The sequence below is a fragment of the Juglans microcarpa x Juglans regia genome, chromosome 5D (assembly GCF_004785595.1).
Source record: "Juglans microcarpa x Juglans regia isolate MS1-56 chromosome 5D, Jm3101_v1.0, whole genome shotgun sequence".
Taxonomy (NCBI): Eukaryota; Viridiplantae; Streptophyta; class Magnoliopsida; order Fagales; family Juglandaceae; genus Juglans; species Juglans microcarpa x Juglans regia.
Genome location: NC_054602.1, coordinates 35,385,254 through 35,528,865, shown reverse-complemented (window position 1 = coordinate 35,528,865; position 143,612 = coordinate 35,385,254). Strand labels below are relative to the sequence as shown.

The following is a 143,612-nucleotide window of genomic DNA, read 5'->3' as shown; positions in this document are numbered from 1 at the left end:
CAACTGAACCTGTAGATTAGAGACTTTGTAGACATTTGTAACTAAGAAGTTCCTACTCCACTACTATATTTTCTTAGTTTAAGGTTATATCTTTTGAAGGATAATGAATTAGCATATATATTTAATGCTATAAAAAGTATTTTTGGATTTTAGTTTATTATGGAGCAATTTATAATTGAACAATTTTTTTGCTGTGATTATTGCTACTACTATATGCATGCTAGGTACATTGCATATTATCTTTCATGAACGGGAGTATATAATCTTATATTGTATGTCCTGATACTATAGTCTTCTTTCAATCCGAAGCAGAGGTTGGAGGTGTCACATGTGCTTTGTATATTTTTGCTGCACTCGTTGCATCAAATTCGTTCGGTAAGCTGCATCACAACCCTACATAAAAATGTAAGACTTGAGTCGTATCACCTACGATAGAATGGAGTGATAATTGAGGACGTCATGAATTTAAGGAGTGAAGATAGTGATACCCTGTGCCGAATGAGTATAGGTAGTAAATAGGATCTCACATTATTTGAGAGGGATACATTCTTGCAGTTTATTGTAATTATTTAAAGAGATGTGCCTTTGAACCTCTCTTAAGGGATTAAAATTTGAGTTTTCATATATATATATATATATATATATTTCTATTCAAATCTAAAAGACTATCCCTTGAGACTATGAAAGATAAAAGTCCATAAAGATAGAATCGAAGAGAAAATTACAGCTAGGCTACGATTCGGTGGTCTGTTGTATCACCAATCCTCTACAACGACATGTCATGATAACCCTTACTTCTAAAAATCCGATACCCCTCTTCAGTGAGCTTTTGGTACGAAGGGTTTTGACCCAACAAAGAAAAGAACCCATCTTTGAAGCATGAGACTCTTATCTGCATACCAAAGTTGATGGGAGGATTGAGTCTAAGCAAAAGTGTGCGACATGAATAATAGAGCCATCTTAATTAGTAGAAGTACTTGGAGGTTTGGTTTTAAGAAATTAATTCGTTTAGGCGTCTCAGAACCCAGCGCGTATATTACCAATTTACCATGCATTAATTCTTCAAACCCATCATACAACCCATTATATAAAAACACACACACACACACAAAAATATATATATATATATATATATATTATTAGAAATGATACTTGCAGTCGTGAGTGCGCAAGCGTCGTGCAGTCACATTCTTTCAACTATGGTCTACAACAATATAGCAAGTGCACTCTGGTTCTCTTTGGTTTGTTATTGAAGCCCTACAAAACCATAAATCTAAAAGTTAGTCATGAGTCTATTATCTTGGCCCTGTTTTGCTTAATATGTGTTGTTTTACTAACATTTTTTCTTTCAATATTTTGTTAAATGATGAACGATTTAATTGATGATGATCACTTATTCACTACACTATTAAAAAGTGGTGAGGGTGATATTAACAACCCTATTATGGATTCTGCTTTCGTTGATGGTGCTTTAGTTGTATGCTTTGTTTTGTGCAATTTTTGATAATTTTTTTTTTTTTGTTTTTATTGTGATGATATGTTTTGGATATTGTTGTATTGTTGATTGCTATGGAATGGCAATCATCTTGTTGCTACTTGCTAGTGGTGGAGCCGTTGAAGGACTTGTTAGTGGTTGTTGGATGTGGTTGCTACTGCTAGAAATTTGTGTTGCTAGAAATTTTTCATTCCATACTCTTGCTAAAAATTTGTGTTGTAATGATGTTAGAAAAATTTGTATTGTAATGAATTTGTATCAAAATCAATTTTTTAGAACTTGTATCAAGTTGATTTTGATACATGAAATTTATATTAAATTAATATTACAAACTGTTTTTGAGCACAAAAATTATATTAATACATGTTAATATGTGTTGTTTATGAGTACATGAGATTCATTTTTTGTTTATATAAATTTGATGTATTTTATTATATATGAAATTGTTAAATTTAGATGCATGAAATTGTATTACTACATGTACTGGAAGCTATAAAATTGTATTTAGGCAAAAAGTTAATAATAAAATAATAATATTTTATTATTATTTTATCTCAAATATACATAAATTAATATAAAAATTTTACTTAAATAATAAAATAAAAATATTAAAAAAATAATTTTATATAAATATATGCATAAACCAATGTCAATGCCAGAATATATATTATGGAATGAACCCTTGTTAAAGCATTACCTAATTTGCCAGCTCTTAGATCTAGTAGTGGTACTGTATGCAGTAGGCATGCAGAATCAATTCTGTATACAACCAACTGGAACCAATTAAAACAAAGAAAATAATATTCCCTTCAATTATTAGCCTTCAATTAAACTTCTTGTCGTAAGCCAAAAGCTAGGACTGTATCAAATCTTTGGAAATTGGGACAAGGTTGGAATTTAATGAGAGTAAATTCTAAGGAAGTTGATCTGTCGGATCAAGACTCTCAATCCCAGGCCATTAAGCTAGCCGGATCGATGTCATGATATGACTCCCACAAATTAATGAAGCTAGCGCCAGTTTGCATGCATGCGCAGATAATGCCAGGCCCAGTTTTAATTGGCTAGTACTACAGCTAGCTAGCTAGCCAGTTTGAATGAGCCAAATTACCTAAATTTTCTTTTCCATTGTATTAAGTACTAGTACTTATATAATTAAGTATATGGTACAATATCTGGACTTTACAGCTCTATATATATATATATATATCCACATTAGCAAGTGCGCATGCAGTAGTACTGGCCTGGCCTGGCCTTGTGTTCTAAATTCGGGAATTAGTACTACACGTTTAAATTGTAGAATATTCCTAATTCGCCTTTTCTTTTCCCTACCAAAAGGAAGTAAATGATATCTTTAATTTATTCATTTCGTGTACCCGATGATCATCCAAAGATCTATTTCAATCGAACCAAAAATGAAACGTGTTAAATTGCAATTTAGCATCATATATAAACGGAGAGCAGAAACTGGTCGAAACTAGCTCATGCCACAGAAAAAGATTCTGATCAAGTAAATCTTACTCAACTTTATATATAATGGTACCAAAAGAAAGATTGCGACTTCAAATTAAGTGATATCAATAGTACATGATCATGATACTCCATTCCCATGATTAGAAAATCAAGAGAAAAGCTGACAAGTACTGATCAGACGTTCCGTAAAAGCATCATGATCATCTATATATTAATCCTGGTACATGATCATATAAATATATCATCAAGGTTGTACATTTCATGGTCATATATATATACTAATTAAGTGGTTTGTTCCTAAGAATAAAGTAAATCTCGGTAAACATGATGATGGTTTTAATTGGCCGTAATTAGTACTTTAATTATGTCATGTCATTAATCATGAATGTGTTTAATTTTATATATATATATATATATATATGTAGCATGGTAAATATGGATGATGTAAACCAGACATAATATTACGTAGCTAACTAGCAGCTTGCAGTAATAGTACTAGAACTCATGATGGCGCGCATGGTTAAATGTTGGCAGCATGCATATATATGCAGTTAAAAGCAGGCACACACAGCAATTTGGACCCTGAGATTTAACATAGAAATTAATCTACGCATCGGTCCAAACCAATCAATTAATTGATGAAGAAGTGATCGAGCTGGGTAGCGTCGACGAAGCTCATCAAGAATGCCAGCCGCTAGCTAGGAGGGAAGCTTCCAATGTCTCAGTCGGCAAACAATAAATAGCACTAGCTAGCTAGCTAGCTCATGAGAATCGAGGGCTTTTACCTGACAAACATTTTTTGGACTATTTGGTTGGGACAAAGCGACAAATTAAAGGGACTTCCCCAGCCAGACCCCGGCCAATTCCTAAATGTCCCCACCACGTTACGCACATGTACATGCAGCCACTTCCCTGCAAGTCTCCCAAATCTCAAAGATAGAGATCATATATATTAGGGCATGCAATAAAACAGTGTAAATTCCTAAAAAAATAAAAAAATAAAAAAAATCATTTCACCTTTAAGCTAATTTTTTCTCTGAATTTAAAAACTTTAAGAGAGATATTTAATATAAATACAAATCATTTAGATAATATTAAATATTGAATAAATATCGTCAATCTATTTAATTTGTGTAGTACTAATCTCTCTATCTCCCTTTTACACAAGCCTCAACTTAAATTTAGATTTCTCGATCGATCCGTATTATTTGTTAGCTAGATACGTCACATGATCATGTATATATGCGTCCTGATCAAGTCTGATCAATTAATTAAACAAGTCGTATATATACTAATTAAAAAGACCGAAATGATGATCGATTTAGATCCACAATAAGTAAGCCTTCTTTCACATGCAACGCATGCACTGTCCTGCATCACATGAAAGTGATTTATTATAAATTTATAAGCAAGGTGCTCGCGGAAGCCGGAAGCTTTGATTACTTATTCAAACGAGCACTACAACAAGTACTACTCTATCGTATATATACATGCATACGGGCATGAAGAATGTATGAAAACGTACGCCTTCATCTTACAAGTACCGTTGATAGCAGCTTTCTTAATTTTTCCCTCTTGATCAGAGTCTGAATCAATTGGACTAAAGCTAGCTAGCTTAACAGCATTCACAATACATTTTTTATCCTATTCTTTGTGCATATTTGGAATTGCTGTGAAAAAAGTAACTTATAACTTTGTAAGGGTTTATAACTTATACTTTAAGTAATAAATTTTACTATTAAAAAGTTATTTATTGTTTGATAATCATATGTTTAAAGCACTTTCAAATTAACATGTTACATTTATTTGAAAACAAATTAAAAAAGTTTTTTATGAGGTAGAAATGATGATCCTTTGAATTTTTTTTTTTTTTTTTTTTTTTGAAGATTATGAACATATTCTTAAAAATTTGAAAGTTGTAATTATCTTAAAGTTGTATGGGTATTTTCGTCTATTGATAGTTTTTTTAAAATTTGAATAGAATTCTGGATTATCTAGAAAAGCACGTTTGAGGAAATGATGATTTTTCTCAAACGTAGTTTTTAGCTTATTTAAGATTAAAAAATCTTTTAATATGTAACGCACAGACAACCTAATTTTTCTATTAAAGAGCTTTTAAGGTTATTTAAACATTTTTAAGACTCCTAATGCAATCCTAAACAGACCCTTTAAAATATATCACCAAAATCCATATTTTCTATTTTATATACTAACTTTTATAATATACTATACATCAGCTTATCTATTTTTTCTTTATATCATTTAAATATTATACTTTTTTTTATATTTTTTATTCAATTCAAATATTTCATTTAACTACCCAATGAATTTACAATATCTCTTCATATATAATGTCATACAACTATGTCCTATACACATAAAATAAAGATTTATAAGCCAAATAAAAAATAAAAATTAATTCAAAATATTAAAAAAAAAAAAAAAGAGATTATAGTATGAGAATATTAAAAAGTATATATACTTATTTCTTTTATCTAGCACATTTTCAATGTCTTTACATCTTTAAATATTTTTAATATTCCCTATTAATGTGATTGTAATGTGTCTATCCACACTCTAAATGATAAAAATAACCTAAATCAAAAAAATAAAAATCAGAAAATGAAAACAAAATGAGTTTATTAAGAGTTTTTTCAGACACTTAACTTCTTAGACATTGATATAAGATGCCACTATAGCTAGGAAATAGTAAAAAAAAAAAAAAAAATAGCAGAAAAAAAAAAAGCTGGAAATAAAGAAAGAGAGAAGGAGAGAGAAACAATAAATAAATAAAAATTACATAGATGAATGGTTCACTCTACATGTAGCGGGTTACTGTAATGAGTTGTATTTTAGATTTCCATTTACATAATCAAATGGAATTCCTTTTTTAAGCAATTCTTCAAATAATTTATATTTTTTGTATAATACATAAGCTTTCGAGAATGTTCTTCTTGGGGGACTTCCTAATTACAGAGACTGATGATTCTTTAAATCATGGTTTTGTATACTTACGAGATAACATTAATCAAAAACTCTAAATGCATGCATAAAGGGTAGGGTCTCTTGCAAGCCAATCAGGATGTATTAATGATACGTTGCGTTTAGTGAATTGAGAGATTTTAGAAGGATGCAAATACACTACCAAAAACCACAAACCAAACAAAAACCAAGATCATTCAACCACCAACTAAAAAAAATCAAGAGACCAAACCAGTGAACCATGGTAAACAAAAACCAACCACATATATATCAGTTGAGGTTGAAGTTGTGAGAGAGAGAGATCATGACGGCAACCAATTGGGGCAATGGCAAGCAAACAAACACCATAACAGAGAGATTGAGAGAGGACTCACTGAGTTGGGGGGGGGGGGGGGGGGGGGGGGGGGGGGGGGGAGTAGGTTGAATGGATAGAGAGAGAAAAGACTCAAAGAGATACGCGAGGCGGATAGGGTTTTATATCAAACCCTATATATAATAAAACGATATCGTTTTATTAAAATAATTTATTTTTTTAAATATATAGGTGAGCCAAACGATGTATTTCTCAAGCCTGCATCTCATCTTAGGTGTAGGTGGAGGCCTGCATCCCGCATCTGAACGGTTGGGCCCCCCGGCCACCTCTAGCAGGGGCTGGACAAGTGGCAGGGCCCCGCCACCCATTCCTAGTATTTAGAAAACTACGGTCTCTCTTTTACCCCCATTTCTAACAAATTAATATAGGATTTATTGAAGAATCGAGTATTTATTAATCAAATTATTTACTCCTTTGCGACCAGATTGTAAGGATCGAGCTGCCTGCACGGGGGCGGCTTGGGTTGTCATTTTGGTCTGTAAGGACCGAATAAAACATTGGCAACGGGTGGCTAAACATTTCTTTTGGCATTCATTATGGAGAATATTTAAGATTGGGGACACCTACATGGTACTATATATATATATATATATATATATATATATATATATATATTAATCTAGAACATATCACCCGGCGACAAATTAAGGATCATTTTTATTAAATATACATGGTATCCATATCGAAGCTGCGGGTTTTTCTTTTCAAGTAGTACGATAGTTTACACGTATATATGACCATTAATTCAATCTCAAATATATCATCAAATAAAACATTTTACTCACCTTAGCTTGGCCATAATCTCAATAACAAACAAAAATGAAAACAACTTCTACAAATTAAACCTCTCACAAGTACAATAATTTCTTCCTTTGATCATATTTTCAATTGAATCCACCCCTAATAAAACATCCATCTTCAGGCTATGATGCCGCGCGCGTACGTACTGCATGTATATATAACATATAACCTATATTTAATTGAATGAAGCATATTGATTATATATAATTCTATTAATATATAAAGTACCATATATATATATATATATATATATATATACACACAAGATGTTATCCAATAACGTAAATATATAATCCAAATGATAAATTAATGACAAGTACTATAACATATAACACTTGACGCTATATGTTACTTGTTATATGTTATATATAGATACAACTAAATACACATACACAGCTGGTTTTTATTTTTAGGCCGGTTTAGAATGGTTTTTTTATCAGCCAGTTTAGTTGTTTTCTTATTTAATTCACTCTATGGTTTTCACGTGGTTTTTCATTTGATTTCACGGATTGTACGTTCAATTAATGTTTTCTTCAAGTCACCGAGCTACAACTCTAATTAGCACTAATATTTATGCGTAATTCAATCTTCTTGATCCATTTTTTGCTCCTCCGTTTTTCCCTCTACCTATTGGATATATATTTTCTAGGGGCGCTATAAGGGCGGATAGCCACCCATTCCGCACCTCGTGATTCCCATGGGGTGACTAAGGTTGCGTTTGGATGTTAAACTGAGTATAATTGAGTTAAGATGATAAAATATTGTTAGAATATTATTTTTTAATATTTTGAAATTTTGAAATTTAAAAAAATTAAATTGTTTAGTATATTTTATGTTGAAATTTGAAAAAGTTATAATGATGAGTTGAGATGAGTTTAGTAACCAAATGCACCCCACACCTAATCCCTGCCCATATTTATGACTGTCCGCATCCACTTGCCTAACGAGCAGATTGAAACATTGCATATACAAAATTATATATACAAAATTACATATACATAAGAAAAATTGCACAAAAACAACTAGTCTCATATATGTGCATAGATCTTCATAAACCCTGTAGACCCATTGTCGCGGTTGTGGCTCATAAAGCTCACAGACCCATAGTCATAGTCGTGAGTCTTTAAATTACATATCAATGACGATGACCGTGGCTTCGGCTGTAGAGACCTATGGCCAAGTCGTGGTCATATATTTGTAGACTGTGACTTGGCAATGACCCATGACAACAACTTGATCTTGGGTAGAGAAGAAGAGGCGGACTGAGAGGAGGACAAGAAGAAGAGAAGATCAGGAAGAGAAGAAATGAGTGAGAAGAATGAACTAGGAGTGCTACTTGCACCCTACGGGATGGAGGGAAAGGGCTATTAGCCCGTAACATGTTTTTGGGCCTAAAATGGCCCAGAAACACATTAAAGGGTCCAAAACTTGCCTATAACTTGTTTTTGGGCCATTTTGGGCCAAAACATTAACTAAAAAAATACAAATAACAAAAAAAATTAATAATTTACAAAAATAAAAATAATATACTACTATGTTGCAACCAACTACTAACTAATAAATTAATAATCATAACTAAGCTATTACAACAATATAAATTAAGAGAAAATAATTAGAAAATTACAAATTCATCTAAAAAATATTAAAGTTGTCACATAATTTAAATAAAAGATGATAAAATAAACTATTACACTATTAAGGGGCATTGAAGCAACCTTACAAATCAGTGAATACAACTATACAAGAATAACATTCCAAACTTGTAATTGAGCTGTTTAACATTTGGGGTGGCCATGGGTGGAAAAGTCAGTGATGAGCTATGCTGCCTACCGTGAGACTGTGTGATTATAAAACTTGAAACATTACAATTTAATAGGAAAATAAATTAGAATTAAAAATGCAAACACATATTAGAAATGAGAAAATTACAAACAAAAATCTAACTAACCAAGATGAGATGGGGATCAAGATGAGAATAGATCATTGGGTCCTTGGGCTTGGGATTAGGATTGAGCATATGACAGTAAAATTATAAAAGCTAAAACAATACAAGAAAAATAATTAGATACTAAAAATTATATAAATACAAAAAATAATTAAGTGAGAAAAACAATTGTACAAACCTATGGGCATATGGGAAATGGCAATAGTGGGTCCAATACCATGAACTCATACTGTAGCGGAGGGAGACGTCGTCTGATGTATTACTACAAAATTTGAAATTAATACCATATAAAATTATGAATAAATCAAAATAAGAAAATGAAATCAACAATTACCAGATCCAAGTTGATCACCACTCTCATCCTCATCGACCTCCTCATAGCCAAGAACATCTGGAACATGAATTTTCATCTCCTAAATCCAATTCTGCGAGCAAATCAATGTCTTTACAGTCGTAGTAGGCAATGAACTCCAGAATGAATCCAGTATGCGCCCTCCGGTACTAAAGACTGACTTTGTGGGAACGGTGCTAATAGAGATGACTAAAATACTGCGGGATATCTCTCCAAGGACGAGATACTTCATGGTAGGTGTAGGTGTAGGTGTAGGTGTAAGTCCCAAACCATATATTATGTCATTAATCTTATAATGGGGGTCAAGAGCAACAACCACATATAACAAAATATTTAGCCTACTCAAATATCATAAATACTTGTCATTTGTCATATTTGACACTCATCATCAATGTTATCTCTCACATCCTAATGTGGTCACACCTACCCATTTCATCCAATTCTTCTCTTACCTTACATATTTACTGACATAAATCATTGAATGTAGAATACAAAGAACCAGATAGCCTCAATGTGATCTCATAGAAGAGTCTCAAAAAATCTACAAAAGTAGCAACAACCTCTCAATCATCATCAATAGGCTTCCCTAGTTCCCCTTACTCATCAAAATATTTGACATATTAAACGTCTTCATCACCCAATAATACAAAGGCCGCCTTATATTCTTGAGCCGTCTGCAACATCAAGAAGGTTGAGTTCCATCTTATAGGAATATCAGTACAAAGGTCATTCTTTGTAATGCCTGCATTCCTCATAGCAGCCTTGAATTTCTCCAATTTAGTAGGAGAAAATTTCACAAATCTCACAGCCATTCTGACCCATACAACCGAGTTAACAAGATCTTTCAAATTATCAGTGACAATTAAATTCATAATATGAGCAGCACATTTGACATGCAAACAGTCACCACCTAAAATTGTCTTATTTGCCTCTCTAAGATATGTCTTAAGATGTCCCAAGGTGACATCATTAGACGATGCATTATCAACTATAACTGTTAAAACTAGTGTTTTGAATTTCGTACCATACCGGCCAATATGGCCGAAATTTTCCTTACCGGCCGCCGGGCTGGTACAAGTATTCTATATGTTTCGTACAAACCTAAATACCGGCCGTACCGGCCAGAACCGATCATTTCGGTCTCAATTTCGGCCTGTACCGGCTTATATTTCGGCCTGTACCGGCTTATATTTCGGCCTTCATTTTTTTTTTTTCATTTTTTCAAACTACAAGCTTATTTTTTGACCCCCAATTCAGACTAGATTATTTATAATTTATATATATATTTATTTATATATAATTTATTCATATATAGACTATTATTTTAGTATTTAATTTATATATATATTTATATATATAATTTATTCATATATAGACTATCCCGAAACGGTACCGGTACCGAAATATTTCGTTCTAGTGCCTTGACCAGTACAGCTTCCGATACGGTATTCAAAATATTGGTTAAAACTCGTGCCAACCCCTACTCTTTTATTACGGCCTCCAAGGTCTTCCCAACCATCTCACTCTTGCGATAAAAAATTTTACAAAATTTTATAATTTTTTTGTATAGTGTCCAATCACAATCAATAAAATGCACAATTAAAGACATGTAAATATAATATTGAACAGATATCCAAATATCAGTAGTGAGGCAAGCTACTTGACTAGCCAATTGGCCCCTCAACAAATCTTTCTCTTTCTTGTACTGTTTTTTAATTTTTTTGTCACTGTATGGCGAGAATGAAGATTAAAACTAGATTCTAAGTAAGTAGAATATTCTTGAAACCCTCTCCCCTCCACAAACTAAAAATGTAGTTCATTCATGATTACCATACGAGCTAACTTTTGTTATACTCATCGGGATCATACTTAGCATACCCTTCAACGTTGAACACTCATTGCTCTCATCTGTCATTTTTTTTAGTCCAATCTCTAGTATAGATTGACTCTTCTCTTGTAAAGATTTTAATATTGGACTCTTCTTGTATTGTTCTTCTAAGTGGATCTTCAATTGAAATGTACCATGTTTCCTATAGTGAAATCTACAAACTTTACCAAAATGGTTACACTTAGCTGAACTTTACCAAAATGGTTACACTTAGCTTGAGGATTATTGGGGTCACCATCCTTTAGTTTGATAAAGTGAGACCAACCTATAGAAACTGATTTCTTGCCTTGTTTGTGCAAGGGGGTAGGGTAAAGGTCTGTAAGCATAAGGGTAGGGTCCGTAGGGTTAGTGACAAATGTAGGGTTAGGCGTTGGGGTAGAGATAGGAAAGCTATCACTAAAATCTGACAAAGTAGACATTCTCCAAAATTAATAAAAATCTAAAATTAAGCAAACATCACAACAACAATTAAAACCATACAACAATCACCTATGCAAACAGTTTAATTAGATAAGCTAAAACATTGTTTATAAAAATGAAAATTATACAGCATGCAGATGTGTTATTATTAAGTCATATTCGGGACAAAATAGTAGTTACTAATATCTTAAAACAAACATGTTATGTAATTAGTAATCCTCATTCTTATATTAAATGTTTTAGAGTTTGACAGAAAAGATTTTGTTAAAATCAACAGAGTAGTACCTAAAACAATTGATCATTTGTTTCAATTTCAACTTCCATCAATCTGAATTCTTAAATACTTGAATGTAATCAAATTTTATAGAATTTTCAACTCAATTATCTAAAATGCTAATTCAAGTTAAATAAAAAATATAATAATAATAATAATAATAATAAAGATTCTTCTGCATGATGTGTTTCACTGTTTTATCATGCAAATAAATTGACAAAATCAATTGAGGGTTAATTTAAGTCAATCCGAAACTCTAAAATCACGACTCTAACAAAAATTTAACAACAACATCAAAACACATGCATAAATCGATTCTTCACATCACACAATTCACAATCATATCCTCCAACTCCTATGTTTAATTTCATCATTCATAACTTAACAACAATAAAATTAAAAAATCAAGTGAAAGTCAGGGAGGGTTCAAAAATCGATTTAAAAACTTACTTTCGATGACGGAGATACTGAGAGACGGTGATAGGCCGCCTAATGGTGTACAATGGAGTCACGGACAGCAACAAGCCCAAACATCCCCTTAATTTTTTTAATAGTATATGGGTGGGCGGGTGAAATTTTAGCATCCCCTACCCGATTATTTTTTTTAGTAAGGAAACTACATGCCCGTCCCCTAGCGGATTGGGTGGACAGGCTGGGTTGCAGGGGCCCGTCGCCCAATAATAATATTTACAAGATTTTATTTTTTATATTTATATTTTTTTATTATTTAAAATTAGTGATCTTTGATTACCATAAATTAACACATATATACTTAATTAAGATAATAGCATATGTTTATGCAATGTGCTATAAATGTTGTAAAATATACATAATTTCGAAAGAAAGATTTGACCGCACGCCGTCTGTCTTATAACATACGTCAGTCCAACCATCCTTCAAATTCGCTCAGTCGGTTGGGAAGAGTAGGTGGTGCGCTAACCGAAATGCTTCCACCGTCTTTTTCGTATTTTAGATAATAACATTTCCTGCCATTATTCTTAGTAAATACTGTTCTTGGATGCTAATAAGTAATGTCGAGGTTCCTGACTATGTGCTTGTATTATTGAAATTGAATTAATGTAAATGAAATCTGTCTTTTGTATATAAAAAAAAAAAATGAAAGGAGATGTTAGGTCGGTCCAAATGTATAAATAATATATATGTATGTGTTAGATGCATGCATGATTGCATCTTCCTCGATCCATATATATACTATTATATATATATATATATATATAATTAGATAAAGAAATCAATAATGAATAAAACAGTTGAGGGGAGGGGAATTATTTATTGCCATACCTTGCAACATTCCACATCTGACATCTATCACTCTAGAGGAATCCGTCGACTTCCACGTACGTACATACATACATGATGTAGTTTCGTATATTATAAAACAAACATTTATTATCAAGAAATTTTTTTAAAAAAAAATTAAGAAATTAAAAATGGTTTATTGGTAGTTTTTTTTCTTCATTTTTATAAAGGGGTTGAAATTTTGAACTTAGATTTTTCATTTAAATAATCAGGTCATATGACATCAGTCCATCAAAGTTTTGACGTTTATTGGTAATTTCTAATTCTAGATAAACATGTTTTAGAATTTGTTTAAAAAAAATAACAACAACAGATACTAATTTATAGATATTTGATGCATTAATTATAATAAATGTTGATATAAATCTAACCACATCATCATCATTAATTGATATATCGGAATATAAATAATTTTGACACATAAATGGATATGGTTAAAGATTGACAAAATTAGAAATTCCACTAATTTATTTTGAATTTAGGTATTTTTACAGATGAGATAAGATAAGATGAGACGATATAATATGAATTGAGATAAAAGTTGAAAGTTAAATAAAATAGTATTAGAATATATTTTTTTAATATTATTTTTGTTTTTAAATTTAAAAAAATTGAATTATTTATTTTTTATAAAAATTTTAAAAAATATATAATAATTAAATGAAATGATATAAAAATTGTATAAAAGTGAACGAGACGTATTCCGTTTGTTTCTACTTTGTAGTATTGTTTTTATCCAAAATCTTGATGGGGGTAGGTAGACTCCAGAGGAAGGTCGAAAAAGGGAAGAGAGTGTCCATATGGAGACGCGAGGAAATTTCCGTTGGTACGGAAGAGCAGTCCCAGTGGCAACAATTGGATAAATTCGACATTATGGTGAAAATCAAGGGGCATCTTTGACAACTTACAGCCCCTCCACAATATTAATACGCTTCTTATATTTTTCTTTTCTAAAAATCAATTTTACCCGACAATTCACAACTTTGATTGGAAGGTAGCATAGATAGCTAAGCAACCGGCCCAACTCCAAATCTCCAAGAGTGACAATCCAAGCAAAACTCAAATATCTCTCTCTATATTATATATAAAGACAGAGACAGAGACAGAGAGAGCAAGCGAGGCAAAGGAGGGATTCGACGAGAGGCAACCTTCTTTTGTTTTCTTTCCTTGCCTTCTTTTTGTTTGCTTGGTTATTATATATATAGATCTGATTCCATTTTTCCAGAGATACTCGGATTCCCATCCTCCTCCACTCCAAATACCATACATGTACATCTTCTACCTTCTAATTTTTATTTTATTTTTATAATTATGTTCTACCTTCTCATACGCACAGTATATAATTCGAAATCTCGAATATTAGGATTGTTCGCGCAATTGTGTTTAGTTTGTATTCTTTCCAGCTGCATCAATCCTTTAAAATTCTCTTTATGTTTGTTAATTTATTTACGCTATCTCTTTATTGACTATGGGTTGATAATCTTTTGTTCGTTTGATGGAAACTTGCAGAGTAAAATTCAGAAGACATTGTTGCCGATGGGAAACCTCCTTTTTTCCATCTGAAAAAAAAAACCGAAAAGCCAGGCCTTTTTCGCTTTGAATGTTGAAGCTTTTTTCGATATTGGTATTGGGGCTCGGAGTAATTAATATTTTAATTTAGTGGATAATTGGGTCTGGTGAATGTGCTGCGGAGGAGCGTCGGTTATATTTGACGTTGGGAGAAGAAGCCGAAGGCATGCAGAGATTGCTATCGGCGGTGGCAATGGTGGATCAGGCGGCGGCAGCGGGAGGAGAGTCGTTGTTGGGGACCATCAAAATCGCGGTATTGCCTATAGCGAAGGTCTTCACAATGTGCTTCCTGGGATTTCTTATGGCTTCCAAGTATGTCAACATTTTGCCCGCTAATGGAAGGAAACTTCTAAATGGGGTATGTATGCCATTGATCACTTGTCCTTCCCATTACGAGCAACTCTGCAATTTACCACTTTCCCTTCTTCGTAAATAATTGAAATTTTGTGTTGGTTCTGACAGTTGGTCTTTTCGCTTTTACTTCCGTGCTTGATATTTTCTCAACTCGGTCAAGCTATTACCGTAGAGAAAATGCTTGAGTGGTAATAATTATATATCTCTGTTCCTTGTATTTCTATCTGTCTTCAGCTTATCAAGCATAACATTTGTTGTTAATCAACTACAATTGTATCCTTTTGTAGGTGGTTTATTCCTATGAATGTTGTTCTGGGTAGCATATCAGGCTCATTAATAGGTTTTGTTGTCGCATCGCTTGTCCGCCCACCGTACCCTTTCTTCAAGTTTTCAGTCATACAAATCGGAATTGGTAAGCCACTTCATCTGGAAATAAATTCAACTAGAAGACATATCAAAAAATAAATATATTCAACTAGAAGAATCACGTTTTGTGTCGCTCTGCTGTTATTCAAATTTCATTTCGTACTTTTGAACTTGATATTCAAATTTAGCTCTCAGAAGATGGGATTAATGGTGTATTGATGGATTGTTATATCTATATAAACCGCTCTGGCTACTTTGTCTCTGTGCTTTACGAATATTGGCTTATCTTGAATTTGTATGTATTCACATTGAATATAGGGAATATTGGGAATGTACCACTTGTCTTGATTGCGGCTCTATGCAGAGATAAATCCAACCCTTTTGGTGACTCAGAAAAATGTAGCACAGATGGGACTGCCTATATTTCATTTGGACAGTGGGTAAGTTTCTATTATTTCTACTTGGCCATTGGACTCTTTGATATTGTTATTCTAATTGCAAATATTTTTTTATTAATGAGCTACAATTTTAAATATACAAGTTCATTTCTTATCTTCAGTTTTCAGTGAGTATCGCCATCATCTTATGAATAATGTATGCAGGTTGGTGCCATCATCTTGTACACATATGTGTTTAACATGTTAGCACCTCCTTCCGAAGGTACCTTTGACATCGACGATGGAAGTCTTCCCATGAAGAGCCCTCCGAAAGATGGCTCACCTGAGCAAGTTCCACTGCTTACACAGGAGGAGGCTGCATCAACAAATTCAAATGCTTTGCCGAAAGGAAAGGTGAGACAAATTTAAATGTTGAGAACTGTGTAGCCACTTGCTAATCAAACAGAAATTCTTTTGCATAAGATGAAATTATGGCTCTTGAAAAGAGTCTCCCTAGTATCTAAAGTGGCTTCTTTCATGTATCTATGGCAGCAGATAACCTTGGCTTATAACTCATTTTCCTGTTGATGTGAAACTATATAACATCATATACATGTTGATGATTTGCCCAATATGAAGACAATGACTTTTTGAAATTCATATATTTACTTCAAGTTAAAATTTTAATTAATGACTACTTAAAAAAAAAAGTTTAACTATAGACTGCATATTATACCTCATTAGTACACTAGGTACGAGGTGGAGTGCCATACTAAAAAAAATCTCGGATTCTAATAATTCTATGGCAGATGTAATAATATCTTCACAGTACCAGAGTAGAAAGTCACTATTTTTTTTTTTGCAAGTAAAAGATATTATAAAACTTGAAAGTCCCAATTTTGAGAGGTACAAAATGTGATAATCATGTATGCACCATCCGTTTAGCTCTGTAACGAGCAAAGAGACCAAAAGATCTTCCAATGGACTAAATATCTTTCTTTGGTAGACTGATTGTTGCATTTTATGATTATTGATGCAGATTAAAGATTTATTCGTGTTTCTATATGAGAAGTTGAAGCTCAAGCAAATACTTCAGCCCCCTATCATTGCTTCTGTAAGTTTCTACTTATCAAGCTTAGTCTGGTTAATTTCACGTTATTGTAAGTTGACAGAGATTTTGTATATATGAGTTATATATAAACAATTGTTAACATGAGTACTTTTATTTGATTTCGAAAAATCTCAAATCACTAAAATCTTAGCTGTTGTTTGAATCCAAGATCAAACTCATCCAAAATGGTGAATTAGCCAAGCTTCTGAGTTATGCAAGAGCTTAAGTGGCAAGGGTTGAGATGATTTTCTAAATTTTAGCTGTAAAATTTTATATTTTGAAAGCTCTTGTATGATCCTGGTTTCGAGCTAAGTTACCTGATTTTGAAATGGAAAACCATTTATTTGTAGCAAACACCTGATGTGTAGTACTTCCTAGTTGAGTATGTTTGTGCATTTTTCTCCCGTTTCTTTCTTTAGGGGGAAAAGAACTCTGACACACTCCATCTAATTGGTATTCACAATTTGATGTAGATGCTAGCTATGGTACTTGGCGCAGTACCATTTTTTAAGCGATTGATCTTTACAGCTGATGCTCCCTTCTTCTTCTTCACTGATAGCTGCATTATTCTTGGGTATGCTCAATTGAATCTGATACGAAGTATATGCTTACTATTACTGGTTGTTTAAGTAAGTTGATTTGTGCTGGATTTTTGTTTTGAGATACTTGTAAGCACTGCACATTACTGTCCTGATAGTGTTTGTAGGTATAGTTTACTTCTAGACAGATGATATTTTCAAAAATGTATAAAAAAAAATACAGGAATCTCAGCAATGCAAGTAGTGGTTAGTACATTCCATTCAAAACTGTCGTGACCCAATTTCTCCATCTCATTCACTGCACTTTTTTTCTTTTCTTCTTCTTCTTCTGCTCTGCCTCTTGTACCACTTATTCTCTGTAACCTTTTACTTGCAAGTTGAATTAACTTGCTGAGAAAAAAGGGATGGTTCATATATTCAGTTTAGGTGCATGTAAATTTCTTAAAGACCTTAAATAGTGGTGATAATGTAGAAAGGGTATGGAACGTATGTTTAATATAAGATTTTCAACTGCATCGAAACATGTTATTCGAGGAAGTCTTTGGGATGTAGCTTATATTTTTGTATATCTCAGATTAAATACCGTGTTTTTCCTTCTGGATGGTTGCCCAATCTTGTTCTTCTATGTATAGTTATCAGGATTTTTACTTATTTTCCTTTTTCTGCTTAGGTGTATATTCTGTATACTCCATGTGTCTGGGATTGCTTTCTTGTTGTTATCAATAAAGTTTAACTTAAACAAGAAATGGTCCATTTTAAATTTGGAAGTGTTTTAGTTGTTATTTTGGAATTGAAATTATGAAATATTGATAACCTTTGATTCAAAATTCAGAAGTTTTAAAGCTAGAAGAACACTCTGCGTTTGGATGTTGAACTAAGTTGAGTTGAGTTGAGTTGAGATGATAAAATATTGTTAGAATATTATTTTTTAATATTATTATTATTTTGGGATTTGAAAAAGTTGAATTATTTATTATATTTTGTGTTGGGGTTTGAAAAAGTTATAATGATGAGTTTAGTTACCAAACGAAGCTTGTTATCAACATTGAAATTTACATACTCTAATTTCTGGTATACAAGATAGTCAAAATTTTGCAGTGCCACTTAACGAGTACTTTGTAAATTGAAATCTCAAACCTTACCAAATTTTTTTTTTTTTTTTTTTTTATAGGTAATCAAAGATAAAGTATTCATAGAAATAGGTAAAGCCCAGGTACACAGGAAGTATACATGAAAAAACGCCTAGCTAGAGGTTACAATAGAAAAAAGAAGATCATGGACACTAAGTCCTTTACAAACTATAGCCCCGCTCATAGGAACAATGACTTAAAAAAGAAAACCAAATTAAAAGGATATGGTCATCTATATGTTCATATATTTTATTCTATTATATTTTTTTGTTTGAGAAAAGCATCTTTAGCATTTGTTATAGACGGACGTGCTCTGTTATATAGAATGCATGAGAACACTAAGATAGATACATTTGTTTTGAATGATAGGATGTTAGCAGCAACAAAATAGTTGTTTTTCAATCTCTTAGACTTTTATTTTATTAATGAAAATTCTTGTGATTATCAGGGAGGCCATGATTCCATGCATTCTGTTAGCATTGGGAGGCAACCTTGTTGATGGTGAGTACAAAATATAGATCATGTTTCCTCCAATTTCTGCCTGTGATTCATTCTGCATTTTGAAGAATGGATATACTGCTACTTGGCCTTAAAACAGTTCTGTCTAAAAATATCAATCTGTTGGCCTTTCAAAAAGAGAAGGTATGCATGAGTGCATGCATATTCATGTGTCTATCCTACTTGTCAAGGTTGAACTGAGTGTACATGTGCTACTTGCAGGACCTGGAAGCTCAAAACTTGGTCTAAGGACTACTGCTGCTATTATTTTTGCTCGGCTAGTTTTGGTGCCTCCTGTGGGACTTGGAATTGTCATGTTGGCTGATAAGCTTGGTTTCCTCCCGGCCGGTGATAAGATGTTCCGGTTTGTGCTACTTCTTCAACATTCAATGCCAACGTCTGTCCTTGCTGGTAACACCTGATTCTCATTTCTAGACACATCCCTGAACAAATTTGGAGGAAAAAACTATGGATGCAGATCTTTAATTGAGATCACTCCACTACTATTCAATATTTTATCATAAGAGTACATTTGTCTCAAACGATCTGTGAATAGTGGTCAAAAAGTAATGATAAAATATTGAATAGTAGTAAAAAGTAGATGAAAAGTAAGAATAAAATTTTGAATAGTAGTATTACCCAAACACAACCTTAATGTTTCATCTTTGAGCAGCAAGATGAAAATGAAAAACTGGTTGTCTTAACAACCCATTCCTCCTCTGTAGGTGCTGTCGCCAATTTAAGAGGTTGTGGAAGGGAAGCAGCTGCTGTCCTATTCTGGGTTCATATATTTGCTGTCATCTCAATGGCTGGATGGATTGTTCTCTATCTTAACATACTCTTCTAAAACTGCAGCAAGCTGTGGCCATGCCAAATCTTCCATTGTGTTTAGGCTATATCTATATCCACAGAACCAATGTCAATGCTAAGATGGCTAGTAGCAATCTTTTCTTTTTCCTTTTTAATTAGTTATGGAAGACAGTTGATTATTTCCCCCTTCTCATGGTGATATTTAGGAGCACCATTGTGTATAAGAGCTATTATGAAGACACTTCATTTTTTTCGCCAGTCCGTTCAGGTAATTTGTCATATATGTTCATTAGCTCCTTCTCGAAATAAACAAAAACAAAATGGGTGTCTTGACATAAATAAGGAGCCGATAATATTCATTTGGACTCTTTAATTTGAGAAGGAATGTCATTTTGCCCCCATGAGGTTTTATTTTTGTTTTTTTCTTAAGTTTAGTGACTTTAACGTGCTAAAATTATAAGAAGGTTTCGATTGGTTTTTTGGGCATTCTTTTCAAGCTACTCGACGGATGCTACTTTTAACGATGTAGGGCTGAAAAAAACTAAAGATGCGACCTTAAAACTGTGTTTGGTTGTTGGAATGAGTTAAACTCATCCCAAATCAAGCATTAATGGGATTTATTATTTTTTCAACTTCTTATAAAAAAGATAACATTATCTCAACTTACTTCATACATTTAAGTACATATCTCCATCTATTTACATTTAAACACATCTCAATAAAGCCCACAAAAAATTACTATTCACATATTAACTTAGATCATCTGAGTATTTATACACAGCAGTATCAGTATCTGAAGTGTAACCGCTTGGATAACAAGTTAATGGTGCTTGAGAATGAGCAATTTAAATCCCCGAATAATGCTACACCCATCGCTCGTATTGTCCTGCTCCCACTTCACGCTATGCGTGGCATGCCACGTTGTATGCTTTAGAGAAAAAAAAAAAAAAAAAAACAATGCTATTGTTACCCGTATTGTCCCTCCATTTCGTCGTCTTCAAACTTCATCAAAGAGTCAGAGAAATCTATTTCGAAACCCATTTCGACTTCACATATTGTCTCTCCATTTCGTCATCTTCAAGCTTTGTCAAAAAGCCAGAGAAGCCCATTTTGACTTCGCATTTCATCTTTAGAGAAACCCATTTCGACTTCGCATTTCATCTTCAGAGAAACCCATTCTGCCCACCTTCTTCACATTTCATGTGGTCTTCGTCTTCTAAGCCTACAGAGAAACTCATTCCACCCACCTTGTCTTCACATTTCATCTTCAGAGAAACTCATTCCGCTTACCTTCTTCGCATTTCACATGGTCTGTTATCTTCGCATAAGCCTACAAAGAAACCCATTCCGCCCACCTCGTCTTCTGCAGACGTATGAGAGAGCTTCCTATACGCAACAATGGTGTGAGTTAGTGTTTTGAATGATGCTCTTAAGAGCATGTACAATGCTGAGAAGCGTGGGAAACGCCAGGTCATGATCAAGCCATCCTCAAAAGTGATAATCAAATTCCTCATTGTTATGCAGAAGCATGGTTACATTGGAGAGTTTGAGTATGTTGACGACCACAGGTCTGGTAAAATTGTTGTCGAACTTATTGGAAGGCTAAACAAATGTGGCGTTGTTAGTCCTCGTTTTGATGTAGGCGTCAAAGAGATTGAAGGCTGGACTGCAAGGTTGCTCCCCTCTAGACAGTTTGGTTATATTGGTTATAATAAAAGGGGCTAGGAGAAAGAATGTTGGTGGTAAAGTACTTGGTTTCTTTTACCAGGCTGAGCTTTTGCCCGAAATGATCCGAATTTTTCTGCTTTCGTAGGGGGTTGGGGATTTTTTAGCCCGCCCGGGGGGGGGAGGAGGGGAACCAGCTTTGCCTTTTTTTTTTTTTTTTTTTTTTTTTTAAACACGTGACATGTCACGTAAAACGGTAAGAGAAAACGGTAGATAAGAACGGTAGCATCGCCCTTAGATCCCCAAGTCTCTACTCTCCCAATTTCCCCAAAAACGAAAAATATATAAAATAAAAAATAAAAAATAAAAAGGAAAAGAAAGTGAAAAACCGTTTGCAAGGGATAATTAACCTGGAAAGAAATCACTTACAGGTGCCCTTGCCATGACTAAAAAGTGAAACCATAACGTAGTTGAGAACGTAATGCAAGAAGTGATGGTCAGCACCTTCAAACAGTACTTAGTTTGCACAAGCTTGAAGTGTTCAAGTCACCCAAATCAGTTGTTAAATTGATGGAATCGAGCGGGGGATGGAAAGTGAGGAAAACTAGACACTCATGGTGGCTGCGTTATTATGCTTATACAACTCAAATCAACTTCACATCTCAACCGTTTGGTACTAGGAGGTGTAGGGGAAACATGCAGCTGTACAGGGTACACCATAAAAAGACGAAACTGTTCACCTCACCTTTCAGCCAAACAACACTAAAGTACTACAAGAACTTTTATAACAATGTAAATTTCTACGACAAATCCGAATCCAGTCGTTGAGAAGTTAATGCACAGCAGCCTGAATATGTATCTTAAGGTCAAAAGCACAAACGGCAACGTCAGGAAAAACCATCAAAACAATGCATCAACAGACTGATATTTTTTTAGTAGACATCCAAGAGCTTCCTAGAAAAGTGACCACCATCTCCTGCTTCTATTCTCCCTTTGGCTAGGTGAGGAAGCAGAAATGTGAATTTGACGATGGCCCTGTTCTCGGAAGCTGCACTGGCTTGGTGGTACTCTTCCCTGCATTAAAGGATTGCCTAACCACCATACAAGCACAATGCCCACGAGACCGACAATTGGAGCAGCTGCAAGAAAATACCATCTCCCTCTACCACCCTCTCTGCCAGAGATATCAGTAGCAGGATCCACATCCAGCAGCTCTCTCTCCTCAGAGCTGCCTGGATAAAATTCAAGCCCTCCATCAGCTTCAGCTCCATCAAAGACATCAGAGGAGTTATCCTCACTTACATTTTCCTGCTGGATTTCATGGATTTCCACTCTACCACTACTGTTCTGCTTCCCCTCCTCATAATCCTTGTCATCAGTAGGAAGCTCATATCGACAAAGGGGGCATGAATTTCTTGTGCTCAACCATGGCAGGATACAGGAAGGGTGATAAAGGTGAAAGCAAGGAAGCTGATTTGCTTTGGTGCCACTGGTTAACACTTCCTTGCATATTGCACATGCTAAGCCTTCATGCTTCTCATGCTGTTCATCAATTACTACACAAGGCAAACTATTTACTAAAGACGATGCTGCAGGAGGTGCTCCCCGTCTCAAGCTGTCAGTCTCAGCAAGACGCACCAGCAGTTCTTCAAAGCCACTTGCATCAAGATAATCCCCAGAATTCCTCACATAAGGCAATAACTCCGCTTCCTCCAAGTTACCAAAGATAGTATGAACATAACCTTCCCTAAGCCTCCAACTGACTGCATCCTCAGAAGTCAAAAAATTTTGAAGTCGACCTCTTGCTTCTGCAGATTCAACTGTGTCTTCCTCAGCATCAGCTTCTTCCCACACACCATCTTCTTCTTCTTCTTCTTCTTCTTCTTCTTCTCCTCCTTCATCCTCCTCCTCCTCCTCCTCCAAGTCCCATTGGTTGAGGCCTGCATGCATTGGATCAATATCAGTATCACTATCAAAAATGCTACCCTCATCTGGTTGAACAAACATCTCTGGGTCCAGGAAACTATGTCCTCCAACAGAAGCATCTGAGTCCCCTCCATAGGCACTAAAAGAAATTGCATCACTTTCACCATGCAAAGCTCCATACTGACCAAAACTGAAACTTGACTCACTCTCTCCATAAAGAGAATCCAGATGATCAACACCATCACTTTCAGTATCAGAGAGTACCCACCTTACACTTCTAGATCTACTTGGGGTAGAACGTGAACTTGAGTGCTGCAATAACCTAGTCATAGCATCACCCTCTAGAGATCGATCCTCATTCCCAGAGATACTCAATTGGTTTTGCCTTGCTAGATTAATCATATGCGAGAATTCTTGTGAGAAAAGATTTTCAACAGACTCAGAACTGCTGTACCTGGTTCTTCTTCCTCTAGGCAACCTACGCTGATATGAGTTTCGCCCGGGGGTGCCATGATCTTCAAGAAATAAGAACTTACAGTCCCCACATACACCAACAGTTTCAAGATCACCACTTGCATCATTTTCAGGAGAAATGATTCTTTGGCACAAAGTACATGCTGCTGGTTGGACAGAATGGTCAACAAGCAAACCACTGTCCATGCGGCCTTGGGCAATGGCTTGAGGCAACTGTTCTGAGATTCTTGGTGAGTCTGCATCCATTTGAAACTGGACCAAAGACCAAAAATTTAGGAAAAAAAATGATAAGTTATCAAAGTACAATTGGGGACAAGTAGGGCTGAGGAATGGACAGGCAACTTAAATATAACTCTATGCAGATGCGAACAACTAGTGAATATCTTTGGCAATACCCAGCACCTAATCTTTGGAGTTTTAGATTTTCTCCACCTTGTCCTCTAAGCAGTTCCCTTTTCATTTATCTATATGTATGCAGCTAGTTAAGTGATAAAGCTATATGTATGAAGCTACTACGTATGCAGCTATTTAAGTGATACAGCTTTCTTCAACAAGCATCAGAAGTCCTTATTCATAGATATTCCTTGAATGAACCAAGGAGGAAAAGGAATAGATTCTACATTGGAAATTAAGTATTTTGTGTTCAAGACACAAAAAAGGTTGTCCACCATAAGTCCAGAAATAATAAGCTTCCCAGTTACACGCGTCTACATTCTATTTCAAACCCTTTCATGGGAAAATTCCGTACTGCTATGAAATGGGCAGGATCTTGCCCGCAAAGGCATGCCAAGTAGCAGAAGGAAAGAAGCAGACCATGACAACCTTTATCTACAAGTTCTTCCTTAACCGAACCGTCGTGATAAATAAGTAAGAAACCCGGTTTTCCGTGCTTCCTCTGCTAATTTGTCCACTCCATTTTACCTGCAATTGCCTTTATGGCTCCGACTTGCAATTGGTACAAAAGACCCAAATCTCGACAGAAACGATAACAGCTAGCTTCCAACGTTCTCTCCGTCCAAATAATTGGAAAACCCCAAGAATGAGAGCAAATTCACAAAATTTCACACCAATTATTACGCAAAAAATAAAACGTGAAATGCCCGATTTCCATATGAGATGTACAGTACAAAATGGGTGTAGCTGAAGCTGAAAGACGTAAGAGACATCAAAATTGAGCAACAAATATGAGCATAAGAAAAGAGAAGCAAAACGCAGATTAGTAGAACAAGTAATCAGAGCTACACACACACACACACACACACACACACACATATAAAGTGCATCCAAAAGAAGCATGGTATGTGAGTCAATGATTACCTGGATTACGATTATATAGGAATGGTTTGGATCCGATCTGTGAGAATTACCAGATGTTGGTCCTCTGAATTAGAGGCAAAAGGGTATCAAGTAATGTGTCTTTAGTTCCCGGACCAAGCTCAAAAAAAAAAAAAAAAACAAAAAAAAAACAAAGGTAAGGTACAGAGAAAATCAAGAAAATATATCAGGCAGCAAGGATTTAGGGCTAATGAATACTGTTTTGAACCAGAGAGAGAGAGAGAGACTTTCCAAAAGACCTCAAAGGGAAAGACCTCTTCAACTCACTCCCAACAATCAGCTACTCTCTCTCTCTCTCTCTCTCTCTCTCTCGGACTTTTCTACCACCTGAAGCAACCCTCATGCTTTGTTACTGTTTTCTTCTTTACCTGTGGCCCTCATTTTTTTCCCCTATCGAAAAAAGCGAAATAAGGATCAAATACAAAATTAATTCTTTTAAATTAAATTACACAGTATTTTCTTTAAAAAAAAAAATGTTAGTGTGCTCCATCACTTTGAGAGTTTGTATATTTATTTTTTTTATTTAATGATTAAAAAAATAATTTTAACTGAATTCGTGTATTTTTGTATTTTTTTTAAATATTTAATATGTCTAAAAATATGAAAACAAAATAAGAAAAAAAGTAAAAACACACATTTGTACTAGACGGCACGCCTAGTGGTCAAAACTAGGTGGCAGCCTAGCACAACTCTTTTTTTTAATTAAATTTCTATTCTCTGTAATTTTAATTAATTAAGTGTAAAAGTAATTAAAAATACATTTTTAAATCCAAATTATAAATTTAAATTTTGTAAATATGATTATAATTTAAAAATTATGTAATTTTTAAATTTGTCAGTGTATATTTTGTGTAAATTGTAGTGTATTAACTTTTAAACTATTTAGTTTTTAAATTTACCAATGCATATTTTGTGAACAAGTCTAACAAATTGTAATATATATTTATATTTATTTATATATATATATATAATTTGTAAAATATAAATATATATTTATGTTTATATATATATATATATGTATATAATATATATATATATAAATGTAAGAGGGGGCAAGGCGAGGTTTGGTCCTCCCTACCACCCGCCCCCGCTAGGGGTCCTAGATGCAGGGTGGGGGGCTCCTCCCTCGCATGGGCTGAGTGGGGTTGCCCGCCCCGCCATGCGGAGGAAGAGCAGAAGCGGGGCGGGGCCCCGTTGTCCACCCCTACCTTACGGCATCCCCCGCCTTGCAACCGTCATCACCTTTCCCCTTGTGGCCTCGAAAACAACCATAGCCCCGTCCAGTGCACCCTTCTCTAAATTACCTAGGCCTCCCACACTGTCTGAGTCGATAGAAATGGATTTCTCGACTGCCATACTATTTTTCGGGGTCGATGTGCCTCCTTGCACGGCATGAAGGTCAACTGCCCAGATGTCGCCGACTGGAGTATCTGTGGCTTCCCACTGTGCTCTAGCCAACTGCCTTTTATGAAATGGAAAATGCTACTTTGATACCTAATTTTGACACCTCCTATATTTTAATTTTTTTTACTTAATAATTAAGGAAATAAATATTAATGTATTGATATTTTTTTATATTTTTTAAAAATGATAAAAAAAATGTGAATAAAAAAGTTAGAAAAAAAATAAGAAGATGCATTTATGTCAAGCAACAAGCCCAACGGTCAATGATGGGTCATAGCCTAGCACTACTCTTTAAGAGTATCCATCCTTTTTAGTTTTAGGTAGTGATATGATTACTATTCTATTATTACTCATCTACTACTTAAGTACATTTTAAATTTTTTTTTTATTATTTTCTTTTTAAGTATATCTTTAACATTCTTAATCATTAAGAAAAAATTAAAATATATATATATAATTTTACTAATACATACTTTATTAATCATTAAGTAAAATTAAAAAAAATAATAAATAAATAGTAATAAAATAATAATCTAATGTTTATTTTTTAGTTTTAATTGTAATAAATACTCTTGGTCACATTGCGAGAAATGAGAATCGACAGCCAGACACTGCTCATACCGATGTAGCTCTTCAGCTGTAAGGATCACGTAGCACCTGAGTCCAGTCTTTTTAGGTACAAAGCGGACATGGATCCACCCCTCAACAACTTTTTTTTTTTTTTTTTAATTATTTATTTAATGAAATATTTCATTCTTTTGAAGATTTGACCTGTTTCCATTCAGTGCCCATATTATTCATTCATTTATATATTTAGATATTGGAAAGAAATGGAAAAATGCCACCACCTGACATTTGTGTTTTGAAAGAATATCCTTAAATTTATTTTATGTATTTGAGATTTAAATGATAAAATATTATAAACCGAAGCAAATTGTTTGGACTGATTCAAAATGGAGCAACTAAATGAGATATTTGTTGTCGTGGATAATCTTTTTAAATAAAGTTTATTTATATAAAAAAAATTAATTTTTTAATATTAGATCTTACTTTTTTTTAAAACGATTATATAATATAAACATTCTACGATTACGTGAAATTATAGGCATTAACTGTTTGACATCTACATTTTTCATATATAATAAATTTCAATCTTATAACCCAAGAGAAGAGAAAAAGGTCGTTCGTAATTAATTTGAGAGGGAAGTTGGGGTCAGTCACAGCCAAACCCAACATATTTTGCGTTGTCACCCAACAAGTTAAGGCCACCCCACCTTAATTAGAGTATTACATTCATAGATTAACCGGCATTCTCTCTCTCTCCAAATGGCTTTTGATTAAAGAACGGAAGAGTTTGTTAAACAAAGACGTGTGAAGGGAACACGTTCTCAGTCCAAAAGGGATCCGCCGGACTGACCGGAGAATCTTCCTCCTCTTTCTTTCTTTCTTTTTTCTTGTCATCGCGGCGGTGGCGGTGACGGTGGCGTTTATGTTTTATATGGGTGCTGGTTTTGGAAGAGAAACACAAATACTTCATACCAAGGAAAAGGAAAAAGCAAAATGGCTTACCGGAGAAGGCACGGCATTTCGAGAGCATCCACCTTCAAGGAAGAGTTTCATCACCCGCCTGACGACGATCATAATTTACCCGATTCATCCTCCTCTTCTCTTGCCGCTCAGGCTATTCGAGCCTCCGCTGCTCATCGAGAATCATCTCTCTCCTCAGCCTACGCAGACTCTGCTCATCACCCCTATCCTTCCAAGGTCTACTTCTCTTTCTCTCTTTTATGATCTCACTTTTGTTATCTTTTTTCACCCTCTTCTCTTTTAAGGTAACGCAAAACTATTAAATGTCTCTGAGGTTTTTTCAACAAGCAGATCCTGTTTGTTTGCTCAATGTGGAATGGCATCTAGTCTTTTTGTTCTTCATCTTTTCCGATATTGGAACCGCTATGATCTTTTTTTATTGGATATTCTCGCTTCCATTTTCAACACAGGGCGTGTTCTTAACTTCTTTGTCAAAGATTGTTAGTTCTGCCGATGTTTTCCAGTTTTGATCAGAAATGTAAAAGTTGATCGCTTTCTTCTGTTTCTTTGCTTTAGGAAAATACTTTACCACAAGCCACACAAATCCTCAACAATAAGAACAAATCATTGATAATTTGTGAGAATTGGATTACTTCTGCCCCCCTCCCCAAACAGAATGTTGATGGCGTTGACAACTTTCTACTTTTTTTTCCCCCCCATGACGCCTGAGCTGTAAATTTCACACCATTAGTGAAGATATACAGATTTTGTTGTTTAGATTTTTCTGTGGATGTGATGCGGTGTCATGTCTGAAAATACAGAGCTTTCCTGCCTTTCCTGCCTATGGGGATGCATCAACAAAAAGTGAGTCCAAATCTGGATTTTGGGGTGTTCTGGCTCGAAAGGCTAAAGCAATTCTGGAGGATGATATCATGTCCCAGCAAGATAATGTGCCTGACCGAATGAGAACGCCGGGCTTTAATACCTCAACAGGTGGCCAGGTAGCATACAAAGTTAACATTTTTTTTCTTGCATGCCGTGAACACCAGCTAGGAAAGATATGATCACTTAGTTTTGAAGCTGGAATCCGTTGTTTCTAACTAATCCAGTTTCTACTTACATTTTGGCCATTTCATTCCACTTGCTGAGTTCCATTGTCTGATTTTATATATTGTCCTTTCTGATATCAATTCCAGCAATCATATCCAGCACCTGAGAACTTCAGAAAAATGGACAATCCTAAATTACGGAAGGGTTTGGATGCAATCACATCTTCCCTTAATCACATTGGTGACACTTTTGAAAAGGCATTTGAGGTAAAATTTGTTAAATCATTTCATGTGAGTGGTTTGTTTTCTTCAATTATGTTATTTTGCTTACCTTGTCATGCCAAATCAATTCTTGGCAAGTTTGACGCTCTGTTTTCATCTCTAAATCTTATTCTCTTGTTTTCATTTTACATGATTAAAATCTTTTTTTTTATAGGTTACATGATTACAATATATATCACATCTTGTATTCACGCCCTTTAAATTACACGAGCCTATAACCCGGATTTTTGTGTATGTTGTGTATGAGGGAGAGAGATTTAGAGAGAGATTGAGTTTTATAGTGGAGAAATTCAAAACGGTTTATAGGGTGGTTTATTTGACGAAACAATATAAAAGTTGAAATAGTGTCTTTGGGTGGAGACTTGAATCGGTTTATATCTTTATATATATGAAAAGAAATGAAACTTAAAAGTTACAACATTTCATAATGAAATATTGCTTTTAAAAGGATTACCGCTCCATAAATATAATACTTCAAGTTTAGTGGGTAGAATGCTTACTTTTATGGGTAGAATGCCACATCGGAGTCATATGACTCCGCTTAAACTACAAAACAATATAAATGTTGAATTAGTACTTTTAGGTGGAGTCTTAAATCTGTTTATATCTTTTTATGTAAGAAAAAAAATAAAATTTAAAAGTTACAATGATTCATGATGAAACATTTCTTTTAAAAGGGTTATCGCTTCATAAGCATAACACCTCAAATTTAATGGGTAGAATGTCTACTTTTATGGGTAGAATGCCAAGTCAGAATTATATGACTCCGCTTTTATATATAGCTTTTATATATAGTAATTACATATATGATGGTTTAGTTATTGCTCCCTTTTCCTGCTGAATATTTTCTAACTGATTGTATTAATTAGGTGTAATTAAAAATTGAGCAATTCTACTCTTCATCTTAGACTTGTTTCATCTCCAGTTATACCAATTGATTTGGCACATTTTAAGTGGGCTCATAAGTCAACCAGTTAAATGAAAAACTAATTAAAATATGTCACATCAACTGGTGTGACTGGGATTATAAAATTCAATATGAAGAATAGTATTTCTCTTAAAAATTACCACCCTGTATTTAGTGTAATTTCTATGAATAGAAACTGTCATTAAGCTAAAATGAAATCCTCATTTTTGTCCCAATCTCACATGATTACTTGGACCTTGATGTGGTTTAGAGCATCGTAGAAGAGGTAGCTATGCTCCTAGTTTTATGGGGGGGTGGGGGGGAGAGAGAGAGGAACCTCACGTATTCTTCGTATTTCATATCTTCTCAAGTACTGAAATGTAAATTTATTGCTTCACAATTTCCTTTTGTTTCTCCAGGAAGGTCGCATGATAGTGGAAAATAAGACAGCAGACATCATCCAAGAAACCCGAAAACTGCAAATTAAGCGGAGAGGAGACAATTCTGAGGCACCAAACCAGGCTCCTGACGTGAATAGTCCATGGCTGATGCAAACAACACAACCGCAGATCCAAACCAAACTTGAAACTCAACTCAAGGCATCTCGCGACGTAAGGTGGCAACTATGTAATTGTGCATGAATGTTTCAAGTTGTGGACATAGAGAACATTCTAATTCATTAGATTCAATAAGAGTTATATTTCATGTCAGCTTACCCGGCAGGGGAGGAATACCTGGGTTTATTGATCACTCTGAGATCCAAACAGTGTTAAGCCCCCAACCCATGCATCCTAGTATTATACAAAGTGAAAGAAGCTTACAGCAAATGAATTTAAATTTATAAAACCAGCATTTAAGGAAAAGAAAAGAAAAAAAAAAAACTGTTTTATGGAATGCTTATGTGACTCATGCCAACATAAGAGAACACTCAATTGATTTTAAGTTTAGGATTTGAGATATCGCAACTCTCAATTGCTTTATTAACTATGCATGTCGGATTAGCCAATCCAAAGGTTGGTGATGGAGTATGGAGCTCATTCGGACTGTTGAATTTGAGTTTTATCGGTTTTGTATTTGCACATTTCAGTTTTTATGAACCTATTTTAGCTTTGAAATGCATAATTGGCCTTTGTGCGGGTTACAGGTTGCAATGGCAACAGCTGCCAAAGCAAAACTACTTCTTCGGGAGCTGAAAACAATTAAAGCAGATTTTGCTTTTGCAAAGGAACGATGTGCTCAACTTGAAGAAGAAAATAAACTACTTAGAGAGAATCGCGAGAAGGGAGACAACCGTGCGGATGATGACTTGGTAATTTTACTTTTTATTTTGCTTTTGGAGCGACAAGAATAATTAACGCATATGCATCTGTTTCATTTGTTTATTCGGATGTTTAGAGTTCAGCTTGATCATGGGTATTCTTATATTAGGTTGTTACATTATTTAGGCTAAGAAGCATGAAGAATGAATCTCAGGTCCACCGTCAACTGTTCCTAATGAACATATTTCTGATCTCAGATCCGCCTTCAATTGGAGACACTTTTGGCTGAGAAGGCGCGATTGGCCCATGAGAATTCAATATATGCCCGTGAGAACCGCTTCCTAAGGGAAATTGTTGAATACCATCAACTCACCATGCAGGATGTTGTCTATATAGATGAAGGCATTGAAGAAGTTACAGAAGTTTACCCAGGAGTCTCCAAAATGCTCTCCATTTCCCCACCCTCACCTAAATCCCCACCTTCACCTTCTGAGGTTCCCCCATCTGTAAGCCCACCAGTAATGAAGAAGGAAAGCTTTCCCGTGCCCATTCCGCCGCAGGAAAATAAGGATGTTCTAGGAAGTAAGGTACCACAGAGTCCGAGTACCTCAGTTTCCGAGGAAGATGATACAAAAAGACCCCCTGAATCTTCTTCCTGAATAGAGTTTGCTTTTATTCATCAAAGATTTAATATTTTGTTCTTTTTTTTTTTTCTTTCTTTTCTCTTCCATTTTTCATTTATGGGAGAAAGAGGAGCAATGAGGGGAGTTACGTACTTCCTGCAGTTGGTATTTAATTGGTGTTTTTATTTTTCTGATGGAGAGTGGATTGGTGTCAAGTGTTTTCTGTAACTCAGTACAGGTTCAAGTATTTTCCATGTCATTCTCGTACTCCAAGCCAGCAATAGCAAGCGCAAATAAAGTCTGCCGTCATTTCAGAGCAAGAAGCAGAACTTGTTTGGGATGATTTGTCATGTTGTTTTGTTCTTTATCAGATTTCATGACAGAAATGGTGTAGCAGCTCTTGCGTCTGTTAATCATATTGGGGATTTGCTGTGCTCTTCAGTCCACCTCAGTACGTTTTCCAGCCTAAGATTAAATTGCCGTGCTTCAATGTAAAGATTTGGATTTACGAATTTTATTTGTTTATTTCAAAACGCAAATGAATTAAGTGCCTATCAACTTTAGCTAAGAGCATTCATTGATTTTATTATACGCAATTCTTTAGGCCGAGAACTAATTGTAAGTTATTGTGATCATGGATCATTGCAAGACAGATAAAATATTATATTCTACACTTTTATTTCATTGTATTGATGTAGCTCAAACTCTTTAGTGTTTAGATTTAAAAATGGTTTCATCTCATCATTACAACTTTTTTAAATTTACACATAAAATATAATAAACAATATAATTTTTTTAAATTTTAAAATAATAATAATATTTTAATAATATTTTATTTTATTAATCTAAAATCATTTCATTATTTAAATTAGCTCTTGACACTTTCTTTGGAGAAAAAAAAATAACAATTAATGGGTAATGTCACATCAAACCGGTAGTAGGATGTGAGTTATAGAAAAAAACTATTTGTACTTGATAACTTTTCGTACATAACCATAAGTGTTGATGTATATTGAAATGGTAAAGAATTTAAAATTCAAAATCTAAAATTCAAATTAAAAAGAAAAAAGGAAAATATCACTCATTTAAAAGGAAGGTATAAGAAAGTAGTCCCTTCCACCACTCATGTTGCTAGTGGTCCAATGCCAAATCTTCCCCTTCCATGCATACATTGGCCTAGACAGGTAAAGGCCCTTCGGTTTTTCCCTCTATTTTATGTTTACTTGAAGCTCACTCTTTCCACCGGAAATTATGTATAAGTCAAATCACAAGCTTTAGAGCTTTTAACTCATCTTAACTCATCTAATAATTATAATTTTTTTAAATTTTTACACAAAATATAATAAAACAATTTAATTTTTTCAAATTCTAAGATAATAATATTAAAAAATAATATTCTAACAATATTTTATTCAACTTTCAATTCTCATCTCAATTCAATATCTACGTGACATTAAGTTAAACTATCAAGTACCGTATCGTTTACGATCTGATAAACGTGGCAAAGAATATGAATGGTCGGTCTGCTACAGCTTTTCTCCTGACGAACGTTATGGTAGCGCACGTTTCCCGCTGTTTGGACACATGAAACTTGTAAGGTTCCAGCACGCACGATCGAATCGAAGCGCAGAACACTTCAAATTGAGAGGTTGTGAGAAATAAACATTAGGCGCATCGAGGAGAATAATGATAAAGTGGGAGAATTGAGACAAACAGAGAGGGGGAAAAAAACCATCCATTCATGGGAAAACGAACAGTTACATATATGGTAAGTCCTCACGAGAACTTCCTCCGTAGATACATACATTTCCAACCTTTCTCAATTACAACATATGAACATATTGCCAGTTCGATTCTAGCTAAGCCAGGCACTTAAATTAACTTTCCAGAGCAACACATGAACATGGCAGAGTGGCCGAACTACCTGTTTTGATGAAAAGATTGGGAGAAGGCTGCTTCAAATGAGGATTCAGGAATTCAAAGCAGAAAAACTCCCTGGTTTAAAGCAATAAGAATTTAGAACAACTGGAAAAACAGACTAGTTGATCCATCCCCAAATGATCTGAGATCCGCAGGTTTGACCAAAGCCCTGCACAACGGGCACGTCCGTTCCCTCTCAAACCTGAGAAAACAGGACCATTAGTCGTCAAATGGCCTAACAACGTAAGCAGAGTGATTGCATTAAAGCACCCCCTACCCAATATTTACAGGTAATGCTAGCCTAAACCTTCTAACAATTTAAGGCTTAAAAAAAGGGCACCAAGTTTTGAAAACCAAAAAATGATTTACCAAGCTAAAAGAAAACATATACGAAGTCCAGGAAGTCCCTATAAATTTGGTCAACTATCAACTCTAACCTGCACAATGCAGGCAAATTGACCACGCTAACTGCTAAGGCACACAACATCTAAAATTAAGACCAGCCAAGCCAATATACCTAAGTAGCAAAAGCAGATAAACAGTATAGAGTGCAAAAATGACAGAAATAAACTAACCACTCTGATACACAGTCTTCACAAAATATGTGTTTACAACGAAGTAGGATGGGAGAATGCATCTTCTCCTGGCAAATAGCACACATGTCGCCCGCAGCATTAACCTGCATTAAATACATAAAAACTTGAAATCCTAGACAGGCCCTGAATTTTCACAAAAACTGAATGAGATGCAAGAAAACCTCAAAATCTTAGACTAAGCAAGGCCCCAATGAAAACTGTTGATATTAAAGTGTGACATCACAACTTCAGCCTTTTTATTGAGTCATTTAAACTCTTATGTTTTTTTACTTCCCAAACGATGTTTAACGTAAGAAAATGTGCAAGGAACCCCTGCCAAACCATGGACTAAGCCAAAAACCAATGTTTTGTATAATTCAATTGCATTGTACTATCCCAATGATAGGTTGGCAAGGTGTTGCATGTGCAGAAAGTATGGGGAATTTGTAGACCACCTCTTACTCCATTGCGAGGTTGCTAGAGCCTTATGAAACAACTTCCTTGTGAGAGTTGAGTTATCTTGGACTATGCCTAAAAGGATAGTCCACCTCTTTGCTAACTGGAGAGGATTACATGGCAATCTTCAAATTGCAGCAGCGTGGAAGATGGTTCCCATCCGCTTGGTGTGGTGTATATGGAGGGACGAAGATTTTAAAGACCACAAGCGGACAAGGGATGAGCTTAAAACCTTCTTCAATACTTTGAATCTTTGGGCATCTATAAGTTAGGGGTGGCAATATGTGACATGACCCATTAACCCAATACGAACACGACACGATAAAAGCGGGTTAGGGTTTAGCCTTAACGGGTTCGGATCAAAACAGGTTGACCCGTTAAGACACGATTGCTTAACAGGTCACTAACAGGTCAACCCGTTATGACCCGTTAAGAAAATTGAATTTACCTTTATACCCTAAAATTCAAAAAACCCTAAACCTAACCACGCCGCCCCTCAGTTTTCTTTTTCTCAAACTTCTAACTTCTCATGCCGCCCCCCCCCCCCCCCCTTTCTCTCTTCGACTTCAAGCCTAAATCTATGAGTAGCGAAAAGGGTCTCTCTACTCCTTCGGCGAATCCATTGGCGCCTTCTTCCAGTCCTCCTACTGTTGAGCTCTGCAAGGGCGTTAATGGCCTCGTCGTCCTCCACGAGCCACGTGGTAGCTCTGCTGAGGTGCTCTAAAAGACGTCTTCCTCCCTCACCCCATTTCCCTTCTTTTTTTTTTTTTCAGAATGATATTTGCTATTATTGAATCCAGTTTTGCGCCTAATCCGATGCTTGATTTGGTATTTCGTTTTCTGACTCTTGCGCTAAATTTATACTTCTTTCTGATAAGAAGTTCAATTTTCGTTGCTTTTATCTATTTTGTGAATCTAGGGCTTGTTTGGTGGTTTTCGAATCTCACACACTCTGATCTGCTCCAATATTTACTTATACGCGTATGTATGCATGTATTATATTGTGAGTACTGCGTTTGAAATCTAATTACATGTAAATCACAAGATCAGATCTCCGAAGAAAAAGTGCTTGATTCGTTCATTTTTTTTCTATGACAAATGAACGAATCAAGCACTTTGAGGCAAATCAACCCTTTGCAATTGCTCAGGAGTTGGTACGGGAGATCGAGATTTCCCACTGGGGCAATGTGCAGGTGACAGAGCATTACAATCTTGTCCATGGCGGTGCTCAAGGCAAGGGGAGTTTTCTAGATATGCCTGCATTTTATTTCATGTTCGTATGCTTTCTTCCGATTCCTAAGTTAGAAGTTTGATTGTGGATTATTTTCTGCTGCAGGCTTGACTTGTTTGCAACGCCACAAATTTTGGGGGCTGGTGTCATCCCACTTCGCTTTCTCTGTAATCTCATGCCATTTTCATATGTTTGTCATTTTGTTTTTTGATCTACTACTTTGATTTGTTTTCTGACCTGCTCCTTTGATATGTTACTTTGATGTAATCTCATATGAAATAGAGAGGTATTGATTTGTTTTCTGACCTGCTACTTTGATATGTTATACTTCATATGTGCTAACTATTTATTCTATTTGTTTCAGTAATGTTGTTATCAAAGGCATGACAATCTTGGCTCCTCTCAACGCACCAAATACTGATGGTATCAATCCAGGTTATCTTGTTTCCTCATTCTCTTATATTCCTGATGCAGTGGACTGCCAATCCTCTTAAAGCAAAAGGGCATAATAAACTTATCTTGAGCATTAACATCCAATTTGCAGACTTGAGCAACAATGTGTGCATTGAAGACTGTTACATTGAGAGTGGGGATGATCTTGTTGCAGTGAACACTGAAGAGTGGTTGGGACCAATAAGGAATCGCCATTGCCCTTCCAAGCGCAAACATCATTGTCAGGAGAGTTTCCGGCACCACACCAACCTTCTCTGGGGTTGGAATAGGTAGTGAGATGTCTGGTGGGATTTCAAATGTAATTGTCGAGGACTTGCATGGAGTTGGAAAACAACAAGGGCAAGGAGGGCGCTCCACCTCATTCTTCAACCTCTAAATTTGTTTAGATCCGTGTTTTTATTATATTTGGGATTGTAAGTTGTAACATTAATATATTTACTATGTGTGTTTTGTTTATTATATTTGGGATGTAATTTTGATAATGAATATTATTACAATGTGTGTACATTATATTTGTTTAAATTGTAATTTTAGACTTGTAGTTAATTTTTTATTTTTTATAGATATTATTTATATTTAAATATTTATATAAAATCAATCAGATTAAACGGGTTGAAACGGGTCGTGTCGTGTCTGTTCAACCCATTAACGTAAACGGGTTGAAACGGGTCGTGTCGTGTCGTGCCGTGTCAATTTATTTCTTATTCATTAACGGGTCATAACGGGTCGTGTCGTGTCAACCTGTTATCTTACCGTGTCGTGTTCGGGTTTGAAATTTTGACACGAAATCCTTAACAGGTAGTGTTCGTGTTGACCCATTAAGTGTAATGTACATACCTTGACATGACACGAGCACGATCCGTTAACACGATTTGACACCCCTACATCTATTATAGATTTAATGGGCTGAGTTTTCATTATTTCGTTTCTAATTAGGTGTTTCTATCTCAGACGTCCTTTTGCATTATTCAATAAGATTTTTGATTACCTATCACAAAAAAAGGTCAACAAGCTACTTTGCAGCGGGATTGTAGCTGCTTAAACACGTATTGACATAATTACAAAGATGATGGATGTCATCTGTTGGAATCCCTGGGTTTAAATCATATACTACAAATTAAAAACTAAAAGAAAAGGAAAAGGAAAAATTCAATCCTAGTGTAAAAGCTTGCATTAGTTTAACCATATCAGTAAAAGAAAATAAGTATGGTGTGCAACAGAAGAATACTTCAAATATCAGCATATGTACACATGTACGCACGCATGCAAACCCGAACTGCATGCACACAAACATGCACAAAGTGATAGGCTGTTAAGGGACTATGACTAGTAATCGAATATAAGGTGATTTGCTTCTATGCATAACAAAATGCTACAGAAAGGAAAAAGAACAGTCAATGGGACAGAAAAACCAGCTGTGTCTGCAGCCTAACTGTTCCAAGCCTCAACTACTTTCTTTTGACATTGTGATAATTCCTTTCATACCAGAAAGAGATAAAAAGAAGCTGAAAGACCATGCATCTGTGTTTGGATGTGTGTCTGTGTTTGCATGTGAGAAAGGAAATCCACATTACCTGCTCTGATGTTGCACAAGCCCCATAATGCACCTCTTTACGTGATAATGCCTTTAATGCCACAAAGAAGGATTGCACCTGAACATTACCGCCCAGAGAAGGGAAAAACAAAAGGAGGGTTGGAGGAGAAGAAAATAGGCACGTCGAAAAATGAACTCTTGACAGAAAGTTAATCCTTTATAAAAAGATCAGAAACATTGTAACATACAAGAATCTAGGGAAAAAAAGAACTAACAGAAAATAATACCTTCTCGACAACAGATGTAAGCTTGAAAGTAAGATACAACCCTGTCATCAGTGATGAAAAGAGGCTTCCATATTCTTTGTTTAAGAAGAATCGATACCAGACTGGCGTAGGCAGTAAGGCACGGTACAGCAGCAGCAAATACTCGACCAAAGTAAGCATTTGACCCTGGAAAATATGAACATCTCTGGTCAGAAGTTAATGGCAAATAAAAGTTATACATATATGAATCGTGTTAATCTAACACTTTTTACTTCATGGAAAGAATGGGAAAATAGAACAATGATTGGAGATGCTCAAGCACAGAAGAGCACAAATAAGATTTTTAAAAAAAGCCAGATGCTCACCTGCTTACGATAATTTCGGCCTCTACTATTCTTGTAATACATCAATAGAATACACTTGAAGATCATTGCCGCCTGCCGAACCAAGGTATCTGAAAGAAACACCAACATAAGAAACTATTGCAATGCTCCAGAACACACCAGCATACTATCATTATGTATAAAAAAGACTAACCATACAAAAAAGTCGTAAAATAAGAAAAAGAAACGAAAACTCATAAGAAGCATCCGCACTAAATAATATTATGTGCTTGAGTATTCTGTCTAAGACATGATGGAGAGAAGGAAATTTGCAGTGATGAAAAAAACAAATTACCTCCTTACCATACGTGCAAAACATAAATATAAAAGGCCATAAAAAATAGGGGAAGTCTGCCCTTCACTAAAAGTGAGTGTGTAGCTGCAAAATTTTAGCTATGACAAAAATTCCCATGCCATTTACACAAACATATACTTCCCCAGATATGTGGGAGCACAAACAAATTTATGAGTTCTAAAGACCACTCACAAGTAGAAAATGAAATGCTCATAGGAATACAAAATTCAGAAGAAAATTAACAACGTTTCCACAAAGTGACATGTTCTTAGAACTTTCTCACTGACATACAATGAAGGATCAACTGAGTGCATGTTGAATCACTAAATGTATCCCAACTAAAAGATCAATAATTTTATTAGTTCACAATAATAGCCATAGAAAAACATACCATTCACCATAATGATGAAAATAGCATGCCAGAAAGGTGGGATAGCTTTTGGAGGAAGCATCACCAATGGATACAAAAGATCATCATTTTGATACCACCAGTATACGCCAACAACGTGAATTGTAAATGCAAAAGATATCCCAGCCAGAACAGACAATTTTCTCTCCCCTGCAGCCACCAAAAATACCCTGGTTAATAATGAGAAAACATTTTTTTAATGATGTAGAACTTCAAAGGCAGGGCCCTTAAAACCCACTCCCATGGAGTACACCCCGGATACATGACCCCACACGCCATAACTATATATCAGGTAATTTAGGGGAACTCCTAGTGTGGAATTAAACTCAGCATGTTTGAGTTTACAGTTCATCCCAGGCCAGCCCCTTGATCAATAGGCTGCACCCTAATGGGTAGGCCATACCAAAACATTAAAAATACAGATATACAAATTGTAGTACCTTGAGAGCGGTCTGTTTACGTAGAATATCATTTGACTTGAACATGACAGCAGCAATCCATATTGTAACAAAGAAACCTGTAAACCATAGCAGAAAGGCCAAGGTCACTAAACTTTAAAGGAAAAGGGCCTAAAATGTGAGCATTTTTTAGCCCACATTTGTTTACTTATAAAACAATGTGGGCTAAGACATGCTCATGATCAGAAACCCCAATGCACACAATTCAAGAAAGGTAAATTTACTTCATATGGACAAAATTTGATTTGGAAAGCAACAAAAGCAAATGCATGTTCAATTCTTCTGTGATTTTCTCATATATAATCTATAACGACCTAAAACGTCAGAAAAGACACTATACTCAAGGAAAAACTCAAACCAAGTCTAAAATTATACTCCAAAAAGACTAGTTAATGTTATAATTGGAGCCCCTTGGAATCATTATAAAAGGCGAGATTTCAAAAGCATCATTAGCTGCAAGCATAAAAATAACTTCCTAAGGAATATTTACCCTGTGATCATCATTCAATCTATATGAACTTCCTTCAAGCAAACTAACTATCATCAACAACTAATTAATGATATCCTAAAGATGAATATATCATCCAACAAAGCTTGCCATAGAAGTTCAATATCATTGGCCCCTTTCCTCCGAAGAATGCATTCACCACCACCATTGTGGTATGGAGGTGCAAGAAATGCTACAATGTTCAGTATTCATATGAGGTTGCATCTGGGGATGTGCACAAATTTTCAAATTCTGACTCCTGCTCTGTACTTGGAGTTGGAGTTATCGGAGTTCCAAGTCAGATTCAGAGCTGGACTTAAAAAAAGTTGTCAAGAGTCGAATTCATAATTCAAGCAGAAGTCCGAAAAGTTTCAAACTCAACTCAACTTTAATTAATAAATAGCCCAGCCCTCCTTTCCCATACTCTCCCAGCTCAGCCCAACCCTGCGCATATCAACTTAAAAAAAACTGTTATAATTAAATAGGCCTCCCTCCCTCTCTCTCCACTGCATACACCTTTTGTCAAGCCAAATCAAGCCTCTTGGGGATTCAAGCGAATCAAACCCGCCATAGCCATTTTCCTTCCCATCTCCTCTATCTCTCGAGCTTTGCCTTGACATTTACCACATCTATTACCGAATCACGACTCTTGAGATTTCAGGCAAATAGGACCTAGCATAGCCACTATCTGTCCCATCTCCACTAGCTCTCGAGCATTGCCTTGACATCTACCTCCCTAGTCTATTATGATGATGCAAGAATTGATGCTGAGCTTTGATTAGGTGATCCATAGTTGCTTGCGGACAATAACAAGACTCCCATCAGCATTCTCTTCATAATTCATTTAAAATCATTATCTTCTGTTTACAGATTTGTTGTGTTAAATTAATTTTGTACAGAATAATTGTTGTTCACCACTTTTTATTTTTTCTTTGCCTTGAATTATCTTAGGTTTTTACACACCTGAAACTTTATTCAAGGGCAAGACAGGAATTTTATAATTGTGTTTTCTTGCAATTATTATTATTTTGATATGTCTACTTTATAGGCTTTCCTGGTATCCTTGCAAAAGTAGAGCCCAAGTTTAAGAGATTTTGCTAACTTATATGTCAAGATAAGCAAGGAGAAAGGAAAAAGACCTTAGATAAAGTATTCCCTAGGACATATTCTAGTTTGCATTAAGGTTTGCATGGGACTTGTTGCTGGAAAAATGTTGTTTGTTTGATTCAGTTTGGGAAGAAACATAATTTTTTTTATTAGTAGTACAGGAAGAAACATCATAAGGTATAGAAATCTAAGAAATATAAAATTCTGAGAACAAAATATTTGTAAGGGAGAGAGTTTGTCAAACCTGAGACTTAATTAAATTTAAAATAGGAATTTTGTAATTTTGCTTTGTTGTTGTTGTTATGATTATATAGGTTTATTTTCTGGACTTTGCAAATAGTCACAAATTTTATATATAATGACTCAAGGAAAGCGCCAAGCACATCTGGGCTAAACCCTTTTTTTTTTTATAAGTACATCTCGGCTAAACCTAAAGACTAGTCGATTTGGAGCTTCGATAAAATCACTCATAAAACCCAATTTCACCTAGTAAATAATCAATGTGGGACTTGGCATCCATGACCACCTTTATAGCTTATTCACTCTATGTGAGTCATTTCTTTTCTCAATTTGGGACAGGGGTGTTACAAATAGCCCTCTTAAATTCTCAACATTCTCTAATATTACATGACAGGCCTTACTAGGTGGCTTTGATACCACATGTAATGGCTGAGGGAAAGAGCTAGTTTTGTGCCAAAATCCCAGAAGGACTAGTCAAATTGAAGCTTCCCTAAAATCATTTGTAAAGCCCAATTTCAGCTCCTAAGTAGCCAATGTGAGACTTGGCATTCATCACCACCTTCATAACTTATCCAATCAACGTGAATCATTCCTTTTATAATGCGGGACTTAGGTGTTACAGGCCTCTTTTGCCATATACATATGTTGATGTATTTTTCTTAATATCTAGTTACTAACAGGGATTTATCTTACGAAATGAGAAATTATTTTAAAATCTCAAAATAAATAGAGAAAATCATATCAATAGGTTTCTAATTCCTATCTGGTATCACATGTTCAATTGATCAACAAATTTCATTCGCTTGATTTGTTGTTTTGTTTCCAGATTTTATTCAAATTGGGTGAAAATATTTTTTTTGTGTGTCTAATCTCTTTCTCACGAGCCTATTAAGGCTCCAACTCCAACTCCAACTTTGTTCCAACAAGAAGGAGCTGGAGCTAACTCTGCCCCAGAGTCAAAGTCTAAAAGCAACTCTGACCCTAAGCAAAGTGAGAATTCAAAGTTCTGGATTCGGACTTCTTTGTGTCCGCCCAACTCTGAGGCACTTGGGGAAAAATGGTAAAACTTTCATGACAAATTCCTAAACGGATCAAGCTAATAATATCATATCTCTTCCTGGCATATTAAATAAAGTGAGAACAACAAAAAATAATGTCAATATTAAAGCATAAGTTGGGAAAACAATTACCTTGCAGATGCTGCCGAATGAAGACCACCAAAAGAAGCAAGGAGAAGGGAAGGACCTGTTCAATCCACCTAGCAGCTTGCTGAATATCATATCTCTGGTATGAAGAATCCCTCCCATTAGCCGCACTTGCATCCGCAGCTTCTCCATCAGCACTTGCATTGACAGATTGGGAAATTCCATCTCCCACACCGCCACGCTCAATCCTAGAGTCTCCTTCCCGAGTCTCCGATGCCATGCCAGCCATCTCATTAGAAGCAGCGACCTCTCCACCCTGATGCTGGCCAACAACCAATCCAGTAGGAGTGGCCGTAGCCGTAGCCGTAGCAGTGCCAGTGCCAGTGGCTTCCCTGTCATCATGGTCGTGCTCCCCTGCACCGATTATCCTAATGGAGACCTCCCCATGATTGGTGGCACTCGCAGTGGTAGGTTGGTCCTGAGCATGAAGAGAAGATACACGCCCGTGAATCAAACCCTCGGTCTCTTGGTGATTAGACCTGGCAGTGCTGCCACGAACAAGGCCCGAGTACTCCAACAACGCCGAGAGTGGTGCCTGAATGATGCTGGAAGCAGATGGCAATCCGTATCTTCTCCTGTGCGGGGTGTCGGGATTGTTGCCGGAAGTATCCATTCGCCCGAATTCCCTAACTCTAACCCTAATCATTACGTCATAATCAATATCATAATGAGAACGACAATCATCTTAATCAATCCAAGAATATCGTCAATCACAAAAAACGTCTATTCATGAGGATGGGATAGCATATCATATTCGTGCGAAGCAAGAAAAGGTTGAACCATTTATATTCTTTCTTCATTTTTTTTTACTATTTAAAAAAAAAAAGGCGATAACATAGAGAAATTAGAGGAGAGCTTGAAAAAGTCAAGCTTTTACCTTCGAAGGCGAAACTCCGTGGAGGACCTCGGAATTTCAAATATTCATCACGGTCATGCGAGCCCTAACCCTCAGATGCAAGAAGATAGAGGTTCGAGTATAAGGAAATCGCGTATCCGCTACTTCGAAATCGGGGGTAATATGTATCATAAATATGGTGGATCAAGGATCAGCCAGCGTCCCCGACCGATGAGTGGGTAGAAATGGGAAAACGAAAAAGAAAAGGTTGGGGCTTCGATCGGTGAAAACTGGGAAATGTGGAAGGGACAAGAGGGGGAGGAGGGGGAAGGTCAGTTAGGGCAAGGAGTAGGGATCTCTCTCCTCGCTGACCTTTCGGGTTTGATGAATGGAGTTGGGCCCGGAGAGTGGTTCTTTATTTATTTATATATTTTCCTGTCTATCTTTCTCGTTCAATAACGAAGGGCGCAAGGAGAGAGACAGATAGCTCAAAGAAAGGAGAGAATATCGTCTCTCTCTCTCTCTCTCTCTCTGTATTCTTTAATAAAATATCGTAAGCATACACATATTATATTATAAAAATAATAAATAATAAATAATAAATAATAAGATATGAGGAAGAGAGAGAAACATATTACCTTTTTACAATATATTACACAATTATATCTTAAAATGAATGATAGTAAAGAAAAAGCAGGTTTGGCCGGGTCTTGTTTGTTTGTGATTCTGTGAAGGAAGGGCCATCCAGGGCTGACTGTCTCATCACCGTCATTGATTATGCTGGCCCTTTCGTAATGCAATTTACGATAAAAATAAGAGTAACGGTATGTAGAGTCTTTAAATAGAGATTATAATATAAATTTAGGTAATTTTAATCTTAAAATTTTTTAAAATTATAAAATTATCTCTTTTAAAATGATTTTTTTTTATTTAATAGAAAGTCTGTATATACAATCCTTAAATAGAGATTGTAAATAAAATTTTTTAATAAAGTTTAAAAGTAATGCTAGGTATAGTCTCCAAATGGCCTCTTTTCAATTTGTATTTGCTCTTCTTTTTTATTTTCTCATCTGTCTAACGTATTTCTCATTTCTTCTCCGAAAATCAGGTTTCTTCTTACTGTGTCTTTCGTTTTTCCTGTTTCGTCACTCCTTTGTTCTTCGTTGTATGTTGGTTGTGTTTTTAAAGTCTTGTGTTGTTGGTTTCTTACTTCTTTTATTTCTTTTTTTTTTTTTTTACTTTTGTTTATTGATATTTTGATCTATGTTTCTCTTTGTTTCTTTTCTCCATGCACGTTTGTTTTGTGATTTTTTTTTTCCTTCTGTGTTACTCTTATCACTTATGTTTCTTTTCTTCGAGCATGTTTCTTTCTGATTTTTTTTTAACTCTTCTGTCTCAGTCAATTTCGAAATAGGAGTTTTATTTTTTATTTTTACATGTCATAGCGTTGTTGTGTTCTTATTTTTTCGTTTTAATTGATATGATTTATTGGTCTGTTTCTGCAAAAGGTTTGGAGTTTCTGGTTTGTAGTTCAGTTTCTTATGGCTCTCATTTTTTCATCCAGTTTGTATATTGTTTTCGAGTTTTGAATATATATTGTCGGATTTGTATATTTTGTTATTAATAGGTTAATAGATATTCTTCTGTTTTTTACTCTTAAGAATAGTTAGTGTGTTCGTATTATATATTGAAAAAATATATTCATCATTTATTTTTTCATCGTCTCATGATGTGGTATTAGATGATAGGTTCACAAATAAAATAGAATAAAAAGTTTCCAATCATCTAAAGTCACATAATGGAATGATGAGAAGATGATAACAATTGGGATGATGAGTAACATTACTCTTATATATTTAGTCCAGTTTATATGCTATTGGGTTTGATATATATATATATATATATATATATATATATATTTTTTTTTTTTTTTTGTTCTTTTTTTAAGGTTCTTAGATTCTTCTGTTTTTCATCAAAACTCAAGGGTTTTCCTTTGTATTTATTCTGACTTGTTGGTTTCCTCTTTATAGGAAATTTGAAGTATTTTATTTGAGAAATTATGTTGTTTTGAGGTTTGTATATCTTTCAATTGGTTTTTCAACTTCGTATGTTTTGGTTAGTATTTTCTGGTTTGGAGTTCAAACTGGTTGAGAGTTTGTATCTCTTTCAATTTTGTAATTTCAGCTTGTATATTTGGTAGGCATTTATTTCAACATCTGTGTTGAAAATTTATGTTTTTGCATTGGTGATTAATTTTTTTTCCCTTTGTATGATAAGTATCCTTCTGTTTTTAGGTTTTAAGTTTTTTTTTTAATTAAAACTCAAGGGTTTTATTAAAAAGAGAGACATGGTTCTCATTCGGTTTGTATGGTATTGAGTTTTTATTCTCTTTTTTTTTTTTTTTGTTCATTTTTTTAGGGTTTTAGATTTTTATTTTTCCATTAGAACTCAAGGATTTTATTGAAAACAGAATAATGATTCTCAACCCATGACGGTAAAATCTTATTCTCAGTAATAAATCATAGAAATTTCTAATGTAAACATGTATTTAAAGACTTTATCTAAATATTTGTCTTTAATTGAATGTATAAAATAAAATTTTGGGTAAAAGGAAAGATAATTGTGGTTGACTTGCACCAAATATTTTTTTACCTCTCATGCATTTGCTAACAAAGGAACAGGTTATGAATGCAATGAAACATTTCTTTGTTATCATTGTAAACGCATAAGCATTTCACAACCACGGTATTTATTCTTCAATTTTTCAATCTTAGTCATTTACAAAAAAAAAATTAATATATAATTTCTATTACTTCTAACACAAAATCATATTCCGATCACTTATAGCTGTCGAGCATATGGTAAAGTTGATGATGGTACAGGACAATTAGGTGCAATTTTGTTTGGTCAAATTACACAAGAAGCATTAAGGTGCTCAACAATTGATTTCATGGATCACACTAGCAAATATTGTCATATTGTCACATTCTTTAAAAACAATAATTATCTAAATAATTTTTCTTTTTTTAAATTTAGGAACATTTACCATATTTAGAGAATATTACAATACAAGCTTTACAAAAAGAATGAATGATTCAACTTGGTGCAAACCCTGATCGACAGAAGCAACAACAACACAAAAATATCAATGTCCTCTCAATTGATCCTGTACAAAATGATGCAGAATGATCAATTGCACAACAAAAGAGCCACCTACCATTTTGAACTAATATTTTTGTTAAACTTGCTAAACTTGTATTAAACTATGATATATTTTGAACTTATATTTTAGTCTTCTAATCTATCCAAACATGTAATTATTATGCTTCATTAAAATATCATTATCCAAACATATTTACTAAAAAAATTTTAAAGCATTAAATTATTATAAGGAGCGTCCTTTTTAGCTAAAATTTAGGGAAAAATCTAGAAAATCGGATCAGAATGCTCTTAGTTCCCTATCTCAAAAGCCAGAAGCTCTTCTGCAATGTTGATGGCTAGATTTATCCTTTCTTCCAATTTCTTACCGACCATTCATCCTCCACTCCCCTGCCCAATCCAAAATATAATTTCTGGTATGAACATTATGAGTACCCTTCTTTCCACTCTCTATGAATCAATCATCAATCAATTAGTCGGTATAAATATCTCTCGGGATCTCTGGACCACTCTCAAACGCATGTTCTCCACACATTCGAATGCTCACATCATGCACACCCGCATTCAACTTGCCACTCTCAAAAAAAGCAATCTTACTATCTCATATTACTTTCAGAAAGTCAAGGCACATGCTAATGTACTTGCTGCCTTTGGTCAATCCCTAGTGACTCCGAACTCACTTCCTACATCCTCATAGGCCTTCCATTTGACTACGACTCATTGGTCACTTCAGTCTTTATTCGCATGGAATCAATGTCTCTTGATGAACTTTTTGGTCATCTTTTGAGGCATGAAATGCACCTTGACCAACATGCTCCCTCTGCTGATGTACATAGTCCCTTGGCAAACATGTCTACCTGATCCTCAAATCAGTGTTCCTCCAATCAAGATGGTCGTGGTGGAATCTCATCAAACAACCGACCCTGTCGACGAGGTCGCGGTCATACTTTTTTCTCTCATCCTCAGAACAAACCCAAACCTTCATGTCAGATATGTTTCAAGGTTGGACATTTTGCCTCCACTTGTTGGTATCGTTTTGACCAGAATTATCAGGCCAACCAACAACCTCAAGCCTATGTTGCTGCTAACTCATCACAGTCTGACTCTGCATGGTACCTAGATATTGGGGCCTCCAACTATATTACATAGGATCTGAACAATCACAATTTATATGTTGAGGACTACACAAGACGAGATCAAGTTCACATAGGCAATGATCAAGGATTGCATATACACCATATTGGCTCTTTTATTCTATGCTCTTCTTCCAAACCTTTTTTTCTTAAAGAATGTTCTTCATGTTCCACGCATTAGCAAAAATTTACTCTTTGAATTGGGATAACCAAGTTTATTTTGAATTTCAGCCTCTTTTCTTTATGTTAAGGATCGATCCTCGGGAGTCACCCTTCTTAAAAGCAACAACAGTAATGGTCTCTACCCACTCCATTCATTACATCTAATCTAGCCCCAATCCATAGCGTACATTTGTCAACGTGCTCCACTTGATCAATGGCATTCACAACTAGGCCATTTCGCTTTTTGAACTGTTCGACAAGTTGTTTCCAGGTTTCAGTTAGCTAGTGTGTCCAATAAGCCTCATTTGATATGTAATGCATGTCAATTAGGCAAGAGTCATCGTCTTCCTTTCTTCTCATCTCCTTTTATCTTTTCAGGTGTGACCAACTGCTTCTTTTCCTCTCGATTGGTCATGAGTCTCGCATTTACGTTTTAAATCTTGAATTTATATTTTAAATTTAGCAGATGATTTATAAAGCAAGCTGAGTATTTTAAAATCCTCGAAATATTTTAAATGTCTAAAATTATTTTAAATTGGGTATTTTTAGTATTATTGAACAAATTTCATATTTCAAGTAAACCTTTTTATATTTTGGAGCCCCGAAAATAATATAATTTGAGCAAATCATTTTATTTAAATAATTTTATTTCTTTAGGAATATTATGTAATATTCATCATTTTATTTTATGTTAAAAACTCTACTTATTTAGTAAAAGTATTTAGTAAACTTTATTAATTTATTTTATGATGAAAAATATGATTTTGGGATTTAGAAACCAAAGTTGAATTTATAAATATAGTCTCATTTCATTTTAGTTTCATTTCTTTACTTCTTTTATTTGTTTTATTTTCATTCTCTGTGTTTAATCTCCACCATTTGATCTCTAGGTTAGGAACCCCTAGATGTAGGGCCTAAATTAATTCCCCCAAAAGCCCTAATTTCCTCTCTTCTCTCCCTCACCTCCTTCCAGGCCCCCCCACAACAGAAACTGCCAAACACGCCTCCACCACAACCTAGCCACGCCGCCATCGATTGCACCGTCTCATCAGTCACACATCACTGGTCAACCATTGAAAGCTTAATCCATAAGCCACCGTCGTACCCCACTCAGCTCCAACACCTCCAACAGCCCATTTGTATCTCACTCCCTTTGTTTTATCGTTGTCTGCTAGCTACATCTGCTTATGGCACCGCCAACCACCGTCCGCAACGCTAGTCCATGACAATCAAACACCCAGCTTCAATGCCTCGGCCTCCTTATCCATTTCTCTCTCTTTTACCTCCTCTCTCAATCGGCCTCCAGCACGCACACAAACACACACACACCTCTTTTTCTCCACCGTGCACGGCAAACCTAACTGCCACTTACTAGTCATCAACCATTACAGTGAGACCAAAATCAACGCAGTTCCTGCAACCCACCAATAGCCGCCAAACCCTAGCTCCAGCCACCCAAACAACCTCTATTTTTAAGGTCACGGTAGTGACCACCAAGCCTCAACCCAACCCCTCCTTGTAAGTATGAAGCCACCACCACAAGACCTTGTTGGACAGCAAGCGACACAAAAATTTCAACCGTTTAATCTTGAGTATAAATCTCTACCACTTTATCACGAGAATTATTATGTTTGTGAAGTTGAAATGAAATATTATGAAATATGTTGTGTTCCGAACTGTGGGTTGTGATTATGAAGTGGTGGGATTACTATGAACGGTGCTTTGTGGAGTAGTTTGTGATGTGGATGTGTAGTTTGAAGTCATGAGCATTATTGTGCAGTTTGTGTTGTGGTTGTGCGTAGTGTGAAGTGATGGTGTTGTTGTGTAGTTGACATAGTGGTGATATGACGGTATGTTATGAACTGACAAGATTAAATGTGAAGTTGTGTTGTATGAAGGATGGGGTGATTGTGTAGTTGTGAAGAGGTTGGATGTCATGTGAAGTGATGGGATCACTGTAAGTTTGGGAAATGGTTGTGAATTGTGTGAAACGATGGCATGTGGTGCAATGTGATATGATTGTATTCGTGTGAAGTGTTATGTTGGTTGGGTTTGAGTTAGATGTTAGTGTCGGTGTGTATGAAACTTGTTTAGACAAACGAACGTTTTAGCAGACGTTTTAGTAAGATGTATGTTGATCTTAGGTGATAAAGAGGGTAGGGTACTTGTATAAATTGGTTGGATGCATGTGCCGAACATATTTATCATATATAATGAATAGTCTGTCTTAAGCATCAGTACATGATGTTTAAGTCTCAGAGTTGGTTGTTGTGTATTATGCTTAACTTAGATTATGATGAAGTATTAATTAGATTATACATGAATGGAGGAAGAGATGTATGTAGTAACTAGGATTAAGTTGTATAACTTAGTTGATTTAAGTTATACATCGAAATAGATGGTTTGGTATGAAGAGTGTGACGAAGGTGATAGTGTGTCTTAACTTTTAAAATAAATCAAGGAGGTTCACTTTAAATGATACAAACACAAGATAGAATAATATGTTTGAAAGGTGACCTCTAGTGGGTCCCATACTACGGGTTTGAGAATTTAAAGAAGGGTGATAAAGGAAAGTGTGGAGGATGGTCTTGGATAGTAGAGTATGTCTAAGTGAAGGAAGTCCAAGTCAAGAGTAGTTTATGCATTTTCAGAGTTTTAGTTGCTTATGTACTTGAAAAGGAAATGATGGTAATGTTATGTATGCATGAAGGTTGTATTCTGACACGCACATGAATGGACTGCATGAAATGAAAATAACACGGAGTCCATATAAGCATTATACTCATACTCTTCTAGAGTTTTCAAAGTGATATGAAAATGAAAATAAAAAGCTTTTATGAAAAATGTTATTTTTATACAATGAAAGAAAATTGAATGATGTTTTATGAAAGTATGCTAAGTATTCATATTTAAAGGTATATGTATGTAATGGTCTTCTTTGGTAGCCCCTATTTATGCACCCAAAGTAATAGTTGTATGCATATGAATGGATGCTATATGTAGTAGCTATTGTCTTTATTTTCCATGAAATGAATTGTTGAGATTTATACTTGATGCTGAAAAATGATGTTTAAATGATGTGATGAAAGTGTATTTAAATGACTTTATGAAATGATATTTAAATGAGGCTATGAAATGAAGTTTAAATGATACTATAAAAGGATGTTTAAAGTATGCCATGAAATGATGTTATTGATGATGTTTATGCTTATGCTTTCAAATGATATTTATGAAATGAAATGGAATGATGTTTATGAAATGAATAAAAAGGAAATGACTGAGAGGAAAGGAAATGAACGAATATTTTAATGTATAAAAATACGTAATGGTCATGAATGAATGAATAATGGTACTAATGGACTAGACAGATTGCAATGTCGGGAAAGTGGTATTGGTAGTGCACCCAATGCTACCCCTTGACTAAAAGGGATTCCCAACCAATGGCCACGGGCGGAATCCGGGTCTAAAAGACTGCTAACCCCAACACACGAGGTGCAACAATGTGTACCGACTAGAGGAAAAGTGATAAGAGTTAATTAAATGTTGTGAAATCTTTTAGCTCTTTATGAGGAATGTACAAGGTGTGGGAAATGTTTTATGAGAAATGAAAACCATTTTAAACAAAAACTCCACTTTGTAATATTTTCAAAGGAAACAAATGTTTTATGAAAAGTATGTAGATCAATGTCAAAAACATGAATGAAAATCTACGTTAGTATATTTTTTATAGTATGAAATAATGCTTACTGAGATTCAACTCATGTTTTTATGTATGTCTCCCTCTCCAAGAAACAAAATGAGTAAGAAGCGTCATAACATACATGGCCCAAAGGAAGAGTGATAGAAGCTTAGGCACGTTTTATGTAATGTATGAAAGTAGATTTTTGTAAAATGACTTTTAATTTAATTTAATGATTTTCACTGTAAACTCTCTTTTAGTTTATAGAGCATGCTTTAATTTTAAAATATAGAATCTTTTATATCCTGCGAATGAAAGAGAAAAAGTTTTAAAAACTTTAGCAATTCCTGTCTCGTTTTCTAAAATTATTTTCTAAAGTCTCACCACAAGGACGCACATAACATCGGGTCCCTTAGATCTTCTCTTCACTGATGTATGAGGCCCATTTCCCCAACTTTCAACTAATCGAAATAGATTCTACATTGTTTTCATTGATGATTATTTCAAATATATCTAGTTTTAGTGTTTTACCCTCTTGCCTCAAGTCATAAGTGCTAAAAACATTTATACATTTTTGGACCATGGTTGAACGTCAATTCTCCCACAACATCAAACAAATTCAATCCGATTGAGGATGTGAATACCGAACCCGTCCCAAGTTGTTTCAAACCTTAGGCATTGTCCATAAAGTCACATGCCCACATATGTATCAATAGAATAGGTCTGTTGAATGCAGACATCGCCTGATAGTTGAAACGAGACTCAACTTACTTGCTCATGCATCAATGCCAAAACGGTATTGGGAAGAGGCATTGTTACACCACCTACCTTATCAACTAACTACCTTCACTTGTAACCCAAGAAAAATCTCCCTTCCAACTCCTTTACAAGCACTCCCCATATTACAACCTTTTTAAATCATTCGACTATGCATATTGGCCACACCTCAAACCATACAATTCTCATAAACTTGAGTTACGTTCCCATCCGTGTGTATTCATTGGCTATAGCCCTCACCACAAGGGTTATAAATGTTTGGATATCTCCACAGATCACATCTACATTGCCAAAAATGGCAATGTGGTCTTCAACGAAACTATCTTCTCATTTGCCACTCACAATTTCCCTTTTTTGCAGGACTTGCAATCCAAAATTGTTACTCTTCCTTCTTCTATACAGGTCTAACAATCACCCTAGCCTCCTACGTCACAAGTCCAGTCCAACCTATTATGCAGTCCACGACCAATACCTATAGATCTACCTTCTCCCAAGCACCTATTCGGCATCACATGCAAACACGGGCCCACAATAACATCTATCAACCCAAAGAACTATTTCCTAACCTAATCTCTTTTCCACCACCAAAGCTCTAATTGCTACCATTGAGCCCTATCTAGATGAGTCCATCTGTTTTACTCAGGCCTCAAAATATCCAAAATGGAGACAAGTTATGAATGACGAATTTCAAGTCCTGTTAACAAATGGTACATGGACACTCGTACCAGCTGAACCCCACATGAACCTCATGGGTTGCAAATGAATTTTTTGTATTGAGCGGAAAGCTGATGGATCCATCAAACGATATAAAACCTGCCTTGTCGCTAAGGATTTTCACCAACAAGGAGTTAACTTTGGAGAGACATTTAGCTCAGTGATTAAACCAGTGACTATTTGTACAATACTATCTCTAGCTATCTCACACAATTGGCCTATAAGACAGCTCGATGTCAAAGATGCCTTCCTACATGGTCTTTTATCAGAAAATGTGTACATGACATAACTTCCGGGCTTCGCATATCCTTCATTCCCAAATCATGTGTGTCATCTCTGCAAAGCCATTTATGGTCTCAAACAAACACCACGGGTCTGGTGTTATCGACTTAGTAACTTCCTGTTGCAAATTGGCTTCATTGGGTGCAAATTTGACACATCTCTCTTTATCCAAAAAATCTGGACCGAATTTAATTATGGTTGTTAATTTACGTTGACGATATCTTGGTGACTAGGCCGAACTCCTCTTCCATAATGTAGTTGATCACGCAACTACAACATGCCTTTGCTATAAAGGACCTTGAGCCTGGGCCCCTTCAATATTTCCTTAGAGTTGAGGTCCTTGCAGATTCGTCTGGCCTGTATCTCTCCCAATGACAGTACATAACAGACTTGCTTAAGAAAACAATTGTGCACAATGCCAAACCAGTGAGCTCTCCTAAGTGATCCACCACATCTCTATCTCAATTTTCAAGAGATGCATTATCAGATCCGACTCTTTATCATAGTGTGGTTGGCTCACTCTAGTATCTTTCGCTCACTCACCCATGTGTCGCATTTGCTGTAAGTTTTAATGCTGCTGGTAGACGGAAGGAGGGGATTGAGAAGTTTTGAAAGTTCGAGACTCCACTTTGATACAATTATTAATTTTGAAGCCACATTATGAATTGAGTGAAAGTGAGGGAGCAAAATATAATTAACCCTTAAAAGAATTGTTAGCTAGCTAGATTAGTACGTACGTACGTACTTCACCTGTGCGCATGCATGCATGTGCGTATATGCGTGGAAGTAGGTCATGTAGATCAGCGAGCTAGCAGTATTTTCCATTTTCACAGTTAATGATCTGTCATTATACGTAGAGTCAATATCATTAGACGTTGCAGCACTAGTAGTGTCTTTAAATTAACCTAATTAATGGACACATATAGCGGCCGGAGTGCATGATCGGCATAAATAAAAAGAGTAGTGATAGGGTTACTACCTTATTACTACCTATTTACTACTCATAATTCATTTTAAATTTTTTTGTCATTTTCTTTTAAGTATTTTTTTAACATCCTTAACCATTAAGAAAAAATTAAAAAAATATATAATTTTATTAATAGTCGCTTCTTTAACTATTAAGTAAAATTAAAAAATAAAAAAAATTAAATATAAAATGAGTAGTAAAGGAGTAGTATAAGAATAGTAATCCTATTATTTTTTAAATAAAAAAATGTCTACTTGGAACGTCTGATTTGTACGTACAAAACTAATTAATATATATTAAATCTCAAAGCCATACTTTTTTTCCTTTTTCAAAAAAAGAACAATTAAATTACTGTTCTAAGTGGAGGTGATTATTATTATTATTTTCAATTAACTTAATGGAAAGAAAAGAAAAGAAAAAGATCTACGAATGGCCGTAAATTAGTAAGTAAAGGGTAAAACAGGAATATATATATATATATATATATATATATATATATATATACGGCCCATATATGACATATTATTATATATTTCGTCTATTTTGAAGTACCGCGTAGAATAAGAAGAAAATCAAATTAGCATACCAAATTAATAAGCAAAAAAGAATTAGTGGCCGGCTTATAAGCGGATCACATCCTAACCAGCTAGCGAGCTATCCATATAATCATCTACTTTAATTAATTTATTAATGGTCCTTAATTTTACACTACGCGTAAAGGAGTTTTGTTTTTTGTTTTTTTATTTTTTTGGTATTTAATTACCCTAACGAGTAAGATGGAGCCATTAAAGAATAAGGTTTTAAAACTAGATCGAATTTAATTAGGGCATATGCAGGATTAATATATATATATATATATATATATATGTATATATTTATATAAGAGAGTAGAGAGAGATCAAGAGACGCGTGTATGCATGCATGGGGCCCGGCCGAAGGAAGAAAAAAAAAAACAAAATGGCCCTAATTTTCTCTCGCATCACACGCAATCATCACTTGTACACACAAACACAGAGACAGCTAGCTAGCTTATAATTCAATTAGATATAAAAATAAATAAAAACATTAGCATCTAGCAAGACGACGAGATTAATGGACAGTTCATCACGAGAGCCAACTACAATTAATCCCTTAAATACAAAAATCTTGAGCTTTCACTGCTTATTCATGTCAGACGTACGGTTTACGTGTTCGGCCGAGGGGAGGAGGCCAGGGCCGACGTGGCGGGCCCAAACGGTCATTGCACGGCCTTCCGTCACGGTCCTTAATTGCCTTGCTTGCATGACTTTCGTCCTACGTACGCACAATATTTCACACCCAAAGGCCAAGGAAGCTTTTGCTTTTACTTTTCTTTGTAGGCTTTAGGGAGGAGTTGTGTAATTAGTGCAGGTAAAGTTCCGAAAATAGCCGTTTTGGGTCGGATACGTGAGGAGCAATGTAGTTTGGGATCTCATACTCAGAAAATTATTACTGGACTCCGTGTGCGCGTGTGCATTCGATCCCTTAAGTCCCAAGGTACGTTCAATAACCTGGAATTATTGGCTCGGGCCCAGTCGGGAGACTCGGCAGGTCGTACTTTTTTAACAAACAAAAAGAAAAAGAAAAAAAAACAAAAAGGCTGTGGCCACGATAGTACATACTGTCAATTTGAGGAAATAAGTGATTTGCGCGTCCTCATTATTCATACGGCCTCTCTCCGTCCATCTGACTCAACTAATATATTATGAAAAATAATTTACACACGATATTTTATATAATTATATTTTAAATAATAAATATTCTTATAAAATATCTTATAAAAATATCTTCATTTTATAATATTATTATGAAATATATTGTGTATATATCATTATTCATATATATTATATCTTTTGTTTTTATTTTTATTTTTTACAATTCGTTAAAATCTTACAAACAAAATTGACAAGAGCATTTCTAATAGCTTCTTTATTATATCATTTAAAATATATTATTAAAATTTATTTTTTTTATTTTACATACTAACTTTTACAATATATTATACATCAACTTATCTATTTTTTCTTTATATCATTTAAATATTATACTTTTTAATCTTTTTTATTTATTTTAAATATTATATTCTCTATACATCATATAATTCAAATATTTCTTTATATATATATCATATATTTTGATATTTGTAATATTTCTTTATGTATAATGTAATATTTTAAATTACTTAAAAAAGAGTAGAGCGATAAAAAAAAAATACCTACCTTTATTATTAATAATATCAAAACTTTTACATGCATAAAAGTTGAATGAACTATAAACAGAGTGCTATATAATAGATGAGAGATAAGAGAGTGGGGTCTGTGCAAAAGTGATAAAAGAGTTAAAATGAAAATAAGATAAAAATAAAAGATGATGAAATTAAAAAGAACTAATAAAAAATTGTTTAGAGGAATGAACAATAATCTCTATATATGTATATGATTTACTGTAGCTAAATGTAAAATAAAAATAGAATAAATGATTTAATAGAAAAGACTTTTAGCTATCTTTCTTTATATTTTATAGAAATTTATATTAAATAAAATTAAATGCTCTATGTTGAGAATATAAGCGAGGCAGGTTAAAGTTGAATCCCACGTCTTTAAAATGAAAGGAAAAAAAAAAGTCAAAATTTACCCCTAGCTAGTTAAATAAATCTTAATGGATAAAGATATTTTAGAGTTTCCTCTTTAAGAATTATAATATAAAAAATAGATATATTAAGTATAAGCCAATAAATACAATATTTATTATTATTATTATAATTTACACAAAACTATCTAATAACATTAATTTCTCTTGTAGCCATATTTAGTATTATTTTCATGATACTAAATTTTCTAATTTTACTCAACGTTAGACTCGTTTAGATAGTAAAAATATGTATGATATACTTTAAGAAAATACCGAGATTAAGACAATTCATATGCTTACGGTATAAGCAAGGTAATGTCGACAAGTCTGTGCAATCCAAATACATACAAAAAAAGCTTGGGAATATCAAAATTAGGAGGAGACAACTTAAGAGAAGAGAAGAAAGAAGGGGAAACATGGATCGATTAGGGCATGGAACTGAAATATTGAGAGTGAGAAAGGACGTGGTTTTGTGGACCAGATATTTTGTCTGTAAACAGACGAGAGTTTGATAAGGTAGGCCTTGGTATTCTGTTTTCAGCCAAAAAAAAAAAATAGTTGGTTCACAACATTTCACACTTAAAACAAAATAATAAATAAAGTGAAAAAAACAATCAGATTAAAAAGTGTATAAGACAAAATAAATAATAATTACTTTTATAAAAAAAAATGTTTTATGTAAAAACCAATTTTTTTAATTTTTTATTTATTTTATAATTGACATATATATATATATATATATATATAATATTTAAGCACTCAAGAGTCAAGAGTCAAATCTCGAGTCTCTCTTCCCTTGCTCTCTTTCTTTGCATCCTGCCTTTTCTAATTTTATTTTATTTTTTACTCGCCTGCCTCGGTTCGGCTCTGCTGCCCATCTGCTTCCACAAGGTTATCACTCTCCTTTGCTATTTTTCAGATTTTCTCTAACAAGATTTTGTCTTTCTAACTTCCTTGCCCAGTGCTCGCTCTCTTTTACCACTAGTCTTTGTTCTCTCCAAGTCTTTCCCATTTCCATTTACATCAAAAAGTAAGGAGAAAGAAACCCCAACTCTACGACTATTCCTTTCACCATTTTATTCGGAAAAGCTCTGGATCCCTTACACACTCCCTGATAATCATCGCCCACCACGTCTATCTCGGCGATAATATCCGGATTTAGTCAAAATGCAGGCTGTTTGAAGACTCTGATACGGGTCGGTGGTGTTGCTGAGCCTTCCCTGTGATCTTGCCTAGAAATTTAATGATGATATTCTTGAAGATTCTTGGGTTTTATGCCTTTTCTTTTGGGCGAGATATTATTCGTTCGGGTCTTTAATAGTTGTGCCATTGTGGGTTTCTGCGCGCGCGAGAGTTTGGGCTTTGCATGCCTTACTCAGCTTCGAGCAAACTATTGAAAGGAGGACATTTTGCCTTTTGTTTTTTTTTGGATAGCTGAAACTTCGGCCAAGATTTAGGGTTTTTCTACTGGAACCCCTTCTTCGCAGTTCCTAAGGAGATCAGGTATTTAGTGCCTCTGCTGATAATATTGATACGGTTTCCTTTTGATTCTTGGTCCAAATATAGAAATTCTACAGTAGTAATTGCTGGGGCTTTTATTCTGTTGACCGTTCAAACCTTGAAGAAGAAGATTTCTCTCTCGAGTTAATTATTTTCTTTGCTTTAATTTCAATTCTTGTTTGGTTTATTATTTCGGATGGGGAAATGGCGAGGAATCAGGGTTTCAATTCCTTGGAGAAATGAAATAATGCTTAAAAGATTCCCCAAGTCTTGCAGAATTTCTTTTACCAGGGTTCCAAAAGGGAAATAAAGATATTCTGTCTGAGCTGAGGGCAGAAGGGGTTACAACGGTTGAAACCTTCAAAGCTGCTTTATACCACCCCCTACCTTCCCTGAGAATATAACTCTCTTTTGGCACTCCCTATCCGCTGTTTCCATTTATTAGAGATAGATGTGCCTCCAATTATGCAATTTGAAGCTTCTTTGCACAAATTTGCATGTTTCCGTTATTATTCTATTGATCTGAGGGATTAAATATAGCTTTTGTTGTTGACCATTTGGGTACCCTCTGGGATTTTACAAGCTCGAATCGTCAGTTCATTGAGCTGAATCTGTCAAATATTCCAAAGCATCGATGGGGCTTCTTCTCCGGAGTCTCTCGATGATTATTCTACTGATGTGGTTCTTCTGCCTGCCGGCCCTGAGGGCTCAATCCACTAATGGGTCTTCCTTAAGCCCTGCTCGTGCTCTGGATGCACTGCTCCAAGACTACGCTTACAGGGCTTTTGTTGAATTAGTTCGTCCAAAGACTGGCACTCCCTATAATGGGGATGTTCCCTCGAATTTGACTGGGATCAAGATTGAAGCACTGAGGCTGAGGAGCGGTAGCCTATTTAGAAAAGGTGTTGATAGTTACAAAGAGTTCCATATTCCCACTGGAGTTAGCGAGCAACCATATGTCAAGAGGCTTATTTTGGTCTACCAAAACTTGGGCAATTGGTCTTCGACGTATTACCAGTTATCTGGTTACACTTACTTAACTCCAGTGCTGGGTCTGCTTGCTTATAGTGCTTCAAACTTGTCAGCTACAGATTTACCAGAATTGAACATTACGGCGACTGGAGATCCCATATCAATTACATTTTTGGATGTGAAATCAGCCCCTGATGGGGCTGTAGCAAAATGTGTTCAGTTTGATTTGTCTGGTCAACACAGTTTCAGCAACGTGTCGCCTGATTATAAATGTTCAACAATTCACCAGGGTCATTTCTCTATTGTGGTCGAGTCTGTTGCTCCACCACCAATCTCTCCTACACCAAGTGCCGAAGTTCCAAATGCAGGTCCAAGATCGGGTGGTGAAGGAAAGAAAAGTAATTCGAAAGTTGGGATAATTGTTGGCTCCGTGCTAGGTGGACTTGCACTGTTGATGTTATTGACATTCCTGGTTCTGTGGGTGCAGAAGTTCAAGCACCGGAAGAAAGTGCAACAGATGGAGAGGGCTGCAGATGTTGGAGAAGCCTTGCATATGACCACGGTTGGGAATACGAAAGCCCCTGCTGCAACAGTGACTCGAACACAACCAGTCCTCGAGACTGAATATGCACCCTGACTCCCACACAGAGTGTACAAGTCTCCGCTCTCGTCCAAATACCATTCATATTCAAGTTCAATTCCTGTATTCAGTAATTCTTCCAAATCACACCTATTTTTGTGGTGTCTCATTTCCCTTTTCGTTTCTTGGTAGACTGTTGGTTTTAGTGTGGTTAATATAGGATTTTTGTGTAATCAGTCTCAAAGCCGTCCATAGTTTTATGATTCATTGTGGTGTGTAGTAGCCCAAAGTGATTTTAAATGTGATGAATTTAGTCGTCCAAATTGACAAGGAATAAAATTTCTAATGGCAAGTTTCTTTTTGGTGTTGTTGCTATCAATTTTTAAAGAAAGTAATATGGAAATGAGTTGATATGCCTATTGATATATTTTATATTTCTGTCTGACCTCAACTACGTCCTTTCCTAAGCTGTAGGCAATTCTCTGGTCTCGAAGATCATTCTGTACAATGGAGCATTTTATGTTATAGGTAGTTTCTTGTCTCTTCTCTTTTCCCAGTTGTTTACTTATGCTTCCTGGTAACTAAAGCATATTACTTTTGCTGCATGCGTAAAGAGGGATTGAAATGGTGTAAACTGCATATGCATGAAGTAGTAGAAGAAGAAAGCCAAAAGTCATCACAATAATACATCCATCCGATGAAAATAATTGTGAATGGTGATAACATGTCATGTCCTATAAAAAGAAAACAGTTAATTAGTGCATGAACACTTTTGTTTTAGGCACGCAGGGTGGTGGGCATAATGCTTAATTGGCGTGGCATGGTTGTAGACAAGTCTCAATTAACAAAGTTTATTTTAAAGATCAAGCCCTACGTACACATTGCTGCCTCCTCCTCCTCTGGTCTGGTGGCCACCTCCATCCATGAAAGTGACTGGAGCAGTTAAAGGCAATTAAAAAAATCACTAGCTTTGTTTTTTCTTATTTCTTTAAGCAATAATCAATTGGAGGCTTATGAGATGCTTCTCTTCCAGACCATCCAAAGAATTAAGTAAAAAAAAAAAAAAAAAAATGCAACATAAAGATTCCACATGCTGGCCAAAGAGGCTAATAAAAACAAACGAGTCCATGAAGCAGCTCTTATTTATTTTTATATATCTATCATTGAGAATTATGATAATGAGTCGATGCCAAGATGTAGATGTCATTTTTGGGAATCAGAGTTCAGCACCGCCAAAACCTTGTTTCTGATGATGAAGCAACTGAGAGTTTCTAATCGCACCCATCTTCTCATCCTCCAGACAGCTGCGAAATCACATTATTACTAACTGATTTATCATTACTAGAAATAAAATTAAAAGTAAAAACGTAACAAGATTTATGTCTTCTCTTAACATCCTACGACAAACTCACCTTTATAAAAGCAGAACAAAATGGGATTGACATGAATGAAAAGGTTTTTATGACGGCCGACAACGAGAAGGCCTTCTTCCTTCAAGCAAGCTGTGCTCTCTCTGACTCTCCGGGCATCTCATTGGTTGGGGGCACCTTTTGTTTAGAAAAAAATCTAATGGTAAGCGATTTTGCGCACTAATACGCGCATCTATTCAATATAATTGATCAAAAAATAAATTTTATTGAAAACAGTACTAATTTAAATTTAAAATATGAATATAATAATATTAGTACACAGATTGATACGCAAATTTACTTGTACATAACAAAACTCTTTATTTAGTGTTGGTGAACTTTCATCACCTTTTTAATGTCCTCAATTATTTCATTGCTTCACCTTCTGATTTCCTTATCTTTTTTTCCCCCTTCTTGCGGAGGGTGGGTTTCTTTCTACTTACTAACATACATCTACAAAATTAGGAATGATGGCAGCATGAATCTTAACCTTGTCATTAATTATACATAAAATATTATCCCTTTTTTTGGAAGGGGGGGGGGGGATTTTCAAATAATGAGTTAATTTTGTAGGAATTATATTCCCATCAATTTAAAACATTTTATTATTTATTTTGAAAATATCAAATCAAATAGATTTTTTAAGAATATTTTTTGTAACTATATATTTTCAAATTGAGAAAGTCTATACTTAGTCTGGTTCTTTCACCAACACCACACACCATGACATGGCGAACCCGATTTGACCGCCATGTCACGGTTTTGTAACGAAACGGCTCGAAACCAAACCCACCCACGCCCTTTTCCTTAGCGCAGAAACCAAATCCAAACCACGCCCTTCGTCTTCTCCTTTAGCGCAGAAACCAAACCAAACCCAAACCCACGTCCTTCGTATTCTCCATTGTCTTCTCTTTTCAAACCAAACCCATGACGAAGCTTCGTCTTCTCCTTTAGCGCAGAAACCAAACCCAAACCCAAACCTAAACCCAAATCCACGCTCTTCGTGTTCTCCTTTAGCGCAAAATCCAAACTCACGACCTTCGTCTTCTCCTTAGCACAGAAACCCTAAACACCATGCAGAAACCCACGAGTCTTTCGAGTCCCCTCCGAAGCTCCAAATCATCTCAAACGGCACGACAGTGAATCATTTCAGGTTGTGTAGATTTTTTAATGACTTGTATTTTTTTTTTTTTCTGAGGGTATACAAAGTGGAGGAACTTGAGGTGATGGGGGAAGAAAACCCTGGCATTGGATGATTTGAATGAACAAAGTTGCAGAGTTCGGTGACGGATGGACAGTTAATCTGGGGAATTTGATTAGCTGATTTAGATCTCTAGGGTGGATGATATTTTTGGACCTTAGATCATTTGATAATTAGGGTGTAAAATTTTTGAAGATGAGTGTAATTATTTTTCTTGTACAAATCACACTTGACTACTGTATGATATGAATTCTGTAAAAAAAGTTGATTTTGCTGGAGTTTTATATCCCCAATGGACATTTGCAAGATGCTCATCTTCTCTTTTAGCTACACTCTGTTCAGCCACGCCATCCACTACAATGTTCAGTTGGTGTTTGTAAGAAAACGGCGGAAGGGCGAATCCGAATGGAAGATTTGGGAGAGAAGGTCGAAAACGTGGGAGTAGTCTTCCAAAACGAATCGTTTTGATAAAAAAAAAAAAAAAAAATCCAACTTAGCTGATGTGTGGTGTTGGAGACTTAAGGGACCTATGAGTAGAATTACTCTTTCAAATTAATATATAGAAGAACACTGGATAAAGTTTCTGTTTTCGTAATGTAACACGTGCATAAATGCATGAATATTGGTAGTTTTTAAATGGCCGGTGGTCTTTAAAAGTGATTCCAATTAAATGCTGAAGGTAAGGGGCTGTGGGCCTTGATCGGCATCAGCAACAACACAACTTCTGTAGCATAACAAGCATAACCAGTGCCTATATCCAGTCAGCCGGATTATCATGTCAGTCAATAGTTGTTATTTACAAAGCAATAGACAGTATACACATCGCTTTTTCTTGCTCTAAACACATGTTAGTTTACCAAACAACAAGGTTCCGATTCCCAGGATCATCTACCAAATACATAGTTCTTAAGATTCTATTGGAGTAAGCCCCTCGATATTCTGAGGCATGACAGAAACAGATTAGGTTGCAAGGTACCTCATAATCAACAAAACTCTTGCAGCCCAAATTCAATGAGTCAACACAATAAGCTGACGAACAAATGGCCTTTTTTTCCTAAACGATTCCAAGCTAATGCAAATTCACATACAAAAAGAAATGAGTAGTGCTACAGTCACAAAGTGATTACATAAAAGTAATCTCACAAACTGACGTGATTTCATGTAATCCGTCGAATCTGCTTTACAATAAAAGTAATTCTACAATCTAACAAACCACATCAAACTATATCACTTTGTGAGATTACTTTTATATAATCACTTTGTGACTAGCATTTCTCAAAAGAAATATGGAAAAGCAAAAACAAAACAAAAAAAACTAAAACAACATCACAATTTCTCTTGCGGCTCTTAAGCATTGCTGGCAGTTCATTCCAGCTTCCGGAGTTCCTGCATTTATGGTAAATAACACAACTTCTCCTCCACGTATATACTCGATGAACACAGAAACAAACGCGCATGTACATGGCAGAATGAGAAGAATTTAAACTATCTTTTTAAAATAGAACCCCCATGGAAACCGAAAGCATACAAGTGCATGCACACATGTAAAACAACGAAGGCAGATAGATGTAAGGGTCGGGCTGTAAGTATACTATATAAGCCTATGAGTTGATATAATAGAAATTAAAACTTCCTGTGATAAGTTTTTCAGTGTCGACATGACAAAACAAAACGTCTAGTCGACTTACATAAGAACTCGGCGTGGTTGAGCGGAACCTTCCAACTCAACAAGAAGCAGAATCCCATAGAAGAAGAGGAACCTTAAAGAGCGCACATGATCCTGCCCCAACACAAAAGCCCCCATAAAGAGAAGGAAGGCCTTTGTATTATTGATCGAGAAAAAAATCCAAAATGAGGTCCAAAAGAGGACCGAAAAAAACCAAGAAGGCTTTTCCCAAAAAATAAAGGATGTTGCAACACTGATAACATACCCTACGATTCTCACTCCTTTAAGTAAGAACATACATTGTCATTCCCAAACTTTTATGTGATAAAGTAGCATCGAGTCTTTTTTCGCTCTATCAGGCAGCTAACATAACTCATTTTTTAATTTCACCACACAAAACTATCTGATGAAAACAAAAATACAAAAGATATAAGGCAACTTGATATAAATAGGAATAAATGCAACCACTATGAAGGCATTAAGGATTCGAGTAGAATTCTTGGTACATCAAGATATGTGGCCAAGAACAAATACAGTTCTTCCACCAAGTCTAACAACATCGCAATCGCAGCAGTTAAGCTTGATTGCTGTTAAAATTGAGAAATATTCAAACTTTCATTCACATAATTGATTTTTATAATGAGGAACGTTACATATATATAACCACAGAAGACTAACTTTGTATGGAAACTTTGTATGTAAGGGAATGATTTTCTAATTACAAAAATTATGGAACTAATTATAAGGATTAGACTAAGTACGGAAACATGTATCAAAGATAAGTAAACTAATTATACAAATTAGACAGATTCCTAGAAGCAGGAATATGTTGGAAAGAGAAGTGGTGTTCATGGAAGGTGACATCACGAGAATAAAAAATGGAATGAGTGTCGAGATTATAGAGTTTGTAAGTTTTATGAGTGCTGGGATGGTCAAGAAAAACACATTTAGTAGCATGGGGGGAAAATTTGTCGCGGTGAGCACTAAGGGTTTGTGCATAGCAAAGACATCCGAATACGCGAAGATTATCATATCTGGATGTTTTATTGAAAAGAATTTCAAAAGGTGACTTATTATGGAGAATGCGACTGGGGGTACGATTAATGAGATATGCAGCAGTGAGGACACAATCTCCCCAAAATTTTAAAGGGAGATGTGCTTGGAAACAAAGACTATAGGCGACATTTAAAAGGTGCCCATGTTTACATTCTGCAACGCCATTTTGTTGTGGAGTTTCAATACATGTACGTTCATGAATGATGCCATAATTTTGAAGATAAGTTTAAAATTGATGAGAAATAAATTCTTGTCCATTATCAGTACGAATAATTTTAACAGTAGTATTAAATTGATTTTGGACAAGAGCAAAAAAATGCATTAAATTAGTAAAAGTTTTAGAATTAAAACGCATCAGGTAGATCCAAGTAGCGTGAAAAATCATCAACAATGGCGAGGAAATATTGAGCCCCACTCAGAGAAGAATTATGATTAGCCACCCCAAATATCACAAAAAAATGCGATTAAAATGAGAAACATTTTTATTTGCATTAATAGAAAAAAGTAATTGGGTGTGCTTAGATTGAGAACAAACATCACAATCAGAGAGAATGCATGGAGAATTAAAAAGACTGTGAATAATAAAATGGGAATGATAACCTAGAAGTTGATGCCATAAGTTCTTATTGACAGTAGATTGGATAGCTAAAGCGAGAGAAGATTCAGGCTGGTACACATAGAGCCCATTGCAAAGATCACCCGCTCCAATCGGCCTCATCAATTGTAAATAAACAAGTGTTAGATGAGAATAAAATGACACAAGAGTTATGAAGGGTAATTTGGGAAATTGACAAAAGGTTAAAAGAGAAATTAGAAATAGACATTATGTAATATGAGAGAGGGAGAGAGAACACAGGTTCCCATCCCTTCGACGGGAACAACTTGGCCATTAGGGAGTTGTACGTTGTGCTTGGAGACAATACTTCTTAGGTCAACGAAGGCATCACGCCGGTGGCACATATGGTGGCTTGCGCTGCTGTCTAACACCCAGTGGTGGTGCTGATCGAAGGAAAAACTAGAGGAGGAAGGAGAAAGTGTGTTACCGACAAAGTGGGCTGAAGGATTCAAGGAGGTGGTGGAGGATGACGACGCGAGCAAGGCAAGTAAGAAGTTGGCCATATTGGCTGGGGGTAGGGATCGGTTAGACTGATACCGTGTTAAAATTGAGAAATATTCAAACTTTCATTCACATAACTTGATTTTTATAATGAGGAACGTTACATATATATAACCACAGAAGACTAACTTTGTATGGAAACTTTGTATGTAAGGGAATGATTTTCTAATTACAAAAATTATGGAACTAATTACAAGGATCAAACTAAGTATGGAAACATGTAGCAAAGGCAAGTAGACTAATTATACAAATTAGACAGATTCCTAGAATTAAGGTGACTGATTTTCTGGAGATGGAGAAAATATGGCAACTGTCAATATTTGGCAACTGTCAATAATTGCCTTACATGTATGTTCATTAAACCATTTTAGAGATGAACATATGAGTTAATTTTACTTCTAGAAATCCAAAAAGCAGTCGAAAAAGCTATACAAATAACTTATTGTAGAAGTTTAAGATTTGGCTGTAAACAATGCATGTATTAGATGAAACCCAAAAGTTTATAATAATTTCCATCCTCATAAAAAAAGTTTAAAAAAAAAATACAACCGGAAAGATTGCAAACAACACAAGTATTAGATGAAACGCAAAAAGTTATAATAACTCTCATTTTCATAAAGAAATAAATAAAAAAATACAATCTGAAAGCCATTGTTCATGGTCTTAAGAAAACTGAAGACCCAACCCCCTCCCAGCCCCAAAAGAAAAGGGAAAGAAAAAGAAACATACACATTTTCCAATTTAACTTTATAATAAGCATCATGCAATCTGTTAATTACATGTGAACAAGCATAAATTAATCATTCAGCAATCTCATATAAAATCGATGTATCAAGTTATTAAACTATATACATTTTGAAATTCCAACTTGTTTGGGTTGCATTATCCTTAATGTTTAGAGTCATTGGTCGTCCATAGATTTGTCAAAATCTGTTTAATCACCCTTTTGGGTTGGGCACAGATTCATATTCAACTATTATGCATCATATCATGATTTCCACAATGAGACAAGCAGAGATCCTTACCTCATAAATCACTCATCTTATTTTGAGGGGAGACATGACAATCACAACAACAAAATCTTTCTGATAAGAACAACAAAAAAATATTCAAGGAAATATGTAGACACAACACACACAATTGGACAGGTAACTGAAATGCTGCGAAATGCAGAATGTCTACTGTCCGGTTAAATCTCGGACTCAAGAGACCGTGCAAACACAATGTCTTTTTCGGTTAAATCCTGTGCTCGTGTTATGTATCGACGTCACACGGATCTTTTGATGACAAGGAACTCCAGAGGTGAGGAACTTCAGAGACTATGAAAATGCAACATGTATTTTACCCGGTTAAATCTGAAATTGAAACGATATCCTAAATGATTAAAAAAAAAAGTGACCGAAGAAAAATAGATAAATAAAGAAAAATCACAAAGTAAAAAAAAAAAAAAAATCTTATTTTTTCCTTTTTGTTGTTAATAATGAGCAGCAGTAGAGAGCTTCTCAATGAGCTTCTTGTCCTTCCGTTCCATAGCCACATCCCACATGTCGTTGCCGATATGCTTCGTCTGAAAGAAAAAAAAAAAAAAAATCAGTAAAGTAATTATTAGGAATAACGTCAGTCGGAGAAATAATGATTTCAAGGATGATTGATAAGAAATAATCTACAAGTGAAAAAACAAAAAAGGAGATACCCGGTCATGAACGGCTTTGTGCATGTAATACTGAGCACTACCCATAACACAGCATTCCTGCTATGATTCCCAGAGGTAGCACTGCTTCCCACCAAACCCACGCCATCTCGAGTCGAGGATGATCGGATCTCTCTCTCTCTCTCCCTTTTTTTTTTTCCCCCTGCTGCTCACAGGCTTGGAAAGGAAGGAGTTGGTTGGTTAGTTGGTTGTCTGCCACGAGTCCTCAGCCCGACTCCGAGAGTATGGGCCTTGGGCTTCTCTAAGACAGACAAACAGACAGACAAAACATACAAAAAGTAGGCTGGCAGGCTCCATAGCCTCCATTAATTAATTTAAGGTTGTGTTTGTAATTGATTTTCATAGTAATGGTTTCAAAAGCTATTTTTGTTATTTTGGGAGTCTGAAGATTCTCTTTATTAATATGTATTCCATGAGCTCTACCTTTTCGATTACACAGTTAAAACTTAAACACCATTTATAAACAGTCCAAAGTCCCCGTGAACAATTTTTATACTGTCGGATCTTGTTTAGGCATTGGTGTGAGTGGTAGGTATTACTGTATTAGTTTCACTCCCTTTATTAAATGCCTAATGTTGGTGACGATATGGTTAATCCTTGTCCTGTCTCAGCCCAATTGGTCATCGTTCATTGAGGCCCCCACCGCTCTTGACTTCCGTCTCCCAAAACATATTTCCATGCGTCTCAATTATGAGTTATATATATATATTTGCAATTTAGATATAGACATCAAATATAAATTATATAAAATCAGTGATTATTCGTTCTTATCTATCTATAATTACATTGACGAATGGATAGTCTATCTTCTAGTTATTATTAGAATATTCTTTAAATAAATAAAAAAAATATGACCAATATTAACTACGAGTGTATGAACCTGCAATGCTTGTTTGAGCGTGACAAGTTTTTGTTCTTTATTCGTGGCTTGCATACTTTTTGAATTAATCCAAGTGAGCCCCATTAGATGTCTTCCGCCAAAGATCTTGTACGTCTAATTAAAACTCTCTGTTTTATGTGGCCTTTTGTTTATGCTTTTCCTAGTTACAACTATCAGGGTTGTTTGGTTGAGGAAGATCGGAGGGGGAAGAAGAAGGAATGAAAGGAACTACTCTTTTGGCCTCAAAGATAGGGAAGGATGATTTGGAGAAGAGAGAGGAGTAGCAGAACTAGTGGTGAAACAGAGATCGATTTACTCATTTTTGAACATGGGTTATCTGTAGGTCTGCTAAGTGCTATGGCTTGGACTCAGTATTTGGAATTTGAACTTGAGGTGCATGATCTTAATTAGGAGCTGCTGCATCTGCATGGTTGACGTTTTAGACATGGTTTCACGATTCTGGAGTTGTCATGTCTCGTCGGTACCATGGCATGCAGCTAATAGATCAGCATCTTATATATATATATATATATATATATATATATATATATGGAGTCTTTCACTTGAGAGACAATATATATTGCACAAATAAATTAATGGTTTATGGAGAAATTAAGAGAGAGTTACTTTATTTGTATAGAATGGGGCTGCGGGCAAAGAGAGTGGGTGATCATTGTTGATTGTGTATTGGAAAATGTTGGAGTGAGTTCCATAAGATTTTCAGGCATTCCAGTTCCAGTCATCTAATTTTCTGGAAATTTTTTTACTTTTTTATTGCATTCACTGTTTGATCTGGGAAGAATCAAGTAATGGCAAGCTTGATGCTCGAGCGAGCACATCGGTAATGGCATGTGAAGTTGCTTGGAAAAAAATAAAATGGCGTACGCTAATTTCCAAGTAAGGAGGCAGGGCCGAGGCAGATCAGAATGAAAATAGCGGAAAAATAAAGCAGAACGAGGAAGCCAAGCAAAACGACGCTGTCGTACTCACTCGTAAGTAAGAAATGTACGTAATGTTATGTAGAGGTTGAGGTTGAGTAAATACAATCACACTGGACTGTCCAGCTAATACTGCGTTGGCAAAAAACATCATTTGCCATTGGGAGGCTGCCTCTGCCTCTTCTACGCTTGTGCGGGAGGGACCCCCCCCCCCCCCCCCCCCCCCCTAACACAACCTTGATTTCTTGCATGCCCGACACACGTCTTTAGCTGCTACATACTTCTCCCGACTCCCTTCCTTCGCAAATGCAATGACATCTATGATTTTTTAATATTTTTAAATTTTTTTTTTTGAAACTAATTTAATTATTTTATTTATTATTCATATATTAAATATTTAATAAAAGAAAAAAATAATAAAAATTTAAAAAAATGTGATATGTAGAGGTGTGAATAGTAAAAAATTGTGTAGATTTTTTCATAAAATAATGCTATAATCGTGAGGTAGGTAAGGGTGGGATAATTATTTTGAAAAAAAAAATATATTATTAAAAGATTAATTAACTTTTTTTTTTTTTTTATATAGATTTCATTAAAAAAAAAAAATTGTGTAATATTTATCTAGAATATATCCGACACAGTAAATCTCAATTCCACCTCAGCGGTAAATTAATTAAAAAACAGAAACCAAAGGCGAAAACCTCTCACAGTCCTCACTCTCTGTATTTCCTTGCTCGTTCGGCCACTGTAATAATTTTGCTGCAGATTCTTAGGCCTTTAGTTTAAGTTCTCGGTTCAGAAAAGATCCTACTTGTTTCGACCCTCAGTTCCCACTGCCGGCAGCTCTTTTCAATCGCGAGTTCTGTTCTTTACATATAGGAACGTAAATAATTTATTTTAATTATAAAAGGGTTGGTTAGTCGTTAATGCGATAAATTTATACATAAATAATAGAATTTGCTTAACAAAACTCCAAAGGCAAAGGTTGAATATTAAAAAGAGAAAATTATAGAGTGGAACCGAAAAGAAGAAAATAATTAAAGGTTTTGCTTCCCTTTCTGCAAATTTGACAGAGCTGTCGACCCATTTATTTTCTGCTTCTTTCTCTCTTTTTTTCCCTTATTACAGACTCCCTTTATTGATGGTGCTTTGTCTCTCCTTTTTCTTCTGCAACAAGAACAACTAAACCCTTTTTTCAATCTCATTCCTTTGTTTGTTCGAATTCTCTCTAAAATATAAGCGAAAAAGCCATGTCAGGTCTGTACAATCCCAACTTCTCACCCGCAAGGGCTGCTTCACCACAGATTAGAAGCACCCCAGATGTTGACAGGTACGCCTCCAAAAGCACTGTACAATTAAACAGGATTGAACCGCAGACACAGATATAGTCTTGGTCAAGTTGTTGAATTTCTTTCCTGGAATCGATATTTTGTGTCTCTCAAAGTCCTGTTCTTTTGATCTCCGTGGACGGGGTGGTTTTTTTGTAGTCAGTACTTGTCAGAACTGCTTGCAGAGCATCAAAAGCTTGGACCGTTCATGCAAGTTCTTCCGATATGTAGCCGACTATTAAATCAAGGTCACTTCCTAAATCTCTGAATTTTGGATCTGGATTTGCCATTTTTAGTGATTCTCTTCTCTGTCACAGAATTATTGAGTTAAGAAATGTGCCTGTTTTTGTGGGATTAGATCCGTCGGATTGTTCTCAAACCTTTAGCCGCATGAACTTGGCCACCAGTTTCCTAGTCAGTGATAACAATTATTGGATTTGATCGAGCATCCATCTCTGCTATTTTCCCTACAATCATTGAGCGTGAAGTGTCTGCACTCCTGGCTTGATGATATGGGAACTCTTGTTTCTGAGATGAGGCTATATTGATGTTTCCCTTTGGGAAAGTTGGAAGTCTCGTGAAAATATAACCCAAATCATGGAGTTTTAGATATTTGGCGGATGCTTAGTTTGTTAGTCTGGAATGAAGTCAAACTTCTATCTTTTTAAAATCATTTTAGTTTTATTTGGTTCTTCAATGTACCTTGACATTATTATCTTTTGGCAAGTTAGAGAAACTTAATTGTAATGTCTGGACCAATTTGTACATCATCTAAAGGCCTTAGGATGAAAATGATATGATTGCATGAAAGAGTCTGGCAAATAACTTTGCACTGGGGTTGGTGTCGGGGTGGTCTTGGTTAGTTACTTGTACGATGAAATTATGAGATGCAAGTATAACAATGCTAGAGCTAATAACATAAAACATGTTGATGGCATATGATTTTGGGGTTTTATAACACTTTTTTAGCAGTCTCTGGCATAGCTTCATGGCTAGTTTTGTGTTTATGGAGATGATTAGCTCACTACTTTGGTTTTTCTGGAGTTTGCTAGCGTGTAAGTCCACAAATATTCTGCACATGAGTTTAAGACCTAAGTGAATTGCTCAAGCCTAGTTTAGCTGAGTAGTTGTCCTCAATAGGCATCCTTGTTTAGCGGAATTAAGACATTGAACTTTAACTAGTGTCATATGCCTGTCTTCTATATGGCTCTTGGCTTAATGGTCTTGTAGCTGAGGGCTTTTTTTTTTTTCCTCCCCCTACGTTTTGCTATGTTTTTAAGATTCCATCCCTTTCAGTGATGCCTCACGTTTAATGTTATATTTGTCAAGAGTGTGAGTCAGTTTCTCATATGAAATTCGATTTGACATGCAGAGATATTACGGGTTTCTGGAATGATGTCCAACCAAGGTTTTGGTGACTTTGACAGACTTCGGCATAGAAGCCCCAGTCCCATGGCTTCTTCAAACATCATGTCAAGTGTCACTGGGACGGGATTAGGTGGCTGGAATGGCCTTCCTCCGGAGGTTATTGTTTATCTGATTTATGGTGCCCTTGACCTCTATTTTGTTTTTGTGTTTCAAGTTTTGCAACTATGAGCAAATAAGCTTACAAGATGTGCGTCATATGCATATGGTTTAATATTAAGTCACTGGTTAATAAGTATGATGTTTGACTTCACGTGATTTGATAGATTGCTCGTATATCAAATGCATATAATTGGAAGGCAATATAATAAGGGTAGAGCCACAGCAATATAACAAGTCTATCTTCTTCTTCTTCTTCTTTTTTTTTTTTTTTTTTTTAATACATAAACATACCGATTAAATTGCATAATTTTGTGGAATATGCTAAGAAAAGCATTAGTTGAGAATGGGGTCAAACTTTAGGTGAGCTCATTGTACGGAGAACTTGTCAAGGAACTTGGAAGTGCATGGAAAATTTGAAGTGCTCTTATAAATGACCCATGTCTGATAAAAAAAATAAATGACCCATGTCAAAAAATGTCCATTTTAACCCTGAGCTGAACAAATCTACAGATGTTTTTGACTTACCTCAAGCTGCTACTCAAGGAGGAAAGTTCGTCAGTAGAGAAAAAGCAGAGCTGTTTGTGAACCTCCAGCCTAGAATACTCAATTTCAGCAGTTCTGCTGGCTCACAACTTTTCCCCCAACTCCTTCTATCATCTCATGAGACGTGTTATTGCATTAGATGGCTAAATGATGATATAGTTTATCTTGAATGAGCAGCGATGAATGCTAAACTGATGAAGGCATATACACATCCTTCTGTAATATTCACATGCACAAATAAAATGAAGTTATTTCAATATTCACCTCTCTTTTTATCTTGGAGTTAGATCTTTTACAAGGTATATGCATGCTTGAAGATTGCAATTGAAGCTCACAAGTGATGTGAAAATGGGATAGTTAGCTGTATGAATGTGCTTGACTTGATGAGCGACCTGATTTTCAGATGTGATATAAGCACACCAGAGGATTGGCTCTTTTTATTTTTAATGTTATTTTTTATTTGTATGTGACTAGATTGCAAGTGCAAAGAGACAAAGAATGAGTTGTTTGACTGGTCATACTAAATGTTTTTCTGAATCGGAGTAAATGGTCCACAAGGAGGGTTATTGCTGGTTGCTGCTTGTTTGACATGCTTACCCTGCATGTACATTCTCTGGTTCACTCTGCATACGATCTTTCTGCTCAGACAGATGAATTTTTATTGAATGTTCCTAATGTATCTGAGAACCACATGCAATTTTTCCTTTTAACTCATTCTTGTTTCGTATTTCATTTTAAGTTCTAAGCACCTTTCATTACATAATAGAGATTAAGTGGACCCCCTGGAATGACAATGGACTGGCAAGGTGCACCTGCGAGCCCTAGCTCATACACTGTCAAGAGGATTTTGCGTTTGGAAATTCCAGTTGATACCTACCCAAATGTGAGCTTTATATAAAATGCTAGTTTATGAAGTTAAATTTGATTGCATATTTTCATCTGTTCCGCTGTGTTAAAAACCAGTTGCACCAAATGGTTTGTTTCTTTATGCGTGTTAGTTCAACTTTGTTGGGCGGCTTCTTGGCCCTCGAGGCAATTCCTTGAAACGGGTGGAAGCTACAACAGGCTGCCGTGTATACATTAGAGGGAAAGGCTCAATCAAGGATCCAGACAAGGTACTTCATGCTTACACCACTCCTTCCTGTAGTGCACTGCTATTAGAATTCTAGTTTCTCAACAATTATTCAACCAAAACTGATATGGAAATATAATTCAATTTTTATGGACTTTTTATGTGATCTTTTCACGTTTAAGACTGGTATTTATTTGCATGTTCTGTACTTTTCAATCTCAAGGAAGAAAAGCTAAGGGGAAGACCGGGCTATGAGCACCTGAATGAACCACTCCATATTTTAATTGAGGCTGATTTACCTGCCAGTGTTGTTGATATAAGGTTGAGGCAGGCACAGGAAATTATTGAAGAATTACTCAAACCTGTGGTATATATCTCTAACTAGTTCCTATAGCTTTTTATTTTGAAATTCCACATAATTGTATTGTGGATGGCTAATTATTATTACTTGGAAAAAACAAAAAACTATTATTATTTGCAACACATCCTGAAAATTTATCCTTTAAATGCAACTGCGTGTTTGCTTGTTCTTGATGACAATATATATTTTTGGAAAATCTGATGGAAATTGAGGCATTCAGATAAGGATAGCTTCACAGAGGAATCTGCCATTTGATGAGAGTCTTATTTTAGCGATTGAAGCCAAATAGGCATACTAAATCTATTAAAGCTCTATGTTTTACCTTTGGTATAAGCCTTCATTTCATATTTAAGATTTATCACTTTCTTGTGAGAAGTGAGGAAGGGCCTGTTTGCAGGTCGAGCATTCAGTTGAAGACACTTTATCTTTCACCTTTTTTCTTTGAAAACATTCCATTAGGAATTGATTTATAGTAAGTATAAACAATTCTTTGGATAAGCTGCTCCCATTCCCTGCAGACATCTTATTTACAGAAGCTATGTGCAGTAATCTGCCCTAAATTCTCCTTACATATGTTAATTAGTTGCAGTAGTTTTTATAACTTATTAGTGGCTTGTTTTGGTCTTCGTTTTGATGTAAACTCTCCATTTTTTTTTTATTTTTTGGACGTAACCTTCAATACGCAGGATGAGTCCCAGGATTTTATTAAGAGGCAGCAGTTGCGTGAATTAGCTATGCTAAATTCAAATTTCAGAGAAGAGAGTCCTGGGCCAAGTGGTAGTGTGTCTCCTTTCAATTCAAGTGGCATGAAACGTGCAAAAACAGGACGCTGAGTGTTCATATTATTCTAGGCTGAAATGTTCCAGAAATTCTGGCTGAAATACCTTGTGCTACCTTTCACTTGAGCACAGCTACAAGAATAGGCTAACAGTTCCTGGTGGGTGAGCGTTCTGGTGATTTTTTTTTTTTTGTTCTTCTCCTTTTCTTTATTGAACAGAAAGACAAAAAAACAAAAAAATATATTGCAAAAGAAAAAAAAAAAGGTTATATAATTGAGTTTAGGTTTGTTGAGGTCAGTTTATGCAGTAAACATTATTATACATTCATTGGATTTATTCTTGTGTTAGTGACATTTGAGAAGTGTGGAAAATATAATATATTAGGCCTTAAAGACAATGGATCAAATTTTTTGTGCGTGTATGTGTGTCATGTTCCATGGCGTTGTTTAAATTAAGCAGTTACCTAAGCCAAGTCTGGATTCTCTATTTGTTTCTTTGGAGACATTCCAAATATTAAGAAAGAAATGATGCAGTGTGGATTGGCTGAGCGTTTCACTATCTTTTCATGGCTTGAATTTGTAAACTTGTATCAGCTGTTGGTACCTTTCCTTTGTACGTAAAATGGGCTATTACATACCATAGTTATCTCTCTCTCTTTCTCTCTCTTAATCATAAGCGTCTGAATGTGTAATCATCCTTTTGGAAGTTGAACCTCAGATGAGTTTATGGATGATGTCAAAGCCTTCAATTGGAAAATGAGTTTAATTAAAATTAGGCTGCTCGCATGACGTTCCTTGGATGATTTTAACGGATTGCTGTGAGGAGCTCTTCATAAAATCCCACGTTGTCGGAGTAGGAAGAATATATAGCTTTTGGGAAGGCATGACACGAAAGGTAGATTGATTACAGCTAGCGGAGCTCGGTCTCCACGTGCTAGTCAAAAAAAGTTTGGTAGAATGGGGTGGTCAAGCAAAGATGAAAGCTTGAGTGTAAATGAACACCAACGGACCAACTAGTTTATGTAAAAATGACCACGCTTTTACCAACCCTATCATTAATTATATCCATGTCTACAAAGTATGCTCTGAATGAATAATGGTCCATGAAATTCCTCTTCAAACAATATCATGTATTAGCGGTGCTATTCTGCTGCCGGAGTGACGCCGCTCATTGTTACTACTAGTTGTTTTAGCAATTTTTTTTTTCATTTTTCTATACATATATTTTTTAATATATTTAAATATTTTTAAAAAATTAAAAAATACACCAATACATTTAAAATCAATACCTTAATTATTAAGTAAAAATAAAATATAAAATTTTTTCAAAGTAGTCAAGTAGAGCGGTAAAAATTGGTGGGCATAATAGCTTTTTTCATCATGCATTGAGTAAGATAATGAATATGTGCTTGATGATGAGAGAAATTGATATGAACTCGTAGAAATGGAATCTTTTGAACCTACAATTAATTTGAAAACTCTTTCAAGAAAGTCAAAATCAAGTCAATGGATGGAGAATCTAGACTTGATGAGAACTCATTTCAAGAACATAGATTATGTTAAAATTTAGACTCATTGAAGAACTTGTCTCAAAAATCCAGATTATAAGAAGGAATGTCATAAAGGTTGTAATTTACCTTTGATAAATTCAAAAGTTCAATAAAAAACAAGAGGAGTAAAACTCAACTCACAATGAAAAAAATTCATCAAATTTCATAAATTTCTTAACATGAGGCAACAAAGGGTATTTAAACTATAACTTAATTAAAATCCTAACTAAAATAAAGTTCATTTTACTCAAAATACCTCCGGATGAACAGTATCACGGCTATAATAACACTACATTAACCGGTATTTAAAAAGACGTTGTATTTTGGCCAGGGCCTTGTACTAAAGGGAATTAAGAACCAAGCTCTCTGAATTTTTATCTAAGGCAGGTAGCTAGTTAGCCTTAGTTTATTGCTATAGTTGGCACCGATAGTAGTCTCTTTCATATTATACGTTTTAAATGTTTCCTCTAGGCCTACCGTATAATCTCCTCACCTCCAGCTCACAGTGGAGGAGGAAAATTTGATGGATATCGATTAAGGAAGAAAGCTACCATATCTCGAGCAAACACGGCTCATACGGGTATTTTGGGTGAAAAAATAATACAAAAATTCTATATATACTCATTTTTACATATTATTTTACGTATTTCATTAATATAATTGATTGAATTATTTTTTTGACCAATTACATCAGTAAAATATATAAAAAATATGCAAAAATAATAATACAGCATGGCTCGATAGTACGAAATGGACCTAGCATGGGAAAATGGTGTTTTGATGGGAGGATTGCAAAAAAAATTTCTTTAATCAGCTGTGAGGGCTCCAGAAATAACAGTTATGAGTGGGTTCCACCAAAAATTAGCTATAAATTTTAATTGCAGGGACGAAAAGTTACCAATTATTTTGAAGGTCATTTGTTGTAATTAAAAAATTCCTATCAATTATGAATATAGAATATACAATTATAATTATCGGTCATAAGTTGAAAAATTATAAACCTTATTTTTTTCCTTAATTATTTAAATCGGAATCCTATAAAATATCAATAACAAATATACCATTAAAGGTCTCTCCCAATGATGTTAAAGTTCTCAACTTTAGATTATTTCAAATTTATTTAATTCAAATTACACAAGATTTATGAAATATCAATATTCAAAGCGCCAATTCAATTCAAAATTAAATATTGAAAAATGTTTATATATTTCAATAAGAACTATACCATTACAACCATGACAAAAATTCATACATGCCCAAAAATATAAGCTCAATGACCACTCCTATTTGCCCACATAGGTATTGCAATTTCATCCCTAATTGCACTCATAGCTTGGGTTGATTCAGTGATCATGTTGCAACCCCATGTGCATTTTGAGAGAGTTGCATGTTGCTTCATCTCTCAAATAATCAGTCCTTTTGAGTCACCGTTCTAATCAACTTATGCACAGTACAACATGCTGTAACGATGAGCCTTTGTCTAACTTTGGTATATACAGGCATTAAACATTAAAATTTTAAATCGATCTTTCAACACACCAAATGGCGTTCAATTACATTACGAATTGACGAATGGCGATAATTAAAACAATCTTTATAGTCTTAAATTTTTTGATTTGCACTGAGTGCCCGAAAACAACATCTCAACTAATCCCAAGGGTTCACTGACTCTCAGTAAGGAGATTCTCACAAGTTCATCTCAGGTAATTTATGGAAAATATTTTTCATTCTAATGACCCTTAGAGATTGTTTGCACCCGAGGAAATCTGAACCTTAGACGAGAGGTGAACATACTCCCAAGGCCAAGGCCTTTACCACTTAAGCAAACATTTAGAGGTTATATATCTATATATATATATATATATATATATATATATTTATATACACCTCCTAAATAAATGCTGATTATGGCGATCACTCATGTGATACATTTCTCTGGGATATGGGGGAATAAATTCTTGAGTGCATGGAAAAGTCGAATTAAGTAGATAATAGTAACTGAACACATTTCACCCAAAACACAGTTAATTAACAACCCATTAACAAAAATATTAAAAAAAACATCATATATAAAGTTAAATAATATTGGAGGTTTACCCTCAGCTGGCCATGGAAATTGGCTTCAAGTTAACTCAAGGCATGGTTAAAGACGCGAGCATCATGAGATGTTCCCTCCCACCCCATGTAGAAAAATGTAAACTTCATATCAAAGTAACATATACACAACACATTTTGAGCAATTCGCCCATATTGGTTACGATATGCCTCACGTACATCAGTTAGTCCAACCACATATATTATGGTGTCGTCCATCACACCAATGCATCACTGCAAACACATAAACGAGCGTACATAATTAATGCATTAGCTTCTATTTTATTGTAGTTGCAAAAGTAATGAAATCTAGTTACTAAAGTACGAGAATACTGGAAAAATCTTATCTCAAACCAATGATTATTTTAGGAGTTTCCTGCGATAGAAGGATGCCCTCCACTTGTGTGTGTTTGTGCAATAATTTATATTCCAAGCTCACATAGTGCATGTACCACTATCCTCACATGGAGATTAATGGTTTTACTAAAATGTTGAAACTGATTCCCCACAATGCGTTGGTCCTGTGCATGGTTTACTAGAAGGCAAAACATGCCTACCAACTTTTCCACGAACATCGATCGTCTATAATCAACCAACAAGTGATTTCCACGTAACAAGCATAATGCATGAAATGTCACAACCTCCATTCACAATAAGTCAATACAATATTTTGGATGACCATTCAAAATTCCTAGAATATACTGATCTCCGTGCAACCCTTTGTTGTGTTGTGGCATTGTAATATTAAATCCTGATTGAGAACACACGAGAATAATAAGGGTGACGATCGAAAACAACACGAAAATTGTTATTCCTTTTATTTCTTAACATGGTATTAGGCCAAAATCGATCCTGACATACTTTTGTTCAGCTTCCAATAGCTTCCAATGGCCTCCTCTGCCGATGCTCCTCCTCCCTCCTCCCCATATCTCCTTCATCCCTCTGATTCTCCCAGCCTCATCTTTGTCTCTGGCCATCTCATTAGAGATATTTTTCCCAAATGGCAACGTGCGCTTCGCCGAACCCTCAATGCCAAAAACAAACTATGCTTTGTTGATGGCACCCTCAAAGCCCCATCCAATACTTCCAACGATTATGCTCAATGGAGCAGGACCAAAGATATGGTCCTCACTTGGATCCTAAACACCATAACCGCTTCCCTAGCCAATTCTCTGGACTACCATGATGACCCTCGAGATGTATGGCTCGACCTTGAGTCGCGGTTTTGCCATGGCAACAATGCTCGTCTCTTCCATCTCAAACGAGAAATATCCAATCTTCACCAAAATCAGCTCTCCATCCCTGATTACTACAATAGCATCAAGCAATTATGGGATGAACTCAGCAACCTTCAAACCCTCACCGATGCCAACACCTTGGAAAAAAGAGTTGAGGACGAACGTGTGTTTCAGTTTCTATTGGGACTCAACGACTCGTTCGCCGCTCTTCGAACCCAAATTCTTGCCACTGATCCTCTCCCACCTCTCAACAAAGTCTTCTCCATTCTCTTCCAAGAGGAACAACAGCGTCTGCTACAAGTTCCCCGATTGCCATCCGAGAACCTTGCTCTTGCCGCTCGGACTTCTCACGCCAATCGACCACCAGTCAAGTGCACAGAATGTGGAAAAGACGGACACCCCATCACCGTTGCTGGCTCATCATCGGTTATCCTCCTGGCCGTGAGCCACGCAACAACCGCAAGCCCTCGATCCTTGGCAAACGACCTGCTGCTGCCAACCTCGCCTGATCTAGCTCGAGCCCAGTCCCAGGCCTCTCACTAGAAAATTATCAGCAATTGATGAACCTCCTTCGCCCTGCTGCTCCGACTGCAAATTTCGTTGGTAACTCCTCCACGATGCCGTGCTCTTTCGATCCACAACAGGATTGGATCATCGACAATGGTGCTAGTGATCATATGAGCCACTGCCGTTCCTTTTTTTCTCATCTTCAACAACCACCTATGGCTCGATCGATTCAACTTCCCACGGGAGCCTCCATTCCCGTTGAAGGCATCGGTTCCATTGTTTTATCAGAAACCCTCACACTACATAATGTCATTTATGTCTCTGCTTTTCGTTTTAATCTCCTCTTCGTCCCTCAACTCACTACCCATTTATCTTACATAGCAATTTTCTCATATTCTACTTATTTTTTTCAGGACCTTCAGTTGAAGAGGCTGATTGAAGCGGGTGAAGCTTGCAATGGACTCTATGTTTTTCGGCCCCAAAAATCCGCTGCTTTCTCAGTTCACAATATTGACAATAAGACCCTATGGCATCAACGTCTAGGTCATCCTTCTAGCTTTACTATTCCTAAAATTTTTGATAGTCCATGTACTCTTTCTCATTGTGATACTTGTGCTCGTTCAAAACAGACAATGCGAATAAAAGTACAATTCCTTTTAATCAATTATATTGTGATATTTGGGGTGGTTATCATACCGCTTCTATTTGTGGCGCACATTATTTTCTGACTATTGTTGATGATTTTTCACGCACTACATGGATTTATTTAATGCGTTTTAAATCAGAAACTTTTAGTCATTTAATGCATTTCTTCGCTCTTGTTAAAAATCAGTTCAATTCCTCGGTTAAAATTATTCGAACCGATAATGGCCAATAATTTCTTTCCCATAATCTCCCAACCTACTTTCATGCTCACGGCATCATCCATGAACGTAGCTGTGTTGAAACTCCGCAACAAAATGGTGTTGCTGAGCGTAAACATCGGCACCTCCTAAACGTTACTCGGAGCCTTCGTTTTCAGGCACATTTACCTCTTAAATTTTGGGGTGAATGTGTTCTTACTGCTGCATATCTCATTAATAAGACTCATAATCTCTCTCTTCAAAATCAAACTCCTTTTCAACTCCTTCTTAAAATTCCACCCAACTACACTCATCTACGTGTGTTTGGTTGTCTTTGTTATGCTTAGACTCTTACTGCTCATAGAGATAAATTTTCACCCAGAGCATCCCGTTGTATCTTCTTGGGTTATCCTAGCAACCGCAAAGCCTATAAGTTATATAACCTCGAAAACGCTACAATTTTTTATTCACGTAATGTCACCTTTCAGGAAGATCAATTCCCTTTCCAAAATCCTCCCACTCCACATCCCACTAGTCCCACAATTCTTCCTTTACCTGTTCTAGAACCTATTCCTCTTTCTACTCCATCACTGGTCATATCTACAGAGTCTGCACCCACTACCATTATTTCTTCTCGCCCCCGCCGCAACATTACTCGTCCGGCATACCTACTTGATTATGTTTGTCCTCCTATACCCACGAAGTCCATTGCTTCTTCAACTGCTGCACAGTCCTCAGGTGCTTCTCATCCATAATCTGCTTCTCATTCATAATGTCATTTTTCACTTGTTCATTATTCTTTTTTAACTGCTCTTATTGCATCTGTTGAACCTACTTGCTACTCAAAAGCCACTCGCCACTCCCACTGGTGTGAAGCCATGGCCTCTGAACTCCGTGCTTTTGAAGAAAACTTCACTTGGACTCTTGAACCTCTTCCTCTTGGTAAGAAACCCATCGGTTGCAAATGGGTTTTCAAAACCAAACTCTGAGCAGATGGCACCATTGAGCGCCACAAGGCCCGACTCGTAGCCAAAGTCTACACTCAAGTGGAAGGCATAGACTATCATGAAACTTTTGCTCCCGAAGCCAAGATGACCACAGTCCGCTGTGTCCTCGCCGTTGCTGCCACAAAAAATTGGATCATTCACCAAATGGATGTTCACAATGCTTTCTTGCATGGCGAACTTGATGAAGAAGTTTACATGACTCCACCACCCGGCTATTGTATTAAGGGGGAGACACGCGTATGCCACCTCCGGAAATCCCTCTATGGCCTCAAGCAAGCATCTCGAAACTAGTTTTTTAAACTAACATCTGTTCTTCTTACTGCAAATTTTGTTCAATCTCAGGCCGACCACTCTCTATTTACCTTGATTACTGCTACTAATCTCACGTTTGTTCTAGTGTATGTTGATGACATCCTGGTCGTTGGTAATGATCTCTCTCAGCTCACTTTCTTCAAGACTGTTATTTCCACTCACTTCAAAACCAAGGATCTTGGCCCTCTCAAATATTTCCTTGGACTTGAAGTTGCTCGATCCTCTTTAGGCATTTTTCTTAATCAGCGAAAATATGTCCTGGACATCCTTGCCGATAGTGGATAACTTGGCTCCCGCCCTTCTTCCTTTCCCATGGAACAGAACCTGAAGCTCAACAATACTGATGGTGATCTACTTCCTGATCCTGCTCCTTACAGACGACTAGTTGGACGTCTCATTTATCTCACAATTACTAGACCTGATATAGTCTTTCCAGTGAATATTCTCAGCCAGTTCATGCATGCTCCACGGATTCCTCACATGACAGCTGCCACCCGTATCCTTCTCTACCTTAAAGGTACTCCAGGTCAATACATCTTTTTTTCTTCCTCTATTGATCTTCACGTTAGTGCTTACACAGACTCTGAATGGGCCAGCTGCCCCACTACTCGACGCTCTACCACCGGTTTCTTCATTACTCTTGGATCTAGTCCTATTTTGTGGCACACTAAGAAACAGACTACAGTCGCTCGATCCTCTACAGAAGCCGAATGTCGTGCCATGACTGTCACCACCTATGAACTCGTATGGTTACAACACCTTCTCCACGATCTCAGCATCTCACACAAAGCTCCCATGACCCTCTATTGTGACAATCAGTCGGCTCTCTACATTGCTCACAATTATGTTTTCCATGAGGGCATCGAACATATTGAGATAGACTGCCACATTGTCCGTGACAAACTCTGTTCCGGTCTCTTCACCACCGCCCACCTTCCCTCTTCTGAGCAAATCACATATATCTTCATCAAAGCCTTGTGTCGTGATCTTTTTCATCATTTGTCTCGCAAGATGGTCATTATAGATCTCCATGCGCCAACTTGAGGGAGAGTATTACAGCACCAAGATACCATGTCCCACAATTTCAGCAATCCCACCAAATCAGCCATTTGACAGTTACATAATTTTTTGTAAATCTACATTATTTTCTTTCCATGTATAAATCATCTATTCATGTATATGTATGTGTATGAGATCAATGAAAAACAACATGAAATTGTTATTCCCTTTATTTCTTAACAGAAATCGCCTCATATTGGAACTCATCACCACTATAACTCATAGGTAAGTCAAAGCTAATCTCTTTGCCATCGTCGTTCGCAACCTCAGTCTTGAACAACGTTGTGGAGAATGGATAGTGATAATTGGTTAGCGGGAAGTCTATCCATGGTTAGCAACTGTAATACAAATGTAATAGTTAGCAAGAAGCACCGATTCATAGCTTGGGATGGAAAAATAGAAGTATGCAAATGTAATAGTTAGCAACAATCTCTGATGGATAGCCACGCACACACGAAAATATTTTTTTATAGATTATGTAAGAATATATAACAGTTATGAGATTTTTAATTTAGATTCAAATCTAAAATAAAAAATAAAAAAAATCTTATAGTAAAATAATAATAAATGAGATGTATCATTGTCTATTTTAATTGAATAATGATATATACACAATATATTACACAACATTATTATAAAATAAAGAATAAAATGATGTTATAATGTTTTATAAGATGTTTTACATGGCATAACAGTGTGTAAATCATTTTCCTTATAATTGGGAGGTGGCGGCGTCAAGAGCGTGCGGTATCTTTACACTATAATCATATCGTATATCTATCCCCTCCCCTCCCCTCCACTCCAAATCGTAAGTATAGCAACAACGACAGCTCGGCCACCGGAAAATGCTAACCCGAAACGTAGCACCTCCTTCCTCTCCGTAAGTACCACAGCTCTTGCAATTTTTCTCTCCTTTTCATATTCCAAGTTTCGTTTATTCGGTTGGAATCTGAAATCCGAGATAATCTTTTCTGGGTTTCTTGTACAGTGACTTTTGAATGTATGGTTAGGGTTTCGGAGAAATTAAAATAAGAAATTTCCTCTCCATATGTATTTCTCAGGTGCCCACTTGTTTCATTTGATTTCCATTGTCAAATGTCTGATAGGTTATTGTTTCCTCACAACCTAAACTATGGCCTTGACCGAGGTAATGTACACTTTGCCCCCGTTTTTGCAACTATCTTGTAGAAGATAAATGGGCTGTTGTGTAACTTTCTCTGTCTATGTATATTTATATATATTTGTTTTATTTTTGATTAAATATATTTAAATCCTTTCAGGACGAAGGAAGCATGAGAGTTTACGACTCAGGGCTGGGTTTTGGGAGTCCATTAAATCTGGGTAATGCACATATTTATGAAGATATATACACGTTTAGCATATATGAATCTTGTTTTGTCATTTGCCTAGTACAAAAAACTAGTACGCGAGGGAACTTACTTTGTGTTTGGGTGATCAATTAACTGGCCGGATTGCTTCCTCCTGTACATGAAAACTTTTTCTTTTTATGTTATAAGAAGGAAAGATGTTTCGAACAGGCAGTAAAATTGTGCTCTTGCAGATTGTTTCGTGCCCTTGACTAGCTTAGAAATTGTGAGGAGGTGGATAGACCACACTTTCTCCTACAATGATATTTTTATTTTATTTTTATGAAGCTACAATGATATTAAACGGCCACATAGCCTTAGCTTGGAATTTATGAAGGTTTTTGTCAAAATTCTTGATGTTATGCATACGGGCAATTGTTGTTGACTTGATTATTCTTACTGTTTTGTTGCTTTAATTTCATTTTAAAGGTTCATTACTTGATTCTTGTATCAGCTTTTTAAAGAACAATACCGCACAAGTCATTGAAACGCCCTCAGCACCCCAGGAAGTGGAGGAACCTTTGCCTCAAGAGTTTGTTCTTACTGAGAAGACTGAACCGAATGGGGCAGTGGAACAAATAATATTCTCTTCAGGTGGAGATGTTGATTTGTATGATCTTCAAGCCCTATGCGATAAGGTAATATATACCATCGTTGATAGCTTTTCTGCACACCCATATCTTGTTAACTCTGTTGCACATTAACATGAAAGAACAAGAAGCCATATGCCTGTGGGACTTGTATTTTATGTGTGCTTATGCATATGTAGGCATGTATGTACATATTGGTGGTGTTGAGTGATTTTGTGTCATATTCCATGGATTAGGGCTGATATACCCAGTCCTCTGTGAAATATATACCAAGGCTTGGGATTTTTATTTGCATTTTTTTTATATTGTAACTTAGCTGATTGATCTTTACTGAAGGCTAATTTGTTAATATGTTTATGAATATTTGTGGGCTAGATATCGGTTATGCATTGATGTTCCTTTCACCCAGTAGTTGATGTATATATACTTATAAAATATGATTATATGCATCAAAAGGAAAAACAAATGTGTGAAAATGTGTATACTTTTTCTCCACTTTGAAGAATTGATGGTCATTAGTTCTGTTAAAATCTTCTAGCGATAGTCAAACCATAAAACCCCAAGTTATCATGCCTTTTATTAGGTGGGCTGGCCTCGGAGGCCACTGTCAAAATTAGCTGCAGCTTTGAAAAACAGCTACATGGTAGCCACACTGCATTCTATTAAGAAATCACCTGGATCAGGTAAATAGTAAAATTGACATTGTTGCATTATCCTCCTATTTCATATGGGTGGCCATGTTAAGCTTTATTCATGCTTATTACTACATCTAAAACTACTTGATGAACATCTTAGTGTACTTGGAGAAGTTATTTGACAGAAGGGAGTGACCAAAAGAAGCTAATTGGAATGGCTCGTGCCACATCAGATCATGCCTTCAACGCTACAATTTGGGATGTCCTTGTTGATCCAAGCTACCAGGTATCTTTTTTGTCACAAGACAGTGAATAATGGTAATATTTAATTGAGGAAAAAATGTCTCCTCTGTTGATATTAAACTGGGAATTCAAGTTTGATAGAAAAACTGCAATTCAAGTCACGACTACTCTAATGTTTTGAATCCCAGCACAGTATCATTCTGGTGCTACAGTTTTGTTTCTGATTCATTGATGACAAATTAAGGGCATTCTTGGAGTTGGGCCCCATATCTTCATGCACCTAAGCATCATTTGAGTGTAACAGTCAGAAACAATATTGGTCTAATAGTGTTTTATCATTCAGGGACAAGGTCTTGGTAAGGCCCTTGTTGAAATGCTAATAAGGGCACTTCTGCAGAGGGATATTGGAAATATAACACTCTTTGCCGATAGTCAAGGTATTAGTAGCTTTACAGATTCATGTTTGTGTTCATTGTGGTAGAATTGTAAATGTATAGTAGATTGATTAGCCTGTCTGCCAGTGCTACGTATCTGTCATTGGGCGTTGGCCTTAGCCTTAAATAGTGTCTCTCTCTTTTCTTTCAATTTTTCCTCCAATAAATTGGAGATTATGAAGTCCTGTCTCTGGCATATATGAAACATGTATTTCCTGCTTCCAATTCCTCCCTGATATCATCCTACCCTTTTTGGTGTTGGTCCTTTTCTAACATTTGCAACTATGTTTTAACTTGGACCATCTCAGTTACTGTTCCTTTTGTTTTGTGTGGTATTTAAAGCTTGTAGTCTTACTTCTCTTCAATTGTCATTCCAGTTGTGGAGTTTTATCGGAATTTGGGTTTTGAACCTGATCCAGAGGGCATCAAAGGTATGTTTTGGCACCCGAAGTATTAATTCACTTCAAAAAAGTCTTTTTTTTTTCACCTTACATTGAACTATGTTTTGAGTTTGAATGGGTAATGGGGACATCAGCATGATCGGTATGGAAGACTGATAATTACCCCCGTTTGTTGTACATGCAACATTGATACCTTAGATTGATTATTGCTACAAGTACGCACAACTTTAAGCACAACATTATACGTATTGAGTGGCAGCCACATTTCATCAGTTTTATCCTCTTTTATTTATTTATTTATTTTTTAATTCCAATTTCAAATTTCAAAATCTTCATCATTTCAGTATACATATGGTTATGTGCGTAAAATTGTAAATATAGATAGCAGTTTCCTAAAAGATAATCTCCGCCTCTGGAATCTGGGAAGAGCAGGCTGAATTTTGCCCATAAATAATTTAAAGATGTAGGTCCTAATTCGTGTTAAGACTTGGATATGCAACTGCTCAATTACAATTTTCCTTAGAAGAGGAAACCACCTCAGTTTCCCGTCCGAAAGTTCTGAGATGACTTGCCAAAAAAAAAAAAAAAAAAATCAGATGAATTTGGTTTAAACTAGCAATAATACAATAGCGAACTACATGTATATCTAGGCAGTCAGAGTGACAGCCGAGAGCAAGTGTTTGAACAAAGAAAGTGCAGTATATGTGAACTCCGTTAATATGCATGTCGAGTCACGCAGTCAACTAAAAGCTTAAAATGAACAAGTTCAGTGGACCAGACTCGCAAGTCTGTCCTGCATATTAGTTTGGTAAGCAAAAATTGTAAAAAGGGGTAAGGAAAATAGTGATGGAGTTCCCAAACTTTTGGCTCGATCTTACTGTTCACGTATTTTAATTTTTTTTTTATCTATTTAAATTTTTTACTTAATGGTTAAAGAAGTGACTATGAATAAAATAGTATATTTTTTTTTATTTTTTTTAATGATTTAGAATTTTAAAAAAATCAAAAGAAAAAAAATAAAAAATTTATAACTAGCGGGCATGATCCAAATTGTAAAGCCTGCAGTCCAGGAGAGTCCGACTCTTCCATAGGTAGAAATATGTAATTGGATAATGTCTTACCGAAAAAATCCACCGAGATGGGTGCCGATTGTTGTTATTTATTTATTTTTATTTAATGATTAAGTAAGTATTTTTTAATGAGATTATGATTTTTTTTAAATGTTTAAAGGGAAACATTTAAAAAATGTTTAAAAATAAAATAAAAAATAAAAATTACACGTTTGGTACACACTTTCGGTGGATTTTTTAGGTGAGTGTAGTATTGTCGTACGAAGTTAGCCACGGTAGTAAAATAGAGGATGATATGAGATGATATGAGATAACAACTCTACTTAATTTTGCCATCATGTATCGTGGAGCCATCTAAAAAAAGGTTTGCAAAATGTGAAAGGTCAAAGGTGAAAGTAGGATTCCTTTAAGGATAACTAGTATGATTTATCCAACCAAATCAGCTCATTTTTTGTTTTATTTTTATTTAAATAAAAAAGAAAATATTTTTTTTTTCTTATCAACAACTATTTGCCACCTCACATCTCATGAAAAACACCCTTGCATTCTATGAAAAACACTCACACTCTATGAAAAAAATAAATAAATTTTCACATCATGTGTGGGGCGTGTGATGCGAACAGTTACTGATTTGTAGTAAAAATTCAAAAAAATAATTATGTTTGAAGACCGTCCACTAAAGGAATGGATGGATGGGTTGTTTGAGAGAAAATCAGACAATTTTATTTATTTATTTATAAATCAGACAACTTTCAGCAAGTAGAAAACATGAATGTACCATCTCTTAATCTTATTTTACCTGTAGCTATTAATACTTTGGGCAGGATTTATTTTCTAAATAATAGAAATACTAACTTAGAAGAACTGTTAAAAATTACATCCATCAACCTGTAGAGTGAAAACTGAAATATCTAACAGACAATGCTATTACTTTTTTTGAATAAAAAAAGGAGTATATCTTCTCATTGATCATCAATCAATACAATATTTCTCACTAAGAACAGTATTTAAGATCTGTAATGGGCCGTCTTCAATCCAGACCCTTTCATCTGTAAAAGTTAAAGCTAACTTTACAAGTAAGTGGGCAACATTATTTGCCTCTCTATGGACTTACATACCAGTTTCTCTTATCTATAAGAATTCTTTTCGTATCCTCTATCAACACTCCAAAGTCAGTCAAATTCTCTTCTTCACTAACCACAACCTTTACAACCACCTGTGAGTCCCCTTCCAGCACAACCTTTGCCAAGCTCAACTCCATTCCAAATATAGCAGCCCTTCTGAGGGCCCACGCTTTAGCCATGCATGCCCCTTCCAGATTCTCAATAGTAGCACATAAAGATGCCAAAATTTCCCCCTACTCATCCCTTGCAATAATCCCTATACCAACTTTTTTATTTTTCCCATCTACCGCGGCATCCCAGTTAAGTTTTACTTCCCCTCTTCCTGGTTTTATCCACTTCGCCACATCCTTACCTGAAGAAACTCGAATTATTGACACCTGAGAACATGCCACATTTGCCTCCGTAAATTCCCTTCTCATCTGAACAGTAGCTGCAATCACCTTTCTTGGAGTATCAAACTTGTTTTTGAAAATCAGAGAGTTTCTCCTCAGCCATAGGTTTCTCATAATGTATGCCATCAGTTCCACCTCATCTCTTTCCAGCTTCTGTTGAATATTTTGCTGCAAGTCAGTAACATCCCTCATTCCACTGCTCCACTTCATCACTCGGCTCCCCTTTTTTGCCCACACATCAATAGCAGCTGGGCACAACCACAAAACGTGGATGACAGTCTCAGCTTCTCTTTCACAAATGGGACAAAATCTTGAGCCGGATACATGCTTTTTATATAAATTTTCTTTAGTAGGAAGAAGTTCATGAATAGCTTTCCACAGAAAATGCTTCACCACCCCTTGAACCTTCAAATCCCAAATCTGTCTCCATACTTCAGCATGCTTACCCCTCTTCGATGACTCACCAACCATCTGCTTTAACCTCTCTTTCCCAAGATAATATGTTGTTTTAACTAAGAATCTCCCATTTTTTTCCCGTCCCCACAACATTTTATCGTTCATCTCCCATCTATTCAATGGCATACAACAAATTTTCTCAACTTCAGAGACTTCAAAAACATCATGTATTAGCTTACTATTCTAGGAGACAGACCCCTCATCAATCAGTTTATCGACACATGCATTAATAGGCAGGATCTTACAAGGGGATTGAACCTTGAAAGAGCTAGGATTAGGAAGCCACCTGTCCTGCCATATTTTAATGGTTTTGTCATCACCAATTCTCCAAAATATACCTCCCTTAAGAAGTTCGATAGCTGACCACAAACTCCTCCAAATGAAAGAGGGGCCAAATCCTAGTTTTGCTTCAGTAATACAATATTTTCGAAAATACTTCTCCCTCATAATTTTTGCCACCAACAGAGAAGGTGAAATAAGCATCCTCCAACATTGTTTTGCTAACATTGCCACATTAAACACTTCAATGTCTCTAAAACCCAACCCCCCATCCCCCTTCGAATCCCCCATTTTCTTCTAGCTTCTTCACTGAATCTTGCTCACATCTTGCTTGTGTCCCCACCAAAACTTAGCCACGAGGGATGAGATCTCTTGACAGATTCGCCTTGGTAGCTTAAACACACTCATCGAAAAAGTAGGTATGGCCTGTACCACGGCTTTTAGTAGAACTTCTTTCCCAGCTTGTGAGAGAAAAAGATTTTTCCAGTTATGCAATTTTGCCCAAACTCTCTCTTTAACCACCCTAAAAGTATTATACTTGGACCTACCAATCATAGTAGGTAGGCCAAGATATTTTTCATAAGAACCACAAACTGGTACTCCTGCTGACATTTGGATCTGCTGTCTTAGAGCTACAGTAGTGTTTGAACTAAAAAAATGGTAGTTTTCTATAAATTAAGCTGTTGACTCGAGGCTCTACCATATGTCTCAAGCAGCCCATGTATTCTCTGTCCCACTCTGCCATTGTAGCTCTCCCAAAGATCACACAATCATCTGCAAACAGTAGATGACTAATCCTTGTTCCTCCTTTAGCAATTGCTAACCCTTTCAGCTCTCCTTTACTTTCAGCCTTATTTATCAAGGAACTAAGCCCCTCAACACAGAGAATAAAAAGATAAGGGGAAATGAGATCCCCTTGTCTAATTCCTCTAGTTGGCTTAATCCTTCTTCCATGCTGTCCATTCAACAGAATTGAATAAGTCATTGTGGAAATACATTGCATAATCAGCCCAATCCATCTTTCACCAAGTCCCATTTTTCTCATTACACCCTCAACATACTTCCACTCAATTCTATCATACGCTAGCTTCAACGCCATACTTCCAACCCTTCCATTTTGTCTTGCCCTCATCGTATGTAAGGCTTCATAAGCTATAATCACATTATCCATTATCAATCTTCCCGAGACAAAAGCACTTTGGTTGCTGGAAATTAGAGAGGGCAGTACAGTTTTTAACCTATTTGCAAGTACCTTGGAAGCCAATTTGTAGATGACATTGCAGAGACTTATAGGTCTGAATTCAATAGCCATTAACGGGTTCTTAACCTTTGGTATCAAAGCTATAAAGGTATGGTTGATACTACTATCCAATTCTTCCTCTCCATTCAAAAAACTCAGCACTGCCTTCCCTACATCTTCACCCACAATACTCTAATAATTCTGGTAAAAGCATGCCTCATACCCATCAGGCCCTGGGAACTTAAGATGAGCCATTTGTTTCAATGTTGTCTCTTCTTCCCCCAACGTAAAAATATGTTGAAGTCTTTCATTCATCTGAGTAGTTACCCTTGGCATTAAGTCTTTTAAGCTTTCATCAACCTTTTCCTTAGAAGGGCTAGAAGACTCAAGAATATTCTGGAAATGAGACCAGAACACCCTCTCCACTTCACCTTCTTGACCACTCTTCTTCCCTCCCCATCCATAATCTCCTTTACCATATTCTTATTTCTTCTTTGGTTAGCACAAGAATGAAAGTACTTTGTATTTCTATCCCCATTTTATACCAATTCCTCTTGGCCCTTTGTTTCCACCTCAAATCTTCCTGTTTTAAGAGTAAACCCAACTCCTTTTGCAAATTTTTAACCTTCTCAGCATTATAGGTGCCTTCATTTTCCTGTTCTTCCTTCAGTTTTTCAGTTTTTTCTTTTATAAGTTTCTCAACATCATGACACTTATGAGAATTCCATCGCAAGAGTTCACCTTTACATCTCATTAATTTTTCCTGCACCTGCCCTAAACTTTTCTGCACCACTACTCCTATTTTCCAAGCATCTTCAATTACTACCCCTCCCTCCTTTTCTAAGGTCCACTTGGCTTCAAACCTAAAGACCTTTCTCATCATTTTTGGAGCTTCACCAACCATGTTCATACTCAGCATCAAAGCCTTGTGATCCAATTGTCTCGTTATCAATACTTCCACCTTTTTATTGCTAAAAGAGTCAGCCCATTTATGATTACCCACAATCCTATCAAGTCTTTCCTTGGTGAAAGTTTGATCCCCATGTCTATTACTCCACGTGAATCTACTCCCCTTCCACCCTAAATCAAATAATCCATTATCTTCCAAAGTTTGCCTGAAATCTTACATCTGGCCCTCAGGTCTAGGCCTACCACCTTCTTTTTCCTCCTAAGACAGCACCTCATTGAATTCACCAATTATACACCACAACATCTGCTCTAGCGGCTTAATCAAGGACAGTAATCTCCAAGTTTCTTTTCTTTTACAGGCATCTGGATGGCCATAAAAGCTAGTCATAAGCCATCTATCCTTTTTGCCAATATAAGCACTTATATGGTGCTGAGAATAATTTACAATTTCTGGATCCACATCCCCCTTTCACAATATCACCAAACCCCATTTTCTCCCCATTGGCTCCCACAAAACAACCCTCCCACTGTATTCTTCTTTTGATATATTCCAACTTCTTGGCTATCATTTTTGTTTCAATCAGAAAAACGATCTCGAGTCTCTTTTCCTTCACCAAAAGGTAAAGATCCTGAATTGTCTGGGGATTCCTAAGCCCCGGCAGTTACTTAGGATTTTCATAATGGTTAGCGGGGCTGACTAGCAGCCTCCGCCAAACAAACACCATCTGCTCTATCAAGATCCCCACCCCCTTTATGCCTTTTTTAACCATCCCCACCACTCTATTTTCAACATATTCAGCATTGCGTTTAGTACTAGAAAATACAAGCACAGGCGAACAAATACCTGCACTTCTAGCTCTCCTCTTCTACCTGCTACGTGCTCCCAGTTTCCCATTCTGTAGCACTTCTTGCTCCACCCTCATCTCTGCAATACCCTCAGCAATAGTCATTGACTCATGTAGAATAGGGTCGCACCTCCTGTCTGTCTCTGTAATGTACACATTAGCCTCTTTTTCTCTACTTGACATTTTATCAAACACTTTCCCCGCTCTCTCATTTCCTTCCCGTCCCGCCCCCCTAATTTCTTCATTAAATCCCCCCATTTTTCCATACTCTCTACTCACCATCCCCCTTCCACTTGCTTGGTCGCACCTCCTATCTGTTTCTATAATGCACACTACGTCTTCTTTTTCTCTACTTGGCATTTTATCAAACACTTTCCCCACATTCCCATTTCCTTCCCGTCCCCCCCTAATTTTTGTGTTAAGTCCCCCTATTTTTCCATTTTCTCTACTCACCATCCCCCTTCCACCTGCCTGCTCTTTAGAACCTACTCCATCATCCATTCTCATCTCTGCCACACTGTCTGACTCGGCTTCCCCATGATCCTTTTCTACTTCCGTATGGGCAAGTCCATCAGATTTCTTAGCCAAGTTCCTACAAGGGTTATACGTCGCCCTTAGCTAGGGCCAAACTGTGAACCACCTCCCTCCCCCTGAGCATCAAGCCCCTTCACCATCACACACCCATCATTCCCATGGTTTATCAATCCGCATTTGAAACAGAGTTTCGGGAGTTTCTCAAACTTCGGAGCGATCCAAAGTTTGTTCCCCATTAAAAACGCCGTTCTTCTTCTAGTTACTGTCTTTCTCAGATCTATTTCAATTTTCACACATAAGTATGGTCTCCATCCCTTCCCACTCCCATCCACATCTACCTCTCGAACAACTCCTACCGATGCCCCTAATCGATGCCCGACTTCACTATTCATGCAAGCTAATGGCAAATCGTGAAGTTGAACCCAAAACTCCTCTATATTGAACTTCATTTGCTGCGGTGGAACAAAGTCGTCAAATGGTTTGAGAACCAACAGATGGTTATCAAACAACCATGGCTTCCCTTCGATTATTCTATTCTTATCCCTCTGATTGCTAAAAGTTATTACAAATAGATTCACACTCACCTCATGAAATTCAAACATACCTCCTGTACGCCAAATCTTCCTCATTGTTGCTTGGATTACCTCCTTATTAATCTTTCTGTCCCCAAGCAGTTTCTCCACCAGGCTTCGCTCCCCTTCCTCCAACCCCTTACCCAGTACATCGCTATCTAGATCGATAGCCTCATTCTCTTCTTCCGTCAATTTCAACTGGTCCCATTTCCCCCTTAACTCCTCCATCACTCCTCCCCTCGCCTGCACACAGACTAAGAGATAGGTCACTCTTCCTTACTCAAGCGAGTAAACTGAGACTCGCCCTCCACCTCTTACCCACTCGCCAAGGAGCTAGGAGGAGACTGACAATGCTATTACTTAGTTTTCTATAGCAATAGCTTTGCAGGAAATAGCTTTAATAACAATCAATGAATTCCCTTCCAAAATCAGTCCAAAGATACCTAAATTTAAGATTATCTTTAGGCTACTTAATGCACCCATAGCTTCAATATCGTCCACTTCAAGCACACCGACTTCCTTTATGCACACGGCCAATAGAATATCACATTTATCAATTTGTTTCATTTAGTTCACGTTTAGATATTGAGGTAATCTAAGATTATATATAAATAATAATAAAAAAAGTAATAAATAGTAGCAAAAAATTAGTAAATAGTTTGTAAATAATAGTGAATAGTATTAAAGTAGTCTCAAATCACCTCACTAACCAAACATTAATATTTGTAAATATAAACATTATGACTAGTTATTAAACATTATAATTCGTATAAAATTTGATTCAAAACGTTTAAATTTAAGTTGAATTTTTGAAGAAAACTCGGAAAGGTTTTTTTTTTTTTTTTTTAATTTGTTAACCAAACATGACCTTATCAGTTCTTTTTAATTTATATGCATCTATAATGATGGTAATAATATGGAGTCCCTGGTTTTGGACATCCTATTCCTATTTCAAAGAAAACAAGGTGCTGTTGAGTTGACGACATCCTGTTTGTAACTTAACGTGTTGGTTAAATTGTGTACTTTATTATTTGTGCCAATTTGAATTCATCAAAAGATTAGGATATATTCATAAATAAATCATCACCAAGGTAAACAAAAAAATAAAAGGCTTATTCCGTTGGAATTAGGGGTGTAAATTTAAACCGAAAAATTGAAAAACAGGACTGGACCAGACCGGTTTTAAACTGGTCCGGTCCGGAACCGGTTCTTAGAATGTAAAAACCGGCCGGTTCCGGTTTTAGGATTTTTCGGACCGGACCGGACCGATTGATAAAAAATATATATAAAAAATAATATTTGTATTATTGTATATATAAGTTTTATATTTTATGTATAATTATAAATTTTTATGTGAAATTTTTATATATAATATATATAATTATATATATTCATATATAAAATAATTTCTTATTATAATTTATAAATTATTACATAAAATGTTAATATTAAATCATTAAAAGTTTATAATTAATACTAATAGTCTAATATAGACTAATGACTATAGTTATACTTATAATTAATACTACATATTTTTACTAAAAGTTTATAACTAATACTAATATTAAATATATAGTTTATAACTAATACTAAAAAATATATATATATATATATATATAACTTATAACTATACCAATAGTCTAATATTAATATTATTATATAGTCTAATATATTAATAAAAGTATAAAACAGATTTTTTTTAAATCAATTTTTTTTATAAACAAATTTTTAATGAAAATTTGTAAAACTTACATTTTAAAAAAATTAGAAAACCGGACCGGACCGGACCGAAAATCGATAAAACCGAAAGTACCGATTTAGGTGGATAACCAGTGCGTAATCGATTTTGAAAAATATAAAATCAATACATACCGATTTAATCTTAAATTTTGTCCAAAACCAGACCGGTTACCTATTGGAACCGTAGCATGCTTCACCTTTCCTTTTCAAATCGGTGGGTGTTTTTTTTTGGGAGGCTATTCCGTAACTCGATCGCCTCATTCTATTGTTAAGTTTGATTATTTTCTCGGATTGATTCTTTCCCAGTTTCCGCTTTCTTTATTCATTTATCCTATTTTTCTTTTGTTTATTTCCTGTTTTTTGTCCCTCATTAACAAATTGTTTAATTTTAATTTGTTTGACAGGGCATTAGAAGGGGGGTGATTCAATCAAGCTTAACTTGTATTACTTGTTGATTCTTTTTTATTCTTGAATGAGATTGAGATCGCATATTGGAGATGTTGATTGTGGAAATTTGGTATTCTTGCGCTCCAAGGCAAGCATCTTTTATGACATTGTGAGTACTTCCGTTGAATTCTGCATAGAAAGATCATATATTTCTTTGTGGAATATCTTCGACGGCGTAAAATCTTATTCTCTAGTAATATATCTACATATATTTACACGATATCCATGATTTTCGGTTGCCTCTTAGCTGGTTAGTCGTTTTGTCATGTTTCGCTTATCAAACCTGTCCCCTTTGTTTGAAGGTGTAGGTAATTTGGAGCTCAGGATCATGCAAATCTTATAATGTTGCTGTTTTTGTGGTAATTCTGTCGATGATTCCCCCCATTTTGGAAATCTACTAGATATCCTACCGTTGCTAATGCTGGTGTTCAAGTTAGACATCCAACAAGGACTGCGCTGGTTCAACTTGCTGCACCTAGATGGGCTTCCGAGTTCATTCTTACTAAAAAAAAAAAAAAAGAGTTTTTGCTCTTTCCTGAATTGTATTTTCAGTAGCCGCATGCGTGAGGAGCATTGTTCAGTGGTGACTTGGGCTTAGTCGTTTCATAAAAATATCACTGAGTTCAAATAATATCCGAGGGAGGATACATTGTGGGCCACTTAAGATTCTGGGTGATTCTTTTGTGATATTTTTATGAACGAAAATGCGGTTGAGAGTTAAGCAAGTGCTCTTGTTTTCACTGTTATCTTCCATATTGTTCTTTAGTCATGCTACAGCCGAGGTCGAATACGAAACCTCAGGAATAAGAGCCGCTCCACACAAGAAAGTCGGAAGGAATATTATAGATGGCACTGGTACAGAGAGTTCCTTCAGTTTTGAGTATACTAATAATGTACTGGGGGCGAGGAAGAGTGGAAGCAGCAAAGTTTCGGTGTCAACAGTTGCATTATTTACATTGGCAATGGCAGCTGCCACAGGTTTAGGTGCAGTCCCATTCTTCTTTGTGGAACTCGATCCACAGTGGGCTGGATTATGCAATGGAATGGCTGCTGGTGTCATGTTGGGTGCAAGTTTCGATCTGATGGAGGAGGGGCAGCAAGGGCAAGATGCTGGAAATTGGGTTGTGATTGGGATTTTAGCTGGTGGAATATTCGTTTGGCTCTGTAAAAAGGAAATATCTTTACTCTTCCATTTCTCCCATCAGTATTTGTTTCCCTTTTACGTTAAAGATTTAGTTTCTGCTTCTTGGTATCCTCATTTATGTTGCATTGTGTGTATAGACTCGTGTGTTACTTTTATCCAGTACTACTTCGAATCTAAGTAAATATGCTTGATTAGGTTTCTTAATGCGGGCAAGTTTATGCAAGAAACAAGAAGCTAAGCTTTGTTAGTATCAGATATGTCATGCAAAGAATCCGAATAGAGATATATCTAAATTGTGTTGACTTTTCCCAAGGGAGATGCCTCTTTAATTTATTTATATATTCGGTACAATTTAATATATATTTTTGGGGCACCCTAAAAAGTATCATAGGGTTTCCAAATATTTTATTTATGACCCAATCCAACTCAACTAATTGATTATTTCTCTAAGCAAACAAACTATCGGTTTTTTGTGATACATATGCTTGTGTCTGTCTAAGTTGTGGTTTCTCCCGTTATACATATAGGAATTTGTAAGAAAATATTATGCCTTACATTACCTTTTGGGTTTCAGTTTCTTGAACGATATGGGGAAGTAAGTATGTTGGACATAAAAGGTGCTGGAGCAGCTAAAGTCATTCTTGTTATTGTAATAATGACACTTCATTCATTTGGAGAGGGCTCTGGTGTTGGTGTTTCATTTGCTGGCTCAAAGGGGTTCTCTCAAGGTCTTTTGGTAACTTTGGCTACTGCCGTGCACAACATACCTGAGGGCTGAGGGATTAGCTGTGAGTATGTTACTTTCATCAAGAGGTGTTTCTCCGCAGAATGCCATGTTATGGAGTGTAATTACATCATTACCTTAGGTATAATATGTTTTGCTTTATAATCCATTATGCTTTTGAATATATCCATTTTGTGAAGGAAAAAAGCATTCTGAGATAAACTTGGTCATACACTACTCTTCACATGCAGAAAAATACATTAAAGATAAATGATAGGTGCCAGAAGAAAAAAAAATGAAATGTTTTCCAGCATTCTGGCTGTATGCAGTGCTTTTTACAGGATCCCTTACAGTTTGTTGTGTAAGATTAATGTGTTTATATGGATAAAGAGTAGAATCTCTATGTTCACGAAAGATCTTGAGCGTCTTAATGTTCCCACATGATGTTTGATTTGGTGAAGGTGGAGGGGTTCAGATTTTCTACTTAACGAGTCTAACCTAAATCCCATATGAGTGATTAATTGGTTTCTATTTGTCTAAGAGCTCAGTCATTTGATTTGTTTTGAAAATAGAAATCTGTCTGCTTGGCAGCTGGATTGATGCTAGTAAATGAGCTGAACCTGAGGACCAGTCCTTCTATAATATTGAAGCTTGTGAGTGGGATCTGACAATACTTAAGATGTTTGAAGCAGAATGGATTTGAAGTTCTTCTAAATAGTCATCTTGTGCAAACCAAAATTATGTCCTACATTGGGCAGTTGTGCTGGTCTTTTATTCTTGATAGACTGATTCTTTGCCATTTATGAGGCCATGAAACATTACAAGCTGTATGCCTGGAGCCATAAGTCTGATGTTTGTACCTTTCAATTATACATGTATTGGTTTTCTTGGGCTAATTCGATCTTCATTTTGGTTAGAAAAGCAGGAGCCTTTAATAGATTTGTCTTGTTTCAGTTGATGCTCAACTAAAGTAGATGAATTGGATTTTGTTTCGAGTGGTTTAAAAACACAAGTCAGTCAAATATATATATTAAACTCAAATGGCATTTCGTCCTACTATGATGGATAGAGGTTAGGGTGTGGTTCAAGATTCATTAGGTGCGTGTAACTTTTCAATGAATTAATAATTAAATATAAGTTTCAGTTTGGATATCTTTAACTCAATGGATTTTGGTATTTTTTGCAGCCTATTGTAGCAGTGCCTTCATTCATATGTGCTGATGCATTTAATAAGTTATTGCCTTTATGTACGGGGTTTACTGCTGGATGTATGATTTGGATGGTTGTTGCAGAGGCTCTACCTGATGCATTTAAGGTAATGTTCCTCCCTAAACTCCTACCTATTTGGTTGGATCATTGAAAGTTGAAACTTCAGTACTCATTTTCAACAATAGGCTTTCAGAAACGTAGTTTAGTTTTTGTGTTAGCCAATACATTTTTGTTACCAAAGCATGAAAACATATTTTCCCTTTTCTTTAACTCATGTATCACTAGAAGGTTGGCCAAGAAACCGCTTTGATATCTTTATAAAAATTTATATTCTATTAGTTAATAATTAGTAGTTTTCTACAGCAAGCCTTTTTACCTCTTGAGTGTAACAAAAAGATATCAACAAGATTAACCCATAGAGAGAGATGCTATGCACTCTGAAGCCACATCACGTGATGTAAAAATACAGTTAGAAAAAGAAACATCTCCGGCATTGGTTTTAGCTGTCAGCAACAATGACTTGATGAGTTTCATTCCTGCATCTTTTCTTGCATTTTCTATGATTTGATTGTCACTGGCGGCTTGGTACTTCTTGGTTACGTAATCAGAGCTGTGCCTATCATACTGTAACTGTCACTATACATTGTCTCCCAACTTTTCTGGCATTTGGCAACAGTGATTATTATCATATCATCTCCGTTGTCCATAGACTTTCATATGCTTTTGTAGTCAAATCATTTTTTATTTGAGATATTGGCTTAGTTAGTTGAGGTTCTTAAGCATTTGTAGTTGCCTTCTAATTAAGTTTATACAATTGTTTGGGACTTTGAAATTTGGACTGAATCAGAATTTTGGATCCATATTTATATCCTCTGCTATGCTTCCCTTCTTGCCTGCCTTGATAAAATATAAGTTTAACAGCAAATTAAGAGCAAACTAGTTAAATAGCTTTGGAACATGTGTGTGTGTGTGTGTTGCATTTTGCTTGTAGTTTCCAATGCACTGAAAGATAATTGTAGTTTCTTCTGGCTTTTTTGGTTCTAGGAAGAATCTTCATCGCAGGTTGCATCAGCAGCTACACTTTCTGTAGCATTTATTGAAGCTCTTAGCACTTTGTTTCATGGTTTTAGCCATGACTACAAGTGAGTTTATTCTGTAATTATATGTGTTGAAGAGAAGATACGCCTAGAATTTACATCTTTCCGTGAAAAAACTGATAGACAATTATTATGCATTGCATTATCTTAATCATTGCACTACTTGAAGACAGCACAGCAGCAAGAAAATAAATTAGAAGATAACTACCAACACTACAAGCCGGCACTAAGTCTTGAAGCTTACCAATTATCTGTAAACTGCTTGTTCTACAAGCCTGCACTTCATTTTAATTTGTACGATTCGTTTTGTTCTCTGTTTCATGCACTGGTGTGGTTCTCTGTCATCTTATATGATATCATTTAGTAGTTTAGTCATTTGTCCTCTTACATATGATATCATTAAGTAGTTTCTTCGTCAAAAGGTTTTTTGGGGCTTTATCATACAGTTTCGGGTTCAGTTCCACTGCAAGTGAATTCTGATTGACACATAGATGAGTTTGGCATGAGATGACTTAAACTTTGTAGTGAACATTATATAATTGCATTTTATCCATCTGAAACCCAAGTCTTATGGCTCAGGTGAAGCCATGTGATGTTCTTAATACAACTGAAACTGGCTTTTGCTTGGCACAACAGATATATAATATCTGATCCTGCCATTGAATGAAAACATTCCTTAAACCAGTTATGGTTGCATTTACTATTTTCTTTTGGCTTGATGTAATTTCTGTGCTTCAGCTCAGAGGATGCTTCTGGCTTCTTTGTTTCTCTACTTTTTGGTCTCAGGCCATTGCTTGGTGGAATCGCTCTTGCTTTCCATCTTCAGCATGCTCTTCTAATGGGTGTAGCTTCTGGCATTGCCTTTGTCCTTGGTGCCTGGCGACCACTGCAGCTTCTCGTCTTCAAAAATGGGATTTATGCCTCTTATATTACTGCTTTCAACAGGAGCTGCATTCGTCCATGTTGCAAGCTCTTTTGCTTTGAAACTTGCAGATCATAGAAGAGCGTCTGCAAATAAGTTGCCTACAGTAACAGGTTTTCCATTGAGTATTCACACCCTTCAATCCTTCATGTCATGCGGAGCAGTTGCCCTCCATGCATTTGCTGAGGGTCTTGCACTTGGAGTGGCTGCACCAAAAGCTCCTGGACTTGGTCAGTACATTGTCCTTCCTGTTTCTCTACATGGGTTCCCTTGGGGTGCAGCTGTAGCTAGCTGCATATTTGGGGCTACTGATAACTGGCATGGGTCCCTTGCAGCTGCTGCTGTGATCGGATTTACTGCTCCAATATCCACAATTGGAGCAATACTTGCAGGAATTGACTACACGGGTCTGAACCATGTGATGGTGTTAGGGTCTCACAAGGAGATGGGTAAGGAGCGGCGATGGGGACACAGAGAGATGCAAGTATCGAAGGACGTAGATGGAACTGAAGTGAAGAGTTAGGGATTTTAAGTGGGAACTCGCAACGCAGCGTTTAAGAAAGAAAGATGAAGCTCACCGTTTCAGGGGATGACCAGCACGACGTCGTATGAAGATGGGGAACGTAGTGAAGGGCTATCTCGCAGGCTACTTGCCGTTCAAAGTCCATTGAGTCTTAGTGTTGTCGTATTAGTCTATTTTTGCATTCTGTTTTCAATTCTGTTTTACTTTACACGTGTTGCAATTTCCTTTGTCATGTTTGTTATTCCTGCAAGGATATGTAGTGGAACGAACGTCTGAAGAATCACGAAAAATCATTATTAAGAAACATCTAGAATTTGGAGGTTAAGGGCCCTCGAAGAACCCTTTGGCTATCTGATTCCTCAGTTGCTTTTTATCAAACAGTTATCTTGCTAGTTCTTTAAGTGTGAATCCATTTACATTACCTTCTCCATTCTGAAATCCTGCACTACAACCCAGAAAACTGCTTACATCCACTCATACACTCAGAGAACCCTTACAGATGGTGTTTGCTTGTGGGGGATTAATCCCAAGCTTTGGGAGAATAATCAAGAGACCAGTAAGCTTGGACACACGGAAGAGCAGTTGTGGGCTTGCAATTGGACTGGTGTTTGCTAATTTGTGTTTAACGTTCACTAAGTTGGTTTGCTTGCACACACCTTACTGCAATTCTGCACCAGAGGCTGTCAGATGAGTTGATAATGCTGCATTTCATGCGTGATGCATAATTTACAGGTGGATGCACCTGCTGGCATTCGATGATATGGTTAGCATGATCACCTTCCAACATGTATGTGGTTAGCACAGTCATCTTCGAACACGTAAACTTGGGTGCGCGTGTAGGCAAAACTTACCCATAAGAATCGTATTAAGAGATTCAGTGCAAAAGGTTGTCATCAAGGAAATGTTCTACAGAAATATGCGAGGAGATGAAGGTTTCCTGTAAAGACAGATAGTATCTTTATTTTATTTTATTTTTTCTGTTACCATTCCCTTATGGTAATCAAATTGGCTGAACTGCCCATTGGAAGAGCAAAGAAGAGGATTGTGAGTTTTCCTTTGATTGTCAGGTCGTTTGGGCAGTTCTGATTCAAACACATCATGTTCAGACAAAAGGACTTCTACTTCTTCGAATAGCTTCATCGTCCCCCTCTATTTGCAGCTAATCTGATTGGGCAGGGTATGAGGTCGAAATTTGTTCACTGGAAAATTAAGAACCCCACACTCTTGTGACCAAATGACAGAGCAATACGTGGAACATGCCAATTTATTGGACTATTTTTCTCAGGACTGGCGGTTATAATTGTCGAACAAGTTTGTGAGATGGCGGCGCTGTCTTTTGCATTCTCCGGAAGCCGTTTTAAAACTGATGAACACAATGTTATTGATAATAAATTTGATTTAGCCATTCAAAACTCATCTCAATTTATCATTACAATTTTTTCAAATTTCTATACAAAATATAATAAATAATTCAACTTTTATTCTACTATTCACAAACCATCTTAACTCATCTCTAAATCCAAACCACTCCTTAAGAGACCAACTTATTTTCTGCCGAGGACTACTGTAACTTCCACAATCGTCTTAACGACTTGCAGACGTATGGCACTGTCGGATTACATCTGAGATTGTCCCAAGTTTATACATTTTGAGCATAACGCTTTCGCCTCAAACTTACTATGGTCAAAGGAGGGAGTGAAGGTGAGACAAACATGGATCAATGGAGAACTGTTTACTATAAATTTTAGATATCTACAATGCTCTGCGATTTTAGTTAAGGTATGCAACGAATGTACTGGGTTGAGACATTTCAGGATTCTTCTGCACTTGGCAACATTTTCTTTTCTGAGCAGCCATCAACAACATTCGACATGCTTGTGTGCCCACTATGATATTTTCATCACAAGTAACAATCAACAACGGTCTTGTGCGAGTGTGAAGTATGGAGTATTATGAGTAAAATCTTCATTTTCATCACTGATCAGACAATGTGAACGATACCGCCCATTTCATTAAGAAATGAAACTGACAAATTCCAATGCAACAAGAAATCTAATACGTGAAACATTGAGTTGGGGCTGCCATCTCCATGAAAAGCAATCTAGAAATAAGATTGAAGTTCTTATTACCCACAAAATTATTATCATGATCGGAATGAGCCCTCAAAGCAAAGCCAAAGTAAGGAACATATGCAAAATGATCGGAAAATTCTAAAAACATGCCTACTAAAAAAAGAGCCAAAAAAGCTGAAATGAAGATGAACCCAATTGGAATACATCACTTGCAAGTCGACGGATTGCTCTGGATATGCTCAGCCCCATCAATCAACTTCTCCTTCTCTGGGACGGATCCAACCTCTCCTGCAACGGGCTTTGCTTCCTCAACGCTCTGTGACCCCGTCATCCTGGCCAGAATCACAAATGACATACCTCCAAGAACATTATTCAAGCATCTGAGAACCACCACCGAGGACTTGAACGCCAAAGGAGGCAGCCCCTTAGCCAGCACAAACTCGATACCATTCAAAGTTTGGTACCTGAAGTTACTACTAATACCCATGTGAGCGGCCCAAGTGAGGGAATTTAAAAGCGTCGGAGGAGCCTTGTTTGGGGTCTCGAAATTGGGGTCCATCTTCTTCCTTAGACTGATCAACCCGTTTGAGAGGACAGTCCCCACAAGCCCCGCGGCGAACCCAACCGCAGCAAAGACTACACCTTTGTACACAAAAGTCCCAAACCGATTGAAAACGGTATAGGCACCCGGTTCAAACATATGGCTCGTGGGACAACCGGCAAAGATGGAAGGGAGATTAGGGGACGATGCAGACAGGGTTGGTGCCAAAAGATACATAAGAGTGAAGTTCAATATGGATCCGACAACGAGCGTGGAGAAAACAAAGTCAAGCTCGTTGAGTCCGAAGTTGGGACGGGATGCCATGTCCCCGAGAACACAAGCGGAGACTCCCACCAATTCCTCCATGAGAACCTTGAAAGGGAACTGGGGATCAGCCGCAACCCTGGATCTCCATCCGTTTAGAAAAAGACCCAGAATCCCAAAACCAGCCCCAGAAGACGATGATGAATCTCCGAAATCATTCCCATCTCCACTGAAGCCTCCATTATCTCCGCCGCCACCGCCGTGCCCGATCCCATTGTTGCGATCGCCGCCTCCGGCGAAGGGAAGCTCGGATTTCCCACCCAAGATGTAGGGTTTGGAGAGCTTGTGGTGGATCGGATGAAGGGAGCAGTTTTGAGATGACGAAGAAGAAAAGGGAAAAGAAATAGAAGTAGCACCAAAGCGATGATCATCGGAGACGTTGCGGCTGTATTGGTATTGCCTGGGAATAGAAGAAGCAGAGTAACGAAGCTGAAGCTGAGCCATGCCCACCACCATATTCTCCAAAATCCAAGAACTGAAGAGAAAAGAAAAAGCACTTGAAAAGAAGAACAATGCGCAGGATATACCAGGGGGGAGGCACTCTTCTCCTATGGCATAAAGATGGGGACAGAGATAGATCCCTTTCCTTTTTTGGGTGGGCGGGGGTTCAAGTATAGAGAAGGGGGTGTTATATCAAGACTAGATCGGACCGATCTATGAATTGCAAAAGAAGATCAAGGTTTCTGGGTAATGGAATGGAATCTGCCTCCCTGCAGCCTGTGGATCGGTTCGGGAAGAAGAAAATATATAAAGGTGGTGGTAGTAGTAGGTATACCCATCATTTCATGATTTAGAGAGAGAGAGAGAGGGGTTCTAAAAAAGGCTTAAACCCTAAATAAAAATACGACGGCGTATAAACGAGGGATGAACATGGACGGAAATGGAGGAAGAAGAGTCATCCCTCCATTAGTGGGGATTGAATTTCATGAATGAATTATGAATAAGCAAGTAGCATCGCTAAGCCATCCCTCCGTTAGTGGGCTGCGCGGCCCAATATCCCTAAACTGCCGTCCCCCAGTGACTCCGGCCTGCTGTCAATATAAAATCAATAAATAAATAAATAAAATACATGAACCTAATAACGAGGGTCTTCTCAGTCTCATTTTTTAAGCCAAATAGTTTAATTCAACGAGTGGAGTGGAATATTCTAGATCCGAAGTGGTTTGGATTGGTAGTCCTCATGTAGAAAGGCCTCTCTAATTTAATGTTCTTACTGTAAATGTGAGAAGTTGCAATAGATAGTTTTGAATATAATGATAGCAGTATCTTGAAATATCCACATTTCTCTAAAAGGATTCATGTCGAGGCTGAAGTTTTAAATAAAAATTATGGGGCTAATGGGTTATAGCATTTAGAAATTGAAATAGTCTGATGATCATGACTGCGGTAGTGGCTCATGAGCGCTAATAGATTAGGCTTTTTACTTGTCTCCAAAGATGATATATTACTATGAAAAACTCTTGGGAGAAGCCACTCTAGTGGGTGCAGCTGCTGCACACCCTACGTGGCATAAGTCAAATGACTAAAAATGCCCTATAATATTTATCTCTCAAATTCGAAATTATTGTAGACTGAAAGAGTTGATGAGAGAGAGAGGCGATATGAGAGAGAGAGAGAGACTGAGATGTGAGAGAGTGACGATGAGAGAGAGAGTCGAGGAGATAGAAAAGATGAGAGAGAGAGTCGATCTGATGAGAGAGAGACGAATAGAGAGATCTGATGAGAGAGAGAGAGAGAGAGTCGAGGAGAGAGAGAGACGATGAGAGAGAGAGACTGAGATGAGTGAGAGAGCTCGAGATGAGAGAGGGAGCGGAGATGAGAGAGAGAGAGAGAGAGCCCGAGATGAGAGAGAGAAACCAAGATGAGTGAGAGAGCTCAAGATGAGAGAGAGCAGAGATGAGAGAGAGTCGATGAGGGATGAGAGTCAATCTGATGAGAGAGAGAGTCGATCTGATGAGAGAGAGAGACGATGGACCAAAAGAGAGAAGCCATCTAGTGCAAAACCAAAAAAAAAAAAAAAAAAAAAGACATGGATATGAAGCATCCACGTAGTTGCACACACTACATTGGATTCTATATAGAACGACTCTATTACTATATATAGATTTCGATATTTAGGAAAAGTAGTAAGATAAAATGGATAGATAGAGATAGTCGGATCCATCCAAGTTTTGTCCATATTAGAGAGAAAGGATGTGGGTTATGATATTTTCATGGTTGTTTTCACTGCCACAGAGGATAAGGAGAAAGTTTGGCATCATAGTCCTTGGTCATTTGATAAGAATTTGGTACTCTTAAAGGACTTTGAAGGGGAGTTGCAGCCATCAAGAATCCAAATGTCCCATGCTCTATTTTCGATTCTTATTTATGATTTACCATTTCACTGCATGTCGAGCACAATAGGTCGTTTCATTGTCCAATCAATTAGTGAAGTGGAATCTATAGATGTATCACAAGATGATATTTGCTAGGGTAAATACCTCCATATTCAAGTGAAGCTTAATGTGATGGAACCCCTTCCAAGAGGCAAACGGATTAATGTTCCATTTGGGTGAGTTTTAAATATGAGAAGTTTCTAAATATCTGCAATGGATGTGGTCGTCTGGGACATAATGAAAAAGATAGCTGGTATGAGAAACAGAGTGTTGAGTGGGAGGGTGGTCGTCAATTTGGGCCTTGGATTTGTGCACCGAAATTACAACATGCACGAGTTTTCTCCTCACTTATGCAGAAATCTACTCTACAAACTCTTTGGCATAATGTCATTTTTCCAAGGCTGTAGGTGGAGACTTCACCGAATACTAGCCATTTGCGTTTGCCAGAATGGTTATTACTCAAGGAGCAGAAAATCAGAGCAGTTGAGACGATTACTGTAGACCATATTCAAATTCTAGACATGAGCGAACAACAACTATCTATTGAGCCTTTGGGCTTTGGCCCTGTCTTGCAGCCCACGATCTTAGTCACTGATAAGCCATCGTAGGGCTCTGATCTTGGCCCTGGTTCATGCTTCACAGCAAAATCTATTGATCGAGTTCAAGAACCCTTTGATCGATCTTACCTTGGTGATTCTCCTACTGAGCAATGAAGTTCATGCAAAGGGAAAGGGGATTTGCTAATACCGAAATGGGGTGAGGGAGAGACTCAGTCTGATGCTGTGACTAACCTTTCTGGTGTTGCTAAACCCTCTAGGAAGCATCAGAAGAACGAGTTTCATTGTGGAAGTGCTCCCACGGTTTGGATATCGGCAGAGGCTGCTTGCCAGTCCCACCATGAAGTTCATTAGTTGGAACACTTGTGGGCTTTATAACCCATGGGTTGTTCGAGCTCTTCGATTGCTAGTTTGGAGAGAAGCTCCTGCCATTTTGTTCATCTAGGAAACAAAATTAAGTCAGCGTCATTTGGAAAATTTTAAGTTTCTGTTAGGTTTTAATGGATATAGTGGTGTTGATAGTGATGGAAGAAGTGGTGGTTTGGGTATTTTTTGAAAATCTAAAGTGAATTTGGTTCTTCGTAGTTTTTTCTAATTTCATATTGATACCTGGATTGTTGAAACTAATCTTAATCTTAAATGGCAAATCACGGGTGTGTATGGACACCTAGAGGTGTTTCAGAAGGCCTGTGTTTGGGATATGCTTCGTCATTTGCATTGTTTAGATTGTAGGGCATGGTTGGTCTTGGCGATTTCAATGAAATACTAATGAATGATGAAAAATTAGGGGGTCGACCACAACTTGTCAATCATATTCTAGCTTTTTGTGAATTTGTTGATAATTGTCATTTTAAAGATTTGGGGTTTTATGGTTTCCCATATACGTGGTGTAATCAGCGTGATGGAAGGGACATGATTTATGAGCAGTTAGATCGTTTTCTAGCTACTACTAAATGGATGAAGTTGTTTCCCCAAGCGACCTTGCAACATCTTCCAAAATCATTTACCAATTGGTCTGGATTTAAATGGTTGGGAGTCTACTATTCCTCTTGTTCTATAGCTTTTTAGGTTTGAAGTTATGTGGGCTAGATATCTTGAATATGAGAATATAATTGAACAAAACTTGAATTTTAATACAAGCAGTTGTGTTGTTTCTTCTATCATTTCTCCATGTCTGAGTGTGGTAGGAATCTCCGAGTGTGGAACTAGAATTCTTTCGAGAATCTTCAGGTTCAGCTAAGTGAGAAGCAAGGAAGAATAAAAGATTTGTATGAATTGCAAGTTTGAGGTTAATGCAACACAGATACGAGTACTTAAAGAGGAGATTAATGAGTTGCTGGAAAGGGAAGATATATTGTGATAATAACGATCAAATGTTCAATGGCTAAGTGCAAGAGATCATAATACAAAATACTTTCATTTCAAGGCTTCACAATGGTGTCGAAGGAATAGGATTACTAGTATACTTGTGATGATGGAAGATGGTGTGAGGATGGGGAAATGGATGCTGAGAAGCATTTGAATGAAGTCTTTTGTTCAAATACTCAAGGTTATAGGGAGCATGTGCTACCTTTATAACAATGGGTGACAACAAAATTAATGCTTCTTTAGATGCAGGTTTTCATCTGGACAAAGTATGGTGTGCCTTAAGTCAGATGTAGCCTCATAAGTCTCCAGGACCTACTGATATGTCTCATTTTTTCTTTCAGCAGCATTGGCATCTAGTGGGTGAAGGTGTTACAGCAGTTGTTCTTAAGATTCTAAATATGGGATATCTACCTTCTGACCTAAATCATATTTTTATTGTTTTGATTCCTAAGTTGAAGAATCCTACTAAGGTTGGAGATTATAGGCCTATTAGTCTATGCAATGTGATTTATAAATTAGCTTTTAAAATGCTTGCGAATAGACTAAAGAAAATCTCGCCACTTATGATATCGAAAAATCAAAGTACTTCTGTGTCGGAACACAAATTACATATAATATCCTTGTTACTTATGAGCTGGTTATTTTTTTACACTACAAAAGCCAAGGAAAAAATGTTTCATGTCTCTTAAACTTGATATGACTATTACATATGATAGAGTAGAATGGTGTTTCCTTCAAAGTGTTACGAGGCAAATGGGCTTTACTAATAAGTGATTTTTTTAATGTAAATTTGTATTTCTACTATTTCCTACTCAATTTTAGTGAATGATGTTCCTAATGGGCCTATAATTCCTTCTAGGTATTTAAGGTAAATGGATCCACTTTTCCTTTATCTTTTTTAACTTTGTGTTGAAGGTTTAGTGTCGTCGTTGAAAAAGTCAGAAATAGATAGTTGCTTGAATGAGATTTAGCTTTGTAGAGGTTGCCCCCGCATCAGTAATATGCTTTTTGCTGATGATTCTATTTTATTCTGTTGAGCTACCCTTAAGACAATATTCAGATTCAATCTTTGTTGAGGCAATATGAGGTGGCATTTAGACAGTAGATTAATATGATCAAAACTTCAATTTGTTTTAGTCCAAATACATCAGTAGAGGTGAAAGGCAGTATCTTAGGCTCGTGGAATGTGGAGAGAGCTGTAGCACATGATAAGTATCTAGATTTACCATCTTTGATTGGTCACTCTAAGAGAAATGTTTTCAATGGCATTAAGGATCGAGTTTGGAAGAAATTATAAGGTTCGTAGGAGAAAACTTTGTCGCAAGTAGGGAAGGAGATCTTGATTAAAGTTGTTGCACAATCCATTCCAACATATTCTACGAGTTGCTTTAAACTACCCTTAGACTTGTGTAAAGATCTGGAGAAGTTAATGGCATAATTGTGGTAGGGTTAGAAATCTCATGAAAGTCGAATACATTGGATGAGTGGGAAGTTTGATTGGGTGAAAATATTTCGTCGATTGGAGGCTTTCAACCTAGCCTTGTTAGCAAAACAAGGTTGGAGATTATTCCAAAATACTGACTCATTGTTTTACAAGGTATTCAAAGCGAAGTATTTTCCTCATTCTTCTTTACTTGATTCCTTGTTGGGTAACCATCCTTCCTATGCTTGAAGAGGGATTAGTTTGGCTAAGGGGATTATGAGACAATATTGCATGTGGTGAGCTGAGACTGGTCAGAACATTAGAATTTTCAAGGATTGTTCGTTTCTAGTTTGTATACCTTTCACTGTTCAATGTGATTTGGATTATGATGTTATAGTAAGTAAGCTTATCGATATGGAGGTTCCCTAGTGGAATAGAGAGAAACTGTCCATAAATTTTCTAGTTGAAATACAAGAGGCTATATTGAAGCTTCCATTGAGTTTTATTGGTCTAAAAGATAAATTAATTTGTGTTGATCAGAATAATGGATTCTTTTTAGTCAAGCCTGCCTATAGAAGAGTAGCCCAAACAAATCCAAGTTTGGTCTAGAGGAGAGCTCTATTGTTGTCTCATGGAAATGACTTTGGAAATCCATATGGCATATGCATAGTCTGGGAAAGATAAAAGAATCTTGCTTGGCAATGCCATGATATTCTTCCTACCACTAATTGCTTAGAAATGAGACATGTGGTGATAGATGAAAATTGTCTATTATGCCATAAACAGGTGGAAAGTTGTCTTCATGCTATTTTTCATTGTGAACAAGTTCAGTAGGTATGGCTTAAGAGATATTCTACCATATTTAATGAGTTTCATTCTTGTCAAAGTGTCGATGCTTTCATTATCAATTTGCTGCAGCATGTGGTCGATATGAATTTTGTTGACTTCTTTACAATTGCTTGGAGTATTTGGTATAAACGAAATATGCCGATTTTCCAACAGAAATACATTGCACCTAATGTTATAGTCTGGAATTGTTTCAACTTATTATGAAGCTATCATCAAGTGAATTCCCAAAGACAGGTACTAATTAGAGAGCATTGTCTCTTGTGGGAAAAACCACCTCATGAAAGTGTTGAGTTGAATGTGGATCAGGCTATTTTTTCAGATTTGAATAAGTCGTGGGCGGGTGTTGTTTTAAGGGATGAAGAAGGTGTTATTTTATATGTTGTTTGCAATGTGGTGAAAGGGGTTTGTTATGTTGATACTATGGAAGCTCTTGCAATTCTCAGGGTTTTGCAATTTATTGCTCATATGGGTTTTTGAAGACTTAGAGTTGAAAGTGATTCATAAACCATTGTGACAATGTTGAATTCTAATAAAGTGGATTGGTCAACCAAGTTGCTATATTAGCTTATATCAAATGCTTGTGTTTAGGATTTCAAAGTGTTGAATTCCATCATATCCCTCTTAAGCAAATGATGTTGCACATACATTGGCTAGATTTTGTAAAAGCATGGAGGATACTATAATTTGGTGCCATTCTATTTCAGATATGATCAAACAATCTATTATCTTTTAGCTGTCTATGTAATTGAATTCTTGTAATACTTGTTCTTTTTTAATGAAGTTGTTTAAACTATAAAAAAAATAGTGTTTATTGAAAAGAGAAAACGTAAAAGTTCATAACAAAAAAGAGGTTGACGTGTCGTATCATTAACAATAACAGGGATTTTGTTTAATTCCTTAAGCAAATTGAATTATCTAATTTTAGAAAGAGATTAATATGTTATGTAGTTGTTAAGATATTTAATACTATACACATAAGATTCTCAATAAAATGATGCATATCTAATATTGTTGATATAGTTTTCAACCCCTAGCAAGTATGCCTTCTACGTCCTTACATCAAAGCCGGCAACACAATTAGTTCAGTTGGGCTAGATCAGCTTCAAACACTCCAAAGATTAAGTCAAATATATTGAAAATAATAGAGAATAACATACTAAATATCTAATATTGTTGATATAGTTTTCGACACCTAGCAAGTATGCCTTCTACGTCCTTACATCAAAGCATAAAACATAATAAGTTCAATTGGGCTAGGTTAGCTTCAACCACTCTAAAGATTAAGGCCCTGTTTGGAACTTGGACTGAACTGAGATCAGTTTAGTTCAATCTAATTTTAAATTAAATCTAACATCCAAACACTTAACTCTCAAATCATTAACTTATCTCAACTCAAAACCTTTTTATACATGGGACTCACAATCTTTTTTAACTTAATACTTCTTTACACTCGGGACCCACAACCTTTTTCAACTTCCTATAAATACATCTAAACTTATCTTAACATCTAAACACATCTAAACTCATTTTAGGTGAACTCCACAAAATTCACTTCACTATCTCAACTCATATGTTTTAAATTTAAAGTATATATATTACTTAAATTATGGTCTTATAAATTATCAACATATTTCTTTTGATAAATACATTAGTAATACTAATACTAAAATTGGACCGAAACCAGTAAAATTGGAAGTACCTGTTTAGAAGGATAACTAGTGCGGTATCGATTCTTGAAAATGTAAAACCAATGTATACCAGTTCAGTTCTAAAATTTATCCAAAACCGAACCAAACTGGATCAGTTACACATCTAATATGGAGGATAATGGTATTTATAGATGATCCGTTGTTAGTGGAATTATGGAAAATTATTTCCTACGCATTTTGATATTGAAATTACAATATTCCCCTATCTCTAAGAGTTGGTAACGCCATTTGGCCACCCATATTTTGGTATGGGGTACCTACTTTCTTTAATGATGCTTTTATGTTTCATTCTTAATCACTAAACGATATATAATGTCATCTTTGCTTCAATCTCAAAGGTAATTCTCAATCCATCTGAAACTAGTTGACTCTTAGTTTAATGTTAAATAAATCGTTTTTTTTTTCAATATCACTGACGAACTAGGATTTCTGCCTAATACAGGATGACGAGCACTTGCCTTGGGCAAAGAGGCACGCATTTGGCCAAGTGAGGTCAAATACTCACATTGGGCATGGAAGTGGTCTCTGTTGAGTAGCTGAGGTGTCAAACACTTGTTAGGTGAGGTGATGGGCACCTATATAGCGGGACGATGAACATCTGCCAAGGCAAATTGGCAAACACTTAACTAGGTGGTGTTAATTGTCTGGTCTTTATGAGATTTGGATAGCTTATGGTGGGGTGGGGAGGCTTTGTAATAAGAGCATTGGCAATGGCCCCAAGTACAAATTTTGGCTAGAATTTCAAGTTTTAGCTATAGCATTAACCTTTAGTTAGGTGAATCCACATTGGACTAGATATCTTAAAGTCAAAATAGTAATATACTATTATATAATAATATTTTCAATTTTTTTTATATTTTACAAATACATTTCATATATTAATTAATAATTTATATTTTACTTAAAATTATTGTTTCCCAACTATTTGTTTCCTCAACCTAATATTAACATTTCATACTAATATTATCCGAGGTATTTAACCACATTACTATATAATATCACTTCCAATAAAATTGCAAGTGTAATAAAATCTCATAATGAATCATGCAAATATGGACATCAAAATTGTGTGAGAGAGAGATAGAGACTTGAGCATAATCTAGGCAACAGTATGAGTGAGTGTGCAGCTTAAAAATCAAAACCGCTAGGACATCTAGTATCCATGAACTTCATAATAAAAATGGAGAAGCTACAACAAAGTTGATTTCAAGTAAGATAAGTAAAGAAATAAAGTAAAAACACCATAACACTAAAAAAGGAAATTATTAGAATTGTACATAATATATATTGTAAGAAATTCAAGCATTTGTACATAATATATAGTTGAACACCAAGTCAAGCTCGCATACATTTTTAAAGCATTTGTCCACTGTTACATTCAGCTCATTTAGTATATCAGTGACATACAATATATATGACAAACACAATCCATCAGCATAAAATTATGATAAAATTTAAACATTTCCAAAAGGCAAATGACCTTCATAATCATGGTGCTAAAGCATAAAATCATTAAATCTAACTTCGGACAACAATACATTAGTTTTAGATAAATTTTCACAAATTAACCTTTAATAATGCTCAATTTGCAATAAGTAATTTGTAACAAAGATACAACATTCATTTACTACTACCCTGTTTCTTGAGCATGCCACATTGACCGTACTAACATTCAATGTTAGAGATAGTATAGAATGGAGAGGTGAATTATTAAAAAAATGTACCTTGTATCAAGTCGAGCATGGCAAGCTCATTTTCAAAACTATCAAATACTAAAACAAAGTATAGTGTTGCATAGTGCTTGTATACAAGGCAACTATCAATTTAGTGAAGACACACAATTTAGTTTAATAAAAGATATTCTCAATAAAATAATATATACAGATTTGGTAATAGTCCACAAATTACCAACACAGTTCAGTTTCTAGTACAAAGATAATATCCACAGTCCAAGTATTTAGTTGCTACCTAGCCACATATTTATCCAGCCCACATGTGGCTGGACAGCCATTAAATTCCCAACAAATTTAGTACTACCAACATTAGAAGTTAGACACCTCCATAAGGTGTCGAAGGAGATGTAGATGTATCTCCGGAATGAGACTTTGAATCCTAAAAAATTACTAGTTAAATATTACAAAAATATTCTTATTGCATGGCATTGATGCCACGTACATCTACATCTTCTCCTTTAGTTCAAATTTCTTCTCCTCTAGTTCAAACTTCTTCTTCTTTAGTTCAAATATACTTTCTCGCTTTTTTGGTTTGCCTTCAACATAGCATTTCTCTGCTCTTCCATGGTCATCGCTCTATCCTTAGTCATTTTAGCTAATGCAATTTTGATCTCTACCTCTTTATCTTCCATCGACTTCCGCTTCCACTTCCTTTCTTTCTAAGCTTTTTTGCCTGGAGGTCTCTCAGTAAGAACCTCCAGGTCCTCCTCGGCTAAATCAACATCAACTTCACCAACATATTTTTCTTGTGACTTTCTCTTCTTACCAAAGGTGGATATATGTTACTGCTAGGGGTGTAAATTTAAACCGAGAAACCGAAAAACCGGTCCGGACCTGACCGGTTAGTCCGGTTTTGAACCGGTCCGATCCGGAACCAGTTCCTATATTATGAAAACCGGCCGAATCCGGTCCGGTTTCGGTTTCGTAGTTTCCGAGACCGGACCAAACCGGACCGGTTGAAAAAAATATATATATAAAAATTAATTTTATATATTATACAAAATATTTATATATATATAAGTTTTATATATAATATATAATTATATATTAAAATTTTTTATATATAATGATATTTCATATTATAATTTATAAATTATAACATAAAATGTTAATTTTAAATATGAACATTTGTAATTTGTTTGATCATATATTATTAATATAATTATATATAAGATAATGTTATTATAATTTATAAAATAAAAGTTTAATCTTAAAGATGAAAATTTAATTGATCATATGCTTTAAACATAATATATATATATATATATATTAAATTGTTAATAACATTTTATCATAAGAAATAATACTTTATTATATATTTTTTACATTTAAAAAAAAAACCAGAAAACCGGACCTAACCAAACCGGAAACCGGTAAAACTGGAGGTACCGGTTTAAGAGGGTAACCGAGACGTAATTGGTTTTGAAAAATGCAAAACCGGTACATACCGGTTCGGTCCTAGATTTTGTCCAAAACCGGACCAAACCGAACCTGTTACACCCCTAGTTGCTGCCATTTTTGTTGGTGTCTTTTGAGACACCAACAGTGCTCTATTGTGAAATTAGACCCTACCATCTCTTTGTACAATATCTTTGACTTCTCAATCTACAAAGGTAAAGGAATATTTGTTAGTTCATAAATTCATGATTAAAACAAAATAGTACATACCTTGTCTTGCTCGGTTGCACCACTCGGGTGCAATGGTGCAATGACTCTACATGTGCTATATATGCACAGAACTTATTTGTCAATTTTTAAATCATGGACCATCAATTTATCAATGAGCCCTCAGAATGGTCAGCAGTGTTTGGTTTTTTATATTCATGATAAAATGTGGTAATTCTTTCCCACATTTGAATGAACTTTTGATCCGTACCCCTTATCGCATCGATGTTAATGTTGAGCCAAGCTGAGACAATGAGGTTATCCTCCTCTACAGTGAAAGATGCACCTCTTTGAACTTTTTTTGTAAGATGCCTCTTTTCACCATCAATGGAGGTTGCTTAGATCACAACATTAGAATGTTGCGTTGTGGTGCTATTACAACCTCTTACTCCTCCTCCACTTTGTAAGAGAGTGGTGAAGAATGGGTCATCATCAAAATGTGTGTCCATCCTTGAAAAAGATTAAATTTTCAAGGAGTCAGAAAAGTTATCCAATATAAGTCCAAATTCACAAGATTCCAGCATATTCACAAGGGTACAGCTTCAGTTGCCTTGGTTTTCAAAAGTAGGATGCATATTTTAAAAGTTAAGTGAGAGGACAAATGCAAAGCAAATATAAATGCACACCAATTGCCTTGCAAACCAACAAAATCGGTATAATATACACTGCTTTGGTTTTCCAGAAATGATAGATATCATAGATAATTAAACAGTTAGACAATTAATGCAACAGTTAGACAGTTAGTGCAACAATTAGATATATCAAATTTGTTATATAAACAATTAGACAGATGATGCATTACTAGAAAATCCCCTTCACTTTTAATGCAAAGCCGCATCAATAAGTGGTGGGCAAAGGAAAAATAAAACAATCTTCCCCTATCATATTCTTTAACAAGATTTCATGTAGCATGTTCTGCCAAAAACATACACTACAAAATTTAATAGGTTGTTTGTAGGAATGAAGATTTTTATTATGTTTGATAAGTCAAAATTATCCATAAGAGTGATGCTATAGCTTGCTAAAGGAAGACTGATCATATTAGAAGACTGAAACAAGACTTACACACCCTGCACGAACCAAAAAACTTTGTGGCCAAGGTAAAATGCATTTGTGGTGGTTGTTTAGGTTCTCTTTTTGGCTAACTATTGTTATCCACTATCATCTATTCTTTTCAACTTATAATTGTGGGAAGGGGGAGTTCCACTAAACCCAAGAATATAACAATATACACTCTTGTAGGAATACAGTTCATACCATTGTAAAACTAAAGTTCAAGATTTGGGATAGAAGATGGCTCCAAGGTTAGATTTTATTTGTGGTCTAGAAAATGAAGCTTTCCCGAATGTGTGCATTGTCGCTCATCCTGAACTCGTGCCCTACAATAGAGTTCCAACAGAACCAAATGCATAGTATGGGAATAACCAAATGTAGAGTTCCAACAGAAACAAATGCATAGCAAAATGCAATGAACCAAATGCATAATATGGGGTAATCACAAATGAAGAAACAAATGCATAGCAAAAACTAAGAAAATCTAAAATACCGAAATACCCAAATCACAAACCAAAATACTGAAATTACAAATTAGTTACACGGAAATACCCAAGTCACGATTTTCAAGTTCAGTTTGTGGGGAAAATGTGCAACCTTTTGGACGATGATTCACCGGCAAGGCAACCTTGTGATAGAGTGGTCCTTGCAAACCCTAACACAGAAAAATCACTTGATGAAATGGAAGAAAATAGAAAGAGAAGAGGGAGAGGAAATATAAGCAGAGAAGAGGGAGAGACAAGCGAGGAAGAGAAATTACCTTTTAGGCTGGAAGATGATGGCTACGTGGACTCACAACGGAGAGAAAGCACCTTGCAGTTGAAGAAGACGCAGGTCTCTTGGGTGCTTGTGGTTGAAGAAGACGAAGGACTCAAAATGAGGTGTTCGCACATTTCGGGAGAAAGAAAGGAAAAACGAGGGAAATGAGATGAAGAAAGAGAAATGAATAAGGAAAATAGATGAAATAATAAAATGTTGGTTTCAATGATGAACAGTAACTCACTATGTTTGGAGAGGAGTCTGATTTTAGTATAGTTGAAGTCTTAAACTTTAGACTTTTAGCTAGTCCAATGTAGATATTTTTATTTATTTTTTACATATAGTCAAATTATGGACTTGCATTGGCATTTGGCTAGGCTATTGCCAATGCTCTTACAAAGCCTCCCCACCCCGCCACAAGCTATCCAAGTTTAAGAAAGACCAGACAACCAACACCACCTAGTTAAGTGTTTGCCAATTTGCCTTGGCAGATGTTCGTCGTCCCGCTATATAAGTGCCCCTCACCTCACCTAACAAGTGTTTGACACCTCAACTACTCATCAGGGACCACTTCCATGCCCAATGTGAGTACTTGATCTCACTTGGCCAAATGCTTGCCTTTTTGCCCAAGGTAGGTGCTCGTCATCCTGTATTAGGCAGAAATCCTAGTTCGTTAGTGATATTGGAAAAAAATGATTTATTTAGCATTAAACTAAGAGTCTACTAGTTTCAGATGGATTGAGAATTACCTTTGAGATTGAAGTAATAAATGCGAAAATGACATTATATATCATTTAGTGATTAAGAATAAAACATAAAAGCATCATTAAAGAAAGTAGTACCCCCCATACGAAAATATGGGTGGCCAAATGGCGTTACCAACTCTTAGAGAGAGGGGAATATTGTCATTTCAATATCAAACATTGTAGGAAATAATTTTCCATAATTCCACTAACAACGGATTGTCTATAAATACCATTATCCACCATATTAGAGGTGTAACCGATTCGGTTTGGTTCGATTTTGAACAAATTTTGAGACTGAACCGGTATATACTGGTTTTGCATTTTCAAGAAACGATACAGCACTAGTTATCCTCCTAAATTGGTATTTCCGATTTTATCGATTCTGGTCCGGTTTTAGTATTAGTATTACTAATGTATTTATCAAAAGAAATATGTTGATAATTTATTAGACCATAATTTAAGTAATATATATACTTTAAATTTAAAACATATGATCAAACAAATGTTCATGCTTAAGATTTAAATTTTATGTTATAAATTATAATATAACATTATTTCATATATAATTATATATATATATATATTATATAAATTATATATAATATAAAAAATGTTATATATGATATTAAAAATTAATTAATATATATATATATACACGAACAGGTTCGTTCAGGTGCCGAAAAACTTAAAACCAGAATCGGACTAGTTTTGACTGTTCTTAAAATGGAGAAACTTGTCTTGGACCGAACCGATCTAGCATCAGACTGAATCAACCAGTCCGGGCTGGTTCTCCGATTTATTTTTATAGCCCTACTCCATATTAAAATGTGATGATTTCTCCCTTAAAATAAACTAATTCTCTGTAGTCTTCCACATATTTGGCTTAAGTCCTGTTAGGATGTTAAGTTGAGTTGAGATGAATTTAATTTTTTATTAATAGTAGTGAGTTGAGATAGTAGAGTGAGTTTTGTGGAGTTCACCTAAAATGAGTTTAGATGTGTTTGAATGTTAAGATGAGTTTAGATGTATTTATAAGAAGTTGAAAAAGGTTGTGGGTCCCGCGTGTAAAGAAGTATTAAATTGAAAAAGATTGTGAGTCTCACGTATAAAAAGGTTTTGAGTTGAGATAAGTTAATGATTTGAAGGTTAAGTGTTTGGATGTTAGACTTAGCTTAAAATTAGATTGAATTGTTCAGTTCAGTCTAAATTTCAATGGCTAGGCCATTGCCAATGTTCTAAGGCATTTCAGCCTCATGTTGGTTTTATGGTACTTGGTTTATTGAATGAGTTTATCTTAAAATCGGATCTGGTAACTTTGGGCATTTTACAACCCCCAATGAGATGGTGCCACATCATGAATTCATGATACTTACCATGGGTCTCTCTCTTCGATTTACTCTCTCTTCCTAACTTCACTCTTCATCTGTCCATTCCTTCCTTTCAAGCCCTAGTTCCTCTGTCCGTTCCTCACCGTCGATTCCTCTATCCTACTACATAGTCATATTTTTTTTCTATGCAACCAAACCTCTCTTTGAGCTCTGTATTGAGCTTGATTCTTCCTATATTTCTTTTACCATTATTGTCACTCGAGTGATCTTCAGCGTGATTTTTCTTTCTCTCTTTTCACAATTTTCATATATGTTGAAGCATATCAAATATTACTCATTTCAGTTTTATTTGCACGAAGATTAAGCTACAAGATGGAAGACAATAGTGTTTGGAAATAAAATCAAAGTTTGCTATTGTTGCATTACATAGTTAAGAATTTATTATCAAGTCAGTGATCCATTTCTCCTAAAAAAAAAAAAAAAGGGTTCGGAGTCTTTGTCTTCAACTTTAACTTGATTTACTCAAGGGTTTTTGTTCTTTCGAATTTTGTTCGTTGAGATATTTTCCTCTGTTTTTCTATGTTTTTCCTTTCCCCATGGTACCCCGAAAATCCTGTTAATTTAATCTCTAGCATCCACCAAGTGGGAAAATTGGAAAAATGCTTCACCTTGTCTAATAGCAAGTTTTGTATCAAACGTGTCTTTGCTTATACTGTAAATTCACTACATTGGACACGTGTTACCCTCTTATTTGAAGGTGGAAATCCTCCAAAGATACCTCATCCAATCTGGAGTGGCTCCCTTGTTGAATTTAGGGCAGGGTTATGGGCCTTTTGTTACTTGGAAAACAAAAGCACTCCCAATGGCTTTTGTGTTATAAAAAAAATATAAATAATTTGAAGAATTGATTTAAAAAAAAGCTTCATCTCATTATGTAAAATGAATAGTAAAATACAATTAGTTATAATATCTCGCTATATGTAACGGATATTGTTCATCCTATAAAAAAATTTTTATTGTTGATATTTCATTTACTCTCTTATTTTTATTTATTTTGATTTTTATTATGTAAGTAAATTCTTTTTATTGTTCATCATTTAAAACACATATATTTCATTTTCATCTAAAAAATATCTTGAAATTATTTTTAAACTATTTTTTTATATTTGATTTTATTTTTAATTTTTATTAGCTTATATATTTTTGTTTTACATGTATAGGATTGAATTATTTTACATTGCATATAAAAATAAATTACAAATATAAAAAAATATATGGATATTGTAAATTTATTGGTAGAAATAAAATATTTAAAAAGAATAAAAAAATATTTAAATGATATAGAGAAAAAATAAATAAACTAATAGATGATATATTGTAAAAATATATATGTAAAATAAAAAAAAATAAATTTTAATAATAAATTTTAAAGAATAAGATAAAGAATTAGGTATTGTTTGGATTCGAAGATAAGTTGAGATGAGTTATGAATAATAATGAGATGAATTATAAATAGTAATAAAATTTATGAATTGAAATTGATGAATAATAATAAATAATAATAAAATAAATTGTGAATACAAATTTATAATTTTTGCATTCAAGAGGATAGAAGAGGGGAAAGTATTGCCGTGAATGAGTTCGTGGTCAATAAAGGGACACAAGTCCATAGATAGAGAAGAATATATCGGGATTCCCTTCTTACTTCCCTCCTCCTCGCTTCACTGTATATTTGTTTCTTTTTTTTTTTTAGCAAAAATTTAATTAAATACCAAAACAAACGTACTTTTGGTTCTATTCCTAATAATTGCATCTTTATTGAGTTCCGTGCCCCCAATTGCTTCTTCTCTTTGAAGTCCTTTCCTCGTCACTCCTCGGCCCCCCACTACCCTCTTTATCTCCTCTTCTTTAATTTCTCCTTCGAGTTTTAATCATCTAATCTAAACAAACAAATCAACTGATTGAAATTGATATACAGTTTCTGAGATACAAAATATAAGTAAAAATTCAATGGTGGACAAAAGCAGAAGAGGTAAAAAGCAAAAGGGTGCAGTAGCAGCAGTACTACTACTGGCTGGCTGGCTGTCAGCCTGAAATGAAAAACAAAAGAAGAAAATATGGCCTTCCAAATCTAAACATCACGATAAGGCTATTTGCGGTAGTTCATGTGAATCCCCCCCTCCCCTTGATATTCCCTCCATCTCCATCCTTCTCCACCACAGCCAGACTGTTTATTTCACATGTTGTCGGAGCTTGCAAACTGAGAACAAGAAAATGGTCTCCGACAGCTCCTTCTCCTCTGCCAACCGTTCTCCGGCTCCTAAGTTTTGCAACTCCTTTACTACTCGGTACTTCTCTCTCTCTCTCTGTACATTTTATATGTTGTTATGTTGATCCGTTAACTTCTAGTTTATGGTATCTTCCCTAGTTTATGGATTTTTATGGTTTAAATTTTACTTATAATATCTTCGTACTATTTTTGTTTAGTTCTTTGACATCCGTACGCCTCTATATTTTTTAGATTTTTTTACTTGTCATTTACTCCCCTGTTCTTTATTCTTAAACCGTAGTTTAGATTTTTTTTCACACACCCACACAAAAACGTCTCTTTGTCCTGCTTGTTGTTTCTATTGTCACTTAATTCATGAGACTCTGAAAGTAAAGGGTAAGGATCTCGATTTTCTCTTTTACAGTTCAACTTAACTTTTGAGATTAAAGGATAAGATCTTAGTTTCTAACATTGCATAGGGGAGACAAATATCCCTCGAGCCTCAGATTTGTTGATACTTTATTGTCCAGTTCTTTTCTTGTTCTATGGTTTTATTATCTTTTGATGCAGTTGCGTAGCAATGTTCTTGTTTTCTTTATGTATGTTTTCTCTGTGTAGTTCATGTGAAAATTTGTCACATTGGATGTTCTATTTGCATGCAGTATCTTTTCAGATGTTGCTGGGGACGTCACAATCGTGGTAGATGGAGAGTCATTTTTACTGCATAAGGTGAACTTTCTTTTGAAAATTTAAGGGACTCTGGTTTTAATGCAGGTGATATCTACTTTTTAAGATATTTATGAGCCAATTTCTGAGGTAAATCTTTTGTTGGGATTCTAAAGTTTCCAAAGGACTGTATGTTAGCCTCAAAAGAGTTAATATACGACCTAGTGTATATTTAATTGCATATGCATCATGACTTGTCAAAATCTGCATCAAGTAATTTTAACTCAATCAAGTTGTTATTTTTGGTCTGGTTTATTGAAGTTCCCCCTGGTGGCACGGAGTGGAAAGATTCGGAAAATGATTGCAGATGCCAAGGATTCGAACATTTCTAAATTGGAGCTCTTCGACTTCCCAGGTGGCCCCCAGACATTTGAGCTGGCCATGAAATTTTGTTATGGCATGAACTTTGAGATTACAAGTGCAAATGTTGCACGTCTGCGTTGTGCTGCAGAGTACCTGGAAATGACTGAAGATTATCGAGAGGAAAATCTCATTGAACGAACAGAGATTTATCTGAATGAGGTCGTGGTTCAAAGTCTTGAAAAATCAGTTGAAGTCTTATCCACCTGTGAGATGCTACTTCCTATAGCAGAAGTGGTTGGAATTCCAAGCAGATGTGTGGAGGCTATTGCTATGAATGCTTGCAAGGAACAACTGGTTACGGGTTTGTCTAGGTTGGAGTGTGAGAGTGAATCTACGGAGCTAAAGAGTGTTTGTCTTGAGTGGTGGGTTGAAGATCTCTCTGTCCTGAGGATTGACTTCTATCATAGAGTTATTTTTGCCATGGGAAGAATGGGTGTTCGACCGGATAGCATTGTTGCTTCTTTACTTCATTATGCTCAAGCATCATTAAAAGGCATTGAGAAATGTCAAATATGGAATCCAGCAAGGACCAAACCAACTTCTGGCATGGTAGAAAATGACCAAAAGATAATTGTGGAAACTCTTGTAAGCCTAATGCCCACAGAGAACGGCTCTTCCATTCCTTTGAGTTTTCTTTTTGGGATGTTGAGGATGGCTATCATGCTGAATGCTACCATTGCATGCAAGCTTGAGCTTGAAAGGAGGATAGCTCTGCGTTTGGAAATGGTTTCACTCGATGATATGCTTATCCCATCTGTCAGAAATGGGGATTCATTATTTGATGTTGATACAATTCATCGGATATTGGTGAATTTCTTGCAGCGGATTGAAGAGGAAGAAAATGAAGACTGTGGGTATGAATCAGAAGGCATGGGCTCACCAAGCCATGATTCTGTGTTAAAGGTTGGACGGCTTATTGATGCATATCTAGCAGAAATTGCTCCAGATCCTTATCTGAGTCTACAAAAATTCATTGCTTTGATTGAGATACTGCCTGAATATGCACGTGTCATCGATGATGGGATCTATAGAGCAATAGATATTTATTTGAAGGTAAATATTGCACTATCAATAACCTACAACAGACAATTTGAATTCTTTCAACCTAAGATAAATCTTGCAATTCACATCCATCCTCCCACTGATATCTAATATCAATAGTTACGGACCTTTTATGGTGTCCTCATTTTGGGAATCAATGGTTCCTCATTGGTTTTGACATATCCCAGCTATGATTGTCACCACAGACTTCTGAAGTGCCATGAAATGGATATGCAACTTTTTCTCTCCTGCTCTGTTCTCATTAATCCCAACTTACTCTTTGTCCTATGTTCCCTCTTATAGGCTCATCCAATGCTAACTGAAAACGAGTGCAAAAAGCTCTGCAAGTTCATAGACTGCCAAAAACTCTCTCAAGATGCATGCAATCATGCTGCACAGAATGATCGACTCCCGGTACAGATGGCAGTGCGTGTCCTCTACTCAGAGCAGGTCCGCTTGAAGAATGTCATATCCGGGAGTTCTGGTGATGGTTTTCTGTCACAGAGAATCAGCAGTGGTGTCCCTAGTGCTGCCATGTCACCTCGAGATAATTATGCTTCTCTAAGGAGAGAAAACAGAGAACTAAAGCTCGAGATTTCAAGAATGCGGGTGAGACTAAGTGAGTTGGAGAAGGAGCAGATGTTTATGAAACAAGGTATGATGGATAAAGCAGGGAATGGAAAAACTTTCTTGACCTCACTCTCTAGAGGGATTGGAAGGATTGGAATCTTTAGCGGTCCAGGAGGAGGAAAGCGGCAGAAATCAGGTCGGAAGTCTCAAGGGAAAAATGGAAGGAGTAGGAGGCATTCTGTTTCCTAGATTTGTTTAAATTTGATCTTTGTTTTTCAGAGGGAAGGGAAGGCTTATGGCTGTATATGAGTTAATGTTTCTTCAATTTTGGAGAAGATATGGCATTATTCTTAGATAAAAGATGGGTTGGTTATGTATCGACTGATTTGAGGAGCAATGGAATCGTTCTAATTGGCACGCTCATAAGACTGTTGTTGGTGCTTGCTGTAGTAAATCCATGACCAAATGCCCATATCATTATTCATTAGCATCTCTTTAACGTCCTACAATTATTTGTAACTACTGGACTAGAGAACAAGCACCAACAAAGGTTCAAATGAATGCAGAACAAATCAAAATCAAACAGACTTATCCCCAAAAGTACAAAATTGACAGGAGACCATGCAAAGATGCTTACCCCTGCACTATCAACCACTGGGGTGGGGAAACGAAAAGAAAAAAGATTCCAGATTATTCTCATGCGGTCCTCCGGTCAATCATCCTAAAATGTGCTTTCGAATATGCATTTCTTAAATCACTTTTCGTCCAAAAAAAAAAAAAAAATGTGCATTTCTTAATAAGTTAAAGACGAGCGGTGACTTGTGAGGAAAAAAGAATCGGAGGCCCACTAACCACTGATTTCCCGATCACCCACTCCTCCAACTCTTCATCATAATGAGCAACGACATTCAATTGGCAACTTCTACAACCCGACAACTCAAGGGATCCCCGGCTCGGCTGAACGGACACCCTCCTTCCATACCCCATCCCATCCCATGCCTGCGATTGATTTTAAGTAAAAACTCACGTACCCATATCTCTTTCCTCGCTAATATATCATGTTGGAGATACAGGTTTCATTATATTTGTTAGGAAGACAGAGTTTTGGAATTTCTAATGTGACTTTCATCGATCAATTTGCATGTATTTATACACTGTAAAAAAAGAATAAAAGAATATTGTTCTGTTACAATACTTGAGAGAAAATAGTAACTAGTTTCTCTGTTATGAGCTTCTAGAATACATTGTGTTTGCTGTTTGTACATTGTGAATACCTTACCGTTGATTGCCTTCGATTGGTGCAGTGCCGTGTATGCCCTCCTTGTGTTTGTGAAATTGCACCATAGGTTCACTTATTCTAAAATGCCCCCTCGAGTCCAGTGGGATATCAACCACAGTGAGGGTCGTTCGAAACTTGATGAATTTGTCTAAAACAAGAGGTTTTGTAAGAACATCTGTTATTCAGTCTTTTGAGCTACAAAACTGAACTTGTAGGGTGTGGGCAACAACTCGATCCCTTATGAAGTGAAAATCGATATCCATATGCTTGGTCTTCAAGTGATAGACTGGGTTGGCTGATAATAAGGTTGCTCCAATGTTATCGCACCAAAGAATTGGAGCTTTAGCCAAAGGGACACCCAGTTCTTGAAGAACAGTCTATAGCCAAATTACTTCTGCAGCTGAAGATGACAGTTATTTATACTTGGCCTCTATTGATGATCGAGCTATGATTTTTTGCCTTTTCGAGCTCCAGGAGATGAGGTGATTGCCGAGATAGACACAGAAACCTCCGATTGACCTTCAATCATCAAGACAGTCCCCCCAATCAGAATCCAAGTATGCTTGAAAAGTAAAGTGAGATTGTTTTTTGAAGAGAAGACCATGGTTGATGGTAGCTTCAAGGTACCTTAGAACTCTCTTGACCGCAATCCAGTGCGATGTTTTGGAAGCATGCATGAATTGATAGATCTTATTTACAGCGAAAGAAATGTTACGTTGAGTTAGAGAGAGATACTGCAAACTACTTACAATGCTGCGATACAGAGTTGGGTCTTCAAAATCTGGTGAGTCATATTTTGATAGCTTCAAGGAGGCTGCCATGGGAGAAGAGATAGGCTTGGCATGAAGCATTTTCCTGCGCATCAGTAAGTCATTGATATATTTTCATTGAGAAAGTAAGACACTTGCAGCTATGTAATCAACTTCTAGGCCAAGGAAATAGGACAAGCAGCCCAAGTCTTTTACTGGAAATGCACCACTTAAGTCATGTAACAAAAGGTCAATAGCTGAAGACTTAGAAGAGGTGATGACTATGTCATCAACCTAGACCAGTAAGTACATGTGAAGATCACCATGATTTAAAATGAAGAGGGAGTGATTTGCCTTTGATTCAAGAAAACCATACTCAAGAAGCCAAAAATTGAGTTGAGCAAACCAAGCTCTCGGGGCTTGCTTGAGGCCGTATATAGCCTTGTGCAGTTTACAGACATTTGTTGGCTTGGTGGGATCAACAAAACCCTAAGGTTGCTATATATATCATCAGTTAAAGTGTCATGTAAAAAAATATTTTGAATATCAATTTGTCGTAATGGCCATGCACAAGTGACAGTAATTGACAGAATTAGCCGTATGGTAGACGGCTTTACAACTGGACTAAAAGTCTCATTATAGTCCAAACCATGTAATTAGGGATACCCTTTAGCTACTAGACGAGCTTTTCTGCATTGGAAGGTTCCATCAGCATTTGTTTTTGTTTGATATACCCAAAGGCATCCAAGAATGCTAGTCGATGGAGTAGAAGGTACTAAAGTCCAAGTTTTGTTTTGTTGTAGTGCTAAGTACTCCTGAGACATTGCATCCTTCCATTCAGTGAATTTCAAAGCTATGGAGTAATTAGATGGTTCATTGGGAACAGTAGCAGAGGTGGTGAGACTTTTAGATGAATTTCGAGTCTTCATGGATATGGAATGGTTCCATCCATGAAGACTCGAGGCGAGAGGAGTTTATTTGGGCTCGGGTGATGATGGAAGAACGTGGTGGAATAAGAGTTGGTGAAGAGGAATGTAAAATAGGAGTTGAGAAACTGTTTAGAGAGGGTACAGAGGAAGTTACAGGAGAACGAGAGGTAGAAGAAGTATGGATGAAGAAGTTTGTGACATTGAGCTTGGGCCAGGTCCAAGTATGGATGGTTGTAAAATGGGTAAATGGGTTGTCTTTGTATTTGATGGGGCTAAGAGTGAGTTGGGTCGAGAGTTTGAAAGAGGAAATAAGGCCTCGTTGAACACCACGTCTTAGGAGATATACATTCTATTTTTTGTGATGTCCAAACATTTATAGCCCTTATGGGAGGTACTATAACCGAGAAAAAAGATAGGGAATAGAGCGAAAATTTAATTTGTTTGTAAGATATGGTCAAATATTAGGCTAACATTGACACCCAAATACTTTTAAAAATGTATAATCACAATCTGAATTATAGACACGAAAATGAGGAGTTTGATTTTTGAGAACTGGAGATGGAAGAATATTTACGAGGTAAACAACACACTAGGCATCGGCCCAATATGAAAATGGAAAGGAGGAGTGGGCCAAAAGTGCTAATCCGGTTTCAACTATGTGCCTATGTATTCTCTCAACTAGGCCATTTTGTTGATGCATGCGAGGGCACGAAAGGCAATGTGTTATACCCAATTTTTGACACATTTGGGTGAGAGATTTAAATTCTCCTCCACCATCAGTTTGTAGGGTGATAAGCTTGGTATTAAACAATAGTTCGATATAAGGTAAAAAGGTTGTGAAAACATTGATAACATCAGACTTTAGTTTTAGGGTGGGTTTGGATAGATAGTTCAGATGAGATTTTTGTTGAAAGTTGAATAAAATATTGTTAGAATATAATTTTTTAGTATTATTTTTATTTTAAAATTTGAAAAAGTTGAATTGTTTATTATATTTTTGTATAAAAATTTGAAAAAATTATAATGATGAGATTTGATGAGATAAGATGAGATGTTTTGTATATCCAAACCCACCCTTAATGGAAAAAGTCATGTGTAACAGGTATAATAATCGACAAAAGATAGATAGTATTTATATCCAAGTCTTGAAACATGAGGGGCTGGGCCCCAAAGATCAGCACAAATTAACTCTAAGGAGCGTGAATAATTGGCCGGACTATTACAAAAAAAAAGTTGATGATGTTTGGCAAGAGGGCATTCGTGGCAGTAAAACGTAGACTTTGTGTGGGAGACTTTGGCAAACAGTCGGAGTGCAGGATTTGTGAGACTAGTGTGAGAGACGGATGGCCTAGCCTTCGAAGCCATTGAGCTAGAGTTGTACATTCCCCAACATGTGTAGAAGGAGAGGAAACCAAAGACAGATTTGTTGGAAAAACATAGAGACCATTATGCGTGGGTCCTGTGAGGAGGATTTTCCTCGTTTGATTGTCCTTCACAGAAAAATGGGAAGAGTGAAACTCAAAGAAGCAAGAGTTATCAATGCAAAATTGAAATACAGAAACCAAGTTTTTCGTAATGGATGGAACATAAAGCAAATTTCGAAGAGTGAAAGATAAAGAGGAAGAACCCGCAATGTTTTGAATACCGTAACGGACGCCGTACCGGTCAAGGCACTAGAACGAAATATTTCGGTACCGGTACCGTTTCGGGATAGCGTTTCGGGATAACGTTTCGGCATAGTCGATATATGAATAAATTATATATATAAATATATATAAAAATTATATTCCAAAATAATAGTCTATATATAAATAAATTATATATAAATACATATATATAAATTATAAATAGTCTAATCTGAATTGGGGGTTAAAAAATAAGCTTGTAATTTGAAAAAAAAAAAAAAATACAGGCCGAAATATCGATCGGTATCGGCTGAAATATAGGCCGGTATAGGCCGAAATTCATGCCGACCAGTATTTTGGCTGATACGAAACAGGTATAGTACCTGTACCGGCCGGACGGCCGAAATTTAAATTTCAGTCGTACCGGCCGGTACGGTACGAAATTTAAAACACTAAGAACCAGTGGAAAGATAGGAATCACTAAGGTTTTGAATAGGAATGCCAGTTTCATCTCCTAAACGTATAGTGTCACCACCATGATACTGTTCAGATGAAATATTTAGATTACTCAGATCATTAGTGATGTGGTGTGTGGTTGCAGAATCTGGGTACCACATTGAATCAGAAAAGGAAGCTGGTGCCATGTAATTTGCCGAGAATGAGCTTGGAGGATCAATTTGATAGAAATGATCAAACCTGTGTCGGCACTAGAGGGCAACATGCCCTGTTTTGTTACAAACCTGACATGTAGGTTGCTGGGCCGTGTAGTGTTGAGCAGGATTGCTTGAAGAAGGCGAACATCCACCACGGGAAGGACTGAAATGACGATCACGGCCTCTGCCTTGACGACCACTCCTATGAGAGCCACGACATTGATTACGACCTGCAAAAGCACCGAAATTGGCAGAAGGCTCAAAGGTGGAGATAGCACTCCGAGTTAGATGAGAGACACGGGTTTCATGTATAAGCAAGAGTTGGTATAACTCATGAGAAGACAGGGGCTCTGACTAGTAAGCAGGACCAAGGCCATTGAGCAAGAAGGTGACAACCTTTTTATTAGGGAGAGGAGTCCTAGTAGCAGCTAGAGAATCAATTAAGAAACGTACCTTCCCGAAGTATGAGGAAATCGTTTGATCTCCTTTTGAAAGATTTGTAAGTTAAAACCGAACCTGAAACTCCTTTGCTTAAGAGTGCGAGGCAAACATTGAGTCCAGGAAATCCCAAAGTTCTTGAGTTGTCGTGGAAGAGAGAATATGCCCAAGAATAGAGTCAGATAATGAAGAAAACAAAACACTCAAAATCAACTAATTCGTACGGCGCCATGAAGTGAAGGCTGGATTTGGTTTGGGTTTGTCTATAAGGTCAGGTAAGGTTTCAGAGGGTCGGGATTGGGTTCCATCGACGTAGCCGAAGAGATCTTGACCTCTTAGATAGACTGATATTTGGACCTTCCAAAGAAGGTAGTTATCGGTAGTAAGTTTGGTGGTAACTATATGAGAAAATGAAAAAAGATTTGAGGAGGCAAAAGAATTGGAAGAGGGTGGGGTAGCCATGGATCACAATGATGTTAGTCTTTGAAGGCTCTCCATGTTAGGAAGACAGAGTTTTGTAATTTCTAACGTGACTTTCATTGATCAACTTGCATGTATTTATACATAGCAAAAAAGAATAAAGAATATTGTTCTATTACAATACTTGAGAGAAAATAGTAACTAATTTATCTGATGTGAGCTTCTAGAATACATTGTGTCTGCTATTTGTACATTGTGAATTCCTTGATGTTGATTGCCTTCGATTGGTGCAGTGCCATGTATGTTGTGTTTGTGAAATTGCACCATAGGTTCACCTATTCTAAAAATATTAACGTTGAAAAGCCAGGCATCCATGCACTCACCAGCGAGCAGCAACTATCTCATTTGCATTACCATAAATCCGGTCTACAGATCATCAAGTTTGCAATTTTTTTGTAAAATCAATCGGAGGGCGAGGTTTTTTATTTGCAGATCGCATGTATATAGTGATGGTGGAAACAAATAGAATCAGTCTCGTGTAGATGAGGCTCAATTTTATTGTTTTGAGCAATCTTTCAATTTTATAGTTCAGATGAAATGTTTTGTTTCGTCGGGCTGATTTGGAAACTGCACGTTTCAGATGCCATTAAAATCTCTTTAATGGAAAAAATAGGTTATTTTGATGTTATATATTAAAATACTTTTTAATCTCAAATAAGGTAAAAAGTACGATTGAAGAAACGTGTTTTTCTACATAATCCGAAATATAGTTCAAATTTTAAAAATACTGTTTATAAGAAAAATACTCATACAACTTTAAGATAATTATAACTAAACTTTTAAAGATATAGTCATAATTTAAGAAAACACATTTTTTAATTTGTTTCCAAACAAATGTAATATATTTGAAAATGTTTTAAACATATGGTTACGAAACAGTAAATAAATTTTAATAGTAAAATTTATTACTTAAGTTATAAGTGATAAGTTTTAAAGTTATAAGCTATATTTTACAAAGCAATCTCAAACATGCACTAACGTTACTATTTACAAATCAACTCGGATCATCTAACATTACCTCAAGGACCCAAATGTAGCCTAAGATATATAGTCAACGAGTCATAATTTTTTGGAAACAAATTTTGTTACGGTAGTGAGAAGAGGCCTGGGAAAAATAATAAACGATTTATTATGTTACACCCTTGCCCTAAAAAGAATCACACAATTGGACATATTCTAGAGTTAGAAAAAGGTTTTCATACGGATAGTTTCTGCAGCTAAGCTTACAGGGGGTGTATTTGGCAGAAGCTTGAGAATATTGGCGAGGACAATCATGGTGTCTCACTATTTGAGCTGGAGGAGTTGGCCACCATCAGTGATGGCCTATTCTCAAAATCAGATGGCCTGCTTTCCTCGATCATCCGTATAACTTCACCCATTGTGGGTCTCATGTTTGGCACCTTGGCTATACAAGCCATTGCTATTTGAAGCATTTGCACCAGCTCTTCTTCAATATTTCTGTTCCTCCTTAGCTCTACATCAAACACCTCAGCAGTCCATTCCTCTCTTACAACAGACTGGACCCACCTTGGAAGATCAACCATATCATCCTGCCCCGGAGATGAGATTGGTTCTTTACCTGTCAGCATCTCCAAGAGGAGAACACCAAAACTGTAAACATCAGATTTTTGAGTGACTTTTCTAGTTTCGATCACCTCAGGAGCTCAATAACCTGCACTTCTAGGTGGGACAACAGGAAAAATCATCAGAGTTGTCAAACTAAAATCTGACACGCAGCCATGGAGGTCTTGCGTAAGAAAAACATTGGAGGACTTGATGTTTCTGTGCATAAATTTCCCACCACCTTCAGAATGAATATGGGCAATGCCCCTTGCAGTGCCAAGGCAAATCTTTACTCTGGACTACCAGTCTAATGAAGCTGGTCTGCTTTCCCTGTTTCCTGTAATCGACGTATAAAATGAATGTAAAAATTGACAAGGGAGAGGAATCACTTCTTTTCCGTTAGTTAGAGCGATAGCCATTTGTACGGACAAGGGTCACTTCCGTTTTCTGCATCATATTTTTTTAGAGGTGACATAAGAGTTGAAATCATTTTCATTTATCTAATCACAAGCTTATTCCTGCTTCTTATTCTATTAGAGAAAAAGTGTAAACAGAGAGAGTGTATTGCAGTAAAAATTTGCAACTTTAAAAGTGTGATCAAACGATGCTCATACATCAAAGTATCACAATCTCATGGGAAGGAAACCAAGACGCAGTACTTGAAAATTCTAATTGTTAACTTATGGTTGAATATGTAACTGTCTAATTATCTAGTTTCTGATTCATGAACATAAGGTAGGCGACACGCGTGCAAATTTTAAGGATTTTGAGGTTAAAAATATACTTACTGAAGGATAGTTCAGTTGGGTAATGGACATATTCTTAAACCACGCTAACTCAAACTCGACCCAATCCATCGAGGGTAAAGTGTAATTATCTCTATTAATTTATGCTTACATTTGATTTTGTTTATTTGTGCATGCGTCTGAAAAGTGAAAATAGTGGGGTCACTCTTGTGGATGACATACAAAGCTTATTGCTACATTACACTACTTTAACAGCTAATTGGAATATGAATAAGTTGAGAAACTAGAACGAAGTTGGAGAAGATGATGGGTGATCACATACCATTCAACAATGTGGAAAAGCTACCAGTTGTGGAAAAGCACGGAGGGGAACAATATTTGAGTGCTGACCGATCCTCTGCACAATTTCCATTTGTTGTTCAAACTCTTTTTTCCCCACTACCACTTCTTTCAACCTCTTTGTGACAACTGTTGTTCCCTCCTCCAAAATGGCCGTGTAAGTTGTCCCATAACTCCCGTTTCCTAGAACTTCAGCTGATGCTCTCAATAAATCCTCGAGATCAAAATTATAAGAACAACCTTCAAAGAAAACCAACTTGTTCTTCTCAGCATCTTGCACTCCACTCCCAAAGTCTTCCTTGGGCTTCTCGTTCCTTCTACCCTTCCCGTTCTGTCCACTACTGTTCTCATGGTCTTTTTTCTTTGAACAGCACAACACTATGACTATAACTAAAAGAAACATCACTGCAGAACCCCTAATGGAAATGGCAATGATAGCTCCTTTACTCAACTTCCTTTTGGAACCACCTCTTGGTTTTGGAGGTACTTTTGGTGGGGGTAGTAAATGAGTGGGAGAAGGTGAAGGTGTGGGGGAAGCTGAAGAACACTGGTTAAGTGGTGGCCCACATAACATCCAATTTCCTGCAAAAGAGGACTGAGGGAACTTCTGTAGGGCTGATGGAATTGAACCATTTAGGTTGTTGTATCTCAAATTGAAATGTTTAAGCCTTGGGAGGTTAAGATGAGGGATTGATCCAGTTAAGGAGTTGTTCTGGAGGTTCAGGCCACTGAGATGTGTTAAATTGTTACTCGAGTCCGGAATGTTTCCCGTGAAGGAGTTGAAGGAGAGATCGAGAAAGATAAGCCTGGGAGAAAAAGAAGACAAAACATTACCTGAGAAGTTATTATCTTGAAGGTACATGCAGTGGAGGGAATGAAGGGAAAGTATGTCAATTGGAATGCTCCCATTGAGGCGGTTGGATCGAAGACTAAGCATCGTGAGGGCATCCAACTTCCCAAGGGTGTTGGCTGGAATGGGACCAAAAAAGTCCAACACCAAGAAGCCGAACTCCAAGTACACGGGAGCCATTCAGGGTGCAAGTTATACCAACCCAAGAAGTGCAGAGTGAAGTAGCAGGATTCTAGTTGACTTTCCTACATTGAGGAACAACAGAGGCAAATTCAAATAGCGCTTGTTTTTCTGAATTTGGGTTAGCTCTATTTTGGGGAAGAAAATAAAGGAGCAAGAGGAAAGGTAATGATCCATAAATAGTTTGCAGCTTAATAAGTGATGTTTGCAGGTGGTCTAATGAGGTGACTATGACTATGAGTGTAGTCATAGCAATTCTTCTTCCCCTAGCATGGTAACAAAGTTTTCAGAACATTGCTCTTGATCTTGCTCCTCCTCTTGACACCGGAAAAAAGTAACGCTAACCATTCAGCAAAAAACAAAATATACTGAAAAATTCTAACAATCCATTTATGGCAAACAGGACTGTATAGCAAGAAATATCCACATAACCAAAGAGCGGGTAGTTGACACTTGACTATTCAAAGGCACTACTGCTGCCTTGGACACCATGCCTCAATGTGTTCTTATATTTCAAGTCGAGAAATTAAAAGTACAGAAGAACAATTATTAGAAAGAAAAATGTCAGCCAGATAAATAACTGATCACCTCTTGGTCTTAGGCCTTCCCAATTACTTCACCAATCAATGCAAGTATGTAACCTCATGGTAAAGTCATCAAAAGAAAAAGCAAAAGCATAATCCTTTTTCAATAAAGAGAAAGTAAAAGCATCAAAGTGTGCAACACTAAATGCTGAAAAGAATCCATCTTTTTTTTTCTACTTTTCAGTTTATCCCTTCATGGCATAAAGGAGTCTGTTAATCCATGCTACGGAATGAGAAATAAATTTTCTTTTGCAAAAGAACACATAATGAACTTACATTGAGACCTTGAAACTTGGAATGACATTGTGAGGTGACATAGTTTGCAATTGAACTGGCAAAAAACAGGAGAAAGTCGAGCACTAGTTCAGAGTCCAAACAGCAAGTTCAATTTTGTTTTTCCAGTGACAAGGAAGTAATTAAACATTGCCTTCTCGTATTCATTTATTAGTTACTCATCGGTTGGAACATAAGAAATAAGAAACGAAATTCTTTTGTTGGAAGAACCAGGCCACTTAATTTTTCTTCAAAGAACAAATATTGTAGCCGGTTTTTATTAGGCTGCAACTGAAATTAGCATGCATGATTTAATGAAGAGTTAGAAGATTGTCTTTTAGCTGGCCGAGGTTCCTGTGCTACATTTAGAGAAGATAACAAAACCAAATTCAACCAACACGCTTGCTGTGTGAGCTAAAAGACCCATTCAGAAATGCCACTTCTCACAAGTGAGCAGGGATCAATTTTTTATTCCGGTCGTGGCGGCTTCATTTGCTTTAGCTCATTGTCTGCATTTCCTTTCGGAAACTTAATTAGGGACTCAGTATAATATACCTGAATTCATGAAACAACTTCCAGAATCGAAGCAACTTTGTTTTCTTGAGAAATTAATACGTTCATTTCAAACGATTTCGATAAAGTTTTTATTTTTGGATGACACCGTTTTCAGACAAATGAACATTATCAAATCAAATCATATCCGAAGCTAAAACGGACATCATCGATGTCGGAAAGACTCATTGAATTGGTTAGCATGAACTGATTGTAAGCCAAAACCTAATGTATAATGGAACTCAAAACTGTTGGGTTTGCTCCTTTGGAGTCCCACATCGGTGGGAAAGAATTGAGGAGCAGGCCTCATGGCCTATAAATAGGATACTTGACCTCTTAGTTAATTACACCAAGTCATAAGCTTAATTAGTAACTTGTGACTCTAAGAAAAGTCTTCTATTAACTTTCTCTTGTAAAAGGAAAGAGGTGAGAGTTAAAGTTTTACTAATGGGAAAGCTTTGTGGGTGTCATTTGGGGTGAAGAGAAAAATTGTGTGATTGTAATAATTTTTCACATAGTGTATTTTCTTCTCTGGATCTGGTGGTTTTTCTCCTGTTTTTGGGAGTTTCCACGTAAATTCTTGTGTTGTTATTATTTCTCTAGTTTTCTTCATATTTCACCAAAAAGTGGATCCTGGGGGTGAATTTGATAGGTCCAAATTCCTAACAAGTGGTATCAGAGATACTAGGTTCTTTTTGGTGGTGGAGCTTTGGTGTGGTAATGTGAATACGTACAGTCTAAGGAGGTTCTGTCTAGGAGATTGGTATTTAAGTGGTTCAGTGTGACCCTCCAATCTTTTCTGGGAACCTTTAAGTTCTGTCTAGGAAAGAATAATCTTTCCTGGGAACTTACTTAGTGAGTACTATTCATTTCTACGGTAAAAATTCATCGAAGCAATGTCAGGAAGTAAGGCTTCAAATTCTATCAGATATGAGGTGGAGAAATTTGATGGAAGAATCAATTTTGGCTTGTGGCAAGTTCATGTCAAGGATATTTTGATTCAATCAGGATTACACAAGGCGTTGAAGGGCAGACCAATTCCTGAAGTCAGCAGTGATACAAGCGTGACTGATGAAACAAAAAGCAGATCTGTAATGAGCGATGAAGATTGGGAGGATCTGGATTTGAGAGCAGCAAGTGCGATACGTCTGTGTCTGGCAAGAATGTTCTTGCAAATGTGCATGGAATATCTACGACAAAGGAACTCTGGGAAAAGCTCGAAGAGTTGTATCAGACGAAGGGCATCTCAAATCGAGTTTACCTGAAGGAGCAGTTTCATACACTGCATATGAGTGAAGGTACAACTATTTCAGATCATTTAAGTGTTCTCAATAGCATTGTCTCTGAGCTAGAATCTATTGGAGTTAAAATTGATGATGAGGATCAAGCCTTGAGACTCATCTGGTCTCTTCCACCTTCCTATGAGCATATAAAACCTATTTTGATACACGAGAAGGAGAAAATAATTTTTTCAGAGGTTACCAATAAACACTTTTCTGAAGAGAGAAGACTAGGTGGTAGAAGAAATGGTCCACCTGGAAACTTAGCATTGGTAGTAGCTGGTAATGGGAAGAAGAAGAACTTCATGAAGATGAAAGTAGTCTGCTGGGGGTGTGGACAATCTGGGCACGTCAAGAAAAATTGTCCAAGAGCATGAGCAGGTTCGGCAAGTGGCTCCAAGTCAGTAAATGGAGATACTGGTAATGAAACTAATGTTGTGTCTCTCTCCATAGAAGACAATGTCTGTTAAAGGGACATGTACATCCTCGTGGCATGCCGCTAATTCTCAAAGTTGCCATGATAGAGGATGTGTTAATGTTAGTGGGTCCACAAGTTTGCACACAGGCATTGGTTTGGCATTAATGCAGAGTGTGTGGTGGAAATTTATGTCGATGGCTGATGAACTTCCAGGAAAGCCAAACATGGAAGTTGCACCATAATTTTTCAGCAAGGTTATTTTCGATATGGGCCGAAATTGAAATGCTTGGAATTGGTTTATTCGAGTGGGTATGCTTTTATGGTGGAGCATGATAGCAGAAGCTATGAAGATCTTCATTGAGTGGAGCGTGGCTGTGGGACCAGCCAAAGTCGCAAGGTGGAGATTGTTGGGTTTGCTCCTTTGGAGTCCCACATCGGTGGGAGAGAATTGAGGAGCAGGCCTCATGGCCTATAAATAGGGTACTTGACCTCTTAGTTAATTACACTAAGTCATAAGCTTAACTAGTAACTTGTGACTCTAAGAAAAGTCCTCTATTAGCTTTTTCTTGTAAAAGGAAAGAGGTGAGAGTTAAAGTTTTACTAATGGGAAAGCTTTGTGGGTGTCATTTGGGGTGAGGAGAAAAATTGTGTGATTGTAATAATTTTTCACATAGTGTATTTTCTTCTCTGGGCCTGGTGGTTTTTCTCCTGTTTTTGGGAGTTTCCACGTAAATTCTTGTGTTGTTATTATTTCTCTGGTTTTCTTCATATTTCACCAAAAAGTAGATCCTGAGGGTGAATTTAATAGGTCCAAATTCCTAACAAAAACTGACGAGGAGAAGCTTCATTTTTGCATAAAGCATTAGTTAGATCTAACCTAAACTCCTAAAAGAATCCTCATTACAGATTTTTGACCACCCAAAGTCAAAGCTTAAAAATCACAAAAAGCTATGACTGATTTCGGGAAAAATAAATAAAACATAACAATATGTGTGTGAGAGAGAGAGAGAGAGAGAGATGAAACCTTGAATTTTGGGGAATCCATGAGCGAAGAGTTGACGAGAGCTACAAGCTAGGTTAACGTTAATCCAATCCGAGGCTCAGAGAGAGCAGAAAATGTAGAGCTCAAGTAAACGACCATGCAAAAGTGAGAGAGAGAGAGAGAGAGAGGAGGTTTTAAGTTAGTTTAGTAGGAGCAGTGGGTTGCTGAGATTCACCTAGCATTCAAAATTCACTTCAATTTTTTTCATCTCATTTTTATAATTTTTTTAAATTTTTATATAAAATATAATAAATATTTTAATTTTTTAAATATCAAAATAATAATAATATTTTATTTTACTATTTATAAACTATTTCAATCAAAAGGAACCGTTGTTGAGAAGTGCTTTCAATGTAGAAGGTAGTGCCACTACACGCAGATCTCGATAATCTTTACAGCCAAAGTAGTTTTGTGAAGAGTAGTGAGCGAGACAACTCCCTCCCACCGTCTCCTTGTCTCTACCAGTACTGTGTCCAAAGCTGCGACACTTACGTACCTAACACCAACTCGGCAACACCTCCCTCTGCCCTCCTCTTCTTTTGCTGCTACTTTTGGACAATCCATTCAGTTTTTCATTTCATAGACAACTGTTCATTATAATTCTTCCATTTTCTACTACATTACTATAATGGTCTTCCCTTTTTTCCTTTTTCTTTCAAAAAATTACATATTTTGATTTAAAGATAGGTAGAAGAGACTTTAATTTTAGTTTTATCCACTCATGCATGTTTTTTATAATGTGCGGGGTAGCCCTCCTCACCCCTGCCCCGCCTCGCATGGGCTAGGGGGTGGCGTTTTCACCCCCGCTCCCGTAAGACTATATAGGCAGAATAAAATCTTAATATTGATACCATAATTAAAGAGTATTATCTCTAAAACAAGTATGCCTCACAAGTAAGTGAGTTGCTTCATTTTCTTGCATACCCATATAAAGAACATCATATTCCACAAAATAAGAAAGAAGATTTTGAATTTCATATATCATATTCCCTTGCCTTAAGTAATTAGGTTCCTTAAATCCAATAACTTCAATCACATACAAGGAATCTCCTTCCAATAACAAACTGGAAAAACTAAATGCAACATCATCTAAATTCTCCTCAAAGCACCAAAGCCTCAATTGAGTTACATATTTTGTACGATTTTCTTTCATTTAGTAGATTTAAATATATATTCATGCAGATTCTATCTGCTACTATTTATTAAATATAAAAAGACGACCGTGAAAAAGCATATATAATATGCCAATTACCTAATTGAATAAAGAAAGTGTTAGGTAAGGAATTATATGTAGATAAATGGGGTGGAGCTAGCTGACCAACGGTAACCAACAAATACAAGTACGTGGCTCAACTATTCAAATCATCAATTCTTCCTTAGATATGACAGTGATCAGAGCACATTCAATCGATGCATATATACGTCAACTCCCTTACATGTAAATTAAGAATAATGCTATAATACGCAATTATTGTTAATTAATGATATGTAACAAAGATAAGTACCCTTAGTTTAGGAGTTTCTTTTTTAACTAATCTGAAAGTACTGATATAATCAAGTAGCGTGAGTAAGTAAAACTGAATGCATAATAAAATGTAAGTACCTATTGCATTACTCATAAATTAATTGCCTTAACATTTTGTACTTTTAATCATCAAATGTATATGCTCTTAATTCTGGAAAGTTTTCCACACAATTCTACTTTGGCAGGACGCTTTATTTTCACACGAAGTTTAACATTAAAAGTGTTTATGGTAGGAGTGCTACCTGCACTCTTGAATGGGACTGCCTCTTTCCTGCCCATGCCCTCGCTCCCGCATGGGCGGAGGATAGTTTGAGCCCCCTGCTTGTATATGGACTATAATGAAGTATGAAGGATCTGATGTAATGAAGATGAAATGGACTACACAGGAAAATAATAGAAAATACTCATACGTAGAGTGTGTTCAAGGCCACTCCTTCCTCCAAAAGGAAACTTACAGGTAATTTGTCAGATGATTTCTCAATGACTTCTTCCTTTCCTTTTTCCCACTAAATACCCGTTTCTTACCCTTGTAACTGACTGGAATGTAAAAGATTAAAATGACCCTTTAACTACATGACACCCTCTGCCAC

The 143,612-nt window shown here is 36.1% G+C and overlaps 10 protein-coding genes, 3 long non-coding RNA genes and 2 pseudogenes across 19 annotated transcripts; 8 read left to right on the top strand and 7 right to left on the bottom strand.

Annotated features, from left to right (window-relative positions):
• Positions 1-14,277: 14,277 nt before the first annotated feature.
• LOC121265972 (protein PIN-LIKES 6) lies at positions 14,278-20,331 on the top strand. Its single transcript, XM_041169654.1, has 11 exons — positions 14,278-14,589; positions 14,830-15,247; positions 15,352-15,431; positions 15,531-15,655; positions 15,928-16,049; positions 16,212-16,400; positions 17,026-17,100; positions 17,571-17,671; positions 19,215-19,267; positions 19,487-19,675; positions 19,990-20,331. Exons 2-11 carry the CDS (start codon positions 15,056-15,058, stop codon positions 20,109-20,111), a joined length of 1,248 nt encoding a protein of 415 aa, XP_041025588.1. The 5' UTR covers positions 14,278-14,589; positions 14,830-15,055; the 3' UTR covers positions 20,112-20,331.
• A 1,055-nt stretch (positions 20,332-21,386) lies between these two features.
• On the top strand, positions 21,387-21,898 carry LOC121264174 (40S ribosomal protein S15a-1-like). Its single transcript, XM_041167245.1, has one exon. The coding sequence runs from the start codon at positions 21,512-21,514 to the stop codon at positions 21,797-21,799; it is 288 nt and encodes a 95-aa protein (XP_041023179.1). The 5' UTR covers positions 21,387-21,511; the 3' UTR covers positions 21,800-21,898.
• A 436-nt stretch (positions 21,899-22,334) lies between these two features.
• LOC121264670 lies at positions 22,335-25,853 on the bottom strand. Of its 3 annotated transcripts, XM_041167954.1 has the most exons (3): positions 25,457-25,853; positions 24,851-25,285; positions 22,335-24,391 (listed from the first exon to the last, which is right to left on the bottom strand). In XM_041167954.1, exon 3 carries the CDS (start codon positions 24,383-24,385, stop codon positions 22,694-22,696), a length of 1,692 nt encoding a protein of 563 aa, XP_041023888.1. In that variant the 5' UTR covers positions 24,386-24,391; positions 24,851-25,285; positions 25,457-25,853; the 3' UTR covers positions 22,335-22,693. The 3 variants fall into 3 exon arrangements, with proteins under 3 accessions (XP_041023888.1, XP_041023886.1, XP_041023887.1); XM_041167952.1 differs by lacking the exon at positions 24,851-25,285 and having other exon boundaries at positions 25,457-25,852; XM_041167953.1 differs by lacking the exon at positions 25,457-25,853 and having other exon boundaries at positions 24,851-25,450.
• Positions 25,854-28,172: 2,319 nt separating this feature from the next.
• On the top strand, positions 28,173-33,091 carry LOC121264672. Its single transcript, XM_041167955.1, has 6 exons — positions 28,173-28,642; positions 29,227-29,406; positions 29,602-29,721; positions 31,063-31,254; positions 31,788-31,952; positions 32,160-33,091. Exons 1-6 carry the CDS (start codon positions 28,439-28,441, stop codon positions 32,559-32,561), a joined length of 1,263 nt encoding a protein of 420 aa, XP_041023889.1. The 5' UTR covers positions 28,173-28,438; the 3' UTR covers positions 32,562-33,091.
• Positions 33,092-34,245: 1,154 nt separating this feature from the next.
• Positions 34,246-44,901, bottom strand: LOC121265009 (RING finger and transmembrane domain-containing protein 2). 2 transcript variants are annotated; one of them, XM_041168422.1, is made up of 9 exons: positions 44,422-44,900; positions 43,530-44,182; positions 40,487-40,564; positions 40,030-40,197; positions 39,326-39,414; positions 38,982-39,146; positions 38,735-38,812; positions 35,021-35,124; positions 34,246-34,647 (listed from the first exon to the last, which is right to left on the bottom strand). In XM_041168422.1, the coding sequence occupies exons 2-9, from the start codon at positions 44,155-44,157 to the stop codon at positions 34,542-34,544; spliced, it is 1,416 nt and encodes a 471-aa protein (XP_041024356.1). In that variant the 5' UTR covers positions 44,158-44,182; positions 44,422-44,900; the 3' UTR covers positions 34,246-34,541. The 2 variants fall into 2 exon arrangements, with proteins under 2 accessions (XP_041024356.1, XP_041024358.1); XM_041168424.1 differs by lacking the exons at positions 34,246-34,647; positions 35,021-35,124 and adding an exon at positions 38,066-38,252 and having other exon boundaries at positions 40,030-40,198; positions 40,488-40,564; positions 44,422-44,901.
• A 13,742-nt stretch (positions 44,902-58,643) lies between these two features.
• LOC121265286 lies at positions 58,644-61,310 on the top strand. Its single transcript, XM_041168851.1, has 2 exons — positions 58,644-59,404; positions 59,985-61,310. Exon 2 carries the CDS (start codon positions 60,036-60,038, stop codon positions 61,008-61,010), a length of 975 nt encoding a protein of 324 aa, XP_041024785.1. The 5' UTR covers positions 58,644-59,404; positions 59,985-60,035; the 3' UTR covers positions 61,011-61,310.
• A 3,283-nt stretch (positions 61,311-64,593) lies between these two features.
• Positions 64,594-67,010, bottom strand: LOC121266476. Of its 2 annotated transcripts, none has more exons than XR_005940810.1 (2): positions 66,886-67,010; positions 64,594-64,949 (listed from the first exon to the last, which is right to left on the bottom strand). It is a non-coding gene; the product is annotated as an uncharacterized LOC121266476 (long non-coding RNA). The 2 variants fall into 2 exon arrangements; XR_005940809.1 differs by having other exon boundaries at positions 65,529-67,004.
• A 1,863-nt stretch (positions 67,011-68,873) lies between these two features.
• On the bottom strand, positions 68,874-69,522 carry LOC121266475. The gene is made up of 2 exons (XR_005940808.1): positions 69,096-69,522; positions 68,874-68,969 (listed from the first exon to the last, which is right to left on the bottom strand). It is a non-coding gene; the product is annotated as an uncharacterized LOC121266475 (long non-coding RNA).
• Positions 69,523-71,903: 2,381 nt separating this feature from the next.
• LOC121266101 (KH domain-containing protein At2g38610) lies at positions 71,904-76,928 on the top strand. Its single transcript, XM_041169827.1, has 7 exons — positions 71,904-72,261; positions 72,419-72,507; positions 73,632-73,783; positions 75,096-75,212; positions 75,328-75,444; positions 75,625-75,768; positions 76,449-76,928. The coding sequence occupies exons 1-7, from the start codon at positions 72,182-72,184 to the stop codon at positions 76,593-76,595; spliced, it is 846 nt and encodes a 281-aa protein (XP_041025761.1). The 5' UTR covers positions 71,904-72,181; the 3' UTR covers positions 76,596-76,928.
• A 4,309-nt stretch (positions 76,929-81,237) lies between these two features.
• On the bottom strand, positions 81,238-82,551 carry LOC121266057. The gene is made up of 2 exons (XR_005940730.1): positions 81,822-82,551; positions 81,238-81,746 (listed from the first exon to the last, which is right to left on the bottom strand). It is a non-coding gene; the product is annotated as an uncharacterized LOC121266057 (long non-coding RNA).
• Positions 82,552-85,888: 3,337 nt separating this feature from the next.
• On the top strand, positions 85,889-88,882 carry LOC121266056 (probable acetyltransferase TAP2). Of its 3 annotated transcripts, none has more exons than XM_041169755.1 (8): positions 85,889-86,029; positions 86,211-86,296; positions 86,430-86,490; positions 86,971-87,154; positions 87,690-87,789; positions 87,927-88,027; positions 88,328-88,421; positions 88,796-88,882. In XM_041169755.1, the coding sequence occupies exons 1-8, from the start codon at positions 85,995-85,997 to the stop codon at positions 88,873-88,875; spliced, it is 741 nt and encodes a 246-aa protein (XP_041025689.1). In that variant the 5' UTR covers positions 85,889-85,994; the 3' UTR covers positions 88,876-88,882. The 3 variants fall into 3 exon arrangements, with proteins under 3 accessions (XP_041025689.1, XP_041025690.1, XP_041025691.1); XM_041169756.1 differs by having other exon boundaries at positions 85,912-86,029; positions 86,256-86,296; XM_041169757.1 differs by having other exon boundaries at positions 85,915-86,029; positions 86,138-86,296.
• A 10,234-nt stretch (positions 88,883-99,116) lies between these two features.
• Positions 99,117-104,983, top strand: LOC121266616 (annotated as a pseudogene).
• Positions 104,984-106,148: 1,165 nt separating this feature from the next.
• LOC121265007 (protein RETICULATA-RELATED 3, chloroplastic-like) lies at positions 106,149-107,909 on the bottom strand. The gene has a single exon (XM_041168419.1). The coding sequence runs from the start codon at positions 107,437-107,439 to the stop codon at positions 106,324-106,326; it is 1,116 nt and encodes a 371-aa protein (XP_041024353.1). The 5' UTR covers positions 107,440-107,909; the 3' UTR covers positions 106,149-106,323.
• A 16,648-nt stretch (positions 107,910-124,557) lies between these two features.
• LOC121266058 (BTB/POZ domain-containing protein At3g08570) lies at positions 124,558-127,934 on the top strand. Its single transcript, XM_041169759.1, has 4 exons — positions 124,558-124,896; positions 125,480-125,546; positions 125,805-126,959; positions 127,251-127,934. Exons 1-4 carry the CDS (start codon positions 124,823-124,825, stop codon positions 127,764-127,766), a joined length of 1,812 nt encoding a protein of 603 aa, XP_041025693.1. The 5' UTR covers positions 124,558-124,822; the 3' UTR covers positions 127,767-127,934.
• A 6,672-nt stretch (positions 127,935-134,606) lies between these two features.
• Positions 134,607-137,953, bottom strand: LOC121263996 (annotated as a pseudogene).
• Positions 137,954-143,612: the final 5,659 nt, after the last annotated feature.

Excerpts from the sequence above, each read along its gene's own strand:
- LOC121265972 (XM_041169654.1), top strand. The coding sequence starts at position 15,056 with ATGCAGAGATTGCTATCGGCGGTGGCAATGGTGGATCAGGCGGCGGCA. Across the intron at positions 15,656-15,927 it reads AGTCATACAAATCGGAATTG|GGAATATTGGGAATGTACCA; the intron begins GTAAGCCACTTC and ends CATTGAATATAG. Across the intron at positions 19,268-19,486 it reads GGGAGGCAACCTTGTTGATG|GACCTGGAAGCTCAAAACTT; the intron begins GTGAGTACAAAA and ends TGCTACTTGCAG.
- LOC121265286 (XM_041168851.1), top strand. The coding sequence starts at position 60,036 with ATGGGGCTTCTTCTCCGGAGTCTCTCGATGATTATTCTACTGATGTGG.
- LOC121265009 (XM_041168422.1), bottom strand. The coding sequence starts at position 44,157 with ATGGATACTTCCGGCAACAATCCCGACACCCCGCACAGGAGAAGATAC. Across the intron at positions 40,565-43,529 it reads CATTCGGCAGCATCTGCAAG|GTTTCTTTGTTACAATATGG; the intron begins GTAATTGTTTTC and ends TATGGTTTACAG. Across the intron at positions 34,648-35,020 it reads GAAGACTGTGTATCAGAGTG|GTTTGAGAGGGAACGGACGT; the intron begins GTTAGTTTATTT and ends CTGTTTTCTCAG.
- LOC121265007 (XM_041168419.1), bottom strand. The coding sequence starts at position 107,439 with ATGGTGGTGGGCATGGCTCAGCTTCAGCTTCGTTACTCTGCTTCTTCT.
- LOC121266101 (XM_041169827.1), top strand. The coding sequence starts at position 72,182 with ATGTCAGGTCTGTACAATCCCAACTTCTCACCCGCAAGGGCTGCTTCA. Across the intron at positions 72,262-72,418 it reads AGCACCCCAGATGTTGACAG|TCAGTACTTGTCAGAACTGC; the intron begins GTACGCCTCCAA and ends GTTTTTTTGTAG. Across the intron at positions 75,445-75,624 it reads CAATCAAGGATCCAGACAAG|GAAGAAAAGCTAAGGGGAAG; the intron begins GTACTTCATGCT and ends TTCAATCTCAAG.
- LOC121264174 (XM_041167245.1), top strand. The coding sequence starts at position 21,512 with ATGTACAATGCTGAGAAGCGTGGGAAACGCCAGGTCATGATCAAGCCA.
- LOC121264670 (XM_041167954.1), bottom strand. The coding sequence starts at position 24,385 with ATGGATGCAGACTCACCAAGAATCTCAGAACAGTTGCCTCAAGCCATT.
- LOC121266056 (XM_041169755.1), top strand. The coding sequence starts at position 85,995 with ATGCTAACCCGAAACGTAGCACCTCCTTCCTCTCC. Across the intron at positions 86,030-86,210 it reads GTAGCACCTCCTTCCTCTCC|GTGCCCACTTGTTTCATTTG; the intron begins GTAAGTACCACA and ends TGTATTTCTCAG. Across the intron at positions 86,297-86,429 it reads AAACTATGGCCTTGACCGAG|GACGAAGGAAGCATGAGAGT; the intron begins GTAATGTACACT and ends AAATCCTTTCAG.
- LOC121264672 (XM_041167955.1), top strand. The coding sequence starts at position 28,439 with ATGGCTTACCGGAGAAGGCACGGCATTTCGAGAGCATCCACCTTCAAG. Across the intron at positions 29,722-31,062 it reads CTTTTGAAAAGGCATTTGAG|GAAGGTCGCATGATAGTGGA; the intron begins GTAAAATTTGTT and ends TTGTTTCTCCAG. Across the intron at positions 31,255-31,787 it reads AACTCAAGGCATCTCGCGAC|GTTGCAATGGCAACAGCTGC; the intron begins GTAAGGTGGCAA and ends TGCGGGTTACAG.
- LOC121266058 (XM_041169759.1), top strand. The coding sequence starts at position 124,823 with ATGGTCTCCGACAGCTCCTTCTCCTCTGCCAACCGTTCTCCGGCTCCT. Across the intron at positions 125,547-125,804 it reads AGTCATTTTTACTGCATAAG|TTCCCCCTGGTGGCACGGAG; the intron begins GTGAACTTTCTT and ends GGTTTATTGAAG. Across the intron at positions 126,960-127,250 it reads CAATAGATATTTATTTGAAG|GCTCATCCAATGCTAACTGA; the intron begins GTAAATATTGCA and ends TCCCTCTTATAG.